The sequence below is a fragment of the Physella acuta genome, unplaced genomic scaffold (assembly GCF_028476545.2).
Source record: "Physella acuta isolate Inbredline_101_S28 unplaced genomic scaffold, ASM2847654v3 ptg001035l, whole genome shotgun sequence".
Lineage (NCBI taxonomy): Eukaryota > Metazoa > Mollusca > Gastropoda > Physidae > Physella > Physella acuta.
This window is the reverse complement of record NW_026732552.1, coordinates 275,740-419,918: the sequence shown is the minus strand read 5'-3', so window position 1 is coordinate 419,918 and position 144,179 is coordinate 275,740. Positions and strand designations below refer to the sequence as shown.

The 144,179-nt window shown below is 33.6% G+C and overlaps 1 non-coding gene across 1 annotated transcript; it reads left to right on the top strand.

Annotated features, from left to right (window-relative positions):
- The first annotated feature begins 51,459 nt into the window (after nt 1-51,459).
- LOC131954861 (U2 spliceosomal RNA) lies at nt 51,460-51,661 on the top strand. The gene has a single exon (XR_009388807.1). It is a non-coding gene; the product is annotated as a U2 spliceosomal RNA (small nuclear RNA).
- Nucleotides 51,662-144,179: the final 92,518 nt, after the last annotated feature.

Below are 144,179 nucleotides of genomic sequence, written 5' to 3'. Positions count from 1 at the left end.
CACCTGCCACATAAACACTCAGGTTTGTAAGGGAACTTTAATTTTACAACCATATAGTATGCCGCCATGATAGTAGGTGAATCATAGTTCAAATTATTTTCTTCCGTTGTAATTCAGTATTAATTAAACAATAAATATGCATACACATATTTGACTAAGGTGTCATTGTTCTATAGTTATATTTATTTCTACGAGCAACTTTCCCTAACTTGACTCAGGTACTCATAAGAACTAGGGGGACTCATTGTCAATATACCGACCCGTTTTGATTCCCGATATAAACTCGAGTATTTTAGGTTAGAAGTTGTAAACTGTACCGTTCGCTACTGTCCTACCGTAACTACGCTACATTTCACCTAATTTCGTTAATGCCCTACACTTTTTTTTTATTTTTATTTTTTTACTCTAACAACGCTACTCTCATATTCTAGCCACCTACTGTCCTTACATAAATGTGGCCAGTTATATACTAACTACGTTACTTCCCTAACTAAAACAATGCTTTACCTTTCTAGAAATAAAAATAACTATTCAATATTTTATTTTCAATTGAAATTTAATCTTAAATAAAAAAACATGTTTCACCCTTAATTATTTCACATTATCTCATATCATATTTACCAGGGGTTGCAACTCGTAATTAATGTTGTAAGGAAATTAAAACAATATAGTATTCTTACGCTTAAGCCATTTAAACCTATTTCAATTAAAAAATAATAATAATAAACACATATTTAAAAGACAGTATATAAATTGCATATGTTGTATTTGCAATATAAAAAACTAGAATTTGATAAAGATTTGAAACCATTGACTACTAACTGTATAATGTGTAAACATCCGATGTATAATGCAATGTACGTGTTTCTTCTTTTGTAATAGTTTTTTCAATTTTTCATGTAATTACACATTTATTTGCATTTTCAGTTTCAGGTTGTTTTTTTTCTTTTTTATATTTAGACGTTTTATTAGATCTATGTATAAGTAAACCATCTTAAATGAATGAAAGCAGGCTACAAGTGAGAAAGAAATATTACTATTGTAAATCTGTATCAGTCCTCACAAGCCGATGATGAAAACTGTAATACTAAAGCGAACACACAACTGACGCTATAAATTACGTGTCTGAGGTGGGAAAAAAATTTACTACACCATCCAGCAAGAAATTAAAAAAAGAAAAAAAAGAAAAGAAAATCTAAATTTTAGAAATCCCTCCCCCCCCCCAACCTCATTCAGCAACTACATTCACCTGAGACCTCTCTGAGCATGACTACCTGTATTCGTTATAATACAACACGATGTAAGTCTATATAAATACAAGATGTTTATCTAATCTTAGAGGCCAGGTCATCAGACAACACGATGTAAGTCAATATAAATACAAGATGTTTATCTAATCTTAGAGGTCATCAGACAACACGATGTAAGTCAATATAAATACAAGATGTTTATCTAATCTTAGAGGTCATCAGACAACACGATGTAAGTCAATATAAATACAAGATGTTTATCTAATCTTAGAGGCCAGGTCATCAGACAACACGATGTAAGTCAATATAAATATAAGATGTTTATCTAATCTTAGAGGCCAGGTCATCAGACAACACGATGTAAGTCAATATAAATACAAGATGTTTATCTAATCTTAGAGGCCAGGTCATCAGACAACACGATGTAAGTCAATATAAATACAAGATGTTTATCTAATCTTAGAGGCCAGGTCATCAGACAACATGATGTAAGTCAATATAAATATAAGATGTTTATCTAATCTTAGAGGCCAGGTCATCAGACAACACGATGTAAGTCAATATAAATACAAGATGTTTATCTAATCTTAGAGGCCAGGTCATCAGACAACACGATGTAAGTCAATATAAATACAAGATGTTTATCTAACCTTAGAGGCCAGGTCATCAGACAACACGATGTAAGTCAATATAAATACAAGATGTTTATCTAATCTTAGAGGCCAGGTCATCAGACAACACGATGTAAGTCAATATAAATACAAGATGTTTATCTAATCTTAGAGGCCAGGTCATCAGACAACACGATGTAAGTCAATATAAATACAAGATGTTTATCTAATCTTAGAGGCCAGGTCATCAGACAACACGATGTAAGTCAATATAAATACAAGATGTTTATCTAATCTTAGAGGCCAGGTCATCAGACAACACGATGTAAGTCAATATAAATACAAGATGTTTATCTAATCTTAGAGGCCAGGTCATCAGACAACACGATGTAAGTCAATATAAATACAAGATATGTATCTGATCTTAGAGGCCAGGTCATCAGACAACACGATGTAAGTCAATATAAATACAAGATGTTTATCTAATCTTAGAGGTCATCAGACAACACGATGTAAGTCAATATAAATACAAGATGTTTATCTAATCTTAGAGGCCATCAGACAACACGATGTAAGTCAATATAAATACAAGATGTTTATCTAATCTTAGAGGCCATCAGACAACACGATGTAAGTCAATATAAATACAAGATGTTTATCTAATCTTAGAGGTCATCAGACAAGACGATGTAAGTCAATATAAATACAAGATGTTTATCTAATCTTAGAGGCCAGGTCATCAGACAACACGATGTAAGTCAATATAAATATAAGATGTTTATCTAATCTTAGAGGCCAGGTCATCAGACAACATGATGTAAGTCAATATAAATACAAGATGTTTATCTAATCTTAGAGGCCAGGTCATCAGACAACACGATGTAAGTCAATATAAATACAAGATGTTTATCTAATCCTAGAGGCCAGGTAATCAGACAACACGATGTAAGTCTATATAAATACAAGATGTTTATCTAATCCTAGAGGCCAGGTAATCAGACAACACGATGTAAGTCAATATAAATACAAGATGTTTATCTAATCTTAGAGGCCAGGTCATCAGACAACACGATGTAAGTCAATATAAATACAAGATGTTTATCTAATCTTAGAGGCCAGGTCATCAGACAACACGATGTAAGTCAATATAAATACAAGATGTTTATCTAATCTTAGAGGCCATCAGACAACACGATGTAAGTCAATATAAATACAAGAGGCTTATCTAATCTTAGAGGCCAGGTCATCAGACAACACGATGTAAGTCTATATAAATACAAGATGTTTATCTAATCCTAGAGGCCAGGTCATCAGACAACACGATGTAAGTCTATATAAATACAAGATGTTTATCTAATCCTAGAGGCCAGGTAATCAGACAACACGATGTAAGTCAATATAAATATAAGATGTTTATCTAATCTTAGAGGCCAGGTCATCAGACAACACGATGTAAGTCAATATAAATACAAGAGGCTTATCTAATCTTAGAGGCCAGGTCATCAGACAACACGATGTAAGTCAATATAAATACAAGATGTTTATCTGATCTTAGAGGCCATCAGACAGCACGATGTAAGTCAATATAAATACAAGATGTTTATCTAATCTTAGAGGCCATCAGACAACACGATGTAAGTCTATATAAATACAAGATGTTTATCTAATCCTAGAGGCCAGGTCATCAGACAACACGATGTAAGTCAATATAAATACAAGATGTTTATCTAATCTTAGAGGCCATCAGACAACACGATGTAAGTCAATATAAATACAAGATGTTTATCTAATCTTAGAGGCCAGGTCATCAGACAACACGATGTAAGTCAATATAAATACAAGATGTTTATCTAATCTTAGAGGCCAGGTCATCAGACAACACGATGTAAGTCAATATAAATACAAGATGTTTATCTAATCTTAGAGGCCAGGTCATCAGACAACACGATGTAAGTCAATATAAATACAAGATGTTTATCTAACCTTAGAGGCCAGGTCATCAGACAACACGATGTAAGTCAATATAAATACAAGATGTTTATCTAATCTTAGAGGCCAGGTCATCAGACAGTTAATTCATCATAAACAGAATATCTGGTACATGTGTTTTTGAGCAACGATGCGTTTGATGTCTCCACGATGTACACTAGAACGATGACATATAGACCAGGCACACACATTTTGGCAAAGTAAGACAAGATCCTAATGGATATAACGCTATGATAACTACCCCCCCCCCCCACCACCATTAATTGTAACACACTCATCACTAAGGGCACTTGAGTAATGAAGCAAGAGTGGCCTCTCTCGAACTTTCCCTCATAAGATATCATTTTGTAATTTCCTTTAAAACTTTAATTAGTTTAAACCTAATAGAATCAAGCAGAAAATAACTATTGCCACCAAATGAAAGCAAACTGTATAAGTAGAATAGAGCAGAGGTTTAGTACTTTATAAAAGAAATACGCATTACCTATTGTTAAGAAATCGGAAATGGCGTAAAGCGAAAAATTCTGGTCAATGGAAATGAAATACAAATTTTAAAGAATTCAACAAATGAAATAGTAAAACTATGAATGTAATTTCGTCTAGTTAAATGACACAGTACTCACGTTTCTTGGCATTTTATTATATTTTTAGAAAATTAAAACCGGGCTAAGTACCAGTACTTAATTTTATAGACACGAACACACACACACACACACACACACACATCAAAACACACACACACAGAGTATATATATCCATATATATATATATATATATATATATATATATATATATATATATATATATATTTTATATATATATATATATATATATATATATATATATATATATATATATAAGCTGTCAGTTTATTAAACTTAACTCATCTTGACAAGTCAATTTATATATATATTCATATACAATTAAAGTTTAAATTAATTGGAATGGGGATAGTCTATCATATGTCTTCATCTAATCTAAACTATGATAAAGTCGTCATTCATTTTCTTTACCTAATTATTTATATACGGTGTTGCCCAATACACTAGTGTTTAGAAAACGATCTGACGTTTTCTTAGAAACACTATTCAAACTAAGAATTGACAATACATCCATCTGATCTCCTTCTACATATAATGTGATACAAATGTCTTAACCATCTTATATAATCTTTGTGATAATGTTCACTAGGATAATCCACACCACATACAGTGTTATTAAATTGAGCTACACTCACAATTCAACACAAGTGTGACAATGTTACCAAAAGTTTTAAGATTCACACAGTTTTTACAATGTTTAGCACAATATTGCTGTAAGTATCTCATTCTATACAGAAGTTATAAAGTTACCCTAAACTCTCAACCCTAAATTTTAAATGTTGCTTAAACGTTACATCGTCACAAAATATACTTATGTTGCTCTAAGCTATTTACCTACGAAAGATATATTAACTTTCAATATAACTTGTGTTGTTTAAAATAGAGGTGCCTCAAAAAATTGACATGGATTTTATTACTTCCCTTATCAAAATTAAAAGAATCAAGGGATATAAGTTAAATATATCAACAAAACAATGTATTAAAATAAAGATCATTTACATAATATATGATAGTGTGACTGTATAAATAGAATAAAAATAAATATGTTTTTCTAGCAGAAATATCGTGAACAGTTTTTTGTTTCTTTCTAAAATCAATTTTTTAATCAAAAATTGATAAAACTCAAAACACTTAGATATGTTACATTTTTTTTCTTAGACGTTAAATATTTGACACTATTTACTACTCTGTGCGTTCTGAACAAGTGCTATTATTCTTGCTTTGTGCGTGTACAGAAGCGCATAATTATTTGTACATTACCTACAGCAGGGGTCGGCAACCTGCGGCTCGCGAGCCGCATGCGGCTCTTTTGATGTCGAGGTGCGGCTCTTCAGTTCCATGGACAAATATTAATAATTATTTTATTTTCTTACTGAAACTAATAAAAATATTAGTCTGCAACACTTTGACATTTTATTTTCGCAAATACATCCCCATGAGTATTCTCAACAGCTTCCTAAAGTTTCATGGCGATCGGATGAAAGTTGTAATAATGAATAAAAGACAGACACACACACACTGACATACATTGATATATATATATATATATATATATATATATATATATATATATATATATATATATATATATATATATATATAGGCCTACCTAATCCTAATCAAAGATCATAATATTAAAATAAAAATGGTTGTGGCTCTTTAAAAGCTGGGAAATTTTGAAAATTGTAACTTTTGGCTCTTCCGTCTCAAAAGGTTGCCGACCCCTGACCTACAGTATGGCTATTTTTACTACGGATTAAAATAAAAGTTGAGAGGTCACAGCAGCTCGTCTCTTTAAAACATGCTCATATTTGTTATTGTTTTTCTGTCCTTATCATAAAATTATTATCTTTAATTCTACTTATGTTATCTTTCCTTCACTTAGTAAGTTTTTAATCAGCGTGGTCAAGTCGGTAAAGTTTAGCCTATTGTTGTTAAGTCACGAGTTTGAACTCTCTGGCATATGAGGCTCGATATCTAGGGACAGCAACTCTTCTAGGAGAGACAACTCCAAAATCAAACAACTGCTGTCTTGTTGTTTATTCTTGGTTGGACAAGGCTATGGAAGCAAATTCAGTAAGAAAATCAGGCTGTCAACTGGAATAATGGTCTGTATGGTGCATAACCAGTTGACACTTGTACTTAACTTAACCCTTCCCACACTAAACTTAAGAACGAAGATGAAGAATTATATAACACGTTACAAGAGGGTAGGTATAGAGCGTGCAGATATATTTTATAAGGGTGCTGAAGTAAAAAAAAATGTTACGATGTAAGTACGATATTGCTTTATTGTTTTAGAAGAGTTAAACAATTAAAATAAACTACTTTTCCTTACCTATAATTGTATAACCAATTCATTAAAGCATTAAATAAAACATCCTACTTAAGTTAAAAATACTGGCCGGAGATAGGAATTAAATATTCGTAACCCCTACCACACAAATTAAATTAAAAATAGTAATTGAATAAAAAAAAGTACTGCCTTACTCGTTAAAAAACAAAACTATATTAAAAATGTGTAAGAGTTTTGCATCATTCATATCGAATAGAACGCGCCTTGACCAAATAACACAACACTAGATACCAAATAATTATTATAAACAAATTAGTTGCGTAACTAATGATAATTAACAGCTTCTAAAGTGGATTGGTATAGTATATTATTTTATTTATAATTGTATTACTCTGGGAACACATGTGTATAATTTTATCTGAATTAATACTATATTTTAAATAACACATCAAATATATTTACCTAATCCTAATCAAATACAAAAGATAAATTAAAAATGTAAGTGGCTCTTTAAAAACAACTGCGACATTTTGTCAATTGTAAATTTTTGCTCTTCTTTCTCACAAGGTTGCCGGCTCTCTTCTAGTAAAATAAACGAGCCGGCCCGCGGCATAACATACGCCGCTATTTAGTTGTTTCTAATTTTCAATAATTCATAATTTGTGAATTCGACAGTACCAACGCTGACACTGAAAATATTTCTTTAAAACACTATAAGTAGCTCGTTAAGGACCATAACCCCCCCCCCCCCTTCCTTCCCCCCCCCCCCCTCCCCCCCCCCCTACGTTTAAAATCGTTGGCTCTGCTTGTAAACATTTAGAGTGAACACAGCTCACTAAAACCATGTAGGGGTGGGGAGGTAGGGAGAGCGTTTGCAGCTTGTTTTCTAACGGCTCGAAGAAGAGAATTATATATATAGATACGTTTATATATGAATTTGTATCTATGTTTTATTTAATTAGTAAACTATTGATGCACTAATTCTGTTAATTGTATACATTTGATTTATTACGATTAATCGGATATAAAATTCCACTGTTCTTCATCACGTATACATATAATGTTTTTTTTTCAGCTTTGACAAATGGAAATACTTTTAGATATATTCAACATTATATTTGTCACTGACATGTAATAAAAAAATAACTTTCAGCCGAGAAACAAAAACCAGATCTTCCTTGAACACGTCGGAACGAATCTCTAACTGTATTGTTTCCTTAGCGGATACATTTTCCCTAAAATTGTTTTCTGTTATATATATATATATATATATATATATATATATATATATATATATATATATATATATATATATATATATATATTTGTTTTTCATTTTGTAAGGTCTTATTATTGTTGGAGGTCGGGAGGCGACGACATTTCATTGAATAGAGAGGTAGTGACACACAGAGAATTGCTTGTTTTTTATGTTAAGATGTCCACTTGATTTTTTTTTAAGAATTCTTAAATAATAAAGAAACGGCGTGTGTTTACTTTCAATTTGTCACCTAGTTTTAAAATATTAAGGCAGCCTAGAAAAGCCGTGTAAAAAAAAAGTTCTCCTTAAATGGCTGATATATACAAGAACTCATGTCATGTAATTTATGTTGACAAATAACTCAGACAATTTATCCCAGATAAACTATCTCAAGATTATTAATATTTTTTACATGCAGGATTATACCTTGTGTATTGTACATCATTTACTAACCGCCATCACATCAGTGGCGGAACTAGAAAAAAAGGGCCACCCCGCAAACATTTTTTAAGCCCCCCAGCCCCTATATATAAAACAAATTACAACATCATGTCATGTGTGTAAGTGCATCAGTCTGTTTTGTGAAAATCAGTTTTATTTAGTCTCTGCTAGTTGTCTCGTGTTATGTTTATTTTTATGTTTTTTAGTATTTATATTATTAATTTTAAATATATTTCCTTTTTATACAATGTTATTCTTTAGTAAGTACTTTATAAAAATAATAGTTAAGAGAAGTAATTGCTTTTAAATTTGTTTAGTACAAATGTATTAAAAGGAGCTTATGAGCACCCCTATTTGACTATTGAAAAAAAGGGAAATAAGTCACGGAAGTGGCTTGAACGTTTGCTTATCTTTGTTAAGTTTGATTGTAGGAGAAAGAGGACTCGGCTTTCACAGTGGTTTGAAAACAAAGGGAACAAGAATATACAAGAGCGTGAGTTAGTGTCTATAGAATAAAGATAATCCAACCGCAGCTACGGGAATCTTTTTTTTTTTACAAAACAACCATCAAGTCAAAAATGCAAGAATTTTTTTTTTACTATATTTTCACTAATTATTATGGTAGGCTGTGGGCCCCTACATGGCGTGCCCCCCCCCCTCCCGCATTGCGGGGGTCTGGCGGCACTGTAGTTCCGCCCCTGCATCACATCTACCAAGTAACATTGACAAGGTTTGTATGCAATCAATCCAAAACGAGGCAGCTAAAAAAAGTAAATAGAACATATGACAACATATTTGCTGTGAAATAAAAAGCTAACGGCTAATTTTAATTTCCCACACTTAAGAATGCCCTATGTACGTCTAGTATTTATCTAAACTTCCCATTGTACACATTGGTTTTCGATGCCTTACTCTTTCTATCACCATTATTTCACAATAAGTGTGATGTTTAGTTATAGGTCTACTTTCGTTTGCGTCAATACAAATAGATAGTTTGTTCTTTATAAACATTAAAAAACAAATATGAATACTGAACAAGTCAGTTACATGTATTAATATAAAAAAAAAATAATCGGTGACAGGACAAATGACCTCAGGACAAATTATCTCAGACAAAATATCTCAGACAAAATATCTCACGGACACATGATCTCAGGACAAATGATCTCAGGACAAAAGATACCAGGACGAAATATATCAGGACACATTATACCATGTACAATTGATCTCAGACAAAATATCTCAGACAAAATATCTCACAGCAAAATTTTAATAGTGTATTGAATGATTTTAGTTGATCTGAATTTTTTTTTATTCACTGTCATATGGTTTTGTTTAATATGTTTAATATTGTTTATAGGCCTATATAATAATTAGTAGAAATGTTTGCCGTATACAATTGTCATATTGCACTAAACATTATAAAATTAAGATTACTAACATAGCATGCGAAGATCAAAGAATTGTTTTCGATAGACAGCGTAGGTAGGCTTGCCAAACATGAGACAATCCTACCTTGTTAGGTGGACGAAACTAGATCAAAGGGGATGAAATAACAATAAAGACACACCTTCGTATCAAGGTAGCCGCCCGCATTGATGGCAGAGACATGCCTTAAGGGAAAGACAGCCGCCCTCCATGGACAATACAACTAGCAAACTAAAGTCCATTGTAATGCGTCGGTTACACCTTAGCGATCAGGTACTAATTCGTATTTAAACGACAGCGATCATCGCGGAGCTAAGTTTGTCGTGGTGTGCATGCAAACAAAGCAGTATTGGTGGTGCTTACTCAGCTATGGCCTATTTCGTTACCTCGCAGAAAGGTACCGTACAGGACATTATTTTCTGGTGAATTTATGTTTATAAAAGCCAGAAGTGGAGCAGCAGGCAAAGAGATTTAGAAATGTGAAGTTAGAACATGTCGAGCAAGAGTTCACACAATACATGATCACATGTTATTGGATAGGTGTGATCATAACGATGTACCTGCTAGCAAAGAAAGAAACGTAAATAGTATGTTTGTGTTGATGCTGCAATAAAAACAATAGTATTACGTTACGAACCTGAAGAACCATTCACATTTTTCAAAAAAATATTTAGCGTGTTTTGAACATAAATGTAATTTTATTTGTTTTATACATAATCATTTATTATACCTTTCAGGCTAAATGAGTAAGTTTGTTTTAAATTTTTACTTTTCAAATCAAATGATATTACAAAGATTAACTTAAATAAATCTTCTGATGCTTTGTTAAGTTTAACAAATTCATTTTATTCACAATTATTATGCGTTAAAAAGTAAACAGTCAATTAAAATAAATTCAAATCATCTAAAATCACCGTACATACTTTTAAAATTTTGCTGTGAGATATTTTGTCTGAGATATTTTGTCTGAGATCATTTGTCCATGATATCATTTGTCCTGATATATTTTGTCCTGATATCTTTTCTCTGTGAGATCATTTGTCCTTGAGATCATTTGTCCAGAGATCATTTGTCCTGAGATCATTTGTCATTTAACCAAATAGTCTATAAGGAGTTCGTGAGGAAAATTCATACGTCTTCTTGTGACCTAAGCTATTATATAGTTTTCATTAAATTACTTTTCCTTGCTATTTATATTGTGTTCCGCTGTACATTCCATGTATAACACAATGTGACAACGTTGTCATAGAAACACTATTCAAACTAAGATTTGATTACACAACCCTCTGAACTCTTTCTACATAAACCATCATAATTAAAATTTGTTATAAAACTGCCTAGGATACACCATTCAACATACAATTGCTCTCAACCCTCCACTCAACACACGTATGACAATGTTACCAAAACCTTTGAGATTCACCCAATTTTACAATGTTGAGACTTACTATGTATCTATCATGCCACATAATTTGTTTTAATGTTACTAAAAGTTCCACATTCCACATATACGTTCTGAAGTTATACTTAACTCTCATCCATATGTGCACACTAAATTGGATCATGTTGGTTCGGCGTTACATCATCATAAAATGTATAATTATTTCTATAAGCCTTTAAACATACAACAAGCATTATACATAGCAATCTAAGTTTTATGTCTAAAATATAGGTGTTTCACAAAATTGACAAAAATCGCTTGTTACTTCGCTTTTTTCAAATCAATGTTACCATGGCATGCATCCTAAACCTATTTACTAAAGTAGGCCCCTATTTAATAAAATAAATATAATTTACGTATATGTTGGTTCACAATTACATTATAAACATGTCATTCAAAACAAGAAAAACATTTTTATTTGGCAGTATGAACATTTATGGTGGTTTTTGTTTCTTACAACCATTTTCTTAAATATGTAATTCGACGGAACCCCTTAAATACGTTACAAATGATTTCCAAGACGTTAATTTTTGTTTTAAATAAATAACTATAGTAATCGTTAAAGGTTATCGGATATTCATTTTTTTTTTTTGCATTCAAAATTGCTACAATATATTTACACTACCAACAGTAGAGATCTTCTGACTCCCGATTAAACTAACTGCTGATCTTTAGAGCCACACGAAGCTGCCCATCTTAGTAAACGCATGTACATATCTGTAATAGGTTGTTTCTTTTCCTCATCAATTACGTTTTTATACTATTTATTTTATCTTTTCTTAAAATAGTACGTTTTTTAATCATACAACACATTACAATAGGATAGGACTTTTATAATGGCGGTGAAGTTATACAATGTTAGATTTCAAGTGCGATATTCTTTTTAGATGAATTGCATATTTATAATAAACTGCAATTCTTTACCTATATGTTTTAACAAATTTAAACAGCCAAACTTAATAGTGAGTCAGGAATTTAATTTTTCATGCAACCTACAATATTTAGTATGCATAACACACAATAGGAAGCAAAATGAACATTTTTTTTAAAAATTTAAGCTTTAAATATATGCATAAAACTACACATGATAAAATCAAATCATAATTTAACGCACTTTATAGTTTAAACATTAATAAAATTGTGTTTTACTAAATAAAGGATCAGCAATAGCACACAGTTATGCTAGTGCATCTGATTTACCAGATTTCTGATAATAACTTTTTAGTTTAGATCTCTGTATCGCTTGTAAGCTGTAACGACAATTTCCAGTGACATTGGCTTATATTTTCTGCCGTCCAGTCCATATGGAGACCATCTTGGAAAAGTCACATTGTTGGGTGACTGTAATGTAGAATAGACAGTAAACTGTGATTCTGTTCATGGAAGCTTAACCTATACCAATCGTCTGTATTTGACTCAATGCTCCAAATGTAAACAATGCAATTAATATAGTTTTGTTTTAACGACACGAATCAAATTTTTTTTATGCGGTAGTGTTGATAAACCCGTGTCTCGATATATATGATCTAAGCGCAGACATTGTATACATTTGAATAACTCACCTTTAGAAAACAAGGTCACGCGACTAAGAATATAGGATTGGTAACGCATGGATGAAACCCTTCTTATATATTTCGTCGGACTATCTTCTATTCCCGCGGCAACTCGCGGGGACGGGTACGATAATAATTTATAAAAACTAATTTATAAAATTATGTTTAACTAATTAAAGGATCAGTAATAGCACAGAGTTATCCCAGTACATCTCATTTACCAGATCTCAGATAAGAATGTTCTACTTTTTAGTTTCGATTTCTGTATTTTTTCCCAGCTGTAACTACACTTTCCAGGACTCCCAGTCAAAAAACCCCTGGACACAAACCCCCTAGATAATAACCCCCCCCCCCCCCATTTGAGGTTTATATACGAAAATAATAACGATGATGAGAAGCAACAAAAAATTAAATTAAATTAAATTAATGTAATTTTTAACAACTAACGATTCTGGTGCCGAGTCAAAAGTAGTATGTTTTTGTTTGGAACTAAAGACAACCTTAGATTATTGGAGGTAAATCAGTACTGGTTTATAGGTGGTACATTTAAATCAGCTACTGCCTAGTTTCACAAGTGTGCACAGTTCATGCATTGGTCAATGGACGGATTGTTCCATGCCTTTATGCTTTAGTTTAAAACGAAACACAGGAAACATACGCAGCACTCTTACAGCAACTAACGGTCTTGAATACAAACCTTCAACGAATTTCTATTACGATTGGCCTTGAAATGCCTGTAATAAAAAGTGTTGAAAGAGTATTTCCAAACTGTGAGATAAATGGATGCTTTTCCCATTTTAGCCAAAACATATACAGAAAAATACAGGACTCTAGTCTTCAAAAACGTTCCCAGATTGAAAGCAAATTTGCTATCAAGCTCAGAATGCTACCTGTGTTGGCTTGTGTGGCCATTAACACATTAGTTATGTTTTTAATAAATTATCCGAAATTTTCCCCCTTGAAGCAATGCCGATTGCAGACTGTTTCAAGGACTACTATATTGGCAGACCACAACGTAGACGTCGGAGACAACCTATTTCCATTTGATATGAGGTACATGCACACACGTGCTGAAGACCATATGCCAAAGTCAAACAACTCATTTGAAAGCTGGCACAGAAGTTTCCAGTCCAATATGTGATGTTGCCAACCAAGAGGTTTATTGAACACAGATTAATTCAGGTCACTGTTTACCAAAACAAAACAAAAATATATTGATAGCAGCGCTGGAATTTCAACAGTTGTTAACAAATGTAATGAGCCCGCCATTATAGAGTATTTGCGAGACATCGCTCACAATCTATTTTTTTAAGCTATAACAAAACACTGTTTTTTTCTAATGTTTGTTTTGTTTTTAATTATTAATTTTTGTTATCATCATCCATGGTTTTTCCTTATATAAACCCCAATGGGGGGTTCTGTCCAGGGGTTTAAATCGCTGTGGGTTTTTGTCCACGGGTTCATGTCGCGGGTTTTTTTGTCCAGGGGGGTTTATGTCGGGGGATTTTTGTCTAGAGGGTTTATATCCAGGGGGTTTATGACCGGACACCACTTTCCAGTGACATTGACATATGTTTTATGCGGTCCAGTAGATATGGACTTGGAAACGTCACATTGTAGGGTGACTGTAATGCAGAATAGATAGTACACTGTGATTATGTTTATTGAAGCTTAAACTACACCATTCGTATGTATTTGACTCAATGGTTTTAAATCGTTTTGTTTTAACAACACGGATGTTTTGACCTCGAAAGTTTGTTCGCAGTATCTTAGCTCCATGTCTATTTGTTTTTATGTTGTTGTTTTTTTTTGTGCGACCATTAATTTTGCCTAGTTACATCCCATTACTTCAAGTCATTGTTTTCAAGGGATGCAACCTGTAAAAGTAAATAATAGTCAAATGTTTATGCATAATGAAACATTAGAATGTTAAATTTAAATTGAGTTATTGTGGTTTATTCAATGCATAGAAGCAGTTATTACAAATCAAAAGCTAATTTATTTATGGTGGAAAGGTAATTTTTTTTCTTCCGTTTTTCTTTTAAATGAATACGTTAGCTATAATAACATCTTAACATATAGACGCTTGATAATTCAGATTATTCAACGGTGCGTATTTTGCTGTGCTCGGTGTTTCAATACTTTTGATAACTATATTGTAAAAAAAAAAAAAAAAAAAAAAAAACATTGATAATTATATTGTGCTAATGTGGTTCTATCCTGGGGTCGGCAACCAGCGACTCGCGAGCCGCATGATTCTATTGAAGTCAGTATGCGGCTCGACAGTTCCTTAATAATATTATTTTATTTTCATAACTCATACAAATAATATACTGAAAACCAAACACTAAAAACACTAAGAAAAGGTGGAGTATAGTGTATACAGACTGCTGACAGCTGCATAGACACCAGCAGGGCCGGCACAACCTATAAGGCGAACTAGGCGGTCGCCTAGAGCGCTATCCATAGGTGGGGGGGGGGAGGTAAAAAAGTGTAATCGCCATTATTTAAAAGTATCTAATATTTGATAACTTGGATTATATTATATAAACTATAGACAAAATAATATAAAAAGGCTTAGCGATCTATTTCTGTGCCCAGTACGATCTATCAATTTTGCTCCCCGTCCTCAAATTAGGCTTATATATAACTATATATTCGCGTTGGTGAAATTACCCCCCCCCCCCCCCTCCATCATTTGGAAAGGTCGGGGTGCTTTTAACCAGCCACTTTGCCTTTTTATTTTGTTGTCTCAGAATTGATGTAGAAAACAATTAAATAGGCCCATAATGCTGTTGGGTTCTAGAATCTAGGGGTATATAAATAACAACAGACAAATACGACGTATACAACAATAACACTAACACTCTATAATAACAATAATAATAAGATATTTAATAATATATACAGTACTTAAATAATAAAAGGATCAAAAGGGGTCTACAACATAAATACAATACTCAACACCACGTTCCATGTTCCACGTCCACAGCCACACTACAACTAACTGATTCACACACTAGCACACGCTCTGACACCCGTCACACCTCACGTGAACACCTCTCGCTCCATGTAAACACACTCAACTAAGGGATACAACTATACACCAAAGGGAGGGTACCTGTCGTTCCAGCACACAACACACACACACACACACAAGCAGGGGACATGTAAGGGACGTAACATCCCTCCCCTCCACCTTCAGATCTCTTTTTCTTCAAAGAGATCAAACATCTCTTCTTCCATTAGCCACTGTTTGTGCCCGAGCTCGACTATTCTTTAGTCCTTAGGAAGCCTTGTTTTGACCGTGTGGCTTGTATCCAGCCTGGACAGTTTGATCCAGAGTGTGGCGTGTATCCAGCCTGGACAGTTTGGTCCAGAGTGTGGCGTGTATCCAGCCTGGACAGTTTGGTCCAGAGTGTGGCGTGTATCCAGCCTGGACAGTTTGGTCCAGATTGTGGCTCGCATCCAGCTTGAACAATTCGGTCCTGAGAGTGGACTATGGTTTTTCTCCGGCCGGGCACCAAGCTCGTGGTCTGACTATCTCAACCTATAATGATACATGTGAGAAGCCACAATAAAAAAATTAATCAGCATAATCATTCTATCTCAAACAATAATAAATTTCTCAATATCATATACACTAGTTGTCGTAAAACACTCTTGATAGATTGTTTGCTAAAAAATTCTCAGTTCCCTTGATATGTTTCACAGTACAGGCTAATTCCTGTAGTGCAAGGGCCCATCCGTAGATGCGTACGTCGCCATAGATGGTAATCTTTTCTTAAAGGCGATCAAACTTAGTTCCTTTCTCGATAGCCGTTTTAACTACATCAATCATCTCCAGCCCGTAATCATCATACACAGCTTCTGTAAAAAAACAAAGAAAAATTTACATTGATTGAATAAATTATCTTAACAAAAAACTTACCAAGGACACTACCTTTGTAAGGATACGCCTCCAAATTTCGTGCTTTACCTCACTCTCATATGAGAGTCTTTAAGCAGGGAAAAGTTTCCTAACATATCACGCTGAGCTGTGGGACACACCCGTGATATGTGACCAACACCACCGCAGCAATAACACTTGAGATCATCTGACCGTCGATATACATTTTCAGTACGCCAGTTGCTCGCTCCACTGGTCCCGTTGGGACAGTTTCGTTGTATGTGGCCTGGATTTCTACAGCTATAACAGGCGCCTGTATCTATATCCATACTGCACTCTTTTGCAATATGACCTTGTTCATTGCACTTGTAGCACCGATAAGGTCTTTTGTTGTTTCCATACTCCACAACAGCTCTTTTCTCTGACCTATTTCGCCAAGTAAAGCCGCTATTACTATTGCTATGACAATCCCTGGCATAGTGTCCATAACGTCCACATGTGAAACATTTACTGTTCAGGCTGATCTTCCTAACACCATGCATAGGCTGTACACCAGGGCAAGTGTGGTGTCCTGGAGATCGCGGTGTCTTGTTTTGCCAGAGTATCCTCTCTGCTGTCGAACTAGCAGCGACGTACGGAGGGGTTTGGTTTACTGGCCTCGTCACTCTAGCGTTTTGAGTGCTCTTATAGTTGTCAATAACTTTAAGATTATCTTCCACACTTACCTTAGCAGCACCATTCAGCCTCTCCAACAGATCACAAGTAACAACCGATTTCATCCGATCAACTATCAGGAGGTTCACCAAGTCCTCAAACGTTTCCTTTATTCCCGACTGCTGGACCCACGCTCTCAAAGCGGCTTATGTGTTGACTGCGAAGCTTCTCATATCGTCGTGTGTTGGTACCAGCTGGTGGAATCTGACCCTATACTTTTCCTCGTTGAAACCTGCGTGCGTGAATAACTTTACCTTTACTGACTCGAAGTCATGATGCGAGTTCAGTCCCGTCTCAACTAGGAAAGTCTTCAGTTGTCCACTCATCTTGTCCGTCAGAAGGAGCGACCAGTCCTTGGGGTCAATGCCTTGTCTCTTTGCTTGACTCTCAAAATGCCTCACATACGCACCCAGGTCTTCGTCCACCGTCATCGCCGCCACGTCCCTCAAGCGGGGTACAGGGTTACATTCCTTTGCTACAACCTCGACCTTCGCATCTTCCACCCTCCTCAACTCTTCCTTTACCCACTCCGCCAAACTGTCATCGGTCAGCCCGATTAGCTTTCCCTCCTCCTTCAAGTCACTTATTAGCTGTCTTCTGGCACTCCTGGTAGTCGCCATGCTAAACGGACGAGCCCCCAAATGTTGGGTTCTAGAATCTAGGGGTATATAAATAACAACAGACAAATACGACGTATACAACAATAACACTAACACTATATAATAACAATAATAATAAGATATTTAATAATATATACAGTACTTAAATAATAAAAGGATCAAAAGGGGTCTACAACATAAATACAATACTCAACACCACGTTCCATGTTCCACGTCCACAGCCACACTACAACTAACTGATTCACACACTAGCACACGCTCTAACACCCGTCACACCTCACGTGAACACCTCTCGCTCCATGTAAACACACTCAACCAAGGGATACAACTATACACCAAAGGGAGGGTACCTGTCGTTCCAGCACACAACACACACACACACAAGCAGGGGACATGTAAGGGACGTAACAAATGCCAAGTAGCAGTTACCGTTCTTTATTTCGACTGAATAGGCTTGTAATTCAGTAGTTAGCTTTTTATATTATTATCTACCACGTTTGGCGCCCCACCCGCCCTCCCCTATACACGCCTCTGTTAATATAATAAAATAATTATTGTATGTAATCTAAATCTTTTAATTCCGAACATTTCAGATGATGTCTAATTTTAATGTTGATTTAGTGATCGCTCTAGCGCATGACGCGATGTTGTAAAACACGAGCAATTTTGATTTTTAATAGGGTTGTCAGCCTCACTTTCTCTTACTTTGAGCTAGAAATCTCGTTATCCAGGGAGACATTTAGATTTCCATACTAAATTAAAAGTTGGCACCACAAGATCCTAAACAGAATTTCAAAGTAGAATTCTGCTACACTATCTTGGATATGGGTATGCAGGCTTTGAAAGAGAGGTTTCAACAATTAGAACAACATAGTATTCTATTTGGTTTCCTTTATAATGTATCCAATATCAACAAAAGGACATCTGCTAACGCTAATAAAGATATTGATGATGATCTTTAAAATGAGTTTCAAAATCCGACAATTTTTTTTTCTCCTTGCTAGCAGAGTTTATCTCAACCCCCCCCCCCCCTACCCCCCCCCCCCCCCCCCCCAAGAATGTCAACCGAAGAATGTCGTCGCTAGGAAAATTATTTTTGGAATGATATCGCTTTTTAGTATTGCAGTCTCAAGCCAAACATCACTCGATCAGCCCTCAGGTAAATTTACATTAGAACAGTCTTCTGTTTCCCAAGTTTTAAAACTGCACAATCTGAACGGTAGAAGGAGATGCACACCTCGTCCTCGCCCCTCCCCCCCCCCCCCACTTCCCACTAGCTGATATATCAAGGTAAGTCTAGCGTGCCGTCATCGCCAGGTGCTAATTTTGTGTCATGGAAAGTTTTGGAATGATAGATCAGTATGAGTATTACTAAGACCCTTCCCCTACGGTCGTTTCTATTTCTGTTCATGGGTGGCTACAACGTAAACGTTTGACTCCGCAGCTAAGGACAGAGCACAGTCAACTAAGCAATCAAAAGAAACTGAGTTGGCACACTTTATTTTTGTCTAGTTCTTAGGCCATTTTTATTTTCTCTATTTAATTACTATATATGCAATTGATGTTCATGTCTTTGATGCTGTGTAAAACCATCAAATAGATTATTATTACTATTTTAAATGTTTAAAACAATTGAAATAATAAAACAAATTTAAATAAATAAATATAATGTTTGTGGACTGCTACAGCTATAGATCAGGGGTCTCCAAACTTTTCAGTCCAAGGGCTGCATTAACTATCAAATTTCAGTTCGGGGGCCAGTTTCTTCCAGAAATTTCTTTAATTTGTCTGGGCAAAGTTCCTCGGCCATCACCAACAAACGTTTTTTCCATGGACAAAAAGATCTCCGCGGGCCGGATGAGAGGACATCGCGGGCCGTAGTTTGGAGACCCCTGCTATAGATGTTTCAAAGGGATGAATGTTTGATTTGACGTGTCTCATTAAAATAACATAAGTTTTCCGGTTAATTAAAATGTGTATCATTTTAATTCTCTGTAATCCCAAATTTATTTCAGATCTACTTTAAAACCTAACCCCCCCCCTACACTGAGCCCACTTAGACGATGTTAAAAAAAAATTCCTTGAATTGTCAATAAATTACACATTTGCATTTTCAGGTGTTTTATTTTTAAGAATATTTAAAGTATATAGTCATAACTGTCTTCATGAAATATTTTGAGTCAAGCATCAAATCTCTCACACATACTCTAGACCATCTGGATTGGAAACGAGATCTAATTACAATTTATTAAAACGAAATTTGTCTAGAAAATGTCAACACTCACAGTAAAATTCCTATTCAGACTTTCCTGAATGGGCAAGAAACAAGCTTTGTTAATTGTTTTGTTTTTTTTTTCTACTAGAGATGAATTCGTGGACGTAATGGTATGTGAGTACTTAGGAAAAAACCTTGGCTGCATTAAACTTTTAACTTTCAACCAATACAAATATTTCTGAACCTACCTGAAACATATACGTACAAACTAGTGCTACGACCACACAATGTATATTTGAGGTTACACTTCAATGAACTTGTGAGAAGTCACTTATTTATAAATACAAGGATTATTTAAAATTATAGAACAGTTAAATAAAGACAACAAGTTCCTGCAATTGTGGTAGTACGATAGTGTTAACAGACATGTGCAATAATAAATTATGTATTTAACTATATAGATTAATGACTTACAGCAATAGATTCAATAAGTAACTGAAGATAATTAACTTTAATTAGTTTAACGTTAATGAAGCGCCACAAACATTTTACAAGCCAATCACTATTTTTATTACCAAACTACATACAAGATGTGTTTTACAAAGGTCAAAAGCACGTACATAAGCTGGCAGTATATTAAAGTCAATGTATATATATATCCATATACAATTAAACTATAGACTAATTGGAGGAGAATAGTCTAACATCTGTCTCTATGCGATCTAAACTATGATAACGTCGTCATTGATTTTCTTTACTTAACTATATTTACGGTGTTGTCCTATACACTCCAGTTTATGAAACCATCTGACGTTTTCTTAGAAACACTATTCAAACTAAGAATTGACAATACATATATCTGATCTCCTTCTAAATAAAATGTAAAAATACATTCTTAAATTAACCATCTTATATAATATTTGTGATAATTCTGATTAGGATAATCCACTCAACATACAATGTTATTAAATTGAGCTACACTCTCCACTCAACACAAGTGTGATAATATTACCAAAAGCTTTAAAGATTCACACAGTTTTGGCAATGTTTAGTACACTCTGTACCACTCAATCCACGGAAATTGATTCTAGATCTATAATGTTGCAATAAGTATCTCATTCTATACAGACGTTTTAAAGTTACCCTAAACTCTCAGCCCTATTTACACACTAAATTTGAGAATGTTGCATAAACCTTACATCGCCACAAAATATACTAATGTTGCTATAAGCTTTTTATCCTACGAAAGATATATTAACTTGCAATATGCCTTTTGGTGTTTAAAATAAAGATGCCTCACAAAATTGACATGTATATTATTACTTCCCTTATACAAGTCAATTGAATCAAGGGATACAACTTTAACATATCAACGAAACTATGTATTAAAATAAATCTCATTTACATAATATATGATGTTATAATTGTATAAACATGCCAAACAAAATACATATTTTTTATCGTATCGATTGTGAAACGATTTTTTTTGTTACTAAAATTCATTTTTTCATCAAACATTAATAAAAATCAAACCTGTTAGATATGTTACAAATTATTTCTACGACGTTTAATGTTTGATTATTTATAGTACCCCTTTCTACGCTCGAAAACAGTGTTATTATTCTTATTTTGTGTGTGTACTGAAGCGCACAATTATTTGAACACTACCAAAAGTATGGATATTCTTAATACGGATTAAAGTAACGGTTGAGAGGTCACAGCAGCCCGTCTTTATAAAAACATGCTCATATTTGTTATTGTTTTTTTTTTTACTTATCAATACAATTGTATCTTTAACTTTACTTAAGTTATCTTTCCTTCACTTTGTAAGTTTTTAATCAGCGTGGTCGAGTTGGTAAAGCTTATCGTTGCTAAACTGTTAAGTCTCGAGTTTGAACTCTCAGGCAGATGAGGCTCGATATCTGGGGACAGCAACTCTTCTAGGAGAGACAACTCCAAAATCAAAAAAATTGCTGTCTTGTTTTTTCTCTTGGTTGCAAAATTGCTATAGAAGCAAATTCAGAAAGAAAATCAGGCTGTCAATCAGAGTCAATGGCCTGTATGGTGCAAATACATTTGACACTTATGCTTAACTGTGTTGGAGGGAAACTCTTCCCACACTAAACTTAAGAACGAAGAATACAAATTATATAACACCTTACAAGAGGGTAGGAATAAAGGAATAAAAGAAAAATATTTTCTAAGGTTGCTGAAGTAAAAAAAAAATTAGGATTTCAGTGCGATATTGCTTTTTTGCTACATTTCCTTACCAATGCATTAAAACATTAAATGAAACATCCTACTAAAACTGAAAATACTGGCTGGAGATAGGAATTAAATATTCGTAACCCCTCCACTACCCCCCCCCCCCACACACACACGTACGAATTTTATTCATTTATATTGAAAATATAATTGAATAAAATAAGTACTGCCTTACTTGTTACAGCACAAAACTGTATTAAGAATGTGTAAGAGTTTTAAAACATTCATAACAAATAGAACACGCCTTGAAAAATAACACAACACTAGATACAAAATAATTATTATAAACAAATTAGTTGCGTTACTAATGATAATTAACAGCTTCTAAAGTGGATTGATATAGTATATTATTTGATTTATAATTGCATTTTTATGGCGACACATGTGTATGTTTTTTTATCTGAATTAATACTATTTCATATAAACCGCTTGTTATTTTAAAAAAAAACAAATCCAATTTAGTTACCTAATCCTCCAACCTCTACAGCCAACGGTAATCCATGTATTGCGATGTGAAACATGGTACCCCCAATCAAATTTTCACACTACTACGCGGACAGCGGAAATATTCGATCGTGTAATTACGTGTTCTGTTGCCCACAAGGCAACGTAAAGTATACGACAACCTGTTGGTCAAGCACTCGTGTACACGCTGGTGTAGCGACCTTTATTTTGTTCGACAAACAAGTGGGATAAACGTTGTTTTCAACCAAGCAAAATTCGATGTCAAACTCCATATAAGGGCATGCGCGTAAAAATATTGAATGGGAAGAGATTCATTGATACGTTTGACCAATCATACAACAGTATAGTAAATCAATATAATCTACGATAGGTTGCAACTAACCACGTGTGCTAAGCAGCCTTCTTGTTTCTAGATAAACAAAACAATCGCCTGTCTCGCTTGTTTACCTCATTTGCGTAATTTACTCTTCTATTTGTTGTTTTAAAGTTATACAACAACATTAAGTTTAATCATTGAAACTTTGCCTAGAAATGTACTGTTGATTGTCACTGGAACACTATTAAACATTGTTTCGTACGCTTCATACTAAGCTGAAACATTGCGTCATGGACATGTCTATCAGTTTGAAGAATATACTGTCTCTTTATCCCCCTCATCCCCTTCTCGCCAATCAACCTACGGCCGGTTTATAATATTGTTACGGCATGCTGTGAAAGGCTTGAACGCGTTCATCAGGCTTTACACCGGACTGTATACGATATGTGTTTTAATGTGTATGCCCATCTCTCCTAATAGGGTGTGCTAGCAACGAATGTAAATACTAGATGGGATAGTTGATATGCATTCACTTAGGCCCTGTACTTGACCATATCTACACATTTGAAGCGCCCTATCGTGCATTTTGATTATTTCTAAAATATTTTTTTATAATAATTTACTTAAATAGAAAAACTTTTAATATTTTATACATTACTTCTTACAACTAGAATCTTTGTTAATGACCAACGTTGAAACATAGTCTTGGTGTAATTTTTCTTTTAGATTAGACTTATTTTGGCGAGTTTGATCAATATGTACTACGGCACTAATGACTTTGCTTTCTTGGACATCTCTGACTTCTACAAGAACCAGGTAACTGGTCGGCCTTCATGTGTGGCCCGCTGGGCGTGTCCATACAGCCCGGCCATAGCACCAAATGTCAGCCTTAGCGACTGCAAGATCGTGAGCTATGGTGCCAACAACGGCGTGTCCATACAGCCCGGCCGTAGCACCAAATGTCAGCCTTAGCGACTACAAGATCGTGAGCTTTGGTGCCAACAACGGCGTGTCCATACAGCCCGGCCATAGCACCAAATGTCAGCCTTAGCGACTGCAAGATCGTCAGCTATGGTGCCAACAACGGCGTGTCCATACAGCCCGGCCATAGCACCAAATGTCAGCATTAGCGACTGCAAGATCGTGAGCTATGGTGCCAACAACGGCGTGTCCATACAGCCCGGCCATAGCACCAAATGTCAGCCTTAGCGACTACAAGATCGTGTTAAATTGTTAAATATTTCACATGTAATCAGTGGCGTAGCCAGGATCGTCTCAAACTTTCGATTTGCACCCCCCCCCCCCTCAAACTGTTGATTTGCGCCCCCCCCCCCCCCTTTAAACTTTCGATTTGCACCCCCCATTCAAAGTTTCGATTTGCACCCCCCTCAAACTTTCGATGTCCACCCCCCTTTCATACTATATATATATATATATATATATATATATATATATATATATATATATATATATATATATATATATATATATATATACCGAGGGGTCTATTGGGGGTATGACCCCCCCTAACCCCCCTGCCTACGCCACTGCGTGTAATATTGTAAACATGTGAGCTACGTTTTATTTAATGAAATATCATCGTCGCTCGCCCTCCAACACTATTGAGACCTTACAAGATGAAATAAAATAATGAGAAAAATATAACTTAAGGGAAAATGTATCAGCTGAGGAAACGATACAGTCAGAGATTTGTCCCGACGTGTACAAGGAAGTTCTACTTTTTTTTTTAAAAGTTATTTTATTTTTGTATAACATATCAGTTACGTACATATTGTTGTTTATATATACAAGTATTTTCATTTCTTCTAGGTGAAGAACAATCTGTTAACACATTGACGAACAGTGGACTTTTTATCGCAGATTAATCCGACTAAATCAAGCGTCTACAAATGGAATTTCCATAACAGCGATGGCTTATAAATTATATTAAAAAATAAATAATTAACAAAAGTATTTCCAAAGTGCAATTGATGTTTGCAATCACGATTTAATTTGAATAATTATTAGTCTTTAAGTTGCGCACTTATTATAGCTAATGTGTTGACTTTAAAGCAAAATGGAAGCAAGTACATGATTTTTTAAAAAAATAGACATAAAATTATTTATAATTCTCAATTATAGTTAATTTCTTATAAGAAATAAAATAATAGCATTTACATTTAAAATTCAAGTGTTTCCCTAAGCATAAACATGTAATTATTTTTTTATTTTTTAAGGTTGCTTCCCTTGAAAGTTATGATTTGTTATAATGGGGAGTAACTCGGAAAAATTAATGGTTGACCTGTTCCAGTGCTCGGGGTGTATGTTAAAGTAGACAACAAAACAACAAACATAAATGTTTGGCATGCTTGTTTTCTTCCTGGTATGGTTATGAGAATGTTAATAGATTTGCTTTTGTAATTGAATTTTGTAGTGAGGGATGGTTGACGGTTTGTCTGTAAAGATGGTAAAACTTCAAATGTCGTTGTGTGGAATTATGTTGACTCATGGTTCTGTTTTGCTAATTATTCTTAGTCCCTTTTTTTTTTTTGAGTGCGGCATCTGAAAAAGGTGGGGCTTAAGATTTCATTAAGCCACCAGAAACGTAGTCCTTGTGGCTCATCTCCCGTCTCTCGCCTTAGAGGGAACATCAAAGGACGCAATCTCTTTGTTGGTGCTGGTAATTTTCGCATATGGCAATAAAATTACGGAGCAAATAAAGTTCAATTCTGTATGTGGCGGGCGGACAGACCGCGGATCCTTGTGCTCAACAGTGAGACAATAGAGTTGAGGCTTGATCAGGCATTTGCTCAACATCCCGGCAATACCAACTTTAGAAATGATCCCTTAAAAGTATGATCTTATATAGTTGCGTAATCAAACGCAAAAAAAAAGGATTTTTTATTTTTTTATTTTATATCTTTTTATATTTTAAAATACATTTTATCAATTATTGAAACCATTTTTTTACAGATGAACGTACTAATAAAAGTATGTACATCGTTATCATATATGTTGATATATATGTTGTTATACAAAATGTAAAGGGATTTAAAATTCCCCATATACTAATATGGGGAAATGTTTAATGGTAAATAGAAAGTATTTGGAAAGTTTTTGTTTAAAAATATGTGTATGTATTAGGTAATTTTGTGTACTCCACATTTAATGATTTTGACACGTTTATGACTAATTAAATAATCTGAACGAATATAAGAGAAATATAACCCGCCGTTCACACGGTACAAAAGTGCTAGGCTTATAAGTTAGTCAAGTTACAACCCAATGGCTTCCATTTCAGCTTATAAGTTAGTCACGTTCCCTTTTCGATCCTGGCGCTTCACCGGGGGCAAGTAAAACAGAGTTTCCCTGTTTCTATAACCTCGACATATGAGGGGATAGTGTGGTCAGCATTATGCCCAACGTTTGTAAATTTTCCTATCAACTACACAATTGTCTCAATGTATTACATTTCAAAGCCATAAATAAAACGTTTAATGTGGTTTTTAGAGAAGAAAAGTCAGTAACATTTATTTTAGACTGTTTAATATTTTAATATTTACACTAAACGCGAGATTCATATCTGCAGTTACAACCAACATGACAAAGCAAGATTATCCAAATGTCATTCTAAGTAGAAATTAAATAAAATAAAACACACTCGTTTACCTATTTGCCGTTTTCTAAATAACTAAGGAGATTTTTTTTTTTTTTTTTTTTTTTTGTAAGGTAGAGTTAACTTAGTTAAATCGTGCCTCGACCTTTCTATAATAAAAGGAGAAAAAAAAAAACAATGTGTAATGGACGTACTACAGATTGGTTGACCAGTGAATTGTCCGAGGGTGACACAAGATGACGTCACAACTTGAGGGGTACAGGGGCTCAATACAAAAGTGACCATGTTAGTATGGCATACAGTCACACAGTCTGTCATACATAGTCCTTCATTCAAACAATATGGCCTTCTTAGGAATAAATTCACATATTCTGTCATACATCGGCCTAAATTCACACAGTCTGTCATACATCGCCCAACATTCACAGAGTATGTCATACATCGGCCTACAGTCACACAATATGTCATACATAGGCCTACAGTCACACAATATGTCATACATCGGCCTAAAGTCACGCAGTAGGTCATACATCGGACAACATTCACATAGTCTGTCATGCACCGGTCTACATTCACAAAACATGACATATATTATAAGCGTAAAGATATTGTCAGCTATTGTCAGCTATTGACAGCTATTGACCTACAAATACTTAAGATAATGCAGTGTCTTTTAAAAGTATATTTAAATAATAGAATCATGCTTTAAATAAGACTTTTGTTTTATGATTAGGCCCTACTTACCAAGAATAAAATGTGTGCTTAATTTGAGAAAAGATCAAAATAAATAACGAAATGACTACTCGGAAGAAGATTTTTCTCCCCAACATCTCCAGTTAGTCGGCAAAAGATAGCGCTGCGCAAGGGCAGTGACCTATGGCTAGGGTTAGGATTAGGGCTAGGGTTAGGGATATGATTAGGGCTAGGGATAGGGATAGGATTAGGATTAGGATTAGGGTTAGGGCTAGGGTTAGGATTAGGGTTAGGGCTAGGGTTAGGGATATGATTAGGGCTAGGGTTAGGGATAGGATTAGGGTTAGGGTTAGGGATATGGTTAGGGATAGGATTTGGGTTGGTGTTAGGGTTCTGCGGTTGTAAACACACGCATGCGCAGTACCATCGAAAACATCGCCGCGATGACAAGTCGTAGTTTCTCTCCATTGCGCATTCGTATCTTATTCCGGCTAGCATCGGCCAATAAATAATGCCTTTTAGATTGTTCTTACATTGACAAAGTTTATCCAAAAAAGAAAATAGTTTTACTGTATAACCGCTACGTCGGTTATTATGCACGTTTAATGTCGAGTTTGCAGCGTTTTTGTGTCAGTGAATCAGCGAAGCAGAATTATCCCGGCTGATCTTAGTAAAGTAGAGTTGTCCCGCTTAATGCGAGTAAAACAGAATTGTCCCGCTTAATGCGAGTAAAGCAGAATTGTCCCGCTTAATGCGAGTAAAGCAGAATTGTCCCGCTTAATGCGAGTAAAGCAGAATTGTCCCGCTTAATGCGAGTAGAGCAGAATTGTCCCGCTTAATGCGAGTAAAGCAGAATTGTCCCGCTTAATGCGAGTAAAGCAGAATTGTCCCGCTTAATGCGAGTAGAGCAGAATTGTCCCGCTTAATGCGAGTAGAGCAGAATTGTCCCGCTTAATGCGAGTAAAGCAGAATTGTCCCGCTTAATGCGAGTAAAGCAGAATTGTCCCGCTTAATGCGAGTAGAGCAGAATTGTCCCGCTTAATGCGAGTAAAGCAGAATTGTCCCGCTTAATGCGAGTAAAGCAGAATTGTCCCGCTTAATGCGAGTAGAGCAGAATTGTCCCGCTTAATGCGAGTAGAGCAGAATTGTCCCGCTTAATGCGAGTAAAGCAGAATTGTCCCGCTTAATGCGAGTAAAGCAGAATTGTCCCACTTAATGCCAGTAAAGCAGAATTGTCCCGCTAATGCCAGTAAAGCAGAATTGTCCCGCTAATGCCAGTAAAGCAGAATTGTCCCGATCGAAGCAAAGAAAGCAGAAATGACCCACCCGATGTCAGTAAAGTAGAATTGTCCCACCTAAGGTCAATGAAACAGAAATAGTGGTATTAAATAAGCATGATTTTATAGACACTGTACATCGTTCAGTAATTAAAACATTAAATAGCTTTCTTATTTTTTTTGCTTTTAGTTGTTTTTTTTTATGTAATTTGTTGGTGTTGATATAATCAGATATGTTTATAACTTATAATTAAATCTATCGTATTTTCACTTAATAACAACAAAAGCTATTTCTTCCCAAAACGTTTCCAAGAAAATAATTTATGTTAATATTTGTTTGCATGTCTTTAAGCGCACTGTTTGAATGTACAGTACATACTCCCCCTGTGTTTATTTGTAAATGTGCCAATGTAAGCGTCCCTACACCACGTGTTCTATTTTGTGTTTGTGGCGTCATCGTCTTCACGAGTCAATAGTTACGTCATCCATAAAACGTAAAACACGTGTTGGTCAACACGTTTTCAATCAATCAAACCAGGTGAAAGTCGGGGTAGGGGCCTTTTTTTTTAAATCATTGCGTCAGTCTTGTATTTTACCCCTCCCCCCCCCCCCCCCCCCTCCGCGCCCCTAATAGAACCACATGTATCACGAAACCTAAGACGCTTTCTAAAATAACTGAAAATAACCTGTGCCATCATCACACACCCACAGACACCAATTTTAATAACCAAACATATACAGCTTAAAGAAACATAATTTTAAACGTCATTGCTTCAAATTGCACGATTTGACAGATGGTTGTACGATTTGAAAGATGGTTGCATGTTCTTCCAAATGATAAAAGCATCTGCAAGACTACTTATTCACCTATTCCAAGTGATATAAAGGCGTACTTTAAAATATTTTTTTATAAAATAAATGTTCTAAAATGTATGCTTTTATATACTGAGTTAGATTTAATAAAATGTATTTGACAAGTTGTATATTTTATTTTTCATATATACATTCAATTTTAACATTTATACTTTATACCGAATAGGGGTGGGGGTGGAGGGTCTACTTGATATGAGCTCTGGATTAGGTTCGTATTTAAAAAGAGAGAATCAAATCATGTTTTAGCAGCTTTTAACAATGCATGCATTTTGGCATAGAAAAAAAAATTGTAAATAATTGATTTGAAAAGACCGCTGTTTACAGCGCTTTAAAAATCACACAGTAATATGCATTATATAATTTGAGGCTTTATGTAAATTTAGGCAAAAATATTTTCTTTGTTAAAAGGAGCGGCAAAAATATCTACCATATTACTGAATTAAAACATCAATTAACGAATTAATTAATTACAATATTTTAAATATAAAAACATTTTTTTTTTCGTTGATCGACAATTTTTCTCAACATTTTCCTCTAAAAACATGGCTTTGGATATTATTTAATAAATGTCTCATTTGAATAAGATAGGTCTATATCCATTTATATTCAATAGTATCCACCGTATGAAAAAAAGTTTAGTTAAAATTAAAATGCTATTTTATTTAAAAACTATACACTGTTAGTTCCCCATCTTAGTAAACGAATCGAAGCGATGTTTGGTCTCTACTGCCACATATTACGACCATAACACTTTGATACTTCAGTGCCGTAACGTTAAGTAGTAAAGTCTATATAGTTTTAGCATTTGTATTACACTACGCTACTTTCCTAGCCTACAACGCTACTATCATAGCCTATCGACGCTACTATAACTACGCTGTTGTCCTACTCTAACTACGCTACTGTCTTACAACCCTCCCACTGTTTGAAGTGCCTCCTCAAAGAAAAATGTCTTAAGGAAACTCTGCACGCGACGGCTCTGTTATTAAATTATTAACTGTGAGTCTCAATTTCGTATTACAACTTGTTTGAACTAGAATCTGTAGGCCTAATATATTGTGACATTAGAGATTCAAAGGCAAATAACACGTCGACAGGTTGTGTGTTGGGTAATAATCAGGATTTTAATTTATTCTGTAATATTTGTTTAATATATTAAATATATGAAGCTGTTTTCTATTCACTGGTGTTTACATTGTTATTGGAGTTGTTGAGTTTGGCTCAGGCTTGTGTTGCTTTAGTTTTTGATTACAAAGCAGCCAGAGTATATACGCAACAGGTTATCGTTGCTTGGCTGCAGGCTAAGCTTAATCAGCTGCAGGTTAAGTTTAATTAGCTGCAGGTTAGGTTCAAATAGCTGCAGGTTAGGTTTAGTTGGATGAAGGTTATGTTTAGACGGCTGCAGGTTAGGTTTATTTGGCTGCAGGTTAGGTTTAGTTGTTTGCAGGTTAGGTTTTGTTGGCTAGAGGTTAGGCTGGTATCCTTGCAAGGCTGCATCATCATTAGTTTACCTTTTCCTTTCTAGTGGAACATAGCGCCACTGTCAAAGCTTTCCAGTAATCACGGATACTTGCCAAACTTTTCAGCTGTTCCCAAATCCTTCCTATTATTTAGCCTCCTCCAACACGCTTTGTCCCATGTCTTCCTGGGTCGACCCCTGTGTTGTTTGCCTTGGGGGTTCCACTACAAGGCCTGCCTTGTGTCTATTGCCAGGGTCCTACATAAGCGTGAGCCCAACCCAACCCATCGCCTTTGCCTTTCCCCTGTTATTTCTGTCCACACATCTCCCGTAGTTTATATTTTTCTACCTTGTCTTGCGCTTTTAATGTTGATATACTAGTTAGGCTCCTATTAGTAAAATTATTTTTGTTGTTGCTTCTTTTTTGTTTCATATATTACAGCAGCCACACCATCAAATAAACATGTGTAGCCACATAATATGCCGCATAGACTGAAAAATCTTAATACAAATTGCGTGTGTGTTTTTTAAGCGGCTCCAGTTAATTTAAAGTAAATAAAAACAACAGCCCTAGTTTTTACGCTAAAAAAATATTTAAAAAATACGCAGAGGCTTTCTTGTAGTTTTTGTGTCGTTTGTTATTACTAAACATTCGCATTTCGATAATGAAAAACAAAACAAAAATTACAGAAAAAAACTCGAAGTTAGTTTCATATTTAAGATTGTTACTAAGTGTTCCCCAAGAATAGTTTTACATATGCTTAACAATGTAGTAAAGCACACGAACAGTATAAAAAAGATAGGTACTAAATACCGAAAAGATAGGTACTACATACCCAAAGTGTACTAAAACCCATTGATGTATTTAAGCCAAATGATGTATTAAATGATTAATTAACTCTAATTAAAACTAGCTTTATAAGCGGAGTAAGACTTAACCGGCCTTACAACATGTAACATGCTGTGGCTTAATTAAAATTTAATTTTTTTTTAAATTAATAACAACAACACGCGATTTGATTCAAGTAATTGTTTTGCTCGTATGATCGTATCTTTATTTACACGTGCTTAATTAAATTAATTTTTTGTGTTTTCACCTCAAAACAAAACAAAAACACGTTCACCTATTCGTTTACTATAAATACCCAAGTGAATCGCCATTAACTTAAATCATTTGTTCGAAAAAAATTTCAGGTAACTTTTGTGTTGTTTTGTGAACGTAGTCTAACTTTAATGTGTGAGTTATTAAAAAAAAAGATTAATTTAGTTTAAACCGTTACTTATTTAAGTATGAGATTTTGTAACTTAACATGTTCAAAGAAGATGTGTGAGTTATTTTAAAAAAGTGTTAGTTCGGTTTAAATCGTCCATTTTATGATTTCAGGAAAGTTCAAAACTTCTAAGTTTATGTGAAAAATTTTAACTTAATTTGCACTAATTAAAAAAAAAGTTCTATTGTTTTGTTCCATTTACACATTAGCATCAAATATCAAACGTTCCGATAGTTTAATGTTGTATTGATGTTGTATTGGTAAATATCGATATCTTTTACAGATTAGCTTTTACAATTCTAATGGGTAGCCTACTTGACTCACTTTAGGGAAAGTAGAGTCGATTGGACATAGTGCTGACCATACTATCCTTTCTTATGCCGAGGTCACAGAACCAGCCGCCTTCACTCTCACTAGCGTGAGTTAGATACCGTCATAGCTTGGTGAACTCAGGGGCGTTCTACTGACTTGAACCCGGGTTCGAACTCGATATTTTCGGGTTAGCAGTGTAATGTTCTACAATTCAGCCAGAATGTAAATAAATACTGGGTTAATACAAATTTATTATTCCAGAAAATGTGGTCCTACTCTCAAGTTAAAGAACTAGTTTTCTTGGTGTGTGTGGTCGGTGTGTACTCTGATTGCCGAGAAGAAGACTGGAGTGCCAGCTTTGATTGCCAAGGTCTATCGGAGTGCAAGCGACCGGGTGACGTCATTTCCGGGTTTTACCGAAGAGACGCCGACGCGGTGGGCGATGGTCTCCGGAAACTTGACAAAGTTGAATGCTGCTCAAAACCGGCTCAGTGGAAACTTAGCGTCGACTACGTCGTGGCTAACTGGTGGAGCGTATTAAACAAACCTAACACCTGGGCTACCTGTCAACCTGGACATTTCCTTGCCGGACTCTACAGAACTCTGGCCAACAACGAGCTGAGCGATATTGAAGAAGGTCGGTGTATCAAAGCGGGAGATCACCCTGACAGCTACGGCGAATGTTCGGATGTTGACATAAGTTCCTGTATTAAGAAAGCCGGATGGTGCAAGTGCCCTGATGAGACGTATGTTGTCGGTATACATCGGGGTAAATGCAACGACTTGAGCTGTCTGGTCAAGCTACGTTGCTGCAAGTTCGCTGAAGCGTAACGCATCCGATTTTTTTTTCTGACACAGCAAAGAAATTAATATAAAGCTCTTTAAACATCAGAGAGTGGAAATATGTAAAACTGTTATTAAATGAGGCAATATATCACCTTAAGTTAGAACAGATTAGCGTAGTATAGTATTGTTATCTCAATAAATAATTAAAAAAAAAAAAAAAGAGGAGAAATAAAACAGAATATTCATATATTTTCAAAATGAAATTTTTTAAATATAAATCTAAAAGTATATATGTATCATTATTTTTTTGATGCAGTGTCATTTAAATTAAATAAAAGTATAGAAGACATGTTTACAAACTCTCTCTTTTATTGAAGTGGTGTATTTTTGTCATTAAACGTGATTAAACCATATAGCACGGGTGAAATGCACACCGGTCTATCGGGGAAAATTCCGATAGTCTTCTAGGAAAAAAAACGGTGTTGATTTCCTTGGAAAACAAACTTGGTGGTCACCGAAGTGAAAAAATTATGGTTGTTTCCCTTGAAAAAAATCTTAAGTTGTTTAACTAGACACAAATCTTGGTTGTTTCCCTGGAAAAAAAAAATTGGTTGTTTCCCTGGAAAAAAAGCTTGGTTGTTTCCCTTGATAATGCATTGTTAGGTAAATTACAGCTAATGTGGTGTGTCCTTAATTCGGTAATATAAAAATACATTGACATTTGGTAAAGAATCAAAATAACATCTCTGACGTGTTTATGTGATTGTTTTATAATGTGGGTTGGTACATATATTATTGGTGACACGGAACTATTAATTAGCATGCCCTAGCTAAAATGGTTGTGACAATGGTGGAGCTATCGGTTTATATTTAGCTTTTTATTTCTTTTTTTTTAATTACTGCCATATTGTTTTTCTCCTTTTTTTTGTCTTAGACATGTAATATAGAGATTGCTATTTTTTTGTTTTATTTGTGTGTGTGTGCCTCATTTTGCTTTGCCATGTTCGCTTTAGTATTGCAGTTTTCATCATCGGCACTCTCGCTAAGAAATGTAGACACAAAGGGTATAAAAACTCACAATTCAAGCTATGACACCTATTCTGCGTTACTGCGTAGATATATAAGCCACGCAAAAATTGCGTATTTTTCCAGATTGTGATTATTTTACTTTTCAGTGTAGCCCAAGTTTCTTGGTCGTCCATTGTGGGATCGCTGGTATAGGTTATTCCATAAATTCTGAGTTTGTTCGAGTTTCTTAACTAAAGTTTGTGTTAATGCTTTATAATCACTGTTGAGAAAATTTATAGGTCTGTAATTTATCATTTTTGTCCTGTCGGTATCATTGTTAGGAACGAGTGTTGTATATGCCCTGTTAAAATCTGTAGCACAATCCTCTCTTTCATGGGTGTCTTAAAATGTAGTGTGTAAAAGGAGTATTAAGTCATTTTTGAAGTAAATTAAAAAATGACTTAATATTCCTTTTGTAGCTTTTGGCTCTTCCTTCTCTAAAGGTTGCCGACCCCTGCCCTAGATAACATCAAACATCGACCCCGGCCTTGACAATATCAAACAGTGAATGAGTGATTCACGGCATGTGTTGTTTTCAATTAATTTACGATACGGAAAATGGTGTTTTACAATAACATGTCTATACCTTAATATTTTACATTTATAGTTATTACAAACGTCAGTAATGCATGTTAGGTTTCTAGATTTAGTATCTGCTATTCAAGAATATCATGTCCTTCTATTATAGAAAACACTTTCATCAACCCCAGCATTATATAATATATTTGGATAATTGCTTTTATGTGGTCAAAGAACAAGTTACGCTACACATTCCCCTCGATTTATGTTTTATCACTCTCTTTCAATACCGGAAATTAAAAGTTATATACACAACTTTACCTTATAATATTGAACAAATGTGTTATATTATTTTTGTATTTCAAGTACATGCACGATATATTAACTAGTCAATACAAGTTAATGAAGTGTAGCAGAAGGTTGAGGATAATTAAACTATACATTTTTAACCAATGCAGTATTCGACCTATTAAAATTTGTTGATGAGTATAAAACATACTTTATCAAATTTAGACCCTTTGTTGAATTATAAGCATTACAATAACATTGTTAGAAAATGTGAACTAACAAGGTCACGACATATACAATATAGATGTAGGTATAAAATTGGTTACATCATGTCTTTACATTTTAAGTCAGCAATTTGGGAAGATTGAAAAGAAAATGTGTAGGGACATATTTAAAGTGCAATTAGATGTTCTAATGATTTTTGATTGAAACAAACGATAGATCTGACGTAGATGTTCTAATGATTTTTAGATTGAAACAAACGATGAATCTGCAACATCACGTACTTAATTTTATAAGCCTATACTATGTTGCCCTATACACACTTCATTGTACATAAAATATGAAATTGTTTTATTAGAAACACTATTCAAACTAATAATTGATAATACAGCCCTCTGATCACCTTCTATATACATGTGATTGAGATGTCTTAACCATTTTATTTAATCTTTGTGATAATGCTGCCTAGGATACTCTATTTTACATACAATTATATAAAAAGGTCATGAGCTATCCACTTAACACCAAAAGCTTAAAAAGATTCATCATGTTCTTCAAATATGGTGCGCTACACTCTGTACATCTCATTCCACGGCTAATTTAAAAATGTTGCCCTAAACGTTGCCTTATTCCAAACAGACGTTATAAAGTTATCCTAAAATCTCAGCCCTAAGCTGCATAATGTTGTATAAAAGTTACATCACCACAAAATGTAGTAATGCTGTTCTAAGCTTTTAAACCAACAAAAAAATATAATAACTTACAATTTGAAATAGAGAAGCCTGACATATATGAAAAGCTTTTGTTATTTCCCTTTCAACTATCAATGTTCCCAAGGGATACAATCTAAACTTATTTACAAAATTGTTTATTAAAATTAAGATCATTTACATGTATGTAGGTACACATTTTTAAACATGTTAAGCTAAACAAATATTCATTTTTTTATTATACATTACATGGTGCTTTTGTTTAAAAACACTTTATTTGTTAAAAATATAGTAAAATATAAACCCTTTAAATATTTTATACATTATTTCCTACAATTCTAATCTTTAAAAGTTCGGAAATGATGAACAGTTATGGTTAATGCAAACAAATTTTTCTTTTATTTTGTTTCCCTCGGGAACCACTAAATAAGGATTGAGCCAACTAGAGAATCGTCCGATACATTAGATGAAGACTACGCCAGAATCAACACAGATGGCGAACAAGACCCCAGAGAAGCCAGCGAGACAGCCACGTCATCTGTAGAGTCGTGGACTACAATACTTTTCAAATAAAAACTGTCGGAGAAAAAAAAACAACAAACGAACAGAAACCACAGAGCACATACAAGTAACCCATCCTATTCAAAGCCCTACAGTCCCACCCCCAGCAGGATATAAGTAACCCAACCTATTCAAAGTCCTACAGTCCCACCCCCAGCACCTATTCAAAGCCCTACAGTCCCACCCCCAGCAGGATATAAGTAACCCAACCTATTCAAAGTCCTACAGTCCCACCCCCAGCACCTATTCAAAGCCCTACAGTCCCACCCCCAGCAGGATATAAGTAACCCAACCTATTCAAAGTCCTACAGTCCCACCCCCAGCACCTATTCAAAGCCCAACAGTCCCACCCCCAGCAGGGCCACCCTATAAAGGGAAGACCCCAAGCAAAAGAAAAAAAAACACACCCCTTACACGGATCCCCAAGCAGACTAGGGCAAACCAGGCTTAAAGGGAAAAAAAGAGAAACAAACTACTTAAGTAATAGCCTAACAATAATAACCTTCAACAAATTATTCTAAAGCCTTAACAAATGAAAACATTGTTAGATGTAACCAACATTATGTAAGTAGCTGACATGGTATACAAACATAAAATAACCTTCAGCCAGATCTACCTTGAACACGTCGGGACAAATCTCTGACTGTATCGTTTCCTCAGCTGATATTCTCCCTAAATTATTTTTGTCTTTAATATTGTATTTCATCTGGTAAGGTCTCAATAGTGTTGGAGGGCGAGAGACGACGAGATTTCATTAAATAAAACTAAGCACACATGTTTACAATATTACATGTATTGTGAAAGATTTAACAAGTGTTGTGTACTGTTACATGTGATAAACTTTATATGTTCCTCTTATAACCATATAGTGTGCCACCAAGATAGTAGGTGAAGCATCGTTCAAATTATTTCATTCCGATGTAATTTAGTATTAATTATACAATAAATATGTATTAATATATTTTAATGTTTCGTTAATTTTGAATAGGATGTCTTTTCAACATATATTTTTATTGATGTTCTATAGTTCCATTTATTTCTACGCGCAATTTTCACTAACTTGAATCTGGTACTCATAAGAGCTGGGTGGACTAAGGGACAATCTAAGGACTTAAATCCCGATTCGAACTTGAGACTTTCAGGTTAGAAGTTATAAACTCTACCATTCGACCTTAAAATACCATACCAATTACCTAATTAAGTAGTCTTTATACTTTATTACAATTATAACTATCTATAAAGTTTTACTTGAGACAAAGTCAAGGGGATATGTGTTGAACCCAAGTGTTTGGTTCAGAGTTTATCTTCATTAACCAATCAGTAACTAGAATACATATAAGTCGATCAATCAGAGAAGCTGTACCAGTTCTACCTCTTTTGCTACAATACACGAGCTGGCTATGTTTTGCCACAATATTAAGCTTTACTACTAACATGACTTACAGGACTATTGGCCTCTTTAACTCTAAGTCTAACATTTATCTTTCTTGTGTTCGACTTCGTTTAGATTCACTTTATGTTTTAAATACTTACAAGACAATAAACTTGTGTAAGTCCAAGTCTAACATTTAACTTCCATGCACTAGAATTGGCATGGGAAGCGAATGTTTAGTTTAAAACAATGTTTTAATATTTAGCCAAGCTTTTGGTTACTAGATCAAGCCAACATCTCTGTATTGTATACATTATAGTATGGGTTATTGGACATATGCATCACAGTATTAGCCCACAAGTATATCTGTCGAAATTAGATATTACATATAGGCTACATCTAGACATTTTAATTTGATTTAATTTTAACTTGAAGCTAATTGTGTGTCGATAAATTACATAGTTGATTGATTGTTTAAAAAAAATGTTGTATTTTGTATCATCTTTTTACTACACATTTTTGTTTCTGTTATCTAAATAATACATTCAACAGGTATTGATTCAATTTCAACGAAATATAGACCCTGACTTTGATTCTTTATCTTATGTGTGTGCCATTTTTGATATGGTTCAGTCTAGTGTTCTATCGATAAGTAGCTTACATTCAATCTCTCTTGTTTTTTTTTTTAAACAGTGGCCTTTGGGAAAACGATCATTGCACAAGCTTTTATTTGAGCATGTATATTAATTCTAATCACATTATAGGTAAACGCATTTAATTTTGATAAATCAAGTTTGGATCCGACTGGTACATATACGGGGATTAAACACAATTACACTCTAAGACAATATGTGATTTCTAGCCGGTTAAACACTGAACACTTTTTCTTTAAATGAATAGAAAACAAGTCACATTTTACAGTCAATTTTTCTTCTTCATATGTTGCGTTCTTTTTACAGGCAATCAATATAAACGATTATTAAGCTTCTAAAAATCCATTAAGTATATTAAATAAGAATTGTTGGTTCACAAAAACATACAAATCAATTTTATTCTGCTTGGTAAATAAATTAAGTCATCAGCTAACTAGATGTTAATTAGATGTTTATGTTGTTTATTAAACTTCCTATAATGTTGATGTCATCAATAACTCTTACCTAAACAAAACATCCTGGGCTGTTTAAAACTCTCAATTATGAAATACAAAGTATTTCCTGTAAAACTACTTAGAACTCTCCATTTAGCTTTTAATTGGATTGTATTGCAATAATTTCACAACTTTACAAAACCATGTTGCCCTACATTCTGTATGTGTTATCCTATACACAATGTAACAATGTCGACCTGTTCTTGTAAACCTACATACATTTTTTTGATTCTAAGCTTGTGTTTTAAAATTGGCGGTGTGAAAAACAATTAAACTTTGCGCTAGTTACTTCCCATGTATTCAATTTGAAATACCAAGGGACGCTACCTGGAAATGCAATTATAAGTATTTACAAGTTCTAAAAAAAAAAATGATTTCCTATTTAAAAATTATGAAAAAAGGCGTTAGTTATATTGATACATTTAATTGCAAAAGTACTACTGTACGTGTTTATGTATATTCATACTTATTTTAATATAATTGTATGTTTAATTTAAAATAAAAACAATCGGAATAACTCTTAAAAAATCTTTTAATTAGTAATTATTCATAGCTATCAGTGCTAATAACATTATTTTTATTCAATGTTTCAAATATTTTTTCGATACCCTATATCAGGGGTCGGCAACCTGTGACTCGCGAGCCGCATGCGGCTCGTTTGATATCAAGATGCGTCTCTACAGTTCCATGCACAAATATTAATAATTATTTTATTTTATTTTTAAAACTCGTAAAAGTATTAGTCTGCTGCACTAGGTTATGAACGACATTATAATAAATATAAACAATAAACACTCGCTAATCTATTAGAATATTTAGTTACTCCCTATTTCAACGTAGGCTACTTGTTTTCTAAAACTTAGTTATTTAAATGTAAACAATGCCTCTGTTTGGATCATATTTATAGGGCACGGGTTTACTACACTACCGCCCACCACCATGGCGTGCTGTATGAAAACCTTGAGTGTAAGTTAATCACTCACCTTGATTATATATATATATATATATATATATATATATATATATATATATATATATATATATATATATATATAGTTATTTATTGTATTTATTTTATTTATTTATTTATTTATTTATTCATAATATTGAATTAAAAATGCTGGTGGCTCTTTAAGAAGTGGGAAATTTTGTATATTGTAACTTTTGGCTCTTCCGTCTCAAAAGGTTGCCGACCCCTGCCCTATATCCATATATAAATAAATATAAGTACCATAAAACTATTTGTTTACCCGAAAATTACAGAGATTAAAATAATTTTAAAATGTAATATTTTACCTATATTATGTATCAATACAAAGTTAAACATTAAAACTGTTGATCGGAAATCGTTTAGTATGTGTCATTGAAAATTTAAATTGAAACAATATTTTCAACACATTTCTAGATTAGAATAAACATATTTTATAACCCTAAACTCTCTAATTTACACACACTGTGACAATGTTACCCTAGAAGCAATATTCCTACTAAAAATGTTATTAAAGGCAAGTGCTCTTCACTCTTCATAATATATGTTAGCTATCGTATTTAAGGAAACTTGACTTATGCGGACCAGTCGTAATAGAGATCATCTTGGAAACGTCACCCTGTTGAATCAGTTTGAGTTACATTCAGCTTTATCAAGTTTTACTAACTTATCCCTTAATGAATCTCCGTCTCTACGTAAATACCAGGATATGACCAGTACGTGTGTACCAGTGTTTCTTTCAGCTACGAACAGAATGAAAAAAAAAGAGCCTCTATATTCTTTAGCCAGTGTCTACCCCCACGGACGGGTTGGATTCTCTCTCAGTAGTTTCAAGCGCCACTTACCATGGAGAAAAATGTCTGAAAAGAACATGATTTGCACTATTTACATCAGTGCTTGCATCCAAGTTATCTTCTAGCTAACACTCACCAAGAAAGCTGGTACTTTAACTTGAGCATAGCTCCACATTACTGAAATACTACTGGTTATTTAACTTTAAATTGATTAAAACATTCAATACACATGCCCACTGTCCTGGTTTATTGTGTTGATGAAACAAAACATTCCTTCAACAAACTACGTTACTGTCCTACCGTAACTACGCTAAATGTCACCTAATTACGTTACTGTCCTTCCTTTTTACGTTACTTTTTTGCTCTAATAACGCTACTCTCATATTCTAGCTATACTAATGTCTTAAAATAAATGCGCTAATGTTATACCCTAACTACGCTACTGCCTTAACTACAACCATATTTAACCAATCTAGAAATAAAATTAAACCGTCAATATTTTATTTAAAAATACAAAATATGGAAGATGTTTTATTCTTAATTATTTAACAAAGCTTCTAACAATAGAGACTATTTAAATTTAAACAATTTAACACGATATCAATGTAAAATAAAAAGCAAAAAATAAATATGTTAGAAAACCGTATAGATTGTTTATGGTGTGACAGTAGTTTTTAAATAACATTCGCTTTGTAAAATTAGTTACTATTGATTGTACTAACTACATTTATTTTAGACGCTTGATGAATCAGAATAAGCAGTGTATTTATCGTTTGCTGGAATAGTAGAATTTGTATTTTACTATACATCTCTATACTGCAGAAATAAAAAGAAAAAAACACGAAATTTAAAAGCTTAATTTAAACTGTATCGCTTACTAGCTGTAACGATACTTCAGACTTTAGAGGAAACTTGACTTCTTTTTTATGTGGTCCAATCCATATGGAGACAATCTTGGAAACGTCAAATTGTTGGGTGACTACAATGTAGAATAGACATTAAACTGTGATGCCGTCCATGGAAGCTACACCATCACCAATTGTCTGTATTTGATTCCAAGTTCCAAATGTAAACAAGACAGGTCTGTAGTTTTCTCCACGACACGGATGTGACGACCTCAGATGTGTGTTGGAAGTATGTTAGCACCACGTCGTTGTTGGCATAGAGTCTGATAACAGTTGGAACGTTTCTGTAACATCTTGGTCTGGTACTTGACTAGACAACACACGATGATACATTTATCGTTGCTAGTTTCATGTTGTAGAGGTGTATATACATACTAATGTGTATTTACTGCGTATTCTTACACTGGCTTATATTTCCCCAGTGGGAAATATATAATAAATCAAGCAATTGACATTTCAAATTTTAAAGTTTATTTAATTTCTGCACGAACAATGTATTCATAATTCTAACTCTACTGCCCTACATTTTAATTCTACTAACTGACTATGACTTTATATTAGTATAAAATATTTACTAATTTCTACTTATCAAATGTGTACATTGTCAAAAGACACAATAGTTTAAACAATAGCACATTCACTTCAGGTTTTCGTAGGTTTGCGAAGATTAAGTTAAATTAAAATTATCATTTGTTTTATGTGTGTCTACATTATCTAGCACAATCGAAGACATTAGTTTTACATAGATGCACCTAATTTACAGTTACCTAAACAGTGTAGACGCTAGACACGTTACATAATACAAATAACAACCATCGGTATTTTAATGAGTGCAATGGGGATCTCCAAGTAATACATACATTAATTACCTTAACAAGTCACAGATTGTATCGACTTTAAACCAATTACCTTTTTCCTACATTTTGTTTTGTTGTGTTTATTATAAAAATTAAAAAAAATAAAGTATAACATAGATTTACCATAGATTCAAATCTATGAGAAATGTAGATGTATTTTCTAGTTCTCAATCATAAAAACAATAATTTAAACCGATAGCCCAACTCTTTTCATCAATGACCTTCCTCTAAACATGATTGCATATATCATCTCTAATAAAACATGATGCAAATCACAACAAATAGCAGAGTTCTACCTAACCTTAGTGGCCACACATTAGGCAGTAAATTAGCAAATAAAAAACACATTATATTTCTCAAGTATGGAAGATCTGGCACATGTGTTTTTTTTAGCCACGAAGCCTTTGATGTCCCCAGAGGCGTAGCGACCCTTCCCGGCTCCCGGGGACAAACTTTCGATTTGCACGTCCCCCTCGAACTTTTCATTTGCACACCCCCCTCAAACTTTCAATTTGGCGCCCCCCTAAGGTCGGCGCCCGGGGACATATGCCCCCCCCCCCTCGCTACGCTACTGGATGTCCCCACGCTACACAATACAACGATGACATATTATGTACCGTACATTCTCAGTTTTACCAAGTAGGACAAGACCCGAATCGACAGAACTCTAAGATGCCCCCCCCCTCCACCATTAATAATGACATCATTGTATTGAGAACATTCATTAGTAAAGCGGTAGTGCTCTCTGAAAAACGTTCTCACATATTCTTATAAGACGATAGATATAATCAGTGGCGTAGCGAGGTCGGGTGTCACCCGGTGCGGCACTTAATGGTGTCATCCCCCAGAGGCGTAGCGACCCTTTCAATTTTCGATTAGCACCCCCCCCCCCTCAAACTTTCTTAAAAGTCTATTTATCACTCGAATTAATCACTTAATTCAGTGGAATTATTATTTTTCTCTATATATTTTGCTATTTTTTGCCTTGGTGTCACCCGGTACGGTCCGCACCCCCCCCCCCCCCCCCCCCACTCGCTACGCCACTGGATATAATGTTCTTTTAATACTTTGTCTTAATACTTTGATAATAAAATCGAGCAGAATAAAATACATCAGCAAAATTTGCGAGTCAATAGAACGGGAAATTAGTATTTATGTTATTCCAGCTTTTCTAAAGTTACGATATATTTCATATGTGCTTCCCCTAAAACGTAGATCCCAAACACTTATGAAGGGAATTACATTGATCGCTTAAAAAGTATCTAGGAACAAAATGCGCTGGTTAAAATGGATCAATCACTGCCCAAATTGGAATCAACTAACAAAAACACAAATATAGTAATACGAGCCGACTTTCAACTTTTCCGTTATTCATAATTCGACACTATCAATGCTGCGAGTGAAAATATTTCGCTTTAAAACAATATCAGTAGCTCGTGAAGGACGATTATCCCTCGTGAAACCAGCCGTCATGTATTAACTTATCTCTTCTGATGTTACAAATTAATGACAGGACAATTTTTAGAATCAATGTTTGTTGTAGTTTTAGTGAGTAAAAGTAGAGGCGAAAGTGCTTATTTTGTAACTTCGGAAAGTTTTATTAAACGTACCCAATTAGTTGTATGTGTGTAGTGAGATTATTCAGAGGCAGTGCTTAATATAAAACATACGCAATTTTATAAAGAAACCGTCAGTAATACGTATACACATATTTTTTTTTCTTCTTTTCTGAACTGTATTGGTGGTATCTAATGTGTTGATGGCTATTACTAAACATAATACAATCAGTAAAGTAAATAATATAGTTCAAACATTAAATATGCTAAGTTTCGGTGACCGATTTGGCCTTCCCTAGAGGCTTCAAGCAAGTGCCTGTCGTGTTAAAATATTGTGTGAGCATTTTCCAAGCATCTTCTTATCTGTATTGACATGTTCTCCTATCTTGACCTGCTAGACATGGCTGTGTTAGACACTATATCCCGCCTGTCCTATTTCAAAATCTGAGTCAAAATCTAAGCCAGTTGTTAATGATGGCATGTGTCTTGTGTCTGTTTGTTTTGAAGACTCTCAATTTGGATTAAATTCATGAATAAACAGACTGAACACATCTATAAAATGTGTTCACAGAAGTCTATAAAACAATGTATTTTAGTAAAATCGTCAACCAGAAAAATGTTACGTTATGTCTTGTTAGTATCCTTATGACCCTTATTATTAGGTATACCGTAGTGACGCCCCTTGTATACTGAGTGTTTATGTGTAGCGGGTGTGTAGCGGATGTGTGAGGCAATTAACGAAAGGCCGAGTCAGAGACAGGACGTGTCGTCTGAGCTGTCTGTATATAAGCATAATGTACTAAGGTTAACACATAGAACTGTGTATGTTTAAGTAATGGAACACATTAACACGTAAAATCAACATTTTCCGGGGGGGGGGGGGGGGAGGGCGGACTAGTAAAAGTATATTTTCACTATATCTATTCCACCTCGTTCGGGGGGGGGGGGAGGGATGCCTGGAAGAAATTCTGCCCTTCTTCTCACATGTCGTAAACTGCTAATACCAAGCTATTTTTGTTAGACTAACAAGCCTTGAAATAAAACTAAGTACAAACTTTAACTATATGGAATTTACCGGCTGATTAAAATAAGTTCGAAGAGCTGTGTTATTCAACGAAATGTTACTGGTTAGGACAAATAACCCTAACTGATAGTAAGCAATTAAAATGTGTACCTGTTTGTTAAACATACATATATTATTATTTTTCTCCAGAATTTTATTTTTAATAAATTATCTAGGAATTTAAGGTCTCAGATCTTAGAACAATAGCAGCGTAGTAACAAAATGTTTGTAACAGTTTACCCTTAGGTCTCTTTTCTTTAGTGATTCAATTATGTTGCTTTTATGTCCTAATTTCGCACATAGGATGTAAATGTCATTTAGAAATTGTAAGCGCGAAAAAAGAAAAAAAAAATACATCGTGTTAGTAACTTCCCATTTTTTAGTCAGATATAATCCAAGGGATGCTACCTAAAACGTATTTTTTTAGTCTTAAAATGAAAAGCAAATTGAAATATGTTAAAAAAGGGCCTGAAATACATGTTAAAAGTAATTATCTTATTTTTTTTTTTCGAAAGAAAAGTCGTAAGAAACTCATGCTTTTTTTTTCAATTTGTTTTAAACTTAGTTTATACGGTCAACGCAATAAATGTATTAAGTAATTAATCTTTACTAAAATAATGATCCAATTTATACTATATTCAGTCTGGTTTGTACATTTTTGCAAAAAAATTTTTTGCGTAAAAATATTTAGATTCCTTCAAGTTAAAGATAGAAACCTCTATTAAACTTACTTTTCTTATTGTTTAGTACAAGGGTCGGCAACCTGCGGCTCGCGAGCCGCATGCGGCTCTTTTGATGTCAAGATGCGGCTCTTTAGCTCCATGCACACATATTAAAAATTATTTTAATTTATTTTTAAAACTCATAAAAATATTAATCTGCAATGCTCGGCAATTAAAGATAGAGATCTAATAACAAAGTAAAGTTTCTAATTTCGAGCAGAGCTTGCTAAACTACTTTAATATGTTTTGTGCGAAACATGTGTATGTTTTTATATGAATAAATATTATTTTATATTTTAATATTTTAAGCTATTTATTTAAAATGTAATGTATATATATATATATATATATATATATATATATATATATATATATATATATAAATATATATATATATATATAGGCCTATACCTAATCAAGTATCATAATATTGAAATAAAAATGTTTGTGGCTCTTTAAAAACTGTGAAATGTGGTAAATTGTAACTTTTGGCTCTTCCGCCACAAAAGGTTGCCGACCCCTGGTTTAGTACATAATATATAAATTGATAAGAATGTTAACACCCAATGCCATTATGCTGCCAATGAAATAATTATTTTTTAATGAAATCGTTGGTCACTAATTGGGATACACAGTGCTTTGAACACAAGTGGTTTAGCCTTTGTTCTTTTGAGTTTGGATTTCGCCAACAGAAATGCTTTTTTTACTTTGCTTTTGTAGTGAAATAATGCTTATTTTAATTTCGTTTAACTATATATCAATATTGTGTAAAGTATATACGTAATTATTTTTAAAAAGTTAAAGCATTTGATATGATTTAAAATACACACATTTACATGCAGTAAATTTTTAAATTAAAGTATATTTTTAAAATATATTGTATTTTAAATGTTATTTTTACTTATGTATTTTTAGTTATCATTATCTAGAATAAAAACAATGAGTTGTATAAAAAGATAATGTACATACTTGCGAGAAGTAACATTTATCATCATTTAATAGGCTGTTTGCGTCTCAAAGACTGCAATTGAAATAATTAAACAACGGAATACACTTTAATGTCATGTCGTTGAAACTGTATTTTAGACTTTATAGTACTTAAAAAAACAACTAAAAAAATCAAATGCAAACGAAAAGGAAGCAATTAATTTTTTTAGAGGTTTCTACAAACTTTACTTTGTTTCGATAACATTACAAAAGTTAACTTTGAGAGATGTAACTTGTACCTTTAACGAATCTTTCAAGACTTAGTATAAAGTCATAACTGTCTTCAGGAAATGTTTTGAACCAAGCAGCAAATCTCTCACACAAGTAACCAGCCTCTAGACCACCTAGATTGTAAATGTGATCTAATTACAATTTATTCAAAAAACATGGTCTGGGAAATATCAATACTCATAATACAATTTCAAGTGACACTTTTTATGTGTGGGTAAGATAGAGGCTTTGTTGATTATTTTTTTTTTACTACTAGGGATGAACTCGTGAACATAATATGGGTATGTGACCACGTAGGAAAAAAACATTGATTTTCAACCAAAACAAATATTTCTGAACCTACCTGAAACATAAACGTACAAACTAGTGCTACGACCACAACATGTATTCTTTAGGTTACGATTCAATGAACGCGTGAGAAGTCATTTATAAAACATGGATTAGTTAAAAGCATAAAACAATTACCGCTAAATAAGGCCAACGATTTCCTGCTATTATGGTGGTACGATAGGGCTCCCGGTCAAAACCCCCCCGAAATAAACCCCCTGGACACGGGGTATATGTCGGGTTTTTTTTTGACCGGACACCGTACGATAGTGGTAACAGACATGCGCAATAATAAAATAATATGTATTTAATTATATAGATTAATGACTGAAAGCAATCGATTTAATGAGTAAACTAAAGACAATTACGTTTGATTCGTTTAACGCTAACCAAGCGCCACAACCATTTTACAATACAAAATCAATATTACTATTAACAAACTACATACCAGATGTGTTTTACTAAGGTCAAAAGCACATATATAAGCTGTCAGTGTATTAAACGTAACTCATCTTGACAAGTCAATGTATATATATATATATATATATATATATATATATATATATATATATATATATATATATATATATATATATATATATATATATCCATATAAAATTAAACTTTAAATTAATTGGAGGGGAATAGTCTAGCATATGTCTCTATGTGGTCTAAACTATGATAAAGTCTTCATTCATTTTCTTTACCTAACTAATTATAAACGGTGTTGTCCTATACACTCCAGTTTATGAAACCATCTGACGTTTTCTTAGAAACACTATTCAAACTAAGAATTGACAATACATGTATCTGATCTCTTCTACATAAAATTTGATAAAGATGTCTTAATCAGCTTATATAATCTTTGTGATAATGCTGACTAGGTTAATCCACAACACATACAGTGTTATTAATTTGAGCTACACTCACAACTCAACACACTAGTGACAATGTTACCTAAAGTTGTAAGATTTACACAGTTTTGACAATGTTTAGCACAATGTTGCTATAAGTGTCTCATTCTATACAGACGTTATAAAGTTACACTAAACTCTCAGCACTATTTACACACTAAATTTGAGAATGTTGCATAAACGTTACATCGTTACAAAATATAGTAATGCTGCTCTAAGCTTTTTTACCTACGAAATATACATCCATATCAACTTGCAATATAATTTGTGTTGTTTAAAACGGAGGTGCCTCACAAAATTGACATGTATTTTATTACTTCCCTTATACAAATTAATGGTATCAAGGGATACAACTTAAACATATCAACAAAACTATGTATTAAAATAATTATCATTTACATAATATAAGATGGTATAATTGTATTAACATGAAAATGAAAACTTTAAAATTTTTCTTAGCAAGATTGAAAAAGTATTTTTTTTGTTTCTAAAATCAATTTTTTAAGTAAAAATTAATAAAAATCAAATACCTTAGGTATGTTACAAATTATTTCTTAGAGGTTTAATATTTTATGTCTAGCAATGTTGGAAAGTCAATTGAAAATTGTGTTATTATTCTTTTACGAGAAAAATGGCCTTTTGAAACAAACACGTGAATTTAAGAATACAAACGAAATAATTCTGATCTGTAAGGTTCCTACAAGTCCTCATCTCCATGCACTAGAAATGGACTATGCAACTATCACGAAAGTCAACAATGGGGTTGCTCCCATTTTTGTTCCCTCTAGGTCGAGAGATCCGGAGAGGAGCCACCCGGACTACGGTTAGGGTGGCTTAATGAAAACTTGGGCCCAAACTCTTTCAGTTTCAGATATCAAGACAACAATCACAATCGACCAGTCTGATGAAATAGCTCCTGAGCTCTTCGACTCGCCTACAGTAATTCAAGTCACCATAAAATCAACCAACCACCAGAACATCCCTGGTCACCTCTTGCGCAATATCATTAGCCCACACCAGATCCTGCTGCTCAACTATGGACGAGGGGATACCTGGTACTTCTCGTCCAACGAGTTTGATGTAGCGGATCTGGACGGCACCACAAAAACACACGGCCCATACACTTTGAAATTCGACAGATACCACAAGGACAAAATCATCGGAACCCTTAGATGGGTCCCGCCAGCCCTGAGCAACGAAACACTGATTAAGGCACTGCAAACAGTCAGCAAATGTACACCTACAATAACCACAATCCCACACAGAAACAATCGCAGATTCACCATCCAGAACGACAATCCACAACACATCCCATACTACATCCAAATTACATACAAAGACACAACACGTAATATCCTCATCGCACTGCCAGAAAGACGCCAAGCCTGTCAGGTGTGCGGCTCGGACAGACACTGGACCAACCACTGCCAATCATCAACACCAGAGTCAACACCCAATGTTCACCTGTCAACAATACAGGAACCAACTCAACAACCATCCTCACAGACAATTTTAACAGAACCACCTAGAGCACCACCCACACCGCAGCAAACATTGGTAACCCCTAACCTGTCGAACCAAAAAGCGATCCCAAGTACGGCCTACCCGAAGTCACCAACTGCATCAACAAAAATCCAAAACACTGGAGAAACACAAAGACCAGATTCAGAAATAGATAACACCACGTCAATGAAAAGAAAAAAATGAAATCAGCCCACAGAACAAGGAAAATTAACAAAAAAACTCGCGAATCAAATCTTCGATCGCCTGACAAACACCTTAGAAACCCAGCCGCAACAAGAAACTACCACTGAACCAATTCAAATTCCCAAACCTTTAACTCCTGGAAAAGACAAGAGCTGCGGTTATTGCTTTCACAGTTTCAGTACTGCCAGCGAGTGTAAAACACATACAAAAACTTCCCATCCTGATACGAGTAAATGTCCGCATTGCAACAATCTGATCAAAAGCAGAGGAGCAATAAAGCACCACGTACTAAAACACCCAGACACCGCTGTCTTCCAGTGTGGATACTGCCTAACAAGTCTATACACCAAATACGACATAGAAAAACACCTCAACGACCAGCACCCCGACAACGACCCCTGCCACAATCAAATATTCTACATCCTCAACCCAGACAGATACATTTCTTACATGTATGCAGACGACAGAACATAAACAGCGAGAAGGACAACTCTTCAAATATGACACGCTGTACCCACCACTTAAACGAGTTTCGTCAATCCCTCCTCATCCGGGTTCCAACACTATTATTTTACTTTAACCCCTTTTACTGATTATCCCTTAAAATTTTGTATAACAACATATATAAAACAAATATGATAACCATGTACATAATTATTATTAATACGCTCATCCGGACAAAATGGTTTCATTAGATGATAAAATTTAGTAAAAAAGGTGTATACATTTGTAAATTCATCTTGATATGTTTTTTTTAAGAACATTTAGAAAAATGTAAAATATGCTGATGTTGTTGCACTTGTTTTAAATTGCAAATAAAAGTTAAAAAAAAAAAAAAAAAAAAAAAAAAAAAAAAAAAAAAAAAAAAAAGATATATTTAAATCGCTTCTCGGCCTTTTGGCTAAGATCAAAGTGTAGTATCTGTTATGGATCTACACGGATCTTAGCCATTTGGTTGGTCAGCCCTTTTTAGGGCTGGCTGCCGGGGTCGAGAGGCGATCAAATCTACTACTCCAACTCACGCAAATCTCGCCAACAACCGCTGTGGGGTTGCTCCCACACATCCCTCGAAGCGCACATGCCCTCGAGATGAGTCACCCAGTACTTGTATTGGGTGGCTTCAATATACGAGCGGCTAATTTTCAACCCTTTTTTTTCAGACTGACGACACTCATCTAGGAGAAATCTTAGGTGGGAGGTCTGTCAAATCGCCAACAAATCAAACTCATCTACTACGTCAAACGCAACTACCTCGCTCAACAAATCGAACTCATCTACTACGTCAAACGCAACTACCTCGCTCAACAAATCGAACTCATCTACTACGTCAAACGCAACTACCTCGCTCCCAACAAACTCACTACCACTCTGACGACACCTACCTAGGAGAAATCTTAGGTGGGAGGCTTCCGTCAAACACTAGCAAATCAACTAACCATCCCTCAAGATCAACTACTCAACTTACCTAAAATAAACAATCGCCAACAGCTTTACTTCGCCCACTTCAAACACTTCACCAAGCTCAAAACCATCGACTCAGCAACATCAGCAAACTTCACTCTTCAACGTCACCTCGCCCAACTCAATTACTCGACTACGTCACAACTTTACTCCTCTTCAAACCACAATGAACAATACTTCAAAGCACTATCTATTCTGTTATGTCTTCAGTAAACTTTTTTTTTGCGTTTGATTTATACTACGCAACTCTATTTTAGTAAACGGGGACTATTTATAATGTTGACGACATAAAGCAGCATAAAGACAAACGCTAGACTATTCCCCACCAACTCCTTTAAAGTTAAATTGTATATGGATACTTGTAATTGACTTATCTAGAAGAGTTACGTTCATTATAATGACAGCTTCTATATTTGCTTTTGACAATTGTAGACTATATCTACTATATAGTTTTATAATAGTAAAATTGATTGGCATGTAACATGGTAGTTGCGTTTCATACACGTTAAACTAATTAAAGTTAATTTGCTTTAGTTTACTTTTTTATCTTTTATTTATATATTCAAATAAATATCATTTTATTATTGCACATTTATGTTAACACTATCGTACTACCACAATAGCAGGGCATTGTCTTTATTTAACTGCAATGTTTGTATAATTTCAACTAATCCAGGTTTTTGTAAATAAGTGATTTCTCACAAGTTCCTTGAAGCGTAACCTCAAATATATATGTTGTGGTCGTAGACTAGTTTGAACGTATGTTTCTGGTGAGTTTAGAAATATTTGGAAGTCAAACGATTAATGTAGCCAATGTTATTTTCCTATGTGGTCACATACCCATGTTATGTTCATATCTAGTAGAAGAAATAACCAACCAATAATTATTATTGCGGCTGCTAATGTACCTGAGTATAGAAAACTGAACTTCATGTCCATATTACTCTATCAGAAGACTAAAATTATTATTACGTTAACAACATTTTCTTCCCCGTTCAGCAAAGCGTCACTTGGAATTTTACTGTGAGTGTTGACATTTTCCAGACCACTTTTGTTTGAATGAATTGTAATTAGACCACATGTCCAATCCATAATAATTGTATTATTTTATTTTATCAAAACTAAAAATATATTACACGGTAAAAGCAAAAACAACTTTAAACAAAATAAAAAACAAACAATGAGAATAGGTGGAGTAGAGTAGCAGTAGAGTGTACATGGACAGCTGAGAGCCGCTACAGCTGTCGTCGATTTTGTCTATATAAATTCCCAGGAGAAAATGTTTTGAATACAACCAGATTTAATGTCATTGGATTGCAATAAAATCACAACTTTTCAAAAACATGTTGCCCTATATTCTGTATTTTTGTGTTCAAACACAATGTAACAATGTTGCCCTGTGCTTGTAAACCTACATAAAATGTTTTGTTTTTAGGCTAGTGTTTTCAAATTGAGGTATGAAAAACAATGTAACATTGAGCTAGTTACTTCCCATGTATACAATACATGACGCTAAGGGAAGGTACTTTAAATTGGAATAAAAAGTATTAACAAGTACTAAAAACATATTTTATGTTCAAAATTTATGAAAAAAAGCATTGGATAAAATGATATTTTAACATGTAAAAGTAATGTTATAGTAATCTTGTACATGTAATACTTTGAAAAGTATATCTGTATGCTTCTATTACAGTGCAAACAATGGAAATGTATTTTTTTAAATGTGTACATAAGTAATTTTTTCAGTGTTAGCAGTGTTTGCTATTGTGTTTTCTTCCAAATGTTTAATTTATTTTTGCAATATCATATTTAAAAAAACAAATAATAATAAAATTAAAAAAAAACATCTAGCCTGAAAAAAAAAAACATCAGACATTCCATACTCCATTAAATTTATTTACAATGTATAAACGGCCATCATTAGCGGAAAAAATGTTTTCATAAAAAAACGTTTTAATAACAAGCTTTTATTAGACATGTAGCTCTGTTGTAAATAAAAATATGTAAAGTACTAAAATGTTTTCATAAAAAACGTTTTAATAACAAGCTTTTATGTAATAATGCACTAAAAAGTAGAAAATAAATTATAAAGAAAAGAGTTGGTCACTTTAATATATATTGGATACCTTTACTAATATTTAGGAAGAGACCCACGCTTTTCTTTATAGTAATTTAAATAGCATTGTCTAATATTTAGGAAGAGACCCACTCTTTTTACAAGCTTTTATTACACTCACTTCCTCTGTCTGTCTGTCTATCTGTCTAGATCGAAACACCCGTGTGAAATTGCAGGCACTTGTAACTGACAGGTAAACGTTCGTAATTGGTACGTGGGTCAAGACATGAAGACAATGCATCATGACATTCAATTTGACTTAATTCGTCGCCTGATTATTTTTTTTTTAATTAATTAATTAATATTTTGACCAAATTTGTAGGCAGTTCTATCCACACGCGTCAGACTGACGACAGAGGAAAAGAGTTAAATACAAGCTTCTAAAAAAAGCATGCCAACACTGCTCATCTACACAAACTGGAATAACCAATGCATCTAACCACACATCAACTAACCTCAACAGGTACATACGAAAATACATTTATTATAACTAATGTATTTGTTTATTTAAAACTGCAATAAGCTTATCCATTATCTAAGCTTATTGAACTGATAAAATTTGACGTACATTGACAAAGTTGAAGTTGTACAAAAATATTTACTATCTATCCTTACTAGGGTAAAGTCTTATCATAATGTGATACTGTCCTACCATAACTATGCTTCTGTCCTCTTACCTACGCAAATATCATATCCTAAATAGCCTACTGTCGTACCCTAAATATTCTACTGCCGAACCCTAACTACGTCCATGTATATTTTCTAAACATCTAGACATGTTGTCCCCACATTGTAGGATACAACATTCGGACAAGTGGCTTTCGTGAAGAAGTCCCATCAGAAAAATCATGATCGTTAGTTGTGTGTCAGGTAGGTTACTTCCCATTACTGCTTGTTAAATATACAAGGGATACAACCGTTAACAAAAGTTTACAACATTCTATACAGTTCAAGCAAGTTGAAACATATACAATTTAATTATGTCGATTAAACACAAAACTAAAGTGTTTAATAATTAATAAACATTTTATATTGTACATCCAGTCGAGACAAACCAAAGCACCTTACAACTAGACAACTCCCACTCCATGGTCGACATAATTACATTCACCATCATCTACTTGCTCTCCAAATCCATTATGACGCAAAAATAGTTTTAACATCTTCGATAGCAACATGTAATAACACCATGCAATAACAACATACAATATTATACAATATTGGAAGTGATTCCCCTCCAAAACAATTAAGGATACGTGTCAACTGGTTATGCGCCATTTAGGACATTGATTCCGACTTCAGCCTGCTTTTCTTTTTGGATTTGATTCCATTGCCTTTGTCCAAACAAGAACAAACTACAAGGCAGCAGCTGTTTGTTTTTGGAGTCGTCTCTCCTAGAAGAGTGGCTGTCCCCAGCTAACGAGCCTCATCTGCCCCATGGTTCGAACTCGAGATTTTTCGGTTTAGCAACCATGAGCTTTGCCGACTCGACCACGCCGACCCCCTTGAAATGCTTTTTCCATCTTAGCCAAAACGTATACAGAAAAATACAGGACTCTTGTCTTCAACAACGTTCCCAAATTGAAAGCGAATCAGCTCTCAAGCTCAGAATGCTACCTGTGTTAGCTTTTGTGGCCATGAACACATTAGTTATGTCTTTAATAAATTATCGGACATTTTCCCCCTTGAAGCAATGCCGCTTGCAGACTGTTTCAAGGACTACTATATTGGCAGACCACAACGTAGACGTCGGAGACAACCTATTTCCATTTGATATGTGGTACATGTACACACGTGCTGAAGACCATATGCCAAAGTCAAACAACTCATTTGAAAGCTGGTACAGAAGTTTCCAGTCCAATATGTGATGTTGCCACCCAAGAGGTTTATTGTACACAGATAAATTCAGGTCACTGTTTACCAAAACAAAACAAAAAATATATTGATAGCAGCGCTGAAATTTCAACAGTTGTTAAAAATGTAAATGAGCCCGCCATTATAGAGTAGGCCTATTTGCGAGACATCGCTCACAATCTGTCTTTTTAAAGCTATAATAAAACCCTTTTTTTTCTAATGTATGTTTTGTTTTTAATTATTAATTTTGGTTCTCATCATCTATGGCTTTTCCTTATATAAACATCAATTTGGGGGTTTCTGTCCGGGGGGTTTATATCGCTGGGGGATTTTGTCCAGGGGTTCATATCGCGGAGGGTTTGTGTCCAAGGGGTTTATGCCGGGGTTTTTTGTCCAGGGGGCTTATGACCGGACACCACTTTCCAGTGACATTGACATATGTTTTAGGCAGTCCATTCCATATGGAGACCATCTTGGAAACATCACATTGTTGGGTGACTACAATGTAGAATAGACAGTAAACTGTGATTCTGTTCATTGAAGCTTAAACTAAACCAATCGTCTGCATTTGACTCAATGCTTTTATATCGTTTTGTTTTAACAACACGGATGTTTTGACCTCGAAAGTGTGTTCGAAGTATCTTAGCTCTATGTCTATTTGTTTTTTTTTTTTTTTTTTTTTTTTTTTTTTTTTTTTTTTTTTTTTTGTGCGTCCATTAATTTTGCCTAGTTACTTCCCATTACTACAAATCATTTTTTTCAAGGGATGCAACCTATAAAGTAAATAATAGTCAAATGTTTATGCATAATGAAACATTTGAATATTAAATTTAAAAGTTATTATTTCTTTATTTTGTCCAAGCATAGTAACAGTTATTAATAATCTGAATTTAGTTTGTTTATGGTGAAAAGCTCATTTTTTATTTCATTTTGTTTTTAAATGAACACGTTAGCTATAATAACAGCTTAACATAAAGACGATTAATAATTCATATTTATACAACAGTGTGTGACTTCACATGCTTCATTGGTAATTATATTGTGCTAATGTTGTTCTATCCCAGGGTCGGCAACCAGCGACTCGCGAGCCGCATGATTCTATTGAAGTCAGTATGCGGCTCGTCAGTTCCTTAACAATGATAATATTTTATTTTCATAACTCATACAAACATTACACTGAAAACCAAGTTTAAACACGATAAAAACACTAAGAAAAGGTGGGGTAGAGCGTATACAGACTGCTGAAACAACTTTAAACAGGATAAAAACACTAAGAAAAGGTGGAGTAGAGCGTATACAGACTGCTGACAGCTGCATGGACACCAGCAGGGCCGGCGCTACCTATAAGGCGAACTAGGCGGTCGCCTAGGGCGCTATCCATAGGGGGGCCTAAAAATATGTAATCGCCATTATTTAAAAGTATCTGATAATTGATAACTTGGATTATATTGTATAAACTCTAGATAAAATAATATACAAAAAATACACCGAAATAGATCGCTATGCTTTTGTCAAAAGCTTAGCGATCTATTTCGGTGCCCACGACGAACTATCAATTTTCCTCCCCGTCCTCAAATTAGGCCTATATATAACTATATATTGGCGTTGGTGAAAATGACCCCCCCCCCCCTCCATCATTTGGAAAGGTTGGGGTGCTTTTAACCAGTCACTTTGCCTTTTTATTTTGGTGTCTCAGAATTGATGTACAAAACAATTAAATAGACCCGTAATGCCAAGTAGCAGTTACCGTTCTTTATTTCGACTGTATAGGCCTGTAATTCAGTAGTTAGCTTTTTATATTATTATCTACCACGTTTGGCGCCCCACCCGCCCTCCCCTAGAACGCCTCTGTTAATATAATAAAATAATTATTGTATGTAATCTAAATCTTTTAATTCCGAACATTTCAGATGATTGTCTAATTTTAATGTTGATTTAGTGATCGCTCTAGCGCGTGACGCGATGTTGTAAAACACAAGAAATTTTGATTTTTAATAGGGTTGTCAGCCTCACTTTCTCTTACTTTGAGCTAGAAATCTCGTTAGCCAGGGAGACATTTAGATTTCCATACTAAAGTAAAAGTTGGCACCATAAGATCCTAAACGGAATTTCAAAGTAGAATTCCACAACACTATATTGGATATGGGTATGCAGGCTTTGAAAGAGAGGTTTCAACAATTAGAACAACATATTATTCTATTTGGTTTCCTTTATGATGTATCCAATATCAGCAAACGGACATCTGCTAACGCTGATAAAGATATTGATGATGATCTTTAAAATGAGTTTCAAAATCCGACAAAAATAATGTTTTTGCTCCTTGCTAGCAGAGTTTCTCCCTGACATCTATCCCCCCCCCTCCCCCCCTGCAAAATGTCTACCGAAGAATGTCGTCGCTAGGAAAATTATTTTAGGAATGATATTGCTGTTTACAAATGCAGTCTCAAGCCAAACATCACTCGATCAGCCCTCAAGCCAATTTACATTAAAACAGTCTTCTGTTTCCAAGGTTTTAAAAGTGCACAATCTGAACGGTAGAAAGAGATGCACCTCTCCCCCCCCCCAACTTCCCACTAGCTAATATATCAAGGTAGGTCTAGCGTGCCCTCATCGCCAGGTGTTAATTTTGCGTCATGGAAAGTTTTTGGAATGATAGATCAGTATGATTATTACAGAGACCCTTCTCCCACGGTCGTTTCTAGTTAGAATGGACATTTTTCTTTCAATTTTAATTTTAAATGAAGTACATTAGCAGTAATAGAAACGTATCTTGTAGACGCTAGATAATTGATATTTAAATATTGTTCCGTTGGAATACCTATTGTTTTGTCTTCTAGCAAAAAAAATGAATTGATTTTTTACGAATGATTAATTAAATATAAAACCTTTCATGTTCTAAATGTGTTATGTGTATTATTACTTACAGTTGTTATGAGTTTTAACCAATTTTTTACCTTTAAATCTCCACTGCATCCCCACACCCCGCAATGGCTACACGCCTACCAACCCCTAACCTGTCCGTACTAAACATTCAAATAAACATAAACACCGACTTGAACATACCAACCTTTCACCCTCCCTCTAAATCGCTCACACAGTAATATGTTCGTCAAACCCTCCCCCCCCCACCCACACTATAAATAGTCAAACCTCAGCAGTTAGATAACACAGCGCAGAATTTGACGCTTGGCTTCCCTTAAACACACACAGGTACCCTCTCCACGCCCCGTGAGACACATCTACCCCCCCCCCCCCCCCTCTCTGGCCACTTCACCCTCAGACATGATAACCCCACATCCCCTTTAACTGTTCCAACGACCCCACCACCCACCCCATTATCAAATATCTATTTATTTTTTTACTTAAAGTTCTAAATCTTGCTTCTTTCCCCTCATCTTTCACACAGCAACCTTTGAAAACTCAATGCGACCAGTATACAAATTAACACTCTTTCAACTGGTCAACATAAGTTGTTTCCCTACATAGACAATGCTTCACTGTCCCATTGACACCCCCCCCCCCCTCTTTGAACAATTTCCTTTCCGCTCCCCACCCGGAGTCCTGACACTTTCATTTGACCTTCACCCCTTTACTGTTATCCCTTTCGATTTTTTTGTTATAATCACATACATGACATCATGAAAATATTATTATGAACATTTGCATTATGTACATTTTGCATTATGTAAAAAATGTGATGTTGATGCACTTGTTTTAATTGCAAATAAAGGAATTTAAAAAAAAAACATTTTACAAACAAAAAAAAAAAAAAAAAAAAATATATATCCCTATTCTTTTATTAAAAGAAAATAGTTATTGAGAATAGAAAACTTGCTTCAAATTACCAATAATAATGTATCTGTTTTTTTTTTTGGTGATGTGTATTGTTTTACTTCACTATTAAAAATACAACCCAAAACAAAACTTTGTTTTATAAGCTTCCTATTGTTGAGCCGGGTACTGCACTATGGGGTACGAGTTTACCCTGCGTTCAGTGGGCTGGAAGATAAGTCTGGTGAGGACCAAAGGACAGAAGCGACCGGTACACGGTAATCAAACCGATATCCAAGCCAGTTAGATTGAGTTTGCCGTGTTGAGGCCTGCCTGGCTAATGGGAGACACCTCCTGAGCCTGTGATGTCCGTATAGAAAGAAAAAAAAAAGTTAGCTTCTTCTCAGGTAGATTGGGATAGTCCTGTATTTTTAACTGTTGATTACTAATTGCATTATTCTGGCGAAACAAGTGTATGTTTTTATGTGAACAATTATTATTTCATATATAAAGCTATTTATTTTAAATAACAAATCAAATTTATTTACCTAATCCTAATCAAATAAAAAAATATTGATATTAAAAAAAATGTTAGTGGCTCTTTAAAAACTTGGAAATTTTGAAAAAATTAAGACATGGCTCTTTCGTCTCAAAAGGTAGCCGACCCCTGTTTTAACACAACCGAATTATCCTTTTTAGTAAGATCAAAGTGTAGTGTCTGTTCTTAAAACTGCAACACTCTAAGCCTTTTGGCTAGTCGGCCTTTTTTAGGGTCGATTGTCGGTGTCAGGTGGCGGTCAAATCTACTCAACAAGTAAACCAAGATCGTTCAGGGGTTGCGCCCACACTTCCCTCGAACGCTCCAAGCTCTCGAGATGAGCCACTTTGGTGGTTTCAATGTACGAGTGGCTAATCATCTATTTCGATTTTTCAGCTAGACAACACCTACCTAGGTGCAATCATAGGTAGGATGTTTCGGCACGACAACATCGAACTACGAAAATCTCGACGAACTATACTCAAAGATAACGGATGTGACGATCTTGGAAGTGTGTTCGAAGTATCTTATCACCATGTCTATTGTTTTTGTCTACTTTGAGGAACCAAGATTTTTAACATACGTCACGAGCACTGGAACAGATCGACCATTAATTTTGCCGACTTACTTCCCATAATAACAAGTCATTGTTTTCAAGGGATGCAACATCTAAAAAAAAATGATTGTAAAGTGTTTACGCTTAGTAAAACACTTGAATTATAAACGTAAATTGTTTTTTTTTTTTTTTTGAAGATAATAACTTTTATTAAAATTTGAAATAATTTTATGTCTGTTAAAAATTGGCATTTATTTCTTCCATTTTCCTTTAAAATGAACGCAATAGTTATAATAAGTTCGTAACTTATAGAGATTTGTTAATTGAGAGTTAGTCATCGCTCTCAGGTCTATGTATACTAGAAGAACTTTTGAAAATTATTTTTAAACTTAAAGATATAAGCGACACCTTCAGAAACTTACATAAGAAGCAAATAACAGAGAGATTAGCTATACGCTAATATTTAACACAACCCCAATCTCACGCAACACCAAGTCAAGCATAAACTTTAAAATTACATGCTAGACCTGCAAACAAAACATACACGAGACAGCTTCGCAAGTTTTCATGGCGATGGGGTTAATGGTTAATGATGCAGTAATGCATAATAGACAGAAACATGTTTTTCACGTGTACAACTGTATGTGGCAAGCTCACGCGTCGGATAACCCCCTGATGGGGGGGTGGAATCCACAAATGACGTCACATGTTTAACGACTAACGAAAAGCCAGACCCTCACAAACCCCAACCTCAATGACGTCGTGTATAAATAGTAATTGACTATTAATAATGTTCAATTAATTCTAAACCTTCTAATAAATTTTTAAATAATTAAAAAAAAAATATCTTACCTTCCCTGTGAATTCGATGCATCTAATACTATGCAAATAAATTAATATCTGCTGACTAGTACTGTGTAGTGTCTGACAAAATGTGCTGAAGTGGTGAATGTACAGTTAGGAAGTAGTTCATAAACGATACATTGATCTACTCGATACTTTCGAGGCTAAAAAGAGGGGTGGGGTGGGGGTCGGCTCGGGAAAAAAACTTGAAAGAGACAACAAAACGCCAATGTACGTCAGCATCGCCCATTGTAAAACATACTCAGGGTAGATAATTCCAAGTACATGCCTTAAAAGTTTACTATGATATTTTTTGTAAAAGCAAAATCAATTAAACGTATATAAAACTGAAGTTTCTAGTATTATATTATTATTTGTAGGATACAAGATAGTACAGGATACAGATTCAACCACTATCACAAACACACATTAACATTGAAAAATGTATAATGGATTTCGGGTCCCTAACCATTGTTGCATAGAAGAACCGCGCATCATGAAAGACCAATTCATATTTAGCGGCTTCTCGTGCTTTGGACTTTTTAACTTTTTTTTAAAGAATTTTACCGGCGACAGCGTGTGTTTGATTTTAGGGAAATAGAACTCGGCCTTGACGATGGTTAAAAAATACAATAATACATAACTTTTTTAAAATATATAAATACATTTGACGACAATTTTTGAGACCCCTTTTTGGTGCCCACCCCGTGCCACAGTACATTTTGGAGGAGCGGTCAAACAGTTACGTGTCCTCTAATTAGCTACAAAAGGGGGCAAAGAGTCAAAGAAGTCATTCAAATTTGAATATTTGCCTATACTTTACACTGCAGTTTGTGTAATGGATTTTAATTTTTGCCAGAAGAGCGTGGTATAGTGACTATAAAATAATTAAAATCGTACCGCAGCTACAGTGTTTTTCTTTAGCAAATAAATATCAAGGCAAAAATGCACGAACATTAAATTCAAAATTTAAAAAAAAATAGTAATTATGGTCAGCCGTTGGCCCCTAAACGGCCTGGGCCCCAGCATTGCGGGGTATGGAGGCACGGTAGTTCCGCCCCTGAATGGGACATTATTTCTCTACGAGCCGACCCGCGGTGTATCATACGCCGCTATTTAGTTGTTTTATTTTCTACTTTTCAGTAATTCATAATTTGTGAATTCGACACACTAACAACCGAAACTTCACAATATTCACAGACAACCCATTAACTATCCCACACTATATCAAATTTAACTTTAAAAAAAAGTGATTAACGTGCTCTTAGCAATCCCGGGAAAAAAAACAAGCTTGCCAGACATGCGGGTTCTTACAACATTGGACAAACCAGTGCTATCAAAGAAATCAAGAATCGGACCATCAACCATCCTCACAATTTTTTTTTAACAGAACCACATAGAGCATCAGCTACTCCGCAGAAACCAATGTTGCACCCAAATCTGACGAACCAACAAGCAAATTCACCAATCGTCAAATTCACTGAAACAACAGACCTCAGCTCAGACCTCAATTCATCATTCACGCTGACCCCAAGTTTCAAACTTAGCAACTGAGCAGCCAACACCAGCACACAACAGCAAGACGCCTCAAATCCCAATGACAAACTACCACAGATTGCTATGGAAACAGAAACAAAATCCAAAAGGAAGAACGAAGACAGTCCAGCCACAAGAAAGAAAATATAAATCGGCCAAAACAACTTTAGAAACAACTGTAGCAAATCCAATAAACACTATAGTAACCCATCCGCAACAAGAAACTACCACCGTACCAAACAAATCTCGTAACCTTTAACTCCTGGAAAAGACAAGAGCTGCGGGTATTGCTTTCACAGTTTCAGTACTGTCAGCGAGTGTAAAACTCATATACAAACTTTCCATCATGATACGGGTAAATGCTTTGTGATAATGCTGCCTAGGATACTCCTATCTACATACAATATTATTAAATTGAGCTACACTTGCAACTCAACACACACGTGACAACAGTGGCGTAGCGAGGTCGGGTGTCACCCGGTGCGGCACTTAATGGTGTCACCCCCCAAGAGGCGTTGCGACCCTTCCCGGGGACAAACTTTCAAGTTTTCGATTTGCACCCCCCCCCCCTCAAACTTTCGATTTGCACCCCCTCCCTCAAGTTTTATATTTGCACCCCCCTCAAGTTTTCTATTTGCACCCCCCCCCCCCCCCAAACTTTCGATTTGCACCCCCCCCTAAAGTTTTTCTCTATATATTTTGCTATTTTTTGCCTTGGTGTCACCCCATTGTTTGTATATCAATGTTTTCACCCCAGTCATCTTCTTGCCAATTAGAGTACACACTGACCACACTCACCAAGAAAGCTGGTACATCAACTTGAGCATAGGACCACATTACTGAAATAATTCTTGTTACATAACTCAATAATTAAGTGACTAAAAACTTTAATACACATGTCCACTGTCCTGGTTTATTGTGTTGATGAAACAAAACATTCCTTCAACAAACTACGTTACTGTCCTACCGTAACTACGCTACATGTCACCTTAACCACGTTACTGTCCTTCCTTTTTACGTTACTTTCTTGCTCTAACAACGCTACTCTCTTATTCTAGCTACACTACTGTCCTAATATAAATGCACTAATGTCATATCCCAGGGGTCGGCAGCCTTTTGAGACAGAAGAGCCAAAAGTTACAATTTACAAAATTTCCCAGCTTTCAAAGAGCCACTAACCTTTTCAATTTCAATATTGTAATATTTTGATTAGGATTAGGTATATATATATATATATATATATATATAAATATATAAATATATAAATATATATATATATATATATATATATATATATATATATATGTATATATATATATATATATATATATATATATATATATATATATATATATATATATATATATATATATATATATGTAGGTGTGTGTGTGAGGGTACGAGTGAATTAGAAGTTCTTATTATCACACCAGTTGTGAGGGGGGGGGTGATGAAGATAATACCAGCCTGGTTATAGTTTGGAATTAACACATACAAGTCCGATCCAAAAGATAAATGTCCTTTATTAAACAATCAAATTAATTCCTCACCTAACTAGCCTATTCTATACTCTCTACTACTACTGCCTGGCGTTTCCTAGATCCAGATCTACCTATCTGACCGTTCTCGTCACTAATTATCAACTGTTACCTAGCCCTACACATCTCGACCGTCTCTAACACCTAACACCAAGTCTGCCGCTGATCTCACTACTGACCCACGCTTCAGTGGTCAGCTGATCGCCCCACGTGACCGGTCAGCTCCTGTACGTCCATTGGTCTCCACCCAACTATCTATAGCCTGTTTCTGCTATCTACCTGACCTCTCTGACGCAACCTTGTGTCAACACAGTCTGAGAGAGAGAGAGAGAGAGAGAGAGAGAGAGAGAGAGAGAGAAGTGCGCACGTGGGCCTTTATATATTAGGATTTTTACTTTCTCATATATACGAAGTATAGAGAAAGTCTTGCAATCGTGCAAAAAAAAAATCGAGATTTTTGCAAATCTCGACGTTTAACACCTCACTGATACGGAAAAAAACATAAATTTACAATCTTGTCCGTATGTCTGTGTGTGTGTGTGTGTGTCTGTGTGTGTCTGTGTGTGTCTGTGTGTCTGTAAACACAGCTAGGTTGATGAAATTTCATATATAAGTATTTTATCAAAATCGTAGATCCGTGTCAGCTTTTGAGCGATTTCCAATAACCGGAAGTGGTCCTTTTTTAAATTTGAATTTTTCAAAAGCCTATAACTTGAGTACTGTTTTTGATAGATAAATGAAATTTCACGAGTAAGTAAAAGATTCAATTCTCTACCTTCTCTCAAAGTTTGAGTAATTTCCGTTGATCGGAAGTGCTAATTTACGCTATTTCCGATTTCTCAAAAAATAATATAAATTTATAAAGTACTAATAATATTCCGCACTATTATGCACATTTTATTATGAGTTTAATGGCGTGCAATTCTTTTTTCTACGATATTTTATTCTAATTTAAAAAGTTTAAGTATTAAAAATGGATTAAAAATCACGTCTATATCCCGAGTTCCCATTCCCTGCTTTTTATATAAGAATATTCGAGAAAATTTAGAGAAGATCTCTCCCGGTTTATTTTTATTTTTTAACTTCGAAAAGTTTTATAAAACGTATACAATTAATTTATTTTGTGTCGCCTAAGCTGTCTTTATATAAGCATAATGTACTAAGGTTAACACAGAGAACTGTGTATGTTTAGGTAATGGAACAAATTAACTAGTAAAATCTTCAGCTTTAAAACTAGGTCCATTAAGATTTGCTTGCTTCCCAATCCCCTGATCAAGTAGGCCTACTAAGTCCCTACTTACCTAGCACTAGCAAGCCCCCCCCCTACTTTTTATCACTAAGAGGCTCCCCCACTAGCACTAGCTATCTCTCCACCATTTCCCCCTCCTCCTCACATGTCGTAAACTGCTAATAAATAACTGTAAGTACAAACTTTTTCTATAATATACTTGAAGAGCTGAGTTATTAAATGAACTGTTACTGCTTTAGAAAAATAACCCTAATTGATAGTAAGCAATTAAAATTTGTACCTGTTTGTTAAACACACATGTATTAATTTTTATTTACACACTTTTATTTTTAATAAATTATCTAGGAATTTAAGGTCTCAGATCTTAGAACAATAGCAGCGTAGTAACAAAATGTTTGCAAACAGTTTACCCTTAGGTCTCTTTTATTTAGTGATTCAATTATGCTGATTTTATTTCCCAATTTCGCATATAGTATGAAAATATCCTTTAGATTTTGCATGTGCAAAAAAAGAAAGAAAAAAATACTTCGTGTTAGTTACTTCCCATTTTTTAGTCAGAAATGATCCAAGGGATGCTACCTAAAACGTATTTTTGATTGTCTTAAAATGAAAAGCAAATTAAATTTGTTTTAACAAAACTTCTTAAAATAGATGTCAGAAGTAATTTTTCTTTATTTTTATATCGAAAAAATCTTGGAACAAACTCATGCATCTTTAGTTATTTTTTTTTTAAAGTTAATTTATTTGGTCAACGCATTAAATGTATTAAATAATCAGACTTTACTAAAGAAATTATTCGATTGCAACATTGTTTATTCTGTTTTTTTGTCGTTTGACGGAATTTTATTTTTGCGTTTGATTACGCAACTAGATCTACATTTTAATCTACGGAAACACTTTAGATACTTGACAACATTGCTTGCACAAACACTTACTGCCCATTTGTTTTCTATTTAACCCTATCCCTTCATTGTGCTAACTAATCATCGTTTCATAAAACAATAACATTTTCGTGGTTTCCATGGCAACAAATACTGCTATTGGCTGCTATATATTATTGTTGTCAATAGGTTAACACCTATTCTTCACATGAATCTATCAACCACACTAAAACATGTTAAATAAAATAAAATATTATATCCGTGGTGTCTATCCTTAAACTTCTTATGTACTTTTATATTGTTTCAAACACAAGTTTAACATTGTGTTATCTGCTTCAAATTGTAATCAAAATGTGGCATGTGAATCTGAATGTGAAATAAATAACATTTGAAAGAATATATTTCTGGGCATCTTTAAATCTCCTGAAAACGAACAGCGGCGTTAATTCCTGAGCTGAAAGAAATAGAAACTAAGTTGACTCTAATACAATTAACTGCTTCCCATGATGTTGCCAGCATTTTCGATTAATAACAATATTAATTATTGAATTTTCCATATGATTCCACCTGCTCAAATAATTTTGGGGTGGTTTGAAAATCTACACAACTACACCGAAAAGATGTCATTGCTTGCATTTTGAGTTTTAATTTATTTTGAGGGAATGCTTTTGTTTTTACATTTCTCAATTAAAAAAATAAAAATAAATAAATACCCAAAAGGAGCGTCAAATGTGGTTGATAATAATTTAAAAAGCTCATTACTGAATTACATACAGTCGAAGTAAAGAAATTAGTCTAGTACGTGGCATTACGGACATATTTAATTGCATTCTACATCAATTGTGTGACACCAAAATAAAAAAACAAACAAAGTGATTGGTAAAAAGCGCCACGATCCATTCAAATGAGCGGGTGCTGAATGGGGGAGGGGGGGGGGGGGCGTTTTCACCAGCGCGAATAACTTTAATTATTTAGGCCTAATTTGTGGAGGGGGCGCAAAATTGATATTTCACCCAGGTCGCCGAAATCGATCGCTCCTTCTGTGTATATTACCCAGCCAATAGTTTATATAATATAATCTAAGCTATTTATGAATACGTATTTTTACTAATCGCGATTACACACTATTGCGCCGCTCTATATATTTTTATAGCGCCCTAGGCAACTGCCAGCACTGACTAGTTTACTACATCCTTCAAATTCAGACTAGAACATCCTTCATCTAATTGCATTTATTGGCGTCTTCAATTAAAGCTACATTGATCATATCAGGATTACTGGACATTTTTAAATGTAAGCTTTAAAGATCTACTTTAAACTACAGATGATAGAATTAAAGCATACTTGTACGAAAATAATATTTAAATGTTTAATAAAATTATATTTAACTAAATACAGGATTAGCAATAGCACACAGTTATGCCAGTGCATCTGATTTACCAGATCTCTGATAAGAACGTTCTACTTTTTAGTTAAGATTTCTGTATCGCTTGTCAGCTGTAACGACACTTTCCAGTGACATTGACTTATGTTTTATGCGGTCCAGTCCATATGGAGACTATCTTGTAAACGTCACATTGTTGGGTGACTGTAATGTAGAATAGACAGTAAACTGTGATTCTGTTCATGTAAGCTTAACCTACACCAATCGTCTGTATATGACTCAATGCCCCAAATGTAAACAATGCATTTCTATGGTTTTATTAACGACATGGATGTGACGACCTCAGAAATGTGTTCGATGTATGTTAGCACCATGTTTTTTAGTCTGCTCTAACGAGCCAAGGTTTGTAACATACACACCGAGGACTGCAACAGGTCGGCCATTAATTTTACCTAGTTACTTCCCATTACAACAAATCTATGTTTTCAAGGGAGGCAACATGTAAAAATAAATAATGGTGAGCTGTTTATGTATGGTAAAACACTTGCATGATAAATGTAAATGTTTTTATATTGTTTTTTAAATGGATATTATTAGTTATTGCGAAGTAGAGTTCATTTTATGTCTGTTAAAAAGGTAATTTGTTGTGGTCTTTTTTTTATTTTAAATGAACACATTAGCTATACCAACTGCGTAATTTATCGAGGCGTGATAATTCAGATTAAGCATTGATCACTCCGTCCCGCTCAGTTTCTGAATAGTAAAAGATCAATACAAAATCTAGAATGAAAATTATTAAAAAAAAAAAAAAAAAAATAAAAAAAAATGTTTGTTTAAACTTTAGAGTAATTTCATTTTTGTGTGTGGGGAGGGGGATGGGGGTTGCGAATATTTAATTCCTCCCGCCAGTATTTATTATTCAATTATCGGTAAGGTATTGTAGTTTATTATCAAAGTTTAACTCTTCTAAAACAATAAAGCAATATCGCACTTAATCCTAACAAATCCTTTTTACTTCAGCACCCTTTTAAAAATATGTTTGGGCCCTCTATTCCTACCCTCTTGTAAGGTGTTATATAATCCTTCATCGTTAATCGGTTTAAGTTGTATCCATTATTTCCCCGTTCGTGGCACCCGAGTGACTGTCATGTCACATGTGTGTGAGACTTTTTAATGTGTGCTCCACCCGAGTGACTGTCATGTCACATGTGTGTCAGACTTTCTAAATGTGTGCTCCACCCGAGTGACTGTCATGTCACATGTGTGTGAGACTTTCTAAATGTGTGCTCCACCTGAGTGACTGTCATGTCACATGTGTGTCAGACTTTCTAAATGTGTGCTCCACCCGAGTGACTGTCATGTCACATGTGTGTGAGACTTTCTAAATGTGTGCTCCACCCGAGTGACTGTCATGTCACATGTGTGTGAGACTTTCTAAATGTGTGCTCCACCCGAGTGACTGTCATGTCACATGTGTGTGAGACTTTCTAAATGTGTGCTCCACCCGAGTGACTGTCATGTCACATGTGTGTGAGACTTTCTAAATGTGTGCTCCACCCGAGTGACTGCCATGTCACATGTGTGTGAGACTTTCTAAATGTGTGCTCCACATGAGTGCCTGTCATGTCACATGTGTGTGAGACTTTCTAAATGTGTGCTCCACCCGAGTGACTGTCATGTCACATGTGTGTGAGACTTTCTAAATGTGTGCTTCACCCGAGTGACTGTCATGTCACATGTGTGTGAGACTTTCTAAATGTGTGCTCCACCCACCGCCACTTCCTCCTGATCATTAATGTCATGGGTTCCTTCCTTTTCCTTCTAGACATGTCTATGTTAGACAATATATTGCCCTGCCGACCCTGTTTCAGAAAAAAAATCCAAGATATGTGTTTCTTGTTTCGAACACTCTGTATTTGGATTTAATATATATATATATATATATATATATATATATATATATATATATATATATATATATATATATATATATATATATATATATATATATATAAACAAAGAGAAAACATCTATAAAATGTTTTCACAAAAGTCTTTAAAACAAAGTATTTTAGTAAAATCATCGACCAGGAAAAAAAACGTAAAATTTCCAGTCATAAAACTAGGTCTGACTGAAGCTCTTGACCATGTCTCCCGTAACATTTGCCTGCCCCCACCCCCTCCTCCACTAGCAAGCCCCCTCTCAAATGATCGAGTACTAAGTAGCTTCTACTCTAGAACTAACACCCCCACCCCCTTGATCAGGTGTTATGTAGTTTCTCCGCTAAACACTAGCACCACAATCCCCCCCCCCAACACACACATACACAAACAGTGCGATTTTTTTATTTCACATTCATATTTTCGATATATATTCCATTGTTTTAAAATGTTCAATAGATCTACAAATTACAGTTCTCAGATCTTGCAGCGTAGAAAACAATATTTGCAAACTTTTGCACTTAGGTATCTTTTCTATAATCGATGTGATTTTTTTAACCATTTTGCAATATCGTAGTATGTCACATACCAGTGCTACTTAAGATCCGAAACAAGAAATATGCTCCGCGTTAGTTCCTTCCCATTATTAATGTGGAAAGGATTCAAGGGATACCACACTAATAAACCGGGAGTGATCTCCCCTAAACTTTCTCGAATATTCTTATATAAAATAACAGGGGATGGAAACTTGGGCTATAGACATGATTTTTAATCCATTTTAAATACTTAAAGTTTTAAAAATAGAATAAAATCTCGTAGACAAATTAATTGCACACCAAGTGAACGCAAATAAAAAAAAAGCGCATAATAGTGCGCAATATTATTAGTACTTTTAAAATTTACATTAGTTTTTTGAGAAATCGGAAGTAGCGTAAATTACTACTTCCAGTCAACGGAAATTACTCAAAATTTAACAGAAGGTAGAGGATTAGATCTTTTACTAACATGTGAAATTTCATTTATCTATCTGAAATAGTACTCAAGTTATAGGCTTTAAAAAAATTCAAAGTAGGAAAAGTACCACTTCCGGTTATCGGAAATCGCTCAAAAGTTGATACGGATCTACGATTTTGATAAAATACTTATATATGAAATTTCATCAACCTAGCTGTAACGGTACTCAAGTTATCGTGTTTACACACGGACAGACACACACACAGACACACACACACACAGACATACGGACAAGATTGCAAAATTATGTTTTTCCGTATCAGTGAGGTGTAAAACGTCGAGATTTGTAAAAATCTCGATTTTTTTTTTTGCACGATTACAATACTTTCTCTATACTACGTATATACGAGAAAGTAAAAATGTAAAATTGTCTTAAAAAGGAAAAAAAAAGAAAAATATATATTATTAAGACATACAATAAAATATCTGTAATATTCTTCTATTTCCAAAATAAAAAATTATAGCGCTTTTGTGATTTTTTTTTTTTTTTTTTTTTTTAAGTTTGTACAAATTAAAAACAGTAAATTTATTAACTCATTAAGATGTAGCATTGTAATTATTTACATTAAACATTATTTGGTAACGATTTTGTCATTGAATGTTTTCAATGTTTTTTTTTTTATTCTGCGCTTTTAAAACGCAACTGAACTTTATTACACGAAAATTATGTAGATATATGACGTCCAAGGTGATACACAAACTTACTGCACATGTGCAGTGATATCTAAAGAGGCATCCTGCACATACATGCACTAACCTTAATCTCGCAGTATCGTTAACTTAATTTAATTTTTCTCTTAAATTCTTCTACTTTACACTTTCTAGTGAAGTCTCTGATCATAAAAAATAAATAAAAATACATAAAAAAAAACTTAAAAGAAAAGGTTCTGCGAGTCGCTTTTATTTTCCTATTTTATTATATATATTTTTTTTTTAATGCAGATGAAGAAACAAAATGTTTAAATCATTCAGGTTTCGAAGGTGAATGTTACTTTTGTTCCTACAGTTTAGGAAGACATAACATTTAATTTGAGAACAAGTTCAACACTCATTGCCGATATGCAGCTAGTAAAATGATTTTTTTTATAAACCGTTACTCACTAAATGGGATACACTGTGATTTGACCACACGTAGTTTGACCATTGTTGTTTGACTCTGACTTTCGCCCACTGATTGGCTTTATACAGTTTTCTTCAGGTCCACGTAAATCCTAATAAATTTTTATTTTTGGAGATAAAATAAATACCAAATCGGCGTCAAGTGAAATATTTGGTGAACTAAACGACAGATCTGCAGTAGTACAACAGTATGTCTGTGTAGCTGGTTTTATAGTTCTATGATAACATGCTAAAACTATTCATTTATAATGATTTATGTTTGTGTTGATAAACAATGCACATTTTACATTTAGCATTACTTGTATTAAAGCTCAACTAAGTTCTCCATTCAACAAAATATATAATGCTCTTCAGTAAAATTGTCGTTGTTTTCATTTTTAGAATAATGATAATTTTTCAATAAACATTAAATTCCACAGAAAGTATATCAATATACATCAATATCGATATATCAATATACATCAAAGTCAATGATTTAAAATTAAAAATAGATCAATATATATTAAAATCGAGGACTTAATAATAATAAAAAATAAAAAAATAAAAAATAAAAAAAGCAATGTACATCAAAAGTATGGACTTAAAATTTAAAATATATCAAAGTCAAGTATTGGAATTAAACGTAAAGGTGAGCTCTAGTGCTTGGGACAGTATGAAAATAAACAGAAATGTATATTATTCAATTATACAGTCAAAACATTTACAACTTTATGATACGTGTGTATCGTTAATAATTGTTTAAAACTAGTCTCATTAAATTATCCCGTTTGTGCTATGTAAAGTTTATCTAAGGGATGGTGTGGTCAGTAGGATACCTAGCCGACTTGAGTTCACTAATGTAAGTCATGTATCCATCAGAGCTGCGTGGTCTCAGCAACGTCAGGAATGTATATGGGTAAAGCCGTAATAAAAGTGAACAGTGAAGAGTGAAGATAGCAATATGTAATTTTGATTTTTAATTAATTTTTAAAAATACAATCATTTTTTTTTTAAATTATATAGTTAATGCAACCACAATAATATATGGCTTCATTAAAATTTTGACATATTTCTGAACTCACCGGAAACATAAACGTACAAGCTATTGCTACGACAACAACGTGTATATTTCAGGTTACGCTTCAATGAACGTGTGTAAAAGTCACTAATTGAAAAAAAAACATGCATTAGTTAAAATGATACAAAATTTGCCGTTAAATAAAGTCAACAATTTCTTGCTATTATGGTGGCACGATAGTGTTAACATAAATGCGCAATGATAAAATGATATGTATTAAATATATAGATTAATGAATTAAAGCAATCGATTTAATAAGTAAGCTAAATATAAGTACGTTTTATTAGTTTAACATTAATGAAGCACCGCAACCATTTTACACGCCAATCACTATTTATATTACCAAACTACACACTGGATGTCTTTTACAACGGTCAAAAGCACGTACATAAGCTGTCAGTATATTAAACGTAACTCATCTTGACAAGTCAATGTATATATTTCCATATAAAATTGAACTTTAAATGAGTTAGAGGGGAATTATCTAGCAATCTAGCATCTGTATCCATTTGATGTAATATAAAGTGATAAAGTCTTCATTCATTTTCTTTACTTAATTATATATATACTGTGTTGCCCTATGCACTCCAGTTTACAAAACATGTGACAACGTTTTCCTATAAACATTGTTCAAACTAAGAATTGATAATACACCCAACAGTTCTCCTTCAACATAAAAAGTGATAAAAATGCATTTTTCAGCTTAGAAAATCTTTGTGATAATGCTGACTAGGATAATCCACTCCACATACAATGTTATTAAATTGAGCTACACTCACAACTCAACACACGCGTGACAATGTTACTAAAAGTTTTAAGATTCAAACAGTTTTGTCAATGTTTAGCACAATGTTGCTATAAGTGTCTCATTCTATACAGACGTTATAAATTTACCCTAAACTCTCAGCCCTATTTACACACTAAATTAGATCATGTTACATAAACGTTACATCGCCACAAAATGTATTAATATTGCTATAAGCTTTTTAACCTACGAAAGATATATTAACTTGCAAATTAATCTGTGGTGTCTAAAATATAGGTGCCTTACAAAATTGACATAAAGTTTATTACTTTCCTTATAGCAATCAATGGAATCAAGGGACACAACCCATTCCTATTAACAAAATTAAGTTTTAAATAAAGATCATTTACATAATATATGATGGTACAAATGTATAAACATGCAAAACAAAATAGTTATTTTTTATATGTAAGATCGTGAAAGTAATTTTTTATTTCTCAAATCCTTTTTTTTTTCATTAAAAATTAATAAAAATCAAACCTCTTAGATGTGTTACACATTATTTATTAGACGTTTAATATATGAAAATTATTAGATGCTACATTCAAAATAAAAATCAATTCTAAATATTCATATGTTTTGTATACAGAAACACAACTTTATTTGATCAATACCAAAAGTATGGATATTCTTATTACGGATTAAAGTAACTGTTTATCGTTAGAGGCAGCCCGTCTTTGTAATAACATGCTCACATATGTAATTGGTTTTCTTTCCTTATCAATTATCTTCTTCTTCTTCTTCGTTCTTAATTATTAGTATTGAACTTCAACTTCATTTGAAGGGGATCGAGATTTATCTGCCAGTGGGTTTGAACTTGAGACTTTGTTCGAATGTATCAACCATGAGCTTTTTACCGACTCGACCACGCCTCCAACACAATTAAGCGTTACGTGTCAACTTGTTATGTGCCATTGAGGCCATTGACTCTGATTTCAGCCTGCTTTTCTTTTTGGATTTGCTTCCATAGCCTTTGTCCAACCAAGAACAAACTACAAGGCAGCAGTTGTTTAATTTTGGAGTTGTCTCTCCTAGAAGAGGGGCTGTCCCCAGCTAACGAGCATCATCTGCCCGAGGGTTCGAACTCTAGACTTTTCGGTTTAGCAACCATGAGCTTTACCGACTTTTATCTTTAATTCTACCCATGTGGTCGAGTCGGTAAAGTTTTATGGTCAGAGCCGGCGCCAGGTTATTAAGCACCCTAGGCAAAACTTTATGCGAATTGTATAATTGCATAATCAATTCAGTAAACATTAAATGAAACATCCTACCTAAACTTGATCATAACTGGGCTTTGACCACAGGTAGTTTGTCCAATGCGTGTGTTTAATAAAAAGTGATTTGTCCATATATGGTACGGATTAATTTTAAAAATTGGAATTAAATACACAAGACTGGCAATGGTTTAGCACGATCAAATATAACATTTGTGAAGGATGGCATTACAGTCTTTAGTCACTTCTCCAATGTAGTCACCCAACAATGTGGCGTTTCCTTGAAGGTCTACAAATAGCACATCTGTCATTTAGTTAGCAATACAAGTATTACTTATTTGATTATACTGTCGGCAAGCTTTTATATCCTTAATGTATGCTATGTATTTTCAGGTATATCTTCATTATTTATTTGTGAAACTTTTTATGTCTCATTATTTTTGTTCAATGTATATTTGAAATCTATGAGGCCTAGCACAAGCCTGTATTTGGAGACTAAAATATCGTTATTGACTTGTTTTTAGTATATGATAACTTTTTTTTAATTATATCTTAATTTCAATTAATGGACTCTGATGATACATGTATAAAATCGTATGAGTTGTATCATAAATTTAAGTCAAATAAGAGTTTCTAATTTCTATTTTAAAATATATATATATTATGGTTAAACCCCCTCTCTGGTCAAAGCCCCGATGTGGTCAAAGTCCTTTGTTGTCAAACTCCCTATTGTCAAAGCCCATCTGTGGTCAAAGCCCCGCAGTGGTTAAAGCCCCTATGGTCAAATCACCTGTGGTCAAAACACATAAGACCCTTACCCCCAACAACAACACACAAAAAACAAATTAATAAAATAATTAAAAATCATGTACTGTCTTACTGGTTACAGCACACAAGTAAATTCTGAATGTGATCTAGAGTTTAAAAAACGTTAAGATAAAGCAGAACATTCTTTGACAAAATAACACAACACTAGAAACCAAATGTTATAACAAAATAGTTACATTCCTGATAATTTGCCAGTTTATGGCATATTTTAATTAATTAATGTGTAACCTGATTATACAGAACAAACCTGACACTGTATTACACTTAACGTTGTCCTTTTATAAGTCGTTAGATGGAGATACGAGGGATGACAATCAGATCAGTTAATTGGAAATGTGTAATTGATACATCCCACAATTTATAGAATATTACCTTCTGAAAGTTTGATGTTTGACAGCGTAACGTTGGTACCACTATGTATAGTTAATGTTGTTGTACTTGAATCAGGTGTTATGGTGATATATTATCGATACATGTTCGAACTGATAACTGACCATTATTTCAGGATGTAAAAATTTTAGGCTAGAGTCAGCAAAGGGCTCTACGACAAATTCGTGCAAGACACTTGCCCAAATGCCGAATACGACAAAAACCATAATGGACAATTGCCTAAATGCGACAGATACCCGAAAGCCGTTCGCCTGAAAAAAAACCCCATTAGTAATACAAGTCAAATAAAATATCTAACATTGGATTACACATTTTCATTTTCATTTTAATATTTATGTTAATCGTTAATTAATTGTTTGTTTCTCAATAAATCCAGAAATTAAAGGTCTCCTATCTTAGAACAATAGCAGCGTCATAAGAACGTTTTTGTAAACTGTTCGCCTTTAGGTCAATTTTCTATAAAACTATGTGATTTTGTTAAAACAATATTTCTATGTCGAGAAAAAGAAAAAAAAAACGTAGATAGTTACTTCCCATTAGTACGATCTAAAGACATTCAAGGGAGGTTACGTAAAATTATCAATTCAAGTTTTAAAAGGTAATAACAACTTAAATACATAATAATTAAAATATTTTTTTTTTTTAAAATATGTATGAACAACAATGGTTTTTTATTTTAAAAGTATGCATATATTGTGTATAAAGGTTATTTTCTATCTAGAATTTAGCTTCTTATAAAAACCACAAAATTATCAATTTATTAAACGGTAGCTGTGCAATTATTCAGATCAAACAACGTTCCATGGACATTGTTGACAATGACTTTATATAACCATTTTTTTTTTGCCTTTGTTTATGATTACGCAACTATATTTTAGTAAACATAAACTATTTATGAAGTTGACGACATAATGCTGCACCTTGCAATTAGGCCCATATGCACAAATCAATATTTCGATGTATTGTTTCATGTATCATATTTCCTTCTTAAATTATGCTAATTATCTTTTTATCAACATTTTTTAATATTAACAATTATTTTAAAAAAAAACATTTAAGAAGAAAAACATTTGGTGATTTTAAAACGTAATTATATTTAGTGTGATAATTCAAATTGATCTTTTTTATTAAACCAGAATCGGCGAAATTATATTTTGCGAGTATTTTTCTAGTAAGGTTTCTGAACACTTTAAAGTTAAAGGATAAGGCTTTGTAAGGCACTAAACAAAAATGTTAAAAAATCAGGTAACCTTAATTTAGGGTTCGAGTGCGATTTTTAAATTTGTTTCCAGTTATTTAGGAATACTTGATTAATTTAAAGAAACTACTTGCGTTAACCTTTATTTACAGTGCATGTTTATTACCTGCCAGAGAAATGTTTTTTTTTAACTGTTGGTTACTGTATAGGATACACTGTGCTTTAATTCAAAAGTGATTTGACCGTTGTGTGTTTAACTTTGGCTTTCGGCCATAGATAGGCTATGGAAACAGAAACGCCAATATCCAAGGGAAACAAGTTTGAGCAACATAGTTTTTTTACAAGTCAATAAGAAAAACGCTTCGTAAACTAACAGTTAGCACAAACGATGAAAACTGTGATGTACATTTTACTTTTATTAATTTAGTTATTCTGCGCTGAATCTGTTTGCTCGTTTAATCAAAGTCATACAATAATTGCAGGCGAATTTGTTCCTTATTCCCCACTCCTTAGATACTCACGGCTTGCACATCTTTGTAACTTGTAATTTAAGATCATAGCCCCATATTAAAAAAAATGCGTGTTATACAAGCATTTACTTATTAAAACCTCCAAAACACAAGTACATTTTCTTCGTATATTAAACTGGTAAACCCGGACATGTATTACTTTTTTTTTCCTTTAGAAATTATGTATACCCCTAACTACGTTTTAGTTTTACATAATTTCCTACTATCCATCCAAAATAGGCTGGTGTCCTATTCTAACTATTCTACTGTTATATCCTAAAAACGCAACTGACCTACCCTAACCAACCTAGTGCCCTACCCTAAATACTCTTCTGTCCTACCCTAAATACGGCAATGTATATTATCTAAAGTTATTTCTAAACTCTAGACAATGTTTTCTCTAGACAACACTTTATATTATCCTACAGTGTAGGTTAGTCCATTCGGGAAGACGGCATTCGGGCAAGTGACTTTCTTGAAAATGCCCCTTTGCGCAAATGTCGTCATAACATATCTATAAGTTACTTCAGATTACTGCTTATATTATATACCTACTCATCATTTTTACATACGTCTATAACTTTTGAAAAAAATATGTCATTTAAACAGTTCAATTAAATACAGAATGGGAGTGTTTAATAATTCATAAATGTGTATGCTAGTTGAATATAAAATTTTTTAGCGGTATCAAATACATAATTTTAGGTACGTCACACAATAAGGTTAATCAGTTCTATTTTTCTTTTTCTACAGCGTTTTACATTAACTTTTTAAAAACTTTTCAAGCCTTAATAAAAATGTATTTAAATACACCAAACGTCAAACTAAACAAATGTATTAACTTACCTGCCATGGAATGAACCATTATTAACAAGGAGGTTATTTCAGTCTGAAACTAAATAGTTTACTAACATATATTTTGTCTGAGATATTTTGTCATATATATTTTGTCTGAGATATTGTGCCTGGGATCATTTATCCATGCTATCATTTACCCTGTTTTGTCCTGAGATGTTTTGTCCATGGAAACGTTTGTTTTTTAATACAAAAAAATGATTTGTTTTATATAGAAATAGTGTTGAACGTTAAACTATTAAAATGTTAACTGTATATTATTGTGTTGTTTTAGTTATCATGAAATAAAAATGATGTTCTAAATATAAAAAAAAAACGTATCTTATTTACTGTGTAGTTTCCAATTACCTGTATGTGATACAGTCTTTGTTGTTTTAGCTTTGTTTACTACACATCACACGGTCCCCAACCCCACCCACACTATCACAACCTCACCCCGAACTACCCAGTATATTACTAGCTACAGTTGTTGCAAGAGAAATAACATATATTTTTTTTGTGTAGTGATGACAGGTTATACAGAAATAAGCCACTCGTTAGACACGACATAGTTTAAACTAAGTTTCTATTGAATCAGTTTGAGTTACATTCAGCTTTATCGAGTTTTACTAACTTATCCCTTAATGAATCTCCATCACTACGTAAATACCAGGATATGACCAGTACGTTTGTACCAGTGTTTCTTTCAGCCAACTCTATACAAAGTGCGACCACTGCACACCCTCCACTACCTGGGACAAAGTAGGAACAAAATTAGTGTATATATGCTTTAGCCAGTGTCTGACCCACTGAAGGTTTCAAGTGTCTCTCGATAATTTCAAGTAACCCCCCCCCTACCCACCCCCGGGACAAAGACGTATGAAAGAAACCATTATTTATATATCAATGTTTTCACCGTAGTCATCTTGCCGATCAGAGTACACACTGACCACACTCACCAAGAAAGCTGGTACATCAACTTGAGTATACGACATTTTCTGAAATACTACTTGCTATTTAACGCAAGAATAAGTGATTACACCTTCAATACACATGTCTATTGTCCTGGTTTATTATGTTAATGATTCACAGCATCCGCTCATCAAAACTACAATACTGTCGTACCGTAATTACGCTATATTTCACATAATTACTTTAGTGTCCTATCGTAACTACGCTACATTTTGCCTAGTTACGTTACTGTCCTACCTTTTTCACTTTACTTTCTTGCTCTAACAACGCTTTTCTTATATTTACTGTTTCTTTCAGACATTTTTTTTACCGGGGAGGGGGGGGGGGGTAAAAAAATAAACTTAGATAAACTATCCCAGACAGGATGTATCAATGACTTTGGTGTTTTCAAAATGCAGGATTAAACGTTGTGCATTGTACATCGTTTACTCACTGTCCTCACATCTAACTTCTTACCTTGACAAGGTTTTAAGTGCAATAAAAAATGAGACAACTAAAGTAAAATTAAATATAACGTACTCACACTTTCTACATTCTCGTGTACGAAATGTTGACGTTTTACACTTCCCTCAGTCGGAAAAACATAGTTTTGCAATTTAGTCAGTATGTCTATGTGTGTATGCCTGTATGTGTAAGCCTCTGAAAAAGATAATTTGAGTATCGATATTGCTAGAACGATGAAATTTGATATATAAGTATTATTTAAAATGTGTAGTTTCGTATTATATTTTCAGCGATTTCCGGGTAACAGAAGTGAAAATTATTCTGCATTTTTTTTTCAATAGGATTACTATTTGAGATAGATACATGAAATTTCACATTAAAGTAAAACATCAACTTCACTGCCTTCTTTTAAATTTTGAGCAATTTCCGATGACCAGTGGTAGTTCTTTACGTAATATCCGTTCCATTAAATAAACGCATATGAATTAATAAATAACTAATTTCAGCACTATTATTCACATATTGTTTGCTGTTCCCTTCGTGCGTATTTTTTGGAGTGATTATATTCTATTTTAAAATTTTAAGCAATAACAATTGATTAAAAATATTGTCTATATCCCGAGTTGCCATCCCCCGTAATGTTAGAAAAGTATAATCGAGAAATGTTTGGGGGAGATCCCAAATTTTATTTAATGAGATGTGTTGTGCTTTGACCATTCATGCAGTTTTAGATTAAGCACGTTTAGTTTCTTTGTGATGTACACCATGAAGTTGAATGTTACAGTTTGGGATAGGCAAGTCAACAGGAAGAATATTGAAATAAGGCGTTACTAAATATTCTAATAGAATAGCAAGTGTTTATTGTTTATGTTTATTATTTTATCGTTCATTGCAGAGTGTTGCAGAACAATATTTTTATGAGTCCTGAAAATAAAATAAAATAATTATAAATATTTGTGAACGGAGATGAAGACCCGCATCTCGACATCAAAAGAGCCGCATGCGGCTCGCGAGCCGCAGGTTGTCGACTTCTGGTCTAGACCATAGTGTGTATGACTGTGTATATTGCCAACACATCAGCAGTGTTCCATTTTGTTTTAAGTCCAAAAAAAAAATACTAGATCTAAAAAAAAAATAAAACATGAGTACCAACTAGGCAACAAGTACAGCGTTTAGAAATAAAAACGTTATTGTTCGACTCGAAAGTAAAAGTTTAAAACATGTTGAAAAAAATATTCATGAAGAAAGCTACATGAATTTTAGATTAAAACAAATGACAAGTCTTCAATATCACGTACTTACATGTACTGATGACTTTTAGATTGAAACTAACGATGGATCTGAAACATCACGTACTTAATTTTATAAGCCGATACTATGTTACCCTATACACACTCCATTTTACATAAAATATGACATTGTTTTATTATTAACACTATTCAAACTAATAATTGATAATACAACCCTCTGATCACCTTCTGTATAGGCCTACATGTGATAAAGATGTCTTAAACATCTTATTTAATCTTTGTGATCATGCTGTCTAGGATATTCTATTTCACATACAATGTTATAAAATGGTCCTAAGCTCTCCACTTAACACCAAAAACTTAAAAAGATACATCATGTTCTTTAAATATGGTGCGCTACACTCTGTACATCTCATTCCACGGCTAATTTGAAAATGTCGCCCTAAACGTTGCCTTATTACAAACAGACGTTATAAAATTATTCTAAAATCTCAGCCCTAAGCTGCATAATGGTGTATGAGAGTTACATCACCACAACATGTAGTAATGCTGTTCTAAGCTTTTAAACCAATAAAAATATAATAACTTGCAATTTAAAATAGAGATGCCTGACATAAATGACAAGCTTTTGTTACTTCCCTTTCAGCTATCAATGTTCACAAAGGATACAATCTGAACTTAGTTATAAAATTATTTATTAAAATTAAGATCATTTATATATATGTAGGTACACAGTTATAAACAAGTTAAGCTAAACATATATTTTTTTATCAGTACAAATAATATGGTGCTTTTGTTTTCAAAATATTTGTTTTTGTTAAAAATATAGTAAAATTTAAACACTTTAAATATTTAATACATTTGTTCCTACAAGTTTAATCTTTTATAACAGAGAATTGATCTGTCTTCAAAAAATCCGCAAGCTAATTTTTCTTTTATTTTGTTTCCCTGGGCAACCATTAAATAAGGATTGAGCCAACCACAGAATCGTCCGATACATTAGATGAAGACTCCGCCAGAATCAACACAGATGGCGAACAAGCCCCTAGAGAAGCCAGCGAGACAGCCACGTCATCTGTAGAGTCGTGGACTACAATACTTTCAAAAAAAAAACTGTCGGAGAAAAAAAAAACGAACAGAAACCACAGAGCATATAAAAGTAACCCAACCTATTCAAAGTCCTACAGTCCCACCCCCAGCACCTATTCAAAGTCCTACAGTCCCACCCCCAGCAGGGTCACCCTATAAAGGGAAGACCCCAAGCAAAAGAAAAAAAAACACGCCCCCTCCACGGATCCCCAAGCAGACTAGGACGAACCAGGCTTAAAAGGAAAAAAAAACAACTTAAGTAATAGCCTAACAATAATAACCCTCAACAAATTATTCTACAGCCTTAAGAAATGAAAATATTGTTAGATGTAACCAACATTATGTAAGTAGCTGACATGGTATACAAAAATAAAATAACTTTCAGCCGAAAAAAAAACAGATCTACCTTGAACACGCGGGGACGAATCTCTGACTGTATCGTTTCCTCAGCTGATACGTTCTCCCTAAATTATTTTTTTCTTTAATATTGTATTTCATCATGTAAGGTCTCAATAGTGTTGGAGGGCGAGAGACGACGAGATTTAATTAAATAAAACTCAGTACACATGTTTACAATATTACATGTATTGTGAAAGATTTAACAATGTTTGTGTACTATTAGATGTAATAAATTGTATACGCTCCTCTTATAACCATGCAGTGTGCCGTCATGACAGTAGCTGAAGCATCGTTCAAATTATTTCATTCCGCTGTAATTCAGTATTAATTATACAATACATATATATTAATATATTATAATGTTTCGTTAATTTTGAATAGGATGTCTTTTCAAAATATTTTTTTTTATTGTTGTTCTTAAGTTTTATTTATTTCTACGCACAAGTTTCCCAAACTTGAATCAGGTACTCATAAGAGCTGGACGGACTCAGCGACAATCTACGGACTTGAATCCCAATTTGAACTTGAGACTTTCAGGTTAGAAGCAATAAACTCTACCATTCGACCTTAACGTCCCATGTCAATTACCTAATTAAGTAATCTTTATACTGTATTATAATTATAACTATCTATACAGTTTTACTTGAGACAAAGTCAGGGGGATATGTGTTGAACCCAAGTGTTTGGTTCAGAGTTTATCTTCATTAACCAATCAGTAACTAGAAAACATATGAGTCGATCAATCAGAGAAGCAGGGGCGGAACTACAGTGCCGCCAGACCCCGCAATGCGGGGGGGGGGGGGGGGCACGCCATTTAGGGGCCCACAGAAGATCATAATCAATTTTTGTAGTTAAAAAATTATTAATTTTCTTGCATTTTTTGACTTGGTGGTTGCTTTGTAAAAAGAAATGTGTAAAAGCGGTTGGATTATCTTTATTCTATAGACACATTCTTTTTCCCTTGTTTTTAAACTATAAGCTGTAGTATGAAAGATAGGCTAACGTTCAATACACTTCCATGACTTATTTTCATTTTTTAAATAGTTAAATAGGGGTGCTCATAAGCTCATTTTAATAAATTTGTACTAAACAAGTTAAAAAGCAATTACTTCTCTTAATTATTATTTTTTAAAAAATATGTTCTAAAGAATGACATAGTATAAAAAGGAAATGTATTTATAATTAATAATATAAATACCGAAAAAACATAAAATAAACATAACACGAGAAAGGCCCTATGTTCTGGGGGCCCAAAATTTTTTTTTTGCGGGGTGGCCCTTTTTTTCTAGTTCCGCCACTGCAGAGAAGCTATACTAGTTCTACCTCTTTTGCTACAATACACGAGCTGGCTTTGTTTTGCCACAATATTAAGCTTTACTACTTGACATGGAAAACAAATTCAAACAATGTTTTAATTTTGAGCTAAGCTCTTGGTTACTAGATCAAGGCACAGTCTCCGTATTGTATACATTATGTTATCTGTAATTGGACATATACATCACAGTGGTAGCCCCAAGTATATTTTTCCTTAAACAAACTGTTATTTGAGCATTTATATTAGATCCCATCATATAATTGTGCAACACATTTAATTTTGATAAATCAAGTTCTGACTGCAGTGGCGGAACTAGAAAAAAAGGGCCACCCCGCAAAAGAAAATGTTAGGCCCCCCATATATAGGCCTATATATGTATATGAATATTTATATATATATATATATATATATATATATATATATATATATATATATATATATGTATATGTATATATATATATATATATATATATATATATATATATATATATATATATATATATATATATATATATATATATATATATATATATATATATATACAAACACAAAATACGAATATATGCTACTCATTGCTGGCCTGTTCGGGTTTTGTTTTAAAAAAATTCTATTAAAACAAAATACAACAACATGTCATGTGTGTAAGTCAGGGGTCGGCAACCTGCGGCTCACGAGCCGCATGCGGCTCTTTTGATATCAAGATGCGGCTCTCCGCAAATACTAATAATCTTAATAAAAAAATAAAATATTTGAAATAAAAAAAATGTTAGTGGCTCTTTGAAACCAGGGAAATTTTGAAAATTGTAGCTTTTGGCTCTTCTCTTCTGCTTCAAAAGGTTGTCGACCCCTGGTGTAAGTCGTAAGTGCTTCATTGTGTTTTGTGAAAATCAGCTATACGTTATCTGTGCTAGGCTTCATGACCGCTTAATCTTTAGTCGGCCAAAAGAATATAAAACATGAAAGCTTTGTAGAAGAAATGGTGTTTTGCGTTATGATTATTTTATGATTTGTTTGTATTTATTTTTTTAATTTTAAATACATTCTTTAGTAAGTATTCTATAGAAAAATAATAATTAAAGTAATTGCTTTTTAATTTGTTTAGTACAAATCTATTAAAAGGAGCTTATGAGCACCCTTATTTGACTATTTAAAAAAAGGGAAATAAGTCATGGAGGTGTTTTGAACGTTTGCTTATCTTTGCTAAGTTAAATTGTAAGAGAAATAGGACTCGGCTTTCACAGTGGTTTAAAAACCAAGGAAAAAAGAATATACAATTGCGTGGGGTGGTGTCTATAGAATAAAGATAATCCAGCCGCAGCTACGATAATCATTTTACAAAACAACCATCAAGTAAAAAATGCAAGAAAGTTATTTTTTTTTTAACTTTAAAAAAATTATTATGGTCGGCTGTAGGCCCCTAAATGGCGTGCCCCCCCCCCCCCCCCCCGCATTGCGGGGTCTGGCGGCACTGTAGTTCCGCCCCTGTCTGACTGGTAGCCTACATTCAGAGTGAATAAACACAAGTACACTCTAAGACAACATACTTTTTATAGCCAGATAAACCTTAACCCTTTTTAGCGCAATTTCCATACGGACAATTGCGATTATTAACTCGTCAAGGATGGATGTGTGTCCGATGTGTCCGATGTGAGTCCGCAGCTTTAAGTCGTATCTCCTCCTCAACGAAGCAATATCGAGGACTAGTTCCAAAAGCAAATATGTTAAGCAAGTTCCAAGGATGATTGTGGGCCAAAAAAATGTCCCGGAAAAGCCAAAAAGCCTCAAAAATGCAGTTTTTGGCCCATATCTCGGCAACCAGACAACTTAGCGACTTGAAACGTTCACCAATCGATTCCTGTCATAATTTAGAACAAAATTGCAGAAGAAAGTTTAAAAAAATATCCTTTCGTTCGGTCACAAAAAATTAATTAAAGAAATTGCGCTTAAATTGTCACTAGACTTTTTATTAACTTGTTTTTTAATGAATAGAAAACAAGTCACATTTTTACAGACAAGCAATATGTATGGTTACCAAGCATTTAAGAACACACTGTGTTTATTAAATTGTTTTTTGTTAGTTAACAGAAACATACACATCATCTTCTCATTGTTAAATGATTTCAGTCCCACACACAATTGACGCACACATAACTGACGCACACACAATTGACGCACACATAACTGACGCACACACAATTGACGCACACATAACTGACGCTCACAAAACACTCGTTAATTCCGAGTGCTCAAAGGGTGAGTGTCCAGCTGAAACATCCGTACAACAAACATGGAGCAGTTAGCAAACATGGGGCCATGTAACAGGCAGGTAGGGAATAAATAGGGATCTACATCACAAAAGACAAATGTAAAACTGTTAAATATGTTAAATAATAATATGTTTAATTGATCATAATTCAAAGTAATCAACGGTTGATTATCAATATCATTATTGTAAAAAATACTTCACTTTTTTTTTACCTCCGCGTATACACATTCAAGTTTAGTTTGCTGTATCGCTTCTCAGCTGTAACTACACTTTCCAGTGACATTGACTTATGTTTTATGTGGTCCAGTCCATATGGAGACCATCTTGGTAACGTCACATGGCTGGGTGACTACAATGTAGAATAGACAGTACACTGTGATTCTGTTCATGGAAGCTTAACCTACACCAATATCTGTATTTGACTCAATGTCCCAAATGTAAACAATGCATTTCTGTAGTTTTATTAACTCCACGGATGTGACGACATCGGAAGTGGGTTCGAAGTAACTTAGTACCAAGTCTTTCATTTTTTTGGTCTACTTTAACATACACTGGAACAGGTCAACTATTAATTTTACCGAGTTACTTCCCATTACAAAAAATCAATATTTTCAAGGGATGCAACCCTTAAAAAAAATAATGTTTAATGTTTTTGCTTAGTGAAACACTTGAATTATCGATGTAAATGCTATCATTTTCATTTTTAAAAGAAAATAACTTTTATTGAGAATTGTAATTGATGTTTTATCTGTTAAAAAAGGTCATTGTTTTTTTATTCCATTTTTCTTTTAAATCAATACATTAGCTATAATACATGCGTAACTTCTAGACAGTTGATAATTCAGATGAATCACATTTTTGGCTGGTTGCCTCTGCAGGATCTCTTTTTACAAGCTTTTCTTTAACTTGCTTCCTCTGTCGTCAGTCGTCAGTCTGTATAGAACTCTAGATCGAAACGCTGGAGTGAAAATTCGGACACTTCTACTTGACCGATACGATTCACAGTTGGCACGTGGGTCAAGACATGAAGACAATACAATCTGAAACTAAATTTGACTTAATTGGATGCCTAATTATTTTTTTATGAATTAATTAAAATTTGGACCGAATTAGTAGACATGTCTATCCAACCACACCACACGCGTCATCACGTTCAATAGCTGCGCCATCACTTTCAATGGCTGCGCCATCACGTTCAATAGACGCGCAATGGTTTTTAGTCATGTAACTATTGTAAGTAAAACATGTAATGTACTGGAAAAAAATTCATAAAAAAACGTTTTAATAACAAGCTTTTATGTAATAATGAACTAAAAAGTAGAAAATAAATTATAGACTACTATTTAAATAACTAGAAAGAAAAGCGTGGGTCTTTTCCTAAACATTAGTAAAGGTATCCAATAGATATTAAAGTGACCCACGCTTTTCTTTCTAGTTATTTAAATAGTAGTCTATAATTTATTTTCTACTTTTTAGTGCATTATTACATAAAAGCTTGCTATTAAAACGTTTTTTATGAATTTTTTTGATAATTATTTACTTTTATTCGACTGGAAAAGCAGAGGGATTTTCATACACAAATGCTAACAAAAGCAAAGGCATTACCTGGTCTAGAAATACCCATTTTAAATATCTCGAAAACCCAAAGAAATATATACCTGGCACAAAGATGGTTTTTGCAGGCCTAAAGAAAGCTGATGAACGTAATGACTTGATTGCTTATTTAGAACAAGCTACAAAATAATGTTCTTTGACACTAGTATTTTTTACATGAAACTAAAGAATGGTTTGGTATGTTTGAATGTTGCATGGATGGAATTGTTTATAATTTATTGATAGTAGAGGTATTGTTTATATAGTTTAAGGCTCTAGGAAACCATAGTAAGTTATCCAGAATTGATAACAAACCTACTAGTATGTACCCGCAACATAAAAATCATCACTATGTACATCCACTTTTTTAATTATGATGATGTACCATTATTTCTATATTGTAAATAAAAAATGCAATTAAAAAAATGGTAGCAAAAAAAAATTACTTTTAAATATAAAATATAAACTATCGCTGTTAGCCTGTTATGGATATTCCATTTGGAGACGTTTGATTTTTTCGGATTAATCTGTGATAAAAGTCCACTGGTCGTCAATGTGTTAAAAAAAAATTTCTTCAGCCTTAACAAATAAAAATACTTTTAGATATAAACAACAGTATGTAGGTAACTGATATGTTATACAAGAATGAAATAGCTTTCAATCGATAAACAAAAAGTAGATCTTCCTTGAACAAGTTGGGACGAATCTCTGACTGTATCGTTTCCTCAGCTGATACAATCTCCCTTAAGTTATATTTTTTCTTTTATATTTTATTTCATCTTGTAAGGTCTCAATAGTGTTGGAGGGCAATGAGATTTCATTAAATAAAACTCAGCACACTTGTTTACAATATTATATGTCCTGTGAAAGATCTTACAATGTTTGTGTACTGTTAAATGTGATGAACTTGATACGCACCGCTTATAACCATATAGTGTGCCGCCATGATACTAGGTGAAGCATCGTTCAAAGTATTTTATTCCGCTGTAATTCAATATTAATTCAACACTACATGGGTGAAAATTAAACAACTGACGAAACGTAGTTCACTCAGCTGTAACTAGTTTGTGTTGGTGGGAGACTTGGGCTAGTGCTGATAGAGGTGTGGTAGCGACAAACAACTATATAGTAACTGATGAACACAAGGATGAGGACCAAGAATATTTAGAAACAATTGGCGAAACAATAAACGTCGGACGATAGCACTATTTCTAAAAACAACGAAAACTAAAGGAAATAATAATACAATAAATTAAAAAAAAACCTCGAGGTAGGAGCGTCCCTAATGTCGGGCACCCGACAACTTTGCTTTATATATATATATATATATATATATATATATATATATATATATATATATATATATATATATATATATATATATATATATATATATATATGTGATTTAGTTACTATAAATTTGCAACGTCGAGAATAATAAAATGCATATAGTTAGTTACTTACCATTATTTTTGTCAAAACAAGCAAGGAAAGCTACCTTAAAAATATTTATACAACATTTAAAGGTAATGAAAAATGAAATACAAATTAATTAACATTAAAAAATTTGAAAAAAAGATGTACAACAGAACAAAATTTTGCTTTTAAAAAGTAAACTGATATTGTATTTATACATTTATAAAGACAGTTATACAATTTTATTTCAGAAATTAGCTTATTAAAAAAGCATTGACGTATACATGTATTAATCAGTAGCAGTGCAATCATTCAAATTGCACAATGTTTTTTTTGTCATCTAGTACAATAACATCTAAAGTATTATTTATTTGCCTTTGATTACGCAACTGTATCTAATAATACTGAAACTATTTCTATAGTTGACGTCATAAAACCGCACCTTGCACATAGGTCTATATGCACAAATCTAAATCTTAATGTATCGTTTGCTTAATTAATTATATCCTTCTTTAGTTCTGATAATTATCGTTTTCTAGTAAGATCGCTGATCATAGAATCGGGCTTTGTGAGGCCTAAACATGTATACAAAATCAGGTACTGTTATTTTAGGGTCCGAGAGCGATTTTTAAATTTGTTTCCTATTATTTAGGATGAATTGAATAATTTAAAGAAAGTACATAATTAAATTAACTTTTATTTTGAGATCAAGTTTAACACCTGTCAGTGAATTGTTTTTTATAAAACCGTTGGACACTGTATGGGATACACTGTACTTTGTCCACAAGTGATTTGACCGTTGTGTGTTTAACTTTGGCTTTCGCCAACAGATATGCTTTTTTCAATTTGCTGATCGGGTTAAATAATTTTTTTTTTATTTCCTTTATACCAATAATCTGAACAGTATTTAGGTAACTGTTTTTATAAAATAAAATATGCGTACATATTTATAGCCTACATTAAAATTTTAAATAAAAGTATTTTTGTTTTAAATACCGTTCGTTTTTTGGTCCTTTCAGGTGTAAGCATCTATTTAGGAAAAAAAAATGTCTACATTAAACTTGTGACTTTCACCAAAAACAAAAACTTTTTTTTAAACCCACTCAACCAGCATTATGAGTTCAAACTAGTGCCACGATCACAAAATGTATATATAGGTTTACGATCCAATACATTTGTAGAGAGTCACTTATTGACAAAAACGTGGGTTCATTAAAATTATACAGAAATAGCCGTTAAATAAAGCCAACAGTTTCCTGTTAATGTAGTGAAACAATAGTGTAATAATGAATGTACAATGTATATATATATATATATATATATATATATATATATATATATATATATATATATATATATATATATATATATATATATGCCTATATGGTGGGAGTTGACACAATAAGCTAACGGAAATTAATTTCCGTTTATTTTGTTTTACGTTCATGAAACCCCATGGTAAACACTAATCAATATTACTATTAATATATTCACTACATACTAGATGTGTTATATAAATGTCAAAAGCGCGTATATAGACTATGAATATAGTGAATTGCATGTATTAAGATAAAACTAGCTCTCTCCCCCACCCCAACCCCACACCCACAATAAACACCCCACCCCGCACTACCTAGCATATTACTAGCTACAGTTGTTGTAAGAGAAATAACAGATTAATGTTCTGTAGAGTCCAGCCAGGAAATGACCAGGATGGCAGGTGACCCAGGAATAAGCCACTCGTTAGACACGACATAGTCTAAACTAAGTTTCTATTGAATCAGTTTGAGCTATATTCAGCTTTATCGAGTTTTCTTAACTTATCCCTTAATGAATCTCCGTCACTACGTAAATACCAGGATATGACCAGTACGTTTGTACCAGTGTTTCTTTCAGCCAACTCTATACAAAGTGCGACCACTGCACACCCTCCACTACCTGGGACAAAATAGAAACAAAATTAGTGTATATATACTTTAGCCAGTGTCTGACCCACTGAAGTTTTGAAGCGTCTCTCGATAGCTTCAATTGATCCCCCAACCACCCCCCACCCCCCACACACCAAGACAAATATGTGTAAAAGAAACCATTGTTTGTAGATCAATGTTTTCACCCCAGTCATCTTCTTGCCAATCAGAATTGTTTTAAGACTTCATGTTATGCTAAATTCATGTATCTGTCTAAGTAAAGACACATTTTAATCTGACTATAACTGACTAATATAAATCATATGCCTACACAATTAATGCATGATTCAAAACATATTTTTGTTTTAAATCAACGGAAAACCAGACAGGCAATATACTAAAACTAAGATGATGCAATGAAAAATGTAAAAATGATCCCTATGATAACACACTAAACTACTAAACGATATATTTTCGTATAGTATTAGCAATTTTACATAGAGATGTTATATATATATAGGACTTAGGTGAAATTCACATACAATTAATATTTTTGAACCCACAGAACCTGAAATATCCTATTCATATTCGGGCCGACTGTCTATACTGTACATCATATAATATACTTTTGATGTACCACTAATCTAACTATGTTTGATTTATTAAAACTACAAAGTTAATAAAACACTCCTATCTATATATATAATTCTCTTCTGGGAGCCGCTAGAAAACAAGGTGCAAACGCGCCTAGAATGGTCCTTAACGAGCTACTTATAGTGTTTTAAAGAAATATTTTCAGTGGCAGCGTCGGTACTGTCGAATTCACAAATTTTGAATTACTGAAAAGTAGAAAAAACAACTAAATAGCGGCGTATGTTATGCCGCGGGCCGGCTCGTTAGAAATATTTCGTCAACTCAGCCAGAGGCGTCACGAGGCGGAGGCGGGGAGTGCTGACCACACCGGGTGACACCATTTATGGGGTGACATCAAGACAACAAATATAAGATATTCAGTACAAAATTATGTTTGCTTTATCAGACGTTTTTATTTAAAAACATCATCCCAAAAATAATCTAAATCGCTGCTGCCAAAATAAACCCACAAAAAAGTGATAAACAGACTCATTTATTATTTTTCAACAGAAGATGTAAATATATTGTTCTAATTTTTCAGATTATTTTAATATGTTTGTTCGTACCAATGGTTTTTAAAGTATAGATGCGAAAAATTAAACGTTTTAAGTTACTTTCCATTTATACAGTAAAAATATTCAAAGGATGCTACCAGTAAAATATAAAACTAGTCATAATCAAGCAAAAAAGTAATAAAAATTGGAGCGCGTGTTTATACATGTGACGAGCGAACATTTATCCTGCCGACAACGCCAATTGTAACGAGCCAACAGTTACCATGCTCGCAACGCCACATGTAATGAGACCTAATTGCCTGTAGTGCCACGTGTTAACGAGTTTAACCACTCATTCTAGACAACATTGACCACAGTATAGATACTCAAGATGCAGGTTCGCTATTGATCCTTTATTACATGAATCAAGAAATGCTTCATAATAACACAATAAATCAACAGGAATGCTTCTCAATAATAGTCTGAATCAACTGACCCCTAACAGTCCTTCACTAGGCTTCATATAACTGAATCCACATGTCTATAATCCTCCTTAACACAATACGGCTAACCCGTTCTATAACCGACTTGACATAGTCACACAGACTGACTGATCTAAGCGAGCGATGAAAGAGGCAAGAGGGGAAAAGGGTCGAGCTCCGCCGTCCCCCCCTATTTATCCCTTGAAATCGTAGTCGTACTTGTATCCATTTCCGTAATCGATACTTGTAATCGATGTCTCCGAATACTAGTTGCGCAGTTCTACGTACAGTCCGACTAATAAAACACCTGCATCCTATCCATCAAAGTTGACAGGCCGTCTGAATCCCCCTGTACCGTTTCCCAAAATAGCACGCGTTGGCTTTGAGATTGTTATCAGCCCGACCCAATAAGCCACCTGTTATCGGTTGCATCAGACTGAAATACTGCGTCTCGGCTTCTCGTTCGTTATCAGATTTGTAACTAGTAGCTAGAACCACCCTAGTTACATCCAATATACGGAAGTACATATTCGAAATTGCCATTTTAACTTTTAGTCGTAAGCCTATACTGCATTCTTGTTTTTTTTTTCAAATTTTTATTTGAGCATTTATTTTAGATCCCTTCGCATTATAAGCAAATACATTTAATTTTGATAAATCAAGTTTGCCAATCAGAGCACACACTGACCACACTAATCAAGAAAGCTGGTACATCAACTTGAGCATAGGACCACCTTACTTAAATACTACATGCTATATAACTCAATAATTAATTGCTTAAAACCTGCAATACACCTTGTTTATTGTGTTGATGAACCAGAACATCCGTTCACCAAACAACGATACTGTCCTAAGCTACATTTCACCTAATTACGTTACTGCCCTGCCCTTTTTACGTTACTTTCTTACACTAACAACGTTATTATCTTAGTCTAGCTACACTACTGTCCTAACATAGATGCGCTAATGTCGTATCCTATCTACGCTACTGTCCTAACTACAACGATGTTTTATCATTCTAGAAATAAATCTAACCAGTCAATATTTTATCTACAATTTAAATTTAAACCAAAAATGTAGACCATGTTTTATTCTTAATTATTTCCCTTTAAGTCACATCATAACACCAGGGGCGACAACCTCTACTTAAAATTAATAAAGCTTCTAATAATAGAGATTGTTTTTGTTTAATCAAGTTGACCCTATATGAATAAAAAATAGAAAGCAAATAATAAACAATTTAGAAAACCGTAAATATTGTATATGTTGTCATATTAGTGTTTAAATAGCTGTATCTTGTTTAAATTAGTAAACATTGACATTACTAACTACATTATTTGTAGACCCTTGATAAATCATATTCCGCAGTGATGTGAGGCTGCAACTGAACCAGTGGTATTTTATTTTTACTTGTCTGTTCTGCAGAAATAAACACAAACAACAAACAAAAATTATAATGAAAAGCTAAATTTAAACTGTATCGCTGTTTAACCTAAAATATACTTTTCAGGAAATTTGACTTCTGCTCTAAAAGGTCCAGCCCATATGCAGACCATCTTGAAAACGTCATTCTGCCAGGTGACTGCATTCTAGAATAGCCAGTAAACTGTGATGCCGTCCATGGAAGCTACACCATAACCAATTGTCTGTATTTGATTCCAAGTCTCAAATGTAAACAAGACAGGTCTGTAGTTTTCTCCACGACACGGATGTGACGACCTCGGATGTGTGTTGGAAGTATGTTAGCACCACGTCGTTGTTGGCATAGAGTCTGATAACAGTTGGAACGTTTCTGTAACATCTTGGTCTAGTACTTGACTAGACAACAAACAACGATACGTTTATCGTTGCTAGTTTCATATTGTAGAGGTTTATATACATACTAATGTGTATTTATTGTGTATTCTTACACGGGCTTATATATCTAAAGCGAGAAATAAACTAAATCAAACAATTGACATATTTTGATTTTTAAAGTTTGTTTAATTTCTGCACGAACAATGTATTCATAATTCTAACTCTACTGTCCTACACTGTACTTCTACAGACTGACTATGATTTTCTATTAGTATAAAATATTTACTATTTATATTCAAATATAGCAAATTTACTTCCCAAATTCCAACTCAACTGACAATCCACTAACACTATAATGTCTAACTGTTTACTACACGTTCGAACCACCAACTGCCCTAACGCTTTGATTGATCAGCTGACCTTCACACGTGACCACGGTCAGTTTGTTTTTAATAGGTAGGGCTATTTGATTGGTTGTATTTCTTTGGTTCAGCTCGACTTTTTCCTAACTTCTAAATATAGTTACGTTTGGCTCATTACAATACTAAACATAATATTGTATATCTTCTCAATGAATTATAACACTTACACAGTTAATTTTACTAGTCTATTACGATGGTTTAGAGGCAGTGCTAATATAAAACATACCCGGTTTAGTAAACGGACCGTCACACATACTTATATACATATGTAATGTCTTATTTTACGAATTGTATTGTTTGTATTGGGCTGATTTTATATATAAACAGAAAAAAATAATCAGTAATGTAAATAATATAGTTCAAACATTAATTATTTTTAGCATCTGTGACCAATTATACCTATACATATTTATCTTGTTTTTACTTTTGAGAATGTTAATAAAAGAAACATACCAGCTCATGTTTGCCAGTAATTTATTTAGGATTAAAATCTGATATTGAAATATAATCAACACAATAATTTGACGCCTGCTTAGTTATTCGGTTTTGATAACCAACAGCGTTGGTAAACAAACGTTAGACTTGAAAATCAGAGTATCTTCCAGGCATCTCTTTGGGGGGCCAAAGCCCCCCCCCCCCCCCCCCCGAAATTTTTTTACCGCCGCCCCGAACGAAATTAAATTTATATAATTTATATAGAAAATATATACTTTTCACAGTGTCCGCCCCCCCCCCCCCCCCCCGAAGAAAGTCTACCGCCCCCCCCCCCCGAAAATTTCAAGTGCCCCCCCCCCCCCCGGAGAAAAAAGTTTGGAAGAAACACTGTTGAAAATATGAAGTTGAATTGAATATGACTTGACTTACGTTACTTATCAATTCCTTTACCCCTTCTGTAGAATATCTAATTAGGAACTCAGCCATAAACCTCCACTTTGTCCGGACCACGGCTGTGTTTTTTACCATCTTCCAAGACATCCATGTGGTCTTGTGTTCTTTAACAAGACTCCGCCTACAGGTAAGTTTTAGCGCCCTACACTTCCGCCTTCCCTGGGGGTTCCACCCAAGGGCTGTCTTGTCACATTTGTGGGAGCCATTTGCCAGCTACTTCTTATCTGTAATGTCATGGTCTCCTGCATTGTCCTTCTAAATGTGGGTGTGTTATACTCGGTGTCCTTAACTACTAGATTTATTATTAATAGCACTAAATTGAAAAACAAAAGAACTTTTTTTTTAATGTAAGCTTTAAAGATCTACTTTAAACTACACATGATAAAATAAAATCATAATTTTACGCAAATTATAGTTATATGTTTAATAAAATTATGTTTAACTAAATAAAGGATCAGCAATAGCACACAGTTATGCCAGTGCATCTGATTTACCAGATCTCTGATAAGAACGTTCTACTTTTTAGTTTAGATTTCTGTATCGCTTCTCAGCTGTAACGACACTTTCCAGTGATATTGACTTATGTTTTATGCGGTCAATTCCATATGGAGACAATCTTAGAACATCACATTGTTGGGTGACTGCAATGTAGAATAGACAGTAAACTGTTATACTGTTCATGGAAGCTTAACGTACACCAGTGGCGTAGGCAGTGGGGGGGGGGGGGGGGTTAGGGGGGTCATAATACCCCCATAGACCCCTCGGTACATATAAAAAGTATGAGGGGGGGTGCAAATCGAAAGTTTGAGGGGGGGGGGTGCAAATCGAAAGTTTGTCCCCGGGTAAAAATTGGAACCCCCCCTCCCCCCCTCGAGACGATCCTGGCTACGCCACTGACGTACACCCATCGTGTTTGACTCAATGCTACAAATGTAAACAATGCATTTCTGTAGTTTTATTAACGACATGGATGTGACAACAGGGGAAGTATGTTCAAAGTATCGTAGCAACACGTCTGTTTATTATTTTTTCTTTGTCTACTTTAACACACACCGAGCACTGGAGCAGGTCAACAATTAATTTTGCCGAGTTACTTCCCATTACAACAAATCAGAACTATCAAGGGATAGAATCTATAAAAATAAATAAAGGTTAAATGTTTATGATTAGTGAAGCATTTGAATTATAAATGTAAATGTTGTAATTTTATTTATTAAAAGATAATAAATACCATTGAGAATTCAAATTTATTTTATGTCTATAAACAAACGTTATTTATTTAATCAATTTTGCTTTTATATTAATACATTAGCTATAATTAGTGCGCAACTTACAGACCCTCGATTATTCAGATTAATTGGTGCTGCTGTTTTAACTACCGGTTTAGTGTGTTCTGCACGTTTTATTTATTCCGAGAGGAAAAAAAAATTATTTATTCCGATTATTGTGTGATGAGAGTCCACTGTTCGTCAATGTGTTAACAAACTATTCTTCAGCCTTAACAATGAAAATACTTTTTGATGTCATCCACATTATGTACGTAACTGATATGTTTTACAAAAAAAAAGGTTTCAGCCGTAAAACAAAAAAAACATATCTCAATTGAACACGTTGGGACGAATCTCTGACTGTATCGTTTCCTAAACTGATACAATCTCCCTTAAGTTATATTTCTCTTTTATATTTTATTTCATCTTGTAAGGTCTCAATTGTTTTGGAGGGCGAGAGACGACGAGATTTCATTAAATAAAACTCAGCACATATGTTTAAAATAGTACATGTCTTGTGAAAGATTTTACAATGTTTGTGTAGTGTTAAATGTGATATAATAAACTGTATATGCTCCTCTAATACCATATATTGTGCAGACATGATAGTAGGTGAAGCATCGTTCAGATTATTGTGTCCTTTGTAATTTAATATTAATTAAACAATACATATGTATACATATATTGTAATGGCTCGTTAATTGTGAATAGGATGTCGTTTCGACATATTTTATTGTTATTCTATAGTTCTATTTATTTCTACGCGCAACAAAGTATTTGGAGGTTGTCTCTCAGTTGTTCACGTAGTTTTGCTAAATTACTGTTGGCAAAAAGGTCTAGTAGTGCAGCTTTGAGTTCCTGCTTTAAATCCTGATCATATGGCATTTTTGGAAACTGAAAATGAAAAAAAAAAAAAAAAATTAAATTCGTATGAAAAGAAAGACTAACAAAATGAACTAATCTGAACATATTTTTAAGAGAAGAATGTTGACTTACCATGTACGTTGCACTTTAATCACAAAATATCTGCTTGTGAGATGAATCAAATTTAATATTCAGTTCGTGGTCACCATAAGGCATCACTTTCTCTCTTTTGATGAGTTATCTTTCTTGGTTTGTTTTACAGTTGAGCTTTTGTTGTCAGTATTGCCTCCCTTTCTTTTCCTAGTTGGAACACGAGTTTCCACAACTACTGTCTTACTATCTGCATTTCGTTCAGTCTTCATCTGGTAAGCAACGTCGTCTTCTGTCTCTGTGACAGTTTGGTCGCCAGCTTTATTCTGGTCAGTGGTGGCAGGAGCTTCATATACATTGGTCAACTGGTTAGCATTGTGTTCAACCTCCCTCTGGTCAGGTATATCCTCCATTATCTCCTGGTCAGGTATATCCTCCATTATCTCCTGGTCAGGTATATCCTCCATTATCTCCTGGTCAGATATATCCTCCATTATCTCCTGGTCAGGTATATCCTCCATTATCTCCTGGTCAGGTATATCCTCCATTATCTCCAGGTCAGGTATATCCTCCATTATCTCCTGGTCAGGTATATCCTCCATTATCACCAGGTCAGGTATATCCTCCATTATCTCATGGTCAGGTATATCCTCCATTATCTCCTGGTCAGGTATATCCTCCATTATCTCATGGTCAGGTATATCCTCCATTATCTCCTGGTCAGGTATATCCTCCATTTTCTCCTGGTCAGGTATATCCTCCATTATCTCCTGGTCAGGTATATCCTCCATTATCTCCTGGTCAGGTATATCCTCCGTTATTATAAAAAAGCAATGTTAGAAAACGAATTTTAAAAGTTAATTTTCGGTTTTAGAAAACTGTTTTAATAAATTGTAATAACAATTGATTAAAATACTCTATTTTGACAGACTTCAGACAAGACTATGGGAAAATGTAGCTGTTTAAAAAAATGCAACTCTAATTTTGAGGGGTTTGTAGGCTGAGGTGTGACGTAATTTTAGGGGGGGGGGGGGTCTGTATTTTTGTGACGACGTGTGACGGAGGGGAGGTAAAAATCGTCAAAAAGCGTGACGTCATTTATGGAGGACCCTTAATTCATATAATGCTTTATGTTATTGGGTAGGTGCTTGGGAGAATTGAGTGTTTTTTCGTACCAAAGTTTTATATGCACACAAATGTACAGCCATGTTGTAGCGCATGTGTCAAAAGTGTATTGTCATGATATACAATCAATTTACGTTATTTAATAAATACTGCATGGTATATTAAAAAAAAATATGTTATCCCGTAAATGATGCACCACATCTAGGTGGATTTTAACTAAACTTACATCTAATTTCAGTATCGTAGAGGTTTGCATATTGAAAACACTAGCTTATTTATTTTTAAACGCAGAAGCTAACGTAACAATATTAAAAATGTATATAGACTAAAAAGACGTTTAGACATCTAGGTATGTAGAATATATTACTTATTAGCGCCACCTATATTCAATAATTAATAGACCTAATATGATGAAATCAGTTAAGGAATTTCCTGCATATGACGTGTTTAGAAAAAAAAAAAAAAAACAACTAAAACTTGCTGGAAACAGGAAGTTTTCTGTTCTAACCAACGGTCAATTTCTGTTGAGAGTTTACTGTGAAGGTTATCCAAATTCAGGAAATGAAATGAACTGTTGCAATTGTAACACTTTCAATATATAACTGTACGTCTTCTGACAATTTGCGTATGAGGCATCAAGCTCATCCCTTTGGTCAATATAGATAGGGGCGTGGTTCACGTCACGTGATTGGCTTTTGCAGTGAACCATGTCGACTAGTTGACACGCTTAGCTCATCATCACCACCTGACAGCTGTCAATCATAGACGCCCACGCCACGTCCAGCACGTTTCTTCACAGCACAGGCGGTCAGTTCTACACAATACGAAGGTAACTAACCGGTAGATCAAAGGAGATGTCAGAACACGTAAGAAAAACATTCATTGACCAAAACATATTTGGTTGTTTTATTACATGAGGGAGATGTCAGAACATGTAAGAAAAACATTCATTGACCAAAACATATTTGTTTGTTTTATTACATGAGGGAGATGTAAGAACACGTAAAAAAAACATTCATTGACCAAAACATTTTTGGTTGTTTTATTACATGGGGGAGATGTAAGAACACGTAAGAAAAAAAAATTCATCTACCAAAACATATTTGGTTGTTTTATTACATGAGAGAGATGCCAGAACACGTAAGGAAAACATTCATTGACCAAAACATATTTGGTTGTTTTATTACATGAGGGAGATGTCAGAACACGTAAGAAAAACATTCATTGACCAAAACATAATTAGTTGTTTTATTACATGAGGGAAATATTCAGAACACATAAGAAAAACATTTATTGACCAAAACATTCAAACAATGCGCTTAAAGGCATGATACAAAATATGAACAGAAATTATTTTCTTGGAAATGTCTTGGGAAATCATAGCTATTGTTGTTAAGTGAATATAATATAGATGTAATTATATGTTACAAACATATCTGATTATATCAACACAAACAAATGACATTTAAAAAAAAAATTAAAAGCCCAAACGATAAGAAAGCTATTTAATGTTTTAAGTACTGAACGATGCACAGTGTACATAAAATCTCTTTAAAGTTAACGCATCACTCTCTTTCTAGCAAGGTTTCTGATCATAGAACACATTCAAGGGTCGGGGTTTGTGAGGCGCCTTTTTTTATTATCGGAGACGCAAAAACTAAATGTTTAAAACAATGAGATTCCTGTAAGTTAGAGCACGAATGCGATATAACTTTCTTTTCCTACATACGGTCCATATACACTACATAGCTCACTTCATGGAAACGAAAAAAAAAATCAACGGGACCTTTAGATGGGTACCCCTACACTTAGCAACACTATTCATCAGCTAACTAGATGAAAATTAAATGTTTATGTTGCCTAATTAACTTCCTAAAATGATAATGGCATCAATAACTCTCACCTAAATAAAACATAATGGGCTGTTCAAAACTCTCAATTAAGGAATAAAAAGTAACAACGTTTGCTGTAAAACTACTTAGAACTCTCCATTAGCTTTTAACGTCATTGGATTGCACTAAAATTACAACTTTTAAAAACATTTTGCCCTACATTCTGTATTTCTTATTTCATACTTAGTGTTTCCCTGTGTTTGTTAACCTACATAAAATGTTTTGTTTTTAAAGCTTGTTTTCAAATTAAGTTATGAAAAACAATGTAACAATGAGCAAGTTACTTCCCATGTAGGCCTACACAATACATAATGCCAAGGGAAGCTACTTCAAAATGTAATAAAAAGTATTAACAAGTACTAAAAACATATTTTATATTAAAAAAATTATGAAAATAGGCCTAAGTTAAATTTATGTTTTTAATTTTAAAAGTAATGTTGCAGTAATCATGTACAGTTAATACATAAGAAAAATATATTTGTATGCTTTTATTAAAATACAAACAATGGGGATATCCTTTAAATAATATGTACATAAATAATTTTTCAGTTTAAATAGTGTTGCTTAAACATGTTTAATTGAAAATGTCTTCATTTTTTTTTTTTTGCAATTAAAAAAATAAAATAAAACATAGGCCTACATCTAGCTCAGGGGTCGGCAACCTGCGGCTCGCGAGCCGCATGCGGCTCTTTTGATATCAAGATGCGGCTCTCCAGCTCCTTGCACAAACACTAATAATCTTAATAAAAAAAAAAAAATATTTGAAATTAAAAAATGTTAGTGGCTCTTTAAAACCAGGGAAATTTTGAAAATTGTAACTTTTGGCTCTTCCGCTTCAAAAGATTGCCGACCCCTGATCTAGCCTGATGAAAACATCAGACATTCCATACTACATTAAATTTAACCCATATTCTGCTAGCGTCCCACTAAAATTTATTAAAAACTAATTAAAACACAAATTATGTTTCATTGTATTTGAAAATGGTTAGACTATTGAATTTGTGTGTGTTTTGTGAAAAAAATTAATTTAGAAACAAGTAATTAAAAAAAGTCTAGTGACAATTTTAGCGCAATTTCCTTGTGTTATCTAAAAATAGCTCTGTCGTAGCGTAAATCAAGAGCAGGGTTAGTAAAACCATTGGTTAGTTATTAAAACGTTTTTTATTAATTTTTTTTCAGTATTTTACATGTTTTATTTACAATAGAGTAACATGACTAAAAACCATTGCGCGCCCAGCTACCGAACGTGACGTCGCAGCCATTGAACGTGATGGCGCAGCTATTGAACGTGATGACGCGTGTGGTGTGGTTGCATAAAAGGCCTACTAATTCGGTCCAAATTTTAATTAATTCAAATTTTTTTTTGTGACCAAACGAAAGGATATTTTTGAAAACTTTCTTCGGCAATATTGTTCTAAATTATGGCAAGAATCGATTGGTACATGTTTCAAGTCGCTAAGTGGTCTGGTTGCCGAGATATCGGCCAAAAACTGCATTTTTTCGAGGTTTTTTGGCTTTTCCGGGAAATCCATAAAAGAAACCCGGAATTTTTATGGCCTATGTTCATCCTCGTAACTTGCTTAACATAATTGCTTTGGAACTAGTCCTCGATATTGCTTCGTTGAGGAGGAGATACGACATAAACCTGCGGACACACATCCATCCATCCATTCATCCATCCATCCATTCCCAGAAAAGACGAGTTAATAAACGCAATTCTCCAGAATGGAAATTGCGCTAAAAAATGTAATAGTGCCGGATTTGCAGGACTTGTCAAAATGGCGGAAAAAAAGAAAACATGCGCACAGGAAAATGCATATCTTCTAAAATATTAACATTTTAAGTGCAAAATACATTTGAAACTTGTAGCAGTACCATATTTCTATCTGATAAGAATTTAAGAATAACTATTTTTTTTACTACTTCGTTATATCAAGTGTACAACAAGCGTCCCATAAGTGGGACGCTAGCAACGAATGGCCCCATGTAGATTGTTATACAAACGTCACATTTATTGGACACTAGCTAGAAACACAGATGCAAATGTTTATGTTTATGTATTATTGTATTAAAACATTGCAAATATTGAAAAACTTACATTTTATTTTCAAGTTTTCAGAATTACACTTACTGAAGTATTTAATACCATTGAATACAAACTAATTTAGTATTGCTGTACATTTACTAGCGCGGGATATTAAAATTATAACAAACCAGAATAATAACAATGGCCACGATTTAGGTTAAATGATTCAGTCATGGGGGTTGGTTAACTCTCTTCATAAAAGAGAGCTCAAGCTACATATAGCAGAAATGTGAATTAGCTGTGTACAGTTGTCATACCCCAATAATATTACCCTCCAAACATTCCTGATACCAGTTTTACTTTGTTAACTTTTTAAGGAGATTCCTGGAGTTAGATTGGGAGCCGTTCGCATATTGAGGTGCATACATGGATAAGAGCCATGAACACTCAATACAAGCCCCCAGAGACGGATCCGTGCCCTAGAAATAAGATGTCTGATGTCCTAATGTACGCCTGTGAGGGGGGGGGGGGGGGGATAGCGAGGGTAACAAAAGAGAAGATGGCTGGATGACATCTGGGACTGGACCGGATCATCTTTTGCAAATTCACTGAGGGCAGAGTTTCTTTCAGGCATCATTTCGGAGGAGGTGGGGGCTTCGCCCCCAGAACAAAGTGGAATTTATATACAAAACATACTTTTACCAATGTCCACCCTTCCCGTGAAATTTAAGTCCCCACCCCTGAAAGTTTCAAGTACACCCACCAAAAAATCAATTATTTATATTTAATTATATTACTGTTTTTGATGAATAATAACAATATTTGTGATCATGTGTGTCTAATTAGATGTACTAGTCACAGCTTTACTTATTTCCAAGTGTTATTCACTTTGATGGATGCTAGATTGAAAGAAAACTAGACTTTTGAACATAATTTCTGCATTTTAGACCATGGTATGGCTAACCCAATTGATCATTATCAGTATTTTTAGCTGTCCTAAACAATGTAATCATTAGTCTAACAATACAAAATCAGTATACAGCTTAATTTTCGCGTAAATAGCCATATTTCGTGATAAATGATTTTTTTTTCAATAAATGTTCGTTGCTAGCGTCCCATTTATGGGACGTTTTTTAAAAAATCGATATTTAAAAAAGTATTGATTTAAAAAAAAAATCCATAGTCATTCCTTCATTCAGTGCCCAAAAGCTAAACCATATCCAAAAATTATGAAAATTTGAGACCTTGGGATAATATGGGATATATATATATATATATATATATATATATATATATATATATATATATATATATATATATATATATATATACATATATATGAGTGTATGTGTGTGTGTATGCGTGATGGTGTTAACTTAAACTTTAATGTTGCCCTACACTCTGTACCTCTCATCCACGCAAAATGTGAAAATGTTGCCATAAGGTACTCTTTCCACTAGTTATTACAATTTTGTACTAAACTACGTGGCCGATAACAGTAATAGTACTCTTTAAGTTTAAACCTTTGGTTTTAAGACTATTGTTTATGTAGAAAGTGACACTCTGTTAGTTACTTCCCATTTGGTTAACTTAATTAAACAAGAGATATAACTTTAAAAAAGCCAATAGTTTAATGAGAAAATTAAAATAAAACTTGATACTTAATTAAAATATTTACTAAAATACAGTTGCAAAAATATTATTTTATTTGTTAAGGAACATTTTAAAAGGTTTTTTATCAAGTTTTATTTTGTTATAGTTTTAATTAAAATACAAAACCTTTTACATTTATAAAACATTATTTATATAATTACAATAATTCCATTTGAATTAACGTTTACAACACTTTGTTCATGCGAAATATTTGTTTTCACTATCATTGGCGCTATCCTTGGATTCTTCGTCCCAATGACCCCACCCCTGTGTTAAAATACTGTGTTAAATACTGAGGGTGATGTATTATCAAAATAAATCGCTAACAACATTAATTTGAATCCCACCCCCACAATCCTAATGTTCCCACCTCGTTTTGCATTATTAATTATTTGTCATTAAGGCTCGTAATGTTACTTTTTGTGTATTACTTTATTTATACAGCCTACAAAGAGACATTGTAAATACATTATTTGACACACTATTTTACTATTACCTTGTATGTTTGGTACATTGGTCCACCACGTACAAAATGACCCTAATGATTCCTTCTCCTTTTTTATTCATTTTATTATCTATACATTAATACTTACAATAGTTTTATTAATTTTAATAACATGTAAAGCCTTATTTGAACTCTTTTATGAGAACACTGTTAACCAATTTTTGACCTTTAAAGCTCCCCTATATCCCCACACACACCCCTAACCTGTCGGTACTAAACATCCAAGTAAACATAAACACTACTCAGTTCACCGACTTGAACCTTCCACCCTCCCGCTTAATCGCTCACACAGCCATATGTTCGCAAATCACCCCCCCCCCCCCACACATACACTATAATAATAATAACACCTCAGCAGTTAGATCTCACAGCACAGATTTTGACGCTTCGCTTGCCTTAAACAAATACAGACAATTTCTCCATGTCTAGTCAGAAGCCTCTATCCCACCCCCACCCCCCCCCCTCTGCACACATCACCCTCAGACATCTTTCTTCTTCTTCGTTCTTAATTTTTAGTGTTGGGAGGGTTTGAACTCGAGACTTTTTTCGAATTTATCAACCATGAGCTTTGCCGACTCGACCATGCTTCCATCACAATTAAGGATTACGTGTCAACTGGTTATTCGCCATTGAGGGCATTGACTCCGATTTCAGCCTGCTTTTCTTTTTGGATTTGCTTTCATAGCCTTTGTCCAACCAAGAACAAACTACAAGGCAGCAGTTGTTTGATTTTGGAGTTGTCTCTCCTAGAAGAGTGGCTGTCCCCAGCTAACGAGCCTCATCTGCCCGAGGGTTCGAACTCGAGACTTTTCGGTTTAGCAACCATGGGTTTTACCGAATAGACCACGCCGAACCCACCCTCAGACATGATAAACCCACATTTCTTTTAAGTGTTCCAACGAAACAGGTGAAGTAGAGTTAGGCAGGTGTAGAGTTCATCGGCGAAGTCAGCATAAGAAGGGATATTGTGGTCAGGCCCATGCTCAGCCGAAATCGGAGTTTTAAAAGAGAAAAACATGTCGGAATTGAGGGGACACAATGTACAGGTGAAGAAGAGTTGACCTGTTTTTGTGACCTCAGCATGTTAAGGAATAGTGTGGTCAGACTCATGTCAACCGAGGTATTTTTAAATGTGGGGTCTGTTTTTTGTGTGCCTATAAGTGACAGAAGTTATGTCAGTTATTCAAAGGATGACGGGTGGTCTAGTTATGTTTATAAAACACTTTACATGAGTGTAGGAATTGAAGGTTTGATTGTGAGAGGTACCAAAATGTTTGGCAACCCCATGCACGTAGGATCAAAATGCTTTTTTTGTTGTATTGTTTAAAATTCGTTTTTACTAAGGTCAATAGCCATGGACATTTTGTTTTTAATAAAGCGGTTACTACCTTCATTAGATACGTTGTATTTCGTCAACACATTGTTTGAACATAAAGTTTATGACTTTAGGTTTTGTCCACAGATGCGATTTTTGAGTTCCTTTTCGTCCACATAAAGCTTACTTGAAATAATATTAAATAAACAAAACAAAACGAAGAGAAAAAAATATTCATAAACCCCTTTACCCCAACATCAACAACAACAACAAACAATAATAAAATAATTAAAAATCAAGTATTGTCTTACTGGTTACAACACACAAGTAAATTCTGAATGCGATCTAGAGTTTAAAATACGTTAAGATAAAACAGAACATTCTTTGACAAAATAACACAACACTAGAAACCAAATGTTAGAACAAAACAGTTACATTCCTGATAATTTGCCACCTTAATTAATATGGCATATTTCAATTAATTAATTTGTAATCTGATTATACAGAACAAACCTGACACTGTATTACACTTAACGTTGTCCTTTTATAAGTCGTTAGATTGAGATACGAGGGATGACAATCAGATCAATTTATTGGAAATTTGTAATTGATAAATCCCACAATGTATAGAACATTACCTTCTGAAAGTTTGATGTTTGACAGCGTAACGCTGGTACCACTATGTATAGTTACTGTTGTTGTACTTGAATCAGGTGTTATGGTGATGTATTATCGATACATGTTCGAACTGATAACTGACCATTATTTCAGGGTGTAAACATTTTAGGCTAGAGTCAGCTAAGAGCTCTACGAAAAATTCGCACAAGACACTTGCCCAAATGCCGAATACGACAAAAACCAGAATGGACACTTGCCTGAATGCGATAAATACCCGAAAGACGTTCGCCCGAGAAAAAAATCCATTAGTATTAGTGATACAAGTCAAATAAAATATGTAACATTTAATTACACTTTTTCATTTTCATTTTAATATTAATTTTAATTTTTAATTAATTGTTTTTTTTTTCAATAAATCCAGAAATTAAAGGTCTCCTGTCTTAGAACAATAGCAGCGTCATAAGAACGATTTGTAAACTGTTTGCCTTTAGGTCAATTTTCTATAAAAATATGTGATTTTGTTAAAACTCTTTTATGAGAACACTGTTAACCAATTTTTGACCTTTAAAACTCCAGTGTATCCCCACACCCCGTGATAGCTACACGTCTACCCACCCCTAACCTGTCGGTACTAAACATCCAAATAAACATGAACACCGACTTGAACATACCAACCTTTCACCCACCCGCTAAATCGCTCACACAGCAATATGTTCGTCAACCCCCCCACCCACACACACTATACATAGTAACACTTCAGCAGTTAGATAACACAGCACATAATTGGACGCTTGGCTTGCCTTAAACACACACAGACACCCTCTCCACGCCTCGTCAGAGACATCTACCACCTCCCCCCTCTCCCCCTCTGCCCACTTCATCCTCAGATATGATAACCTCACATCTCTTTTAACTGTTCCAACGACCCCATTCAACATCAATTTCGAATATATATTCATTTACTTATTTAAAATTCTAAATCTTGCTTCTTTCCCCTCATCTTTCACACAGCAACCTTTTGAAAACTCAATGCGGCCAGTACATAAATAAACACTATTTCAACTGGTCAACATATTTTGTTTCCCTACATAGAAAATGCTTCACTGTCCCATTGACCTACCCCAACAATCCCCCCCCCCCCTTGAACAATTTCCTTTTCCACTCCCCACCCGGAGTCATGGCACTTTCATTTGACCTTCACCCCTTTTACTGTTATCCCTTTCAATTTTTGTATAATCACACACATAACATCATGAAAATATTTATTATGCACATTTGCAAAACCTTTCCCTTTCATTTAATGTTAGAAATTATGTAAAGAATTTGATGTTGATGCAGTGGCGGAACTAGAAAATATGGGCCACCCCGCACAAAATTTATATATATATGTATATATATATATATATATATATATATATATATATATATATATATATATATATATATATATATATATATACATATATATATATATATATATATATATATATATATATATATATATATATATATATATATATATATATATATAATTATCCTAATCAAATATCATAATATTGAAATTAAAGTGTTAGTGGCTCTTTAAAAACTTGGATATTTGGGAAATTATAGCTTTTGGCTCTTCCGTCTCAAAAGGTTGCCGACCCCTGACCTACACCAATCATCTGTAAACAATGCATTTCTGTAGTTTTATTAACGACACGGATGTAACGAACTCGGAAGTGTGTTCAAAGTATCTTAGCACCACGTCTATTTGCTATTTATTTATTTTTTGTTTGTTTATTGCAGGGGTCTCCAAACTACGGCCCGCGGGCCGGATGCGGCCCGCGAGGTCCTCTCATCCGGCCCGTGGAGATCTTTTTGCCCACGGAAAAAACGTTTGTTGGTGATGGCTGAGGAACTTTGCCCAGAAAAATCAAAGACATGCCTGGAAGAAACTGGCCCCCGAACTGAACTTTGATAGTCAATGCGGCCCTCGGACTGAAAAGTTTGGAGACCCTGGACTTTATTGTGTCAAGCTTTTTAACATACACCCCGAGCACTAGAACAGGTCAACATTTGACTTTACCTAGTTACTTCCCATTATATAAAATCAGGTCTTTCAAGGGATGCAACAAGTAAAAATAAATAATAGTGAAATGTTTACGCATAATGAACCACTTGAGTATTACATTTGAATGTTATTATTAGTTTGTTTTTTAATTTCTAGTAACAGTTATTGAGCGTTTAAGATTATTTTATGTCTGTTTAAAATATCATTTTTAATGTTTCTTTTTGCTTTTAAATGAACACATTAGCTATAATAACAGCATAACTTATCGACGCTTGATAATTCAGATGAATAACTGTTTCAATTTCACTTCTTTTTCCGATTACTTTTGATAATTATTTGTTTAAAAAAAAATGAAATTACAAACTATTGCTGTACAGAATATTCCATTTGTTGATGTTTGATTCATTCGGATTAATCTGTGATGTGAATTCATTGTTTGTCAGTGTGTTGACAAATTTTTCTTCATCCCTAAGCAATGATCATATTTTAGATATAACCGGCATTATCTACGTAAATGGCATGCTATACAAAAATTAAATAGGTTTCAGCCGAGAAACAAAAACTAGATCTACCCTGAACACATTGGGACGAATTTCTGACTGTATCGTTTCCACAACTGATACATTTTCCCTTACATTACATTTTTCTTTTATATTTTATTTCATCTTGTAAGGTCTCAATAGTGTTGAGGATCGGCAGACGACGAGATTTCATTGAATAGAGAGATATTTACACAAAGTTAGGGAACAGCGTGTTTTATTATGTTGGGATGTTGGCTGGCATTTTTTTTTCTGAACAACTAAGAAACTGACATGCGTTTGTCTATGTCAGTTGTTAAATGGCTGCTACACAAGAACTCCGTGTCAAGTAACTAACTTTGACAAATGAACTCAGACAACATATCCCAGACAAAATGTATCAATGACTTTGGCGTTTTCAAAATGCAAGATTAAACGTTGTTCATTGTACATCGTTTACTCACTGTCCTCACATCTTACTTCTTACCGTGGCAAGGTTTTAAGTGCAATAAAAAATGAGACAACTAAAGTAAAATTAAATATAACGTACGCACACTTTTTACTTTCTCGTGTACGTAATGTTGACGTTTCACACTTCCTTCAGTCGGAAAAACTTAGTTTTGCAATTTAGTCCGTATGTCTATGTGTGTATGTCTGTATGTGTATGTTTCTGAAAAACATAATTTGAGTATCGATACCGCTATAATGATGAAATTTCATATATAAGCATTATTTAAAATGTGTAGTTTCGAATTAATTTATCAGCGATTTCCGGGAAACAAAAGTGAAAATTATTCTGCATTTTTTTTTTTGGTTTTCAATAGAATATAACTTGAGTACTATCTGAGGTATATAAAGGAAATTTCACATACAAGTAAAACATCGACTTCACTGCCTTCTTTTAAAATTTTGAGCAATTTCCGATGACCAGTGGTAGTTCTTTACGCAATATATGAACTCTTAAATAAACGCATTTTAATTTAAAAAAAACTAATTTTCGCACTATTATTCACATATTGTTTGCTGTTTCCTTGGTGCGCATTTTTTTTTTGGATGATTATATTCTATGTTAAAAAGTAACAATTGATTAAAAATAGTGTCTGTATCCTGATTTGCCATCCCACGTAGTATTAGAAAAAGTAAAATCGATAAAAATTTGGCCTATAAAGTTAAGTACGTGCTGTTGCAGATCCATCGTTTGTTTCAATCTAAAATTCGTGTAGATTTCTTCATCAATATTTTTTTTTAAATTCATTGTCAACATGTTTTAAACTTTTATTTCCGCGTAAAACAATAACGTTTTGTTTTTTTTTTTTAATTTCTAAACGCTGTACTTCTTGTATAATTGGTGCTCATGTTTTATAATTTTTAGATCAAGTAGACTTTTTTTGGACTTCAAACAAACTTGTAACTTGTAATATTTGGGGGGAGATAATACCCGTCTAATTTATAAAGTTATGTGTTATTGAATGAGATGTGTTGTGCTTTGACCATACATGTCTAGACCATAACGTGTAAGACTTTGTATATTGCCCACAGATCGGCTGTTACAAGTTTGTTTGAAGTCCAAAAAAAGTCTACTTGATCTAAAAATTATAAAAAATGAGCACCAATTATACAAGAAGTACAGCGTTTAGAAATTTAAAAAAAAAAAAAACGTTATTGTTTTACGCGGAAATAAAAGTTTAAAACATGTTGACAATGAATTTAAAAAAAAAATATTGATGAAGAAATCTACACGAATTTTAGATTGAAACAAACGATGGATCTGCAACAGCACGTACTTAACTTTAAAGGCCTATACTATGTTGCCCTATACACTCCAGTGTACAAAAAATATGACATTGTTTCCGTATAAATACTATTCAAACTAATAATTGATAATACAACCCTCTGATCACATTCTGTATAGGCCTACATGTGATAGAGATGTCTTAACCATCTTATTTAATCTTTGTGATAATGCTGTCTAGGATACTCTATTTCACAGACAATGTTATAAAATGGTCATAAGCTCTCCACTTAGCACCAAAAGCTTAAACATATTCAACATGTTCTTTAAATATGGTGCGCTACTCTCTGTACATCTCATTCCACGGATACTTTGAGAATGTTGACTTAAACGTTGCCCTTCGCCTTATTCCAAACAGACGTTATAAAGTTACCGTAAAACCTCACCCCTAAGCTGCATAATGTATAAGAGTTACATCACCCCAAAATGTCGTAATGCTGTTCTAAACTTTTAAACCAACAACAAATATAGTAACTTGCTATTTAACTTAAATGTGGTGTCTAAAATAGAAGTGCCTGACATAAATGACAAGCGTTTGTTACTTCCCTTTAAGCTATCTATATACCCAAGGAATAAAATATTAAGTTATTTATAAAAGTATTTATTAAATTAAGTTTATTTACATATATGTAGGTACACATTGAATTCTAAACACGATAGCCAAAACAAATATTTGATTATCCGTTCAAATGATATGGCATTTTAGTTTTTTAAAACCATTTTTTTTTTTTGTTAAAAATATAATTAAATAGAAACACTTTTGATATTTTATACAGTATTACTTAAAAGTATAATCTTTGATAATTAAGAAATGTTTGGAATTACTTAAAAGACTTCGTAAAATTTTTATTTTATTTAGACTTATTTTCGCGAGTTTGATAAATATGTACTACGGCCCTAATGACGTGGCTCTCTTGGACATCTCTGACTTCTACAAGAACCTGGTAACTGGTCGGTCTTCCTGTGTGGCGCGCGGGGCGTGTCCATACAGCCTGGCCATAGCACCAAATGTCAGCCTTAGCGACTGCAAGATCGTGAGCTATGGTGCCAACAACGGCGTGTCCATACAGCCCTGCCATAGCACCAAATGTCAGCCTTAGCGACTGCAAGATCGTCAGCTATGGTGCCAACAACGGCGTGTCCATACAGCCCGGCCATAGCACCAAATGTCAGCCTTAGCAACTACAAGATCGCGAGCTATGGTGCCAACAACGGCGTGTCCATACAGCCCGGCCATAGCACCAAATGTCAGCCTTAGCGACTGCAAGATCGTGAGCTATGGTGCCATCAACGGCGTGTCCATACAGCCCGGCCATAGCACCAAATGTCAGCCTTAGCGACTGCAAGATCGTGAGCTATGGTGCCAACAACGGCGTGTCCATACAGCCCGGCCATAGCACCAAATGTCAGCCTTAACAAATCACATATTGTTTTGGTTTGTTTAGTATGAACTCAAAACTTACAACACCTCACAATATGTTCTGGTCATGAGAGGCAAAAAGATAGTTAATTTTTACTTCACTTTATCAATTGCTGTGAAATAATTTGATAAAGATGTAATTCTGAGTTAGGTTAAAACAAATCTATTTAAATTGAAAACTTCTGTTAATAGACTTTGTTTTTTTTTTTTTTACATGTCATTGAAGTGCTGTTTTTTTGTTTATTGTTAAATGCCATCCTAAAGATCCTAGTCTTTTCATAAATTACGAACATCATTTAATTATAGTTACCTCCCTTTACAAAAAATATTTTACATTAAGGGAAAGAACTTAGCACAGTGTCAATTTTTTTTACAAATAAATTACTGGTAACAGCAAATAAAATATAATGTAATTTGTATAATTTTAGTTTAGTATGGTATTTGTTTCACATATTCTTGTTTACTTATTACGATATCTTACACTGTTTTTACTTTCTCGTATATACGAAGTATAGAGAAATCTTGTAATCGTGCAAAAAAAAAAATCGAGATTTTTACAAATCTCGACGTTTTACACCTCACTGATACGGAAAAACATAATTTTGCAATATTGTCCGTATGTCTGTGTGTCTGTCTGTGTGTCTGTCTGTGTGTCTGTCTGTCTGTCCGTGTTTAAACACGATAACTTGAGTACCGTTACAGCTAGGTTGATGAAATTTCATATATAAGTATTTTATCAAAATCGTAGATCCGTATCAACTTTTGAGCGATTTCCGATAACCGGAAGTGGTACTTTTCCTACTTTGAATTTTTCAAAAGCCTATAACTTGAGTACTATTTAAGATAGATAAATGAAATTTCACATGTAAGTAAAAGATCTAATTCTCTACCTTCTGTTAAATTTTGAGTAATTTCCGTTGACCGAAAGTAGTAATTTACGCTACTTCCGATTTCTCAAAAAAACTAATGTAAATTTTTAAAGTACTAATAATATTGCGCACTATTATGCACTTTTTATGTGGCGTTCACTTGGTGTGCACTTCTTTTGTCTACGAGATTTTATTCTATTTTAAAAACTTTAAGTATTTAAAATTGATTAAAAATCATATCTATAGCCCGAGTTCCCATCCCCTGTTGTTTTATATAAGAATATTCGAGAAAGTTTAGGGGAGATCACTCCCGGTTTATTTTAATATGTAATGTTAGTTTTATAACAAATAGTAAATATTATAAATTAGTAATCGCTGAACACGTGGTATTTCTGGTTATCCAATATTAAGCTATTAATCCTGAGTTGAGTTTTTGTACGATATTGTATTAAATATTGTTGTTACACTTCTCTCCCCACCAGTGTCACATTTCTTTTCATGATGTAGTCAGTAGGACACCGCTTGCTTCTCTACCGTAAAGTTAGGCGGAATAATTTCCTTTCCCAAAAACAAAACAAAAATAAAGATAACACCACCCTCCTCCAATTCGGTAACCAATTAGAATCTACTATGCATGTCTGTTTTGTCGCTTTCAACATTTTTATTTACATATTGTTAATATTTCGTATTACTTTCTCACGCTGTTTATATTGTAAATTTTCTTTTTAACAAAACTGTAAAAATATTTAAGACTATTATGGTATAAATTTCTTTATTTTGAATTACCTTCATTTGAATTGTTGATCGACAAATCCTTTTTAGTACTGTTCACCATTTTCTTCATGTAACTAGAGACTCTCTACAACGTCCAGGATTTGGTGAAGGGCTGCAACTTTCCTGGTTGGAAGAGTGCTCAATACTTTCAAGTTTTGTAGAATAATTGTTTCCAGAAGATGATGAAATTGTATAACTTTTAGGAGTGGAGGAGATTTTATAATATCCGGTTATAGTGTGACAGCTCTCGCGGTTTGGCGAGGAGTCGATGCTAGCAACTTTGGGAGAATAATCACGCAGAAGATGGTAATATTTCATAACTTTCTTGTGATGTGTGACAGCATTCTTGGTTTGGTGAAGATTGGCATCTATCTGTAACTAAAGACTCGTTGTAACTCCCAGGAACTGGTGAGGTGTCGCAGCTTTCTGGCAGGGGTGAGGCGTCATCAGAACCAACAGGGCTGAGATTTGTATCAGTGTGATGAAAATCCCATGGGCGCTATACGAGAATTTCTGCCATCGTTGATGGAAATTTTGTTAATTCAGCTTTCACTTCAAGGGGTGTCAACATAAAGTTGGGCTCTGGTATTCTAAAAAATATTCAAGAATATTCCTTAATGCTTAGTCATAGAAATATATTTGATGTATAAAACAGAATTTTAATCTAGGGTGATTGAAATGTTTTAGGTATTAAAACAGAGCGACGACGGTGGATGAAACATTTGAACACGCATTTATCTTTTTCTAGTTACTTTGTAGGTTTGTTGTATTTAAGCCTATTTCAGTGATCTATAAGGTATGTTGTGTTAAATGTAGTGTAGCTCTTGTGTTTATGATTGACAACATATTTTTGTTAGTGTGTAGGCTCTAATTAGTGTTGCAATATGATGTGAGGTATGTGTAATTCATATAATTCTTTATGTTATTGGGTAGGTGCTTGGAAGAATTGTATGTTTTTTCGTACCATATATAAATGTACAGCCATGTTGTATCGCTTGTGTAAATAGTGCATTGTCATAATATACAATCAATTTACGTTATTTAGTAAATACTGCATGGTATATTAACAATTTATGTTATCCCGTAAATGATGCACCACATCTAAGTGGATTTTAACTAAACTTACATCTAATTTCAGTAACGTAGAGGTTTGCATATTGAACATACTAGCTTATTAAGTTTTAAACGCAGAAGCTAACGTAACAATATTAAAAATGTATATAGACTAAAAAGACGTTTAGACATCTAGGTATGAAGAATATATTACTTATTAGCGCCACCTATATTCAATAATTAATAATATGATGAAATCAGTTAAGGAATTTCCTGTATATGACTCAAGTTTAGAAAAAAAAACAACTAAAACTTACTGGAAACAGGAAGTCTTTGGATCTAACCAACGGTTAATTTCTGTTGAGAGTTTACTGTGTAGGTTTTCCAAATTCAGGAAATGAAATGAACAGTTGGAATTGTTACACGTTTAATATATAAATGTACGTCTTATGATAATTTGCATATGAGGCATCAAGCTCCTCCCATTGGTCAATATAGATAGGGGCGTGGTTCGCGTCACGTGATTGGCTTGTGCAGTGAACCATGTCGACTAGTTGACACGCTTAGCTCATCATCACCACATGATAGCTGTCAATCATAGACGCCCACGCCACGTCCAGCACCTTTCTTCACAGCACATGCGGTCAGTTCTACACAATATGAAGGTAACTAACCGGTAGATCAAAGGAGATGTCAGAACATGTAAGAAAAACATTCATTGGCCAAAACATATTTGGTTGTTTTATTACATGAGGGAGATTTCAGAATACTTAAGAAAAACATTTATTGACCAAAACATATTTGATTGTTTTATTTCATGAGGGAGATGTCAGAACACGTAAAACAAATTTATTGACCAAAACATATTTGGTTGTTTTATTACATGAGGTAGATGTCAGAACACGTAAGAAAAATATTCATTGACCAATACATATTTGGTTGTTTTATTACATGAGGGAGATGTCAGAACACATAAGAAAAACATCCATTGACCAAAACATATTTGGTTGTTTTATTACATGAGGGAGATGTCAGAACACGTAAGAAAAACATTCATTGACCAAAACATATTTGGTTGTTTTATTACATGAGGAAGATGTCAGAACACATAAGAAAAACATTTATTGACCAAAACATATTTGGTTGTTTTATTACATGAGGAAGATGTCAGAACACGTTAGAAAAACATTTATTGACCAAAACATATTTGGTTGTTTTATTACATGAGGGAGATGTCAGAACACGTAAGAAAAACATTCATTGTCCAAAACATATTTGGTTGTTTTATTACATGAGGAAGATGTCAGAACACGTAAGAAAAACATTCATTGACCAAAACATATTTGGTTGTTTTATTACATGAGGGAGATGTCAGAACACGTAAGAAAAACATTCATTGACCAAAACATATTTGGTTGTTTTATTACATGAAGGAGATGTCAGAACACGTAAGAAAAACATTTATTGACCAAAACGCGGGAGGGGTATGTACTGCACATTCAAACAGTGCGCTTAAAGGCATGATAGAAAATATGAACAGAAATTATTTTCTTGGAAATGTCTTGGGAAATTATAGCTATTGTTGTTAAGTGAATATAATATAGATGTAATTATATGTTACAAACATATCTGATTATATCAACACAAACAAATGACATTTAAAAAAAAATTAAAAGCCCAAACGATAAGAAAGCTATTTAATGTCTTAAGTACTGAACGATGCAAGGTGTACAGACAATCTCTTTAAAGTTAACGCATCACCCTCTTTCTAGCAAAGTTTCTGACCATAGAACACATTCAAGGGTCGGGGTTTGTGAGGCGCCTTTTTTTATTATTATCGGAGACGCAAAAACTAAAAGTTTAAAAAAAAATGAGATTCGTGTAAGTTAGAGCACGAATGCGATATTAACTTTCTTTTCCTACACACGGTCCATATACACTACATAGCTCACTTCATGGTAACGAACAAAATCAACGGGACCTTTAGATGGGTACCCCTAAACTTAACAAAACTATTCATCAGCTAACTAGATGCTAATTAGATGTTTATGTTGCCTATTAAACTTCCTATAATGATGATGGCAGCAATAACTCTCACCTAAATAAAACATAATGGGCTGTTCGAAACTCTCAATTAAGAAATACAAAGTAACAACGTTTACTGTAAAACTACTTAGAACTCTCCATTAGCTTTTAACGTCATTGGATTGCACTTAAATCACAACTTTTAAAAACATTTTGCCCTACATTCTGTATTTCTTATTTCATACTTAGTGTTTCCCTGTGTTTGTAAACCTACATAAAATGTTTTGTTTTTAAAGCTTGTTTTCAAATTGAGGTATGAAAAACAATGTAACATTGAGCTAGTTACTTCCCATGTACATAATACAAAATGCCAAAGAAAGCTACTTCAAAATGTAATAAAAAGTATTAACAAGTACTATAAAAAAATATTCCCTATTCAAAAATTATGAAAATAGGCCTAAGTTAAAATGATATTTTTATATCTAAAAGTAAGGTTGTAGTATTCATGTACACTTAATACGTTAGAAAAATATATTTGTATGCTTTTATTACAATACAAACAATATGGATATATTTTAAATAATTTGTACATAAGTAATTTTTCAATTTAAATAGTGTTCAGAGCAAGTATCAAATTAGAATGTCTTCAGTTTTTTTTTTGTTTTTGTGCAATACCTTATTGAAAAAAAAAACAACAAAAAAAAACAACATATATCTAGCCTGATGAAAACATCAGACATTCCATACTACATTACATTTAATTATAATGACAAAACGGCCATCGTAAGCGGAAAAAAGCATGCCAACACTGCTCATCTACACAAAACTGGAATAACCAATGTGTATAACCATACATCAACCAACCTCAACAGGTACATACAAAAATACATTTCATATAACTGATGCATTTATTTATTTAAACCTGCAATAAGCTGGTCCATTTTCTTAGCTTATTGAAATGATACAATTTGACGTAGATTGAATAATTTAAAACCTTACATAAATATTTACTACCTATCCTAACTAGGATAAAGTCTTATCATACATGTGATATGGTCCTACCATAACTATGCTAATGTCCTATATTACCTAAGCAAATATCATATCCTAACTATCCTACTGTCCTACCCTAAATATTCTACTGCCCTACCCTAACTACGTCCATGTATATTTTCTAAACATCCAGACCAGGGGTTCCCAACCATTTTTTACTCTAGAGCACATTCTAAAATATCGGTAGGCTGGCGGGCACCACCTATTTTAAATCGACAAACTCCTTCTAGAGGCGTAGCGACCCTTCCCGTCACCCGGGAATGTGTTTTTCATCAGGCTAGATATATCTTTTTTTTTTTTTTTTCAATAAAGTATTGCAAAAAAAAAAAAAAAAAAAAAAAAAAAAAAAAATGAAGACATTCTAGTTTGATAGCTGATGCTCTGAACACTATTTAAATCGATATATTTCTCATTTATGTGGATTATATTTTAAATTAGACGTTTTGTTTTATGCAACTATTATGAATAATTCAAAATTTTTAAAAAATCAAATTAAAAAAAAACAAAAAATAAAAAGCATTTACAAAATATTTCCATTGAGTTACCTCAGCTTTATCCAAATCTTGTCGCGATGATCCAGCGCCACTAGCACCTGACGATGAGGCGTCATCTGTGGATACATAAATCTCTCTTTAACATGTGCAGTAAATAATGCAGGAGTTATAAATACACAGTGTGTACATTTTAGTTGTATCTAAACTCACATGTATCATGTTTATGTTATGTATACATTGTTTTATATTGGTTTTATATACTATTACTATCACTTGTTTGAAAGTTAACAGTTTCCCTTTTAAACCTGACGGTCTATGGGGCAAGTGAAGTAGAGTTCACTTGTTTCTGTGAACTCGGCATATGAAGAGAAAGTGTGGTCAGCATTATGCCCGCCGCCTTTACTTTCCCTAACGTGAGTTAGGTACCCATCAGAGTTGGATGGACTCAGGTACGGTCTGCTGACTTGAACCCGGATTCGAACTCGAGACTTACTGGTTAGCAGTTAAGCTCTTTACCGCTCCGTCCACTATCATTTATTTAACTATTCTTTAACTTTCTTATGAGACTTTATGCATTTCAATGGATTTACATACCATTGCTGAAATTATACATATAAATAAATTATGTATGTCAAAATAAGATTGTAACACTAGTTCGAAGATTGTTGTTTAGTTATTGTTTGAGCTACTACCCTTATAATAAGGCTTTAAAAATGTGGAAGACAACACCAAACGACCATTATTTAAATTAGTTTAACACTATTTTAAAATTTAAACAAAACAAAAAAGTCGGAAATAACACTCTATATATTGTGTATGAATAATACATTTAAAAAATGAAAATACAGTTTTTTATCTAATAATAATGCATTATTAAAAAACATATTTCAAAAACAATTTAGTTAAAAAACTTTGGACGATTTTAAATACGTAATTGTACAGGTTGTATTAATTCTTATTGACAAGTGTTGCAAGTGCTGGTGTTACCTTCGTCGAAATTACATTCTGCGTTAATATTTCCTTTAAATTTCATTTCCCACGCTGTTTATATTGAAACAGCATTCTCAACAAAAATGTACAAACATTTAAGACTATTTTGGAAGAAATACCATTTTTGTATTTCTTTATTTCTAATTACCTTCATTTAAATTGTTGATCGACAAATCATTTTTGGTAATGTTCACCGTTCTGCTCATGTAATGATAATTTTTATAAATGTTTGAACTATGATAAAGACTAACGCACACACACACTCGTGTGTATGTGCTGAAGTAAATATCTCTATTTGAAAATAAAAGTATCAACAAAACAATATTCTGCGTTTATATGCATATTGTTAAAATTTGTTTGCTAATTAATTTGGGCATTAGCACACATTTATTTTTCTTTGACTCTTTTCAGCTTTAAATAAATACATTGATCAAATCAAACAAAATTAAATATTTATAAATAAGAATAATTAAAAGAAAACAATAATAAAAAAAACGGGACTAATCCGGGAGCTCGGGCGATCAGAACAGTGCGTGGACCTTTGACCACAGGTGCTTTGACCACAGGGAGTTGACCATAAGTGTTTTGACCATAAGGGGCTCTGACCATAGGGGCATTGACCATAGGGGCTTTGGCTACAGCGGGACTTTGACCATTCATCATTGAGGCTTTTAACATAGGGGGTTTGACCACAGGTCAGTGGCGTAGTTAGGATTTGTGGACCCCTATACAAACGTTATCAATGAGCCCCTTCGTCAGCCGTTAGGCTACAACTGAATTAAACATGGGCAGCGGGAAAATCGATTGCTACTTACGAGGAAGGAGTTTAAAATAATGCAATTGTTTTCTGTTTTATACGTCCTGATTGTGCCTCTAACGTAAAATATATGGTGACATTAGGCAAAGGTGCGGTCCACACTAATTAAAATACTAAAATATCAGGAAGAGAGGAGTGACAACCCACCGAACCTGCAAAATTGTTGGGGGGGGGGGGGTGGGGGGTTGGAGGTAAGGGGAAATACACATGCAGTAAACGCTCATGGGGACAGCCAACCTTTTGACCACTAACCAGTGTTTCTTCCATTGACATTGACCGATGTTTTATGCGGTCCAGTCCATATGTAGACCATCTTGGAACCGTCACATTGTTGGGTGACTTCAATGCAGAATAGACAGTAAACTGTGATTCTGTTCATGGAAGCTTAACCTACACCAATCGTCTGTATTTGACTCAATGCCCCAAATTTAAACAATGCATTTCTGTAGTTTTATTAACGACATGGATGCGACAACCTTGGAAGTGTGTTCCAAGCATCTTAGCACCACGTCTATTTGTTATTTCTTATACTTTAACGAGCAAAGTTTTTTTAATATACACCCCGAGCACTGGAACATGTCGACCATTAATTTTGCCGTGTTACTTCCCATTACAACAATGCATTGTGTTCAAGGGAGGCAACAGATTAACAAAAATAATGGTTAAATATTTATGATTAGTGAAACACTTGAATTATAAATGTAAACATTATCATTTTACTTTTTAATAGATAATAACTTTAATTACAAATTGGAATTGATTTGATGTCTGTTTAAGAACGGAATTTATGTTTTTCATTTTACTTTTAAATGGACACATTATCTGTAATAAGTGCGCATCTTATAGACGCTTTATAATTCAAATTAATCATTGGTGCCTGTACACTACCCCCGTGGAATTTAATTTTTCTTTAATATTTTATTTCATTTAGTAAGGTCTCAATAGTGCTGGAGAGCGAAAGACGTTTTCTTTAAATAAAACTCAGCACACATGTTTACAATATTACATGTATTGTGAAAGATTTAACAATTGTTGTGTACTGTTAAATGTAATAAACTTTATATGCTCCTCTCATAACCATATAGTGTGGCGGCATAATAGAAAGTGAAGCATCGTTCAAATTATATTGTACATTTGTAATTCAGTAATAATTAAACATTAAAGAGGTATAAATATATTTTAATGTTTCGTTAATTGTGAGTAGGATATCGTTTCAACATATGTTATTGTTGCTCTATGGTTCAATTTTTTTTACGAGCTACTTTCTCTACCTCGAATCAGCTGGGTGAACTCAGGAGAAATCTACGGACGTGAATCCCGATTCAAACTTGAGACTTTCAGGTTAGAAGTAATAAACTCTACTATTCGACCTCAACATTCCATGTCAATTACCTAATTAAGTCGTCTTTATATTGTATTACAATGATAACTATCTATAAAGTTTTACTTGAGACAAAGTCAGGGGGATATGTGTTGAACCCAAGTGTTTGGTTCAGAGTTTATCTATATTAACCAATCAGTAACTAGAAAACATATAAGTCGATCAATCAGAGAAGCTGTACCAGTTCTACATCTTTTGCTACAATACACGAGCTTGCTATGTTTTGCCACAATTTAAGCTTTACTACTAACATGACTTACAGGACTATTGACCTCTTTAACTCTAAGTCTAACATTTATCTTTCTTATGTCCGACTTTGTTTAGATTCAAACAATGTTTTAGCTACTTACAAGACAATAAATACATTCAAACACTGTTTTTATATATATAAATATATATATATATATATATATATATATATATATATCTAATATATAAAGCTCAGTTCTGTATGTAATGCATTTGTATATCGTTGGAATTGTACGAATTTAAAAGTTAGAAAATTATCGTGCGCATTTGTCTAAATTTATGAGCTAAAAAATTACTATTGAAAGTGTTGGGAAATAATTTTCATTTTTCAAATTAAAGTAATAATTGTCGGCATGTTCATTAAACACAAGTTTTAAAAAAAATATCATCTTTTACAAAAATTCTAATTATGTCTTTATTTAGTCCTATTGCACTTACTTCCCTTTGATAAATTAGGAAAAACACAATTACTTCCCTTTATAAAACCATTGCATTCCGTGAAAATAATTTACTTTTTAATTACTTTGTTTTGGTGTTGGGAAAAAAAATAATTACATAATTAGCGGGGATTGATCAAGTGCAAATGTTGTAGGTATTTTACGGATAAGCTTGGAGTATTAAAATTGTTTATTAAATTGAAACAGGCGCGTTCGTTTAAGTGAGTGCAAAAGACTGTGAATAAGTTGGGGTACTATAGTCGTTCATTAAGCTAAAACAGGTGATTCCGCCCCGGGCGTTTATGTTCGCGTTAGTGTTTTCTTTGTGTTTAGGTGGGTTTGCGTTAGTGGTTGCGTTTTGATTTGGTTCGTTTTTGTTCTTTCTTTTTTCGTTTTTGTTTGTGTTTTTTTTTTGTGGGTTTGTATTTGTGTTTTTGGTTGGTTTTGCGTTTGAATTTGGTTTGTTTTCGTTTGCTTTTTCGTTGTTTTTTTGTGTTGGTATTGGTGTTTGTGGTTGTGGTTGGGTTTGTTGTTAGGTTTTTGTTTTCGTTTGTATTTGTAATTGTGTTAGCGTTATGTTTGCGTTTTGTTGTTTTGGTTTTGGTTGGTTGTGGTTTGGGTGGGCAATGCCGGGTTTATGATGATTACTAAACACACAGGTAATGGTCTTTAACAGGAAGGTTTTTCACAGAAGCCAGAGCAGGGCCTGGCCGGGACGGCTAGTATATATATATATATATATATATATATATATATATATATAATTCTCTACGTGGGGACCATGCGAGACACAACAAAGACGTAAGTTCAACATACCATATCGTCACCACCCCCAACCCCCACTAGTCTGGTGAGCTGTTTACAATCGTAGTTACAGCTATTAGAGGAAGATAATTTAGTTATTAAACAATCTGAATTAAAGGCGAGGTAATAACATGTTCTGCTTGCTCTTTTAATTGTCGTCTGTAAACTCTCGTCAAAGACGGCTGCTTTCAAGAAGGCGATGGGGGAGATGGGGTGAAAGGAAAGTGAAGGTGAAGATAATTAAACTAAATAGCGGCGTATGCTACGTCAGCTCGTACATTATATTATGGGTTATTAGACATATGCATCGCAGTCAGAGCCCCAAGTATGACTTGTGAAATTATAGATTAAATATAAATCTAGTCACTTTAATTTGATTTACTTTTAACATTAAACAATTAGTGTTCTTATAAAGTACGTATACGTTTGATAATCTAAAACGAAATAGTTATTGTATTTTTTATCCTTTTATACTACACATATATGTTTTTAAGTAATCCATATAAAAATATGATATCTATAGTTTCATTTTCCACAAAATTAAAACACTGATTTAAGTCTGTATTATCTGTGTGTGTGTGTGTGTGTGTGTGTGTGTGTGTGTGTATTTATCCATATGGGTCGGACAAGTCGAAAAGTAGCTTACATTGATGCTATTTTCCTTTTGGAAAAGTGACCTTTATATACACTTTTATTTGAGGATGTTTATTAAGTCCCATCCCATCATAAGACTACACATTTAATTTTGTTAAATCAAGTTTGGGCCCGACTGGTACATACAGAGTGGAATAAACACAATAAGGCACAGACGGTTTATAGCCGGTCAGACTCTTAGCACTTTTTCGTTAAATGAATAAAAAATATGTCACGTTTTCACAGTCAATATGTATGATTACCACTCATCTGATCATACAGCAGTGGCGGAACTAGAAATAAAGGGCTCCCCCGCAAAGAAAAAATTAGGGCCCCCTATATATATATATATATATATATATATAACCAGACAAATGTAGTCCTAACTTGTGTTGGGTTAGAAATAATCATGGCAACTACACATAAGTTGCTTAAAAATATATAAAGACGTAAGCTTGATTCGTGAATGGTTTCTCGCGTTAAATTTATTTTTTTCATTTTTGGCTTTTATAATATCAATTTTGAAAAAAAATGATTTTTATAGCTATACCATTGTTTATTACGTTTTATTTAAATAATAATTCAGAGAATTAATTGCTTTTTAATATACATAGTACAAAATTATTTAAAATTATTTAAATGAGCTTCGTGGGCATACCTATTTTAAAGAAGGGCAGAAAGTCATGGAAGTAGTGTGAATGTTTGCCTACCTTTCAAACTATAGCTCTTGTAGATTTTAAAATATTTTTCTACGCAACAATCTCTGCTATAGTAGAGCTGTTTTTTTTTTTACAAAACCACTTTCAAGATGCATGAAAAACATAATTTAAAAAAAAAAAATCATTGTTTTTTGGTCGGAACTGGGCCCCTAAACGTCCTGCCCACCCACCCCCCCCCCTCCGCATTGCGGGGTCTGGCGGTATGGTAGTTCCGCCCCTGTCATACACTGTGTCTATTAAATGTTAATTGTTACTTAAGGACAACATACAAGTTATATTCTGCTTCTTCGTAAATTAGGTAAGTCATTAGTGAAATAGATGTTAATTAGATGTTTATGTTGCCTATCAAACTTCCTAATATAAAGATGTCGTCAATACCTTTTACCTTAACTAAACATCCTGGGCTGTTTAAAACTCTCAAATATGAAATACAAAATAACAACGTTTCTTGTAAAACTTCTTAGAACTCTCCATTTAGCTTTTAATGTCATTGTATTGCAATAAACTCCCAACTTTACAAAGCTATTTTGCCCTACATTATGTATTTGTTTGTCCAAACACAATGTAACAATGTTGACCTGTGCTTGTAAACCTACATAAAATATTTGGTTTTGAAGCTAGGGTTGTTTTTTAAACTGGAAGTGTAAAAATCAATTTAACATTTTGCTAGTTACCTCCCATTTATATACTAAGAAGTGGCAAGGGATGCTACCAAGAGATGCAACAAGACTTCTTAGTATATAAATGGGAGGTAACTATATATGAATATGTACACCGTTAAATTTAGAAGTAAAAATATTAAATGTTTCGATAGTTTTTAAATACGAATTATGTTTTCCATTTTTTCTACTTAATATTCATATATGCATACTACTTAAAAATAAATAAATGTGTGTATGCTTTAATTATAATTAAAACAATGGGGATATCTTTTAAATAATCTTTAAAATAGTAATTATGTAATTTTATCAGGGCTTATTCACCACAGCACAGAAATGTCTTTAATATTTTTTGCAATACTAAGTGTCTAGTTACTAGTAAATAGCCACATTATATAAATGTATATATTTCTTCCAATTCCATCTTGCAAGATATCAATTACGTCTTTATTCCTTAAAGAAGACTCCGCCTCGTCCCACCCGAGTGACTGTCATGTCACATGTGTGTGAGACTTTCTAAATGTGTGCTCCACCCGAGTGACTGTCATGTCACATGTGTGTCAGACTTTCTAAATGTGTGCTCCACCCACCGCCACTTCCTCCTGATCATTAATGTCATGGGTTCCTGCCTTTACCTTCTAGACATGTCTATGTTAGACAATATATTGCCCTGCCGACCTTTTTTTAGAAAAAAAATTCCAAGATATGTGTTAATAATGTTATGTATCTTGTTTCGAACACTCTGTATTTGGATTTAATATATTCATAAACATAGAGAAAATATCTATAAAATGTGTTCACAAAAGTCTATAAAAGTATTTTAGTAAAGTCATCAACCAGGAAAAAAACGTAAAATTTCCAGACATACAACTAAGTCTGACCAAAGCTTTTGACCATGTCTCCATTAAAATTTGCCTGAATTCCCCCCCCCCCCTCCCTTCCACTAGCAAGCCCCCTCTAAACTGATCGAGTACTAAGTACTTCCTATTCTAACTGTGAAAAGAATCCAAGGGATGCTACCCTAAAAAATGTAAAATTGTCTTAAAAAGGAAAAAAAAAAGACATACATATATTAATTAGACATACAATAAAATATCGAAAATATCGAGTACTAAGTAGCTACTACTCTAGAACTAACGCCCCCACCCCCTTGATCAAGTACTAAGTAGCTTCTACTCTAGAACTAGCACCCCCACCCCCTTGATCAAGCGCTATGTAGCTTCTCTGCTAAAAACTAACACAACCCCCCCCCACCCCCCCCATCATTTATATTTTATTTTATATAACACATTAAAGGTCACAGGTCTTGTCAGCGTAGAAAACATTATTTGCAAACTTTTGCACTTAGGTATCTTTTCTATAATAAGATGTGATTTTGTTGCAACAATTACGCAATATCGCTCATGTTAAATACCAGTGCTACTTAAGGTCCAAAACAAGAAATATGCTCGGCGTTAGTTACCTCCCATTATTACTGTGTAAATAAGTCATGGGAAGCTACCATAAAAAATGTTAAATTGTCTTAAGAAGGAAAAAAAATAGACAATTATATTCTAATAAGATATACAATAAAAAACCTTATTTTTTTTTATATTTCCAAAAGAAAAATTGTAGTGTTTTTATGATTTTTTATTATTTCATTTTTTTGTTATAAAGTTTGTACAAATTAAAAACATTAAATCTATGAACTCATTAAGATGTAGCATTGTAATTATCTAAATTTATAATCTAATACCAACACAGGTTCTTCATTGAATGTTTTCAATGTTTTCTATTTTGCGCTTTTAAAACGCAACTTAACTTTATTACACGAAAACTGTGGATAGCTGATGACCAAGGTGACACACTACTTACTGCACATGTGCAGTGATATATAAAGAGGCACCTTGCACATACACGGACTAACCTGAATCTCGAAGTATCGTTAACTTAAGTTGTTTTCTCTTAAATGCTTCTACTTTACACTTTCTAGTAAAGTCTCTGATCATAAAAAATATTTAAAAAATATAAATAAAACCTTAAAAGAAAGGACGGAGTGGTCTAGCGGTAGAGAGCTGGACTGCTAACCCGTTAGTCTCGAGATCGAATCCGGGTTCTTGACAGTAGACCGTCCAACCAACTCTGATGGGTACCTAACTCACGTTAGGGAAAGTAAAGGCGGCTAGGCATAGTGCTGACCACACTATCTCTTCATATGCCGAGGTCACAGAAACAAGTGAACTCTACTTCACTTGCCCCATAGACCGTCAGGTTTGAAAGGGAAACTTTACTTTTTTTACTTTTTTTTAAAAGAAAGGGTTTGCGAGTCGCTTTTTTTCCTATTTTTTTTTTCCAATGCAGATGAAGAAACAAAATATTTAAATTATTCAGGTTTCGAAGGCAAATGTTACTTTTTGTTCCTACAGTTTAGGAAGACATAACATTTAATTTGAGAACAAGCTCAACACTCATTGCCGATATTCTGCTAGTAAAATGATTTTTTTTATAAACCGTTAGTCACTAAATGGGATACACTGTGCTGTGACCACACGTAGTTTGACCATTGTTGTTTGACTCTGACTTTCGCCCACTGATTGGCTTTATACAGTTTGCTTCAGGTCCACGTAAAGCCTACTATTTTTTTTATTTTTGGAGATAAAATGAGCACCAAATAGGCATCAAGTGAAATATTTGGTAAACTAAACGACAGACCAGCAATAGTTTAACAGTATGTATGTAGGCCTGCAACTGGTTTAAAAGATGTATGATACCATGCTAAAACTATTCCTTTATAATGATTTATTGTCGTGTCGATAAACAAAGCACATTTTACATTTATTAAAAATTGTATTAATGCCGAACTAAATTCTACAATCTAAACAACATATAATGCTTTTCAGTAAAAATTGCCGTTGTAACCCATTTTTACGATAATGATAAATTTTTGTATTAGCATTAAACCCCACAGAAAATATATTTATAAACATCAAAGTGAATGACTTAAAATTACAAATAGATCATTTTACATTAAGTTTATGGACTTAAAATCAAAGACGTTCGCTAGTGCTTTGGGCGGTTCTGAAAATAAAAATAAATGTATACTAATCAATTATACACAATTACAAACATCTACAACTTTATAAAACTTAGTTATCGATAATATATTACATAATTGTTTAAAACTAGTATTATTTAATTTTCCTGTTTGTGCCAAAGACAAAGCCAACTGAGTTCCCTAATGTAAGCCAGGTATCCATCAGAGCTGGGTGGACTCAGGGACTCAGGAATGTCAGGAATGTTTATGTGGGTAAAGCCACAACTAAATCAAACATTCTAGAGGGAATATAGTAATATGTATTTTTTTTTATTTCAAAAAGACCATTTAAAAAGAATGCTTTAATTTATTTAATTTTGTAGTAAATGCAACGACCATTAGAGTATAGGCAGAACGGAAAATGATTTTTAATAGACACTTTTGTATTTAAATTGGATATGGTTTGACTAAAATGTGTATTACTTTAGTCTGTGTCCACTTTTAGCTTTTGAAAGTTTTTTTGTGTCTACATCAGGCCAACGAAATGTATTAACATTGAGAAATAAAGCGCCAGTTAGGCTACATGTACAACAGTTTATAAAAAAAAAGAAAACAATATTGATCTATTAGAAAAGATTTGGCGACATGCATAATTAAACCAATTAAAGTTTTTACTCAAAATACATATACAGTTGATACTGTAATAGATTTCAAGTCAACTAAACTGTCGATCGACAAAATGCTGCAAGTAGTTCAGTACATCTTATTTGCCTGATCTATTTTTAATCACAATACATTTTTTTCGGTCAGAATTATATATTGTTTTCAGCTAAAACAACATTGTCCAGGAAAGTTGACTTTTGTCTAGTACAGTCCATATGTAGTTCACCAAGTAAACAACATATTTATGCATGACTACATTGTATAAGAGACAGTGGACTGTGAAATCGTCGATGGAAATATTGTTTCCGTGTGTGCTTCACCATAACCTATCGTCTGTATTTGATTTCACATTTCAAATGTAAACAAGACAGGTCTGTAGTTATTTCCACGACACGGATGTGAAGACCTCGGATGTATGTTGCAAGTATGTTAGCTCAAAAAACGTCCTACTTTTTACTTTCTCGTATATACGAAGTATAGAGAAAGTCTTGTAATCGTGCAAAAAAAAATTAGAGATTTTTACAAATCTCGACGTTTTACATCTCACTGATACGGAAAAACATAATTTTGCAATCTTGTCCGTATGTCTGTGTGTCTGTCTGTCTGTCTGTATGTGTGTGTGTAAACACGATAACTTGAGTACCGTTACAGCTAGGTTGATGCAATTTCATATATAAGTATTTTATCAAAATCGTAGATTCGTGTCAACTTTTGAGCGATTTCCGATAACCGAAAGTGGTACTTTTTCTACTTTGAATTTTTCAAAAGCCTATAACTTGAGTACTATTTTAGATAGATAAATGAAATTTCACATGTAAGTAAAAGATCTAATTCTCTACCTTCTGTCAAATTTTGAGTAATTTCCGTTGAACGGAAGTAGTAATTTACGCTATTTCCGATTTCTCAGAAAACGCATGTGAATTTATATTATAAAGTACTAATAAAATTGCGCACTATTATGCACATCTTTATTTGGCATTCACTTGGTGTGCATTTTTTTGTCTACGAGATTTTATTCTATTTTTAAAACGTTAAGTATTTAAAATGGATTAAAAATCATGTCTATAGCCCGAGTTCCAATCCCCTGTTATTTTATATAAGAATATTCGAGAAAGTTTTGGGGCGATCACTCCCGGTTTATTAGTTTAGATTTCGGTATCGCTTGTCAGCTGAAATGACATTTCCAGTGACATTGACTTATGTTTTATGCGGTCCAGTCCATATGGAGACCATCTTGGAAACGTCACATTGTTGGGTGACTACAATGTAGAATAGACAGTAAACTGTGATTCTATTTATTGAAGCTTAACCTACACTAATCGTCTGTATTTGACTCAATGCCCCAAATTTAAACAAAGCATTTCTGTAGTTTTATTAACGCCACGAATGTGACGATATCGAAAGTGTGAAGTATCTTAGTACCACGTTTGTTTGTTATTTTTTTGACTACTTTTACATACACTACGAGTTTACTTCCCATTGTAACAAATCATTGTTATCAAGGGAAGGAACCTATAAAATAAAAAAAAATGGTCAAATATTTATGCTTAGTAAAACACTTGAATTATAAATGTAAATGCTATTATATTATTTCTAAGAAGATAATATTTATTATTGGCAAATGGAATCAATTTTATGTCTGTTAAAAAAGGTCATGTATTTTTTTTTCCATTCTGCTTTTAAATCAAAACATTAGCTATAATAAGTGCCCAACGTATAGACGCATGATTATTCAGATTAAATATACATTGCACTCTCTATTGATATTTATTTTTATATTTAATTTCTGTTATAAACTATCGCTGTTATGGATATTCAATTTGTAGACGTTTTATTTATTCGGATTAATCTATAATAAAAGTCCACTGTTCGTCAATGTGTTAACAAATTATTCGTCAGCCTTACCAAGTAAAAACGTGTGTAGATACAAACAACCTTATGTACGTAACTGATATGTTATACAAAAATGAAATAGCTTTTAAACGAGAAACAAAAAAAACATATTTTTTTTACACGTCGGGACAAATCTATGACTGTATCGTTTTTTCAGCTATTATTTCGTTTATTTCATCTTGTAAGGTCTCAATAGTGTTGGAGGGCAAGAGACGATGAGATTTCATTAAAACTCAGCACACATGTTTACAATATTACATGTATTGTGAATGATTTAACAATTGTTGTATACTGTTAAATGTGATAAACTTTATATGCTCCTCTTATAGCCATATAGTATGCCGCCATGATAGTAGGTGAAACACTGTTGAAATTATTTTGTTTCCTTGTAATTCAGTATTTGAATACATTTGAATAGGGTGTCCATTCAATATATTTTATTATTGTTCTAAAGTTATAGTTATTTCTACGAGCAACTTTCCCTAACTTTAATCAGGTACTCATAATAATTGGGTGGACTCAGGGACAATATACCGACCCGACTCGATTCCCGATTCGAACTCGAGACTTTTAGGTTAGAAGCAATAAACTTTACCGTTCGACCTTAACATCTCATGTTAATTACCTAATTAAGTAGTCTTTATACTGTATTACAATTATAACTATCTATAAAGTTTTACTTGAGACAAAGTCAGGGGGATATGTGTTGAAGCCAAGTGATAAACTTTATATTCTCCTCTTACAGTGTGCCGCCTTGATAGTAGGTAAAGTATTATTATTTTGTTCTGCTGTAATTTTGTACTAATTAAACAATAAATATGCATACATATATTTTAACTAAGGAGATTTTCAACCCATGCCAGCACATTGTGTATATTGACAAACAAGTTATATAAAAAGGTTTAACAAATTATTTACTAATGGATTAAAAAACAAGAACATTTAGTATAGTCTAATATGATCGCAGAAACATATCAGTCTTCATATTTAAAACACGTTTATTTGAAGCACTAGCATAGTCCTTTGAATTACACAATATACAAACATATTTTTCCTTATTGTCGAATTGCCGCCTCACTTGATCGTTTAAAGCGCCACTGTCAGTCTGGTATAAAACAAAACTGACAAGGTAGAGGCCATCAACTGGTGCAGTGAAGATGTTTGTATTTGGGTCGTAATGACCTGAGTTATGGCCTGGTATAAAACAAAACTGACAAGGTAGAGGCCATCAACTGGTCCAGTAAAGATGCTTGTATTTGGGTCGTAATGACCTGAGTTATGGCCTGGTATAAAACAAAACTGACAAGGTAGAGGCCATCAACTGGTGCAGTGAAGATGTTTGTATTTGGGTCGTAATGACCTGAGTTATGGCCTGGTATAAAACAAAACTGACAAGGTAGAGGCCATCAACTGGTGCAGTGAAGATGTTTGTATTTGGGTCGTAATGACCTGAGTTATGGCCTGGTATAAAACAAAACTGACAAGGTAGAGGCCATCAACTGGTGCAGTGAAGATGTTTGTATTTGGGTCGTAATGACCTGAGTTATGGCCTGGTATAAAACAAAACTGACAAGGTAGAGGCCATCAACTGGTGCAGTGAAGATGTTTGTATTTGGGTCGTAATGACCTGAGTTATGGCCTGGTATAAAACAAAACTGACAAGGTAGAGGCCATCAACTGGTGCAGTGAAGATGCTTGTATTTGGGTCGAAATGACCTGAGTTATGGCCAACGACTGGACATACAATAATTAGTGAGCTGCCATCCTCACTGTTATAAGCAGTGAATCATGTACTGCAACTGTGATTCTTTTCACAACTTGTTTTATTTATTTTCGCAGCCATGTTCGAATATTCTTTAGTTAAGCTTTTAAGCTTCTCATTGTTGGTTTCTGTTTGAGCTATTGTTTAGGTAAAAGTTTCCTTCAACTTTTTTTATTGGACCATTATATCAGCAATTCGCAGGTCATCTCATTATTTTAATTTAATTGTTTAAGTTCTCCAGTTAAATAAATATTATTTGTTCTTGTAAATTATGAATTGTTTTATATGTTTCTTATGTTAGATCTTCAATTGATATAGCAAGCAATGAAAAATATATAATTGTATGTTAAACATACATTATATTAACTTATTTTCCATTTTTGTTTTAATACATTATCTTGGAAATTAGGCTTTCATATCTTAAAACAGTAGAAGCGTAGTAAGAAAATGTAAACAGTTAGCCCTTATGTCTTTTTTCTATAGTGATGTGGTTATGCTGCTGTTATTTCCCAGTATCGCGCATAGTATATGAATGTCACGTACCAGTCGTTTAGAAACTGCATTTGTCATTTGTGGGTGGAAAAAATAAAACAAACCGTGTTGGTTACTTCCCATTTTTCTAGTCAAATATAATACAAGGGATACTACCTTAAAGTTGTTTACGATTGTCTTATAATGTAAATAAATTGAAATACCTTTTGATGCTGAAATACCCCCCTGATGCTAAAGAACCATGCCCTTAATCACAAATTCCAACCATATATCTAACTCTAACACCGTAACATTAGCCCTTACCTAATCCTAGTCCCAATTTATTCATAATTAGACATTGGGTAATTGCTCTGAGGTGGAAATATCGGGTGGGGGGTGTATGTCCGAGTGGTAATTATCACTATTAACGCTCCCTATAAGGGGGGAAATCTAGTGTGCATCGTCTATTTTTTGTGCGGGGTGTTCTAAAAGCCATATACAAGACTACATGCATTTTACGAAATGACAGCGCGGCATGTTCAAAAATACTGATCGGCTGCGCGACCATGCAGATGATAGGGAATATTTAGTCTATATAGCATGTGAGATTGGCGATGTATACAATGTAAGCAAAATAGAATGACTAGAATGAGGTGTAGGCTTTAACACTGGTGATAATCTGTTCTGGAACTTGACATGTCATTCAATTATATCTTTTCCCCTCTTTTATCGACATTTTTCTACAGAAAACTAACCTTTTTTCATCAAAAAAGTAAGTTGTTTTCATCGTCATTATAGTCTATAAACAGTATTTGCTCAGTATTTTGTTCAGTGATAGTAAATAAAAGCTCTTCCCCTATATGTATTCAACTGCCAAAACACAAGCTTAGCGACATTGTAAAAAAAGTTAGATCCCTTCCGGACCGTAGGGACATATATGTCCAAGCAAAACAAATTACTCTTTTAAACTATTAGGAAAAACACATGTACATATCATACGTCATAAGTAAACCTTTAAAAAAACTCCAGTTATTTATATCTGTTACATTTAGTATTTATTATATAAAAATGTAAACTGTAGCCTTGCGAATGGTCCTAAAGTGGAAAGTTTCCATAAATATGACAACAAAACTATCTCATATATACTGAACACAGCCGTATTTAGATTAAGTCTATCTTGTAATAATTGTTTTAAAGCAAATTCAACAACTGTATGTTATTACAATTTCTTTTTGCGATAATTTTAAAATTTGGGACGCCGGTGTTTCTTGGTCCTCAAAGGGTTTAATGTCATTGTATTGCAATAATCTCACAACTTTACAAAACCATTATGCCCTACATTCTGTATTTCTTATCCCAATCACACTGTAACAAAGTTGCCGTGTGTTTGTAAACCTACATAAAATGTTTTGTTTTTAAGCTTGTGTTTTTTTTTATTGTAGGTGTGAAAAAACCATTTAACACTGTGCTAGTTACTTCCCATGTACACAATAAAAAATACCAAGGAATGCTACCTGGAAATCAAATATAATCTATTAACGAGTACTGAAAAAAAAAATTTTATTTACAAATCATGACAACAAAGGCATGAGTAAAAATATTATTTTTATTATAAAAATAATGTACTTATGTATGTACACATGATACATTTAAAAAAAAAATATTCGTATGCTTTAATTAAAGTAAAACAATGGGAATATCTCTTAAACAATCTGTACATATGTAATTATTCATATTAATTCGCGTTCAGTAGGCATTTAAAGGTCTTTATTTCTACAATATGTATGCAATAAAATAATTAAAAACCCAAATCAATATAAATATCTTACCGGCCATAATACGAAAAAAAGGCCTGCCAACACTGGTATTCTACACAACACTGGACAAACCAATGCAACCAACCACACATCAACCCACCTCAACAGGTAATCTCAACAGCTCAACTAACATCACAAACAACAACAGGGGATACAATTACGTCACCGATTGACACCACAAACCTCAAACATAACAACTGAACAGCAACCACAGCTAACACCACCACACCAGACGTACCCCATACCAAGGTCACACAACCACATATTGCTACAAAATAGCGAAATTAAATATAAACAACATACGATGATATAATGCAATGAAACAATGAATTACAACAGGCAATACCATTGTGCAACAACAGCATGCAAAAACAAATGCAACAATAAAATGCTTCGACAATATGCATTTACAGCAGGGGTCTCCAAACTACGGCCCGCGATGTCCCCTCATTCGGCCCGCGGAGAATTTTTTGTCCACGGAAAAAATGTTTGTTAGTGATGGCTGAGGAGCTTTGCCTAGAAAAATCAAAGACATTTCTGGAAGAAACTGGACCCCGAACTGAAATTTAATATTTAATGCGGCCCTCGGACTGAAAAGTTTGGAGACCCCTGATTTACAGCATGCAAAATTGAATCAGCAAAATACACATCCAATAAAAACATATAATGACGAACATATTTGTACCGCAAATACAACATGCAGTAACATAATGTTGGAGAGCAACTTGTAAGACTCAACAACAGAACTGCAAGAGAAATAATGGAAGGGGTTATTCTTAATCAATACAATAGTAAAGTTTTCTCAAAAAAATAGTTATTGGGCCACATATACATGGGGTTGCCATTAAAACCAAGTCTAACCGTTAACTTTCTTGTACCAGACTAGACATGGCAAACCATCTTTTAAATTAAAATAATATTTCAATTTGAGACAAACTCTGGCGCACTAGATCTGGGCTTAAACTCGTTGTGTATACATTCAAGTTATTGAACTGTTGTATCGCATTAGGAGACAGAAGTTTGTCAGACAACTCCTAGAAATGTAATATAGTCACTTACATTTGTTTTTCTTTTAACTTAAAAAGTATACTGTATGGATGAAATATTTTAGGTTATTATGTGGTACATCAAATTAACGCATATGACAATATTTAATCAAAGTGTAGGTTAGATCTAGTTTCAAGAAAATGTTTTGTCTAATTATTTCCTATTAACTCACATTATTGTTTCCGGGGGCAATAACCTTTAATTACATTTCACAAAGCTATTAAGAATATATTATTTTCTTTTAAATTTACACAAATTGAAGCAATTTAAACGCATGCCAATTCAAACAATTATAGTAATACGAGTGTTTACGAGTGTGTTTATTTTTACTTCCCTACCCTGCACAAATTAAAAGTATTTTTTTTTTGTAAATTTAAAAACAATAAAATAAAAGCTAAATTTAAAATCAATAAAATAAAAGCTAAATTTAAAATCAATAAAATAAAAGCTAAATTTAAAAACAATAAAATAAAAGCTAAATTTAAAAACAATAAAATAAAAGCTAAATTTAAACTTATAACGGCACCACCTTTTACAGCAACATCAGTCATCTGAGACCAGTGGCGGAACTAGAAAAAAAGGACCACCCCTCACTACAACATTCAATTACAAAAGCAAATCTATTAACATTCTCAGAACCATCCCAGGAAGAAACAAGCACACCAAACATTTCTGTTTGTTGTTTTTTTGTCTACTTTAATAACATACACCCCCGAACACTGGAACATGTCAACCATTATTTTTTCCGAGTTACTCCCCATCATACCAAATCATAGCTTTCAAGGGATGCAACCTTTAAAAATAAATACAATTACATGTTTATTCTTAGTGAAACACTTGAATTTTAAATATAAATGCTATTATTTTATTTTTATTAAAAGAAATTAACTATTAATAAAAATTATAATTGACTTATTGTCTGTTAAAAAAGGTCATGCATTTGTTTCCATTTTGCTTTAAAATCAACACATTAGCTATAATAAGTGCGCAAAATAAAGACGCTTGATTATTCAGATTAATGATACTTCTAAACATTTGGCTGACGTGCAAAATACTTTTGATAATTATTCATTTAAAATAAAAAAAAATAAAAATAGACGTATCGAAAATGATTTATAATAAAAAAAAACTAATGCATATAAGCCTTTTGAGACGGAAGAGCCAAAAATTACAATTTACAAAATTACCCAGTTTTTAAAGAGCCACAAACATTTATATGTCATAAGTATGATCCTTGAATAGGATTATATATATATATATATATATATATATATATATATATATATATATATATATATTATGTATGTATATATATATATATATATATATATATATATATATATATATATATATATATACTTTAAAATAAATAGATTTAAATATATGAAAAAAAAATAATTATTCATTTTTAAATATAAATTATAAACTATCGCTGTTATGGAAATTCCATTTGAAGAAGTTTGATTTACTCGGATTAATCTGCGATAAAAGTCCACTGTTCGTCAATGTGTTAACAAATTATTCTTCACCTATAAGAAATGAAAATACTTTTAGATATAAACAACAGGATGTACGTAACTGATATGATATACACAAATTAAATAACTTTTTTTAAAAAGTAGATCTTCCTTGAACACGTCGGGACAAATCTCTGACTGTATCGTTTCCTCAGCTGATACATTCTCCCTTAAACTCTATTTTTCTTATTATTTTATTTCATCTTATAAGGTCTCAATAGTGTTGGGGGGCGAGAAACGATGAGATTTCTTTAAATAAAACTCAGCTCACATGTTTACAATATTACATGTTTTGTGAAAGATTTGACAATGTTTGTGTACTGTTAAATGTGATAAACTTTATATGCTCCTCTGTTAACCATATAGTATGCCGCCATGATTGTAGGTGAAGCATTGTTCAAATTATTTTGTTCCGTTGTAAGTTAGTACTAATTCAACAATAAATATGTAGAACTATATTTGAATAGGGTGTCCTTTCAACATATTTTATTGTTGTTCTATAGTTGTATGTATTTATACGAGCAACTTTCCCTAACTTGAATCAGGTACTCATAAGAACAGGGAGGACTCAGGGACAATATACCGACCCGACTTGATTTGCGATTCGAACTCATGACTTTCAGGTTAGAAGTAATAAACTCCTCCGTTCGTCCTCAACATCCGATGTCAATTACCTAATTAAGTAATCTTTATACTGAATAACAATGATAACTATCTATAAACTTTTACTTAAGACAAAAACAGGGGGATATATTTGTGTTGGACTCTCGTGATATGCTCCTCTTATAAATATATAGTGTGTCGTCTTGATCGTAGGAGAATCAGCGTTCAAATTATTTTGTTCTGCTGTAATTTAGTATTAATTAAACATTAAATATGAAGCCATATATTTTATTGTTTCGTTAATTGTGAATAGGATGTTTTTTCAACACATTCTTTTGTTGTTCTATAGTTACATTTATTTCTACGCGCAATTTTCACTAACTTGAATCTGGTAATCATAAGAGCTGGGTGGACTAAGGGACAAACTAAGGACTTAAATCCCGATTTGAACTTGAGACTTTCATGTTAGAAGTTATAAACTCTACTATTCGACCTCAACATCCCATGTCATTTACCTAATTAAGTAGTCTTTATACTGTATTACAATTATAACTATCTATAAAGTTTTATTGAGAAAAAGTCAGGGGGATATGTGTTGAACCCAAGTGTTTTGTTAGAGTTTATCTTCATTAACCAATCAGTTACTAGAATAAATAAAGTCGATCAATCAGAGAAGCTGTACCAGTTCTACCTCTTTTGCTACAATACACGAGCTGGCTATGTTTTGCCACAATATTAAGCTTTACTACTGACATGACTTACAGGACTATTGACATCTTTAACTCTATGTCTAACATTTATCTTTCTTGTGTCCGACTTCGTTTAGATTCAAACAATGTTTTAACTACTTACAAGACAATAAACGTGTTTAAGTCCAATTCTAACATTTAGCTTTCATGTACTAGACTTGACATGGAAAGCAAATGTTTAGTTTCAAACAATGTTTTACTATTGAGGCAAGCTCTTGGTTACTAGATCTATCCATAATCTCTGTAATGTAAACATTATAGTATGGGTTATTGGACATATGCATCACAGTACTAGCTCACAAGTATATCTTTCGAAATTAGATATTACATATAGGCTTGCCATTTTAATTTAATTTAATTTAAACTTGAAGCTAATTGTGTGTCGATAAATTACATAGTCGATTGATTGTTTAAATAAATGTTTTAATTTGTATCATCTTTTTACTACACATTTTGTTCCAGTTATCTAAATAATACATTCAACATGTATTGATACAATTTCAACGAAATATAGACCATGACTTTGATTCTTTATCATATGTGTGCAATTTTTGATATGGGTCAAACAAATGTCCTATCGAGGAGTAGCTTACATTCAATTTATATTTTTTTTTTGGAATAGTGGCCTTTGGGAAAACGATCTTTAAACAGTCTTTTATTTGGGCATTTATATTAGATCCCATCACATCATAGAACAGCACATTTAATTTTGATAAATCAAGTTCTGAATGGTAGCCTACATTCAGAGTGAATAAACACAATTACACTCTAAGACAACAGACGATTTATAGACGGATAAACCTTAAGCTTTTTCTTTTACTGAATAGAGAAAAGTCACATTTTTACAGACAAGCAATTTGTATGATTACCAAGTATTTAAGCAAACCCTGTGTTTATTAAATAGTTTTTTGTTTGTTTTAAAATTATCATCTTCTCCTTGTTAAATGATTTCAGTCCCACACACAATTAACGCACACATAACTGACGCACACACAATTGACGCACACATAACTGACGCACACACAATTGACGCACACATCACTGACGCACACACAAGTTACGAACACAAAACTGACGCCCACAAAACACTCGTGGATTCCGAGTGCTCAAAGGGTGAGTGTCCAGCTGAAACATCCGTACAACAAATTAGAGATTAAATATACTCTAAGGCAATAGACGATTTATAGCCTAGCAAACTGTAAGCACTTGTTCGTCAAATGAATAGAAAATAAGTCACAATTTTCACATACGAGTAACATGTATAATTATCACTCATCTAAACATCCACTGTGTTTATTAAATATTCAATTAGAGATTAAATATACTCTAAGGCAATAGACGATTTATAGCCGAGCAAACTGTAAGCACTTGTTCGTCAAATGAATAGAAAATAAGTCACAATTTTCTCATACGAGTAACATGGATAATTATCACTCATCTAAACATCCACTGTGTGTATTAAATATTCAATTAGAGATAAAATATACTCTAAGGCAATAGACAATTTATAGCCGAGCAAACTGTAAGCACTTGTTCGTTAAATGAATAGAATATAAGTCACAATTTTCACATACGAGTAGCATGTATAATTATCACTCATCTAAACATCCACAATGTGTTTTTTAAATTTTAATAGTTGGTAAATGCGTTAAGTCATCAGTGAACTAGATGTTAATTAGATGTTTATGTTTCCTATCAAACATCCTAATATAATGAAGTCATTAATACCTTTTACCTAAACAAAACATCCTGGGCTGTTTAAAACTCTCAATTATGAAATACACAATAACGTTTCCTGTAAAACTACTTAGAGCTCTTCATTTAGTTTTTAATCTCTTTGTATTGCAATAAATTCATGTTCAGCTTTTAATGTCATTGTATTGCAATAAACTCACAAATTTACAAAACTATTTTGCCCTACATTCTGTATTTCTTTGTCCAAACACAATGTAACAATTTTGCCCCGTGCTTGTAAACCTACATAAAATGTTTTGTTTTTAAGCTTGTGTTGTTGTTTTTTTTTTTAATTGGAATTGTAAAAATCAATTTAACATTTTGCTAGTTACCTCCCATTTATGTACTAAAAATGGCAAGGGACGCTACCTAGAGATGCAACAAGACGATTTAACAAGTAGAAAAAATAAAAAAAAAAACAATTCGAATTTAAAAACTATGAAAAAATGTGATAGTTTTCATTCCAACGGTAACGGTTTACGTATTTATATATGCATAATTTTTAAAAATAAATAAATGTGTATGCTTTAAATATAATAAAAACATTGGGGATATCTCCTAAATAATCTTAAAAATAGTAATTACTCAAACAATCAGTATTCTGTTGCCTCCACATGTCAATAATATTTTTTTTTGCAAAACTATATAGACCCTATCTAGTAAATAGCCACATTACATCTATCAAATTCTTCCAATTCCATCTTGCAAGATATCAATGATGTCGTTAGTTCTTAAAGAAGATCCCGCCTGCTTGTCAGTTTTGGCGCCCTCTCTTTCACCTCACCCGAGGGACTGTCATGTCACATGTGTGTGAGACTTTCTAAATGTGTGCTCCACCCACTTCCTCCTGATCATTAATGTCATGGGTTCCTGCCTTTTCTTTCTACACATGTCTATGTTAGACAATATATTGCTCTGCCGACCCTATTTCAGTAAAATCTGAAGATATGTGTTAATAATGTTATATGGCTTGTCTCTGTTGGTTTCGGAGACTCTAAATGTGGATTAAATATATGAATTAACGAAGGGAAAAACATCAATGCATGTGTTCCCGAAAGTCTATTAAACAAAGTATTTTAGTAAAACCACCAACCAGTAAAAGAGTAAGTAAAATGTCCAGTCCTAAAACTAGGTGTAACCCAAGCTTTTGACCGTGTCTCCCTTAAAATGGCCTGACAATAAATCTACAAATTAAATGTCTCAGATCATATCAGCGTAGTAAAACTATCTTGCCAAACATTGCACTTAAAGTATATTTTGTACAATAAGATGTGGTTATGTTGCAATAATTTCGCAATATCGCACATGTCATATATCAGTGCTACATAAGGTCCACAAAAAAAGAAATAGACACGGTGGTAGTTACTTCCCATGCACACTATTAAAATAATGTCAGTAAGAAAGTTTATGGTGTATATTTTTTCTCTTACAAACAACACAGCTTTTGTTGCTTCCCTTTTAGCAATCAAAGTAAACAAGGGATACAACCAAAAGGTAATTATATATATACTTTTAAAATAAAGAACATTTCCATATATATATTTATATATTTATAGAAATGGTAATAGAAACAAATATTTCAAAATCAGCAAGAAAACTTATATTGTTGTCTACTTCCAACACCCAATTATTTATTTATTTATATTAAATTTAATTGAAAACTCATATATTTATTACAAATTATTTCTGAAAAGATAATTTTTTGAAAAACAAGCAATAATCATTATCTCTTTCTTTTCCTGATATGGGTACAATTGTATACCTTTTGTTTATCCATGTAACTTTTAGGCACATTTTGGCCCACACAACAACCTCCGTCCACACCTCCCCGCCTACCCTATAACCCCCACCTACACCACCGCGCTAACACAACAACCCCCACCTACATATCCCCGCCCCACCACTGTTTTTTTTTCTTTCAATTTGGTTGTTATATCATTATAAGAATGTTAATTTCTCTTTGAAATTGTAGTATTGTACCAACTCTAAGGCTGTCAAGCATGACAAGCTCTTTTTGTTTCATACATCAGTTGTTCATGCATGCATCACCCCCCACCTACACCTCCCCGGCCACTCATCAACCCCCACCTACACCTTCCTGCCCCACCACTGTCCTTTTCCTTCAATTTTGTTCATCCATGTAACTTTTAAAAACATTTGACAGTTTGGAATTTGTGTATATGATAGTTTTGTAATTGCACTATTTATCTACATTGCCACACATGGCAAACTTT